At 42.5% G+C, this 111,114-nt stretch overlaps 8 protein-coding genes across 17 annotated transcripts; 4 read left to right on the top strand and 4 right to left on the bottom strand.

Annotated features, from left to right (window-relative positions):
• Positions 1-46,061: 46,061 nt before the first annotated feature.
• LOC135428377 (uncharacterized) lies at positions 46,062-62,209 on the bottom strand. Of its 5 annotated transcripts, none has more exons than XM_064682335.1 (8): positions 54,802-54,852; positions 54,548-54,742; positions 51,465-51,560; positions 50,990-51,082; positions 48,163-50,930; positions 48,013-48,102; positions 47,742-47,967; positions 46,062-47,662 (listed from the first exon to the last, which is right to left on the bottom strand). In XM_064682335.1, the coding sequence occupies exons 4-8, from the start codon at positions 51,063-51,065 to the stop codon at positions 46,113-46,115; spliced, it is 4,710 nt and encodes a 1,569-aa protein (XP_064538405.1). In that variant the 5' UTR covers positions 51,066-51,082; positions 51,465-51,560; positions 54,548-54,742; positions 54,802-54,852; the 3' UTR covers positions 46,062-46,112. The 5 variants fall into 5 exon arrangements, with proteins under 5 accessions (XP_064538405.1, XP_064538403.1, XP_064538408.1 ...); XM_064682333.1 differs by having other exon boundaries at positions 50,990-51,079; XM_064682338.1 differs by having other exon boundaries at positions 47,742-47,949; positions 50,990-51,079.
• Positions 62,210-62,392: 183 nt separating this feature from the next.
• On the top strand, positions 62,393-66,744 carry LOC135428378 (cohesin subunit SA-2-like). Of its 3 annotated transcripts, none has more exons than XM_064682340.1 (7): positions 62,393-62,741; positions 62,829-62,946; positions 63,103-63,265; positions 63,920-64,121; positions 64,194-65,701; positions 65,753-66,049; positions 66,111-66,743. In XM_064682340.1, exons 2-7 carry the CDS (start codon positions 62,888-62,890, stop codon positions 66,621-66,623), a joined length of 2,742 nt encoding a protein of 913 aa, XP_064538410.1. In that variant the 5' UTR covers positions 62,393-62,741; positions 62,829-62,887; the 3' UTR covers positions 66,624-66,743. The 3 variants fall into 3 exon arrangements, with proteins under 3 accessions (XP_064538410.1, XP_064538409.1, XP_064538411.1); XM_064682339.1 differs by having other exon boundaries at positions 62,401-62,741; positions 63,092-63,265; XM_064682341.1 differs by lacking the exon at positions 62,393-62,741 and having other exon boundaries at positions 62,752-62,946; positions 66,111-66,744.
• A 1,842-nt stretch (positions 66,745-68,586) lies between these two features.
• LOC135428444 (uncharacterized) lies at positions 68,587-69,868 on the top strand. Its single transcript, XM_064682437.1, has 2 exons — positions 68,587-68,770; positions 68,843-69,868. Exon 2 carries the CDS (start codon positions 68,855-68,857, stop codon positions 69,626-69,628), a length of 774 nt encoding a protein of 257 aa, XP_064538507.1. The 5' UTR covers positions 68,587-68,770; positions 68,843-68,854; the 3' UTR covers positions 69,629-69,868.
• A 7,820-nt stretch (positions 69,869-77,688) lies between these two features.
• wgn (wengen) lies at positions 77,689-99,039 on the bottom strand. Of its 2 annotated transcripts, none has more exons than XM_064682367.1 (5): positions 99,007-99,039; positions 87,990-88,648; positions 87,683-87,917; positions 78,564-78,752; positions 77,689-78,069 (listed from the first exon to the last, which is right to left on the bottom strand). In XM_064682367.1, the coding sequence occupies exons 2-5, from the start codon at positions 88,644-88,646 to the stop codon at positions 77,951-77,953; spliced, it is 1,200 nt and encodes a 399-aa protein (XP_064538437.1). In that variant the 5' UTR covers positions 88,647-88,648; positions 99,007-99,039; the 3' UTR covers positions 77,689-77,950. The 2 variants fall into 2 exon arrangements, with proteins under 2 accessions (XP_064538437.1, XP_064538436.1); XM_064682366.1 differs by lacking the exon at positions 99,007-99,039 and adding an exon at positions 98,346-98,923.
• A 1,963-nt stretch (positions 99,040-101,002) lies between these two features.
• Positions 101,003-103,339, bottom strand: LOC135428315 (uncharacterized). 2 transcript variants are annotated; one of them, XM_064682238.1, is made up of 3 exons: positions 103,127-103,339; positions 102,483-102,994; positions 101,003-102,427 (listed from the first exon to the last, which is right to left on the bottom strand). In XM_064682238.1, the coding sequence occupies exons 2-3, from the start codon at positions 102,935-102,937 to the stop codon at positions 101,620-101,622; spliced, it is 1,263 nt and encodes a 420-aa protein (XP_064538308.1). In that variant the 5' UTR covers positions 102,938-102,994; positions 103,127-103,339; the 3' UTR covers positions 101,003-101,619. The 2 variants fall into 2 exon arrangements, with proteins under 2 accessions (XP_064538308.1, XP_064538307.1); XM_064682237.1 differs by having other exon boundaries at positions 102,483-102,969.
• A 391-nt stretch (positions 103,340-103,730) lies between these two features.
• Positions 103,731-105,599, top strand: LOC135428314 (ribosome biogenesis protein NOP53). Its single transcript, XM_064682236.1, has 5 exons — positions 103,731-103,936; positions 103,995-104,168; positions 104,244-104,570; positions 104,638-105,060; positions 105,120-105,599. The coding sequence occupies exons 1-5, from the start codon at positions 103,809-103,811 to the stop codon at positions 105,517-105,519; spliced, it is 1,452 nt and encodes a 483-aa protein (XP_064538306.1). The 5' UTR covers positions 103,731-103,808; the 3' UTR covers positions 105,520-105,599.
• On the bottom strand, positions 105,515-109,089 carry l(1)G0020 (RNA cytidine acetyltransferase l(1)G0020). 2 transcript variants are annotated; one of them, XM_064682235.1, is made up of 5 exons: positions 108,782-109,089; positions 108,271-108,718; positions 106,928-108,197; positions 105,859-106,857; positions 105,515-105,720 (listed from the first exon to the last, which is right to left on the bottom strand). In XM_064682235.1, the coding sequence occupies exons 1-4, from the start codon at positions 108,982-108,984 to the stop codon at positions 105,860-105,862; spliced, it is 2,919 nt and encodes a 972-aa protein (XP_064538305.1). In that variant the 5' UTR covers positions 108,985-109,089; the 3' UTR covers positions 105,515-105,720; position 105,859. The 2 variants fall into 2 exon arrangements, with proteins under 2 accessions (XP_064538305.1, XP_064538304.1); XM_064682234.1 differs by having other exon boundaries at positions 105,864-106,857.
• Positions 109,090-109,412: 323 nt separating this feature from the next.
• Positions 109,413-110,345, top strand: LOC135428316 (probable U3 small nucleolar RNA-associated protein 11). The gene is made up of 2 exons (XM_064682239.1): positions 109,413-109,973; positions 110,039-110,345. The coding sequence occupies exons 1-2, from the start codon at positions 109,491-109,493 to the stop codon at positions 110,243-110,245; spliced, it is 690 nt and encodes a 229-aa protein (XP_064538309.1). The 5' UTR covers positions 109,413-109,490; the 3' UTR covers positions 110,246-110,345.
• Positions 110,346-111,114: the final 769 nt, after the last annotated feature.

The following is a 111,114-nucleotide window of genomic DNA, read 5'->3' as shown; positions in this document are numbered from 1 at the left end:
TGTTCATGCTTTGAATTTGTAAGTAATATTTTTATATATCCACTTAAAAGAGAGTATGTTAAGGTTTAGCTGGACGAAGAATTATCTTTTTCATGTAGATATTTAATGGAGTCTACAATTATAGTTGTACCTGCCACAAAGTCATAATATAAGTAAGCCTTGTATATAAGTATAAGCATCCAATGCCTTATATAACACAAATAACCAAGCCAAGAAACTATCCTAGGCAACATATACATACATTTATTTAGTGTAAAAAGAAATACATCGACAAATAATACAGTGAAAAACTAAACCAATTGAGGGCATAAATGAAATTCTTAATGTTATAAAAATGAAAGAACGATTGCTTGAGCATACTTTTATTTAAAGATACTATTCTTACGATTTCTCAGTTCCTCCCCCACAAAGTATATAGAAAACATGCCTGTATTATCAGGCCGTATAGTCAGGGGTCACATTTGTGGCCGGGACATTAACAGAACTCGTTACGAGCTGCCGGCTTGACGGCTTGTGGTGCGGCTTGCTGCTCCGGTGGTAGTGGTCGGGGTTGGTGGGTGTTGGTGGTGCCGGCGTCTGGTTTGTCGCACTGTGGTTTTTACACCTTTTGCGCCTTTGTCAACATTTTAATGACAGCAATTCACAATATTCTGGAGCCGCTGATTGCGCTCATGATACCTGCCATTGTCTGCGACGGCTAGCAGCAGCAGTAGCAGTAGCAGTAGCAGGAGCAGGAGGAGCAGGACCTGGACCCAACAGCAGGACTGTAGTCGTCGTCGTCATCATCAACCCAACCCCCGTGTCCCCTTCCCCCTCTGGTGTTGCGTAATGTGTTTGAAGTTTGTTTGTGCGCCAGATAAGTGTCATATTTAATTTTTTCCTGCTGTCGCATTTTATTGTTGCATATTCATGACCAGGCAGCGAGTGCGCGGTTGGGGAGGAGGGGCGGCGATGTTTAACAGCTAGCAGCTCTTATCTTTTTTATGTTTCAACTTTTCTTGCCAGCAGTTTACATGAGACATGGCCCACAACAAGTTTCACCAGTTGTCGATGAAACAGCAGAAACCGCTACCCAGCCCAGCCCAGCCCAGCCCAGCCCCAGCTCCAGCTCCAGTTTCATATTTTTAGACAGCATTTCTCATTTAAGCTGTGAGTATCTAAAACCTTGATAGAGTTAATACCCCAAAGAACTCTGTGGGTCTTGAGTTACTCTTGGGTAAAGCGACGTGCGATCAGAATCTATTAAAATGATTCAACTGATGGGAGATTTCCTCACGATCTCCTCAAGCGAACATCGATATATTTCAAGACGCAATTTGTAAATTGATTTAAATTACAACAGTTCACGAGTTCAAGAGCTCTTAATAACATAATGGGTACATAAGTCATATGAGATTGCTTTCGATCTACATACTAAGCTACTAGATACTAGATTTAGAGATCATTCAGCATCAACAAGCTGCTGAATGTGTTGGTAAAAAGAGAAAAGTAAAAGTCACTTTTGCACAGAAAATAGACATTACACTTCATTTAGTTAGTTTAAAAAAGGACATCCACATTCGGTTGCGATTTTCCAAAACTAACAAAGCTATAAGAAAGCATCAAATTGGAAGTAAAAACATTTCAGTTGTACATTATAAAAAAGATCCAGTTTATGGGATAATCTTTTACCTATGTCAGAAAAGCTTGACAATAATAAGTTGCAGAATATTTTGATAAAAAAAGAATTGAGCAATATCTTTTGAAAACTGAATCTGTATATGAGTTTTATGCTCTTACAAAAATGTATACGGGGATGCATTCGCGCTTTTCTTAAAAAATACGTTAGAAGTGAACACATTGAAAGAAAAGAAACATTTCAGTCACACTTTGTAAATTTGTTTAAGATAAAAGTTTGCAAATTATTAACTATTTCATGTTAGGCATTAGAAACGTGGCCATAGTCAACAAGCTGCTGAATGTGTTGGTAAGAAAAGAAGAAGTCACTTTTGGAATGAATATCGAAATTAAATTATGGAAATCTTTGAAAAACTATGATCTAAGCAATTCCGTTGCGATCTTCTGAATGAATATTGATTGATTTTAAATAACAGATTTAACAGATCGACAAGAACAATAAGCTGTTAAATGTGTTGGCAAAAGAGAAAAAGAAGTCAGTTCAAAAGTTGGTAAAAATTGACAAATACAAGTCGTCGGCGATTCCGTCGCGGTTTTCTAAAACTAACATAAAGATACAAGACATCAAATTGAAAAATATAATATAATTCAAATAATATAAAATAAGAGCTGAACAATATGTTGGCAAATGTGTTAGTAAAAGAAAAATAGAACACATTTTTGCAACGGAAATCAAATTTAATCCTTAAAAAACATCTCTCGCAGTTCCCCAAAACTATAATTTTTAAGGAATCCGATGAACAAGAATGTATTTCGGTTACAAAACGTTAATTTAAAATAAATTGCAATTGGAATAAAAATGCCTCCATATAATATAACATTAAGGATATAGTACTTGAAAAAGTGTCGAGAACAACAACAACAAGTCGCTGAATGTGTTGGTAAAAAGAGAAGTTTACGACACTTTTGCATAGATAAAAAAAATGAGAAGAAAGAAACTTAAATATTGATCCATTCAAGAGCTGAAGAAACGTCTGATTCACACATTGAACAAATCAACAAGTTCGGCAACACATTTGCAGAGTTCCGACCGCACAATCAGGTTAAATTCAAAACATTTTCTCAACAAAAATATAAAAATACAAAATTTGAATAAAAGAAACATATTGCAGCATTCAAGCAAAAGGAAAAACACAGTAAATAAAAAATAAAAAGATATAAAATAAAAAATGAGCCATAAGCAAAAAGAGCTCTTTACTCGATGAGTTCCGGAAGGAGACTGAACTGCTCTGGTCTCCATATGTAGGGTCTCGAGCTTACTCTGAAATTTCTCTGGCCACAGTAGGCGCTGCTCTAGAGATAGAGATAAGATATATTGATCGAAACAGGAGCAGCTCTGGTAGATGTGATCGATAGTTGTATCGTTAATCGATATGTTAAATGAAGAATGCACATATCTATGCTATGGCATATTGGGATTGTAATAGCAGGATCTTTTTACAGTAAGTTACCTTTCTTAAACGTATCATATCTATTAGCCGCCGCTTGTCGCATGTGAAACCATTAATTTTCCCCCCTCTGGAACGGCGGATAAGAAAACACAGGAAAACTGAGCCGTTGAGTTTGTCATTTAATTTAATTTGACTGGCAAAAGTCTGGAACGTTATAAAGCTGTCTGAGAACTTCGCAGAGCCCGTAGCGTAATGCAGACCATTCGCTGGGAAGTGTCACGCACATGTTGGACTCCCCCGCCCCGCCCGCCCCGCCCCGTGCCCATTCTATTCCTGCTGCGCATCGTGCCTGACCTCCCTGCAGATATACTTGATATGCTTATCCTGCTCACATGTGTCTGGAGACAACTTCATAGTAGATTTCACGTGCCTTGTCAAAAGGAATTTAAATAATGACAAACGACGTTCGCCGAAGTCAAAGATGAGAACAGGCCAAAAGCAGTTCCCTGCCCCACCTTCCCCCTATACCCCCCCTTTCTTGATAGAAAAGAACCGCAGCTAAGATAAAAAATTGCGGTTTTCTTTACTTGGGGCCAAGTTTCCGGCTGTTGAAAATTCTAATGTTGTCACATTTGCATCTATCCATGTGTGTGTGCGTGTGTGTGAGATCACGTAGCACGCGGCAGATTGCATTGGGATTGGTTCGGTGCTCAGCTGAGGCAACTCGAATATACAGTTTCTGCAGCCCTCTTCTGTTTTCCAAATTGCGATCTAGTATTATATGAAGTATACACTTGTATTACAAAAAAAATGTAACCTCAGTATTATCGAAATCTATCGATATATTTTGCTGATTTTAAGCTGAGCCAAATTTAACAAAATTCAAAGCACTGAGCAACACTTAAATGAAAAAATATGATATACGAAGAGATGGAAATAAATCTTTTACAACAACAATTTAAAGCATTATGCAACACTAGAATCTGTATATAGATGTAAATCTATCTCTTAACAACAATCACAGTTTTATAATAATACTATATCGATATATATTCCGTATCTGATACTATGACTTAGAGCTCAGGCAATATATGTAGTTAGGTCGAACTATTAAAACTTATAGCATTCTATAACACTTAAGTAGTGTTGGTATAGAGAGAAAATATATTTCCCACACTCAAACTCAGTAATTTATCAACATATCGCTATGTTTAGCTAATATTTTACAATGATTTCAGGCTGGTCCAATATAGCATGTCTGTCTGTGTTTTGAGAACTTAGCTCTCAGTATTTAAATTCGGACTTGCTTAATAACAAGAACATCTGAATCGTCAAACTGTTTCCCTTAGCTGAAGTCGTACAGCTCTTTACACGCTTTTCTTTCCCTTTGCCCCTGCAGAGCATCAGATAGTCGCATAAACCAAACGTTTTTCTGCTACACATTTTTTCCGCTTTATTTTTGATTTATGGCACACACGCATCTAAAACAACAACAACCACAAAAAAAAAAAGAAAAAGAACAAAAAAGTAAACGCTTTACTTCAGAATCGCCCGCAATGGAATTATTTACCATTTGGCTTTGTTTGGGGCTAGTTTTTAATAGAAATATAAAAACGAAATGAAATTTATGACGGAAATGATAAGAGTGCACACACACTCACACACACATATATAAATACACAAGGATACAAATAGGAAACAAGGATATCTCATAACTGGCTAAACAAAAACTTTTTGCCCAAAAACATTTCTATTTGCAGTTTCCGTTTGTTTTCCAGCTATTTGAAATATTTTTTTGCCAACTGCCCAGCGGAAACGGATGCGGCCATTGTTGAACATGAACAAACACACACACACACACACCCGCACAGAGGATTAATGCTAACAACAAATATAACTTTATTAAAAAATAAATGAAATTTGTGCACTGGTTGCTGGCTGAGTCCGAAAAAGGATTTCGCTTCGAAGCATTTGGCCGCAAAACAAAAACTAAGTTGAAACAAAAACAACAAAAAAAAAAAACTCGGCGCCAAAACTATGCAAAGAATTTCCAAGTTGAGACAAAGGCCTATCGCCAGAGTTCTGCAGCAGCTGCAGCTGCTCCGGGCCGACCTGGCTCGTTTAGCCCTTTGCCATTTTTGGAGCATACTTTGAATTGTTGTCCTGGCAAGGGTGTGTGTGTGCGTGTGTGTGTGTGTGCGTGTGTGTGTGTGTAGCCTGAGGCAATGGCAGGAGGTGCGGCTCCTGCTGCTTGAGGCCTGTTGAAAGCATTTCTGACATTACAGCTGACCCAAAACTGGTCAGGACCTGCACAGATAGCGTCACAGGACACACATGAGCGCCTCATCAAGTGTGTCTGTGCGAGCGTGAGTGCGTGTGTGTGTGTGTGTGTGTGCGTTAAACGGAAAACGGAAACGGATATGGCTGCTGGACAACGGTTCGGTCTACGCTTGGCCACTCTGGACTGGGCACTGGCCAAAAGGCGTAAACGGGATTAATTGAATTGAATAATTACATACACAAACATACAGCAACAACAACAACAACAACAAGAGCAACTAAAACAAACAGAAATTTGTCATGTTGCAGGTCCTTTGCTCTGTTTGGGCTACTTGAACTTTGTTCCCCTTTTAGCATTTGTGACAGAGGTTCAATTAAAAGATTCCAAATGTTACCTATTTTTATCGTTGTATATTTATTCTTACTATTAATTGAATATTAAATAATATTCATTCAATAATTATAAGAATAAAAATAATAATAATAATTAATAGCTTAAATGAAGCACCTAGACTGTAAACTAAACTGTCTGCAGTGGAACGGACTGCCCTCCTTCTACTTTTGAGTTTTGGGTAGAAGATGAAGCGGGTTAAGCTAAAGAACTCAGTCTTCTAATCAACAATATTTCTTTTACTCCAGCAAAGCTTTGGCTTAGGCTCAACAGATCTGCCCATTCAAAGAATTCGCATAGAAGGAGAAATATTTTCGCAGTAGCATTTAGAAATTAATCAAAATTAAATTGAATTGTCCTAGCCACGGTTAAATCAAGTTAAAATACCCTTTATGTTCGCTTATGGAAGCAAGCAGAGCAAACTTGGTGCAACACTTGTCGATGACTTGTTTGTTTCACTCCGTCCCTCTGCCTTCTGCACTCTCCGGGCCATTCTCAGTCCGTTTCATTCTAGTTGTTAAATGGCTAATTTGTTTTGTTGCATGTTGTTGTTAGTTACAGCTGCCACAAAATGTGCCCAAGTGACGCGCCCCTTGGCCAGCATCCACAAGCCGAAAGGGTTTCAACTGCCCGCCGATGCTGTCAAGGACATTTGTCATAATTTACCAACACATTTACGCATTACTCTGTGTCCCTGTGTCCAACATGTGTGTATGTGTGCGGGTGTGTGCGGGTGTGTGTTTGTGTCTTGTGTGTGATTTGTGTTCATTGGCTTAAATGCCTTGTGACGCAGTCCTGTTATTAGTCTAAACACCTGTGGCACATGCCGCATACGAATGTGACACAAGCACTCGCATTGCATTAATTATCCCTATGCCGTGCAGGATAATGATAATGATGGCGATGGCGATGTGGATGTGGATGAGGATGAGAATGAGGTTACTTCTGTTGCTGGCTACACATCATAGTTGCTTAGCTGTCCCTTTGAATACTAATTAGCTTGCCCCAAACTAAATATGTGGTTCCTCTTTGATTCCAGGACTTGATAGTGCATGTGTCCTCCTGTTGAAGGCATCTTCAATTAGTTTTCTTTTTCTTCAATACGAAAAGCTTGAAAAAGATTTTTTAAATATTATTATAAATATTATTATTAAAAATTAAGTATTATCAGATCAGCTAGAACATGACTTATACTTAGAAACATTTACTAAGAAGTTAGTTCTTGGTCATGTTTTATACGGCATTATTACCTAATGAAGTCCGCTTCATATATGTATAAGACATTATAATAATTATATCCTTATGATAATCCATTGTATTGCCCGATGCTTGCCAGCATAGAGTGTTGCTTAGTATGTTACATCTACTTTGCAACCCCTCAACTTGCGCTAGCATATTTGCATTAAAGCTAATTAGACGCAGTCTCTGGCAATTAAAATAAAAATAATATGTGTCTTCGGATTTGGAAACATTTTCGGGCATACCAGATTTTATGGCTCTATATACGAAAGCAGATATATGCCTGTGATTATGTTGGAGATTCCCCCAAGTTGGCATTCGCTTGACATTTTCCGGGCTCATTTATGTTGAACTCTTATTAATTCGATTTTTATCGTGCCCCTGGGAGTCATTGTGTGGCATTTCACGAATTTCAAGAATTGTGCATATTTCCGCCAAGCCCCCATCCAACCCAACCCGACCCACTCTCCAGAGGCATACACCTACAGTACACATGGAGAACTCACCTAAAGTGCGTAAATCTCTTGCGTCTTTATTTCTTCATTAATTTGAGCGGCTGCGTCGACGCTGGCAGCGACGCGGGCAGAGCGAGGAACGCACACTTCAGCGCTTAGATTGCCAAAGGCAGATTATTTTATTATTAATACCCTAACAAAAAGTACAACAACTGTTCAGCTTGTTGTTGGTGGCTTCTTTATGAACTCAGCTCCTAATTAAAGTATTCCTATGAATCTTTGTATACAGGCAGCCCAATTAATAATGTGTCGAAACATGCCCAACTTGGGTCTATATAATTATATTTTTGGGTAATATTATTATTAAAATAATTTTATTTAATAATTACGCTTTAATTGTATGTAGTTTACATACTTTATATAATTTTAATTGGCATTTTAAAGACTTTCTTACGTCTTGCTTTAAAGACGTTCCGTTTCTTTAGAGTATTCCATATTCGTTGCGGCGCTGTGCTATTTTTTATTTGCGTGGCGCGTGCGGCGCCGCTTGGGGTGACCCCGTGGAAGTGGGTGGGGGGGAGTTTTAGCTAGCGATTTGAACGAGTTAACGTTAACGTTAACCCCTTACAGCTGTGGCAATTTAGACAGTCGTCCTGCTCCTGGGCTCTGGCTTGAAAATCTAATTAAAACAACAACCACCGATTTTTGTCTTTCGGGCCGCGTCTCTAAAGCTTTATAAATGTTTTGATTGCATTAAAGTGCTGCCAAGCGAGACGTTAGTGTGTGTGAGTGAGAGAGAGAGAGAGAGAGAGAGCGGGCGGGGGAGAGGGTAGGGCAAATGAAATGTGAATATATACTTAGTACAGAAATTTTATATTCGTATATGCATGTGAACGAGTGTCTTTTAGGTAATCCAATACTTGCACTAGTTTTGTTTTTTCTGCTGATTTTGCAATTTTAATAAATAACACAAACTCACTTCTCATCGCAGCTTGTCACAAAGTTAAACAAAACTAAAAGGACTATTAAATACAATTGTTTGCTGCATTTACACAATAAAAGTGTATCTAAACTTTGTTGAAATTTAGAGAAATAATAAAGGGATGGGGCAGCACCTTATGCGCCTTCTTATAACATCGATAGATCCTAAGGGGAGGTTGGATGAGGACATGGAGCACAGCGTAGCATAAGTATAGTTCATGGTACAGTAAAACAACCTTAGGACATCGACAAAGCAATAAATTGCAATAAATATTCCATCAGATAGATTTCTATTGGAACTAAACCTCGTTGTATGATGCTGCCTGCCTTCACAAGCATTTTTCTATGCCAGCTTTAAAATAATATACCCAACGGGCGTGCCTCAAATCGTAGCCAGAAATCAACTGAATTTCAGGCTGATTTGCCTGTGAAATGTGGTGGCATAAATCAATACTTTCCGACTGTCAAAGCAACATAATCTACCTAAATATTAAATCTCAGCGACAATCTCAAATGGACATCGACACATTTCTCAGTCCTCAAAAGTACGAAAAATGTGTTTATAGACAAATACAAGAAACAAGATTTAAATGATATGAATAATTATATATATGTCTAGTCAGATCACAAATTGTAATTATAATCCAAAGTTATTCGCTGTGCAAACACTTGTTCTCAAATCATTTGATATAAAAGCTGGTTAACCTCAAGTTGCAGGCGTTTTACTCATCCTATTATATTATTTGAGCAGAGAAAATAAATTATATTCGCAACTAATAACAAATCGGGCTGCTTCCAACTTAAATGTTTAATATAAAGTTAGATAACTAAAATGATATTTACCAATTGAACCAATCTTTTAACTGCAGCAAATATTTAATGTTTAAATGAAAAGATTAATTGCTTTAATCCTATAAATTATAGTTCTTTAAATATAATACAGTCACAAAAAGCAGTCATTCATCTGCATCAATTCATAAATTAATTGACGCTTCTTCAATTCCCAACCTTTACCTTACTTTACCTTTATTAAAATAGATAACAGATCTCTGTACAGTTGTTTAGCTCGCGAGTTGTTTCTAGATCGCAAATAGTACTCATTCTGTAAAGAATTTGATCAGTAACAAATATCAGCTTATCTAAAGAAGATCTGACTTGAATAGAGGCATTCGATTTTTAAGTTCTTATTTTTTTCATATGCCTTCCATCTAGTAATTAGCTATTGTCAATGGGATTTAGTGATCTGCACAGTGAAAAAATTTACAGTAGGTTGGCTATTATCATTTAATTGATATCCAAATGGTGAGCTGATTGTCTGTATTGATTGTCTGTTCTCAGAACTTTCCGATTCTGTAATCAGCAGACTTAACAGTAGATTCTATGATTGTAAGCGCTCTTACCCTATTTCGAAGCGTTAACTTGTTGGGAATTATAAGCAACGTAAAAACTGAATACAATGTAAATAAATCTATGTGCATACAAGTTATATTCTCTTAGGGACAAATATTTGGTGTCAGGCACACTTTGAGCCCGTTCTAACTACAAGTGAGTTCATAATAAGCAATTTCAACTGAAAGTGTATGCGTGTGTGTGTGTGTGTGTGTGCGTGTATGTTTGTATGTGTATTGGTGTCTGGGCTTGCGTTAGTCCATTATTTCAGCTCGATTAAATCGTCTTACGGCTCAACGAGCTTTGTCTTAATATTATGTAGATGTCTAGAGATAACCGGGAGTCGGCCGCATTGGTGTGCGTATACACGCTTGAGTCCATTGTGGCCATAATCCAAGCACATCATAGGCACATCCTTATGTAAATCTGTGTGGGTGTGCTCATGTGTTAGTTGATAAACAAAATGTAATTTAGTACAAACGGCCAAAGGACTCGGGCACCTTGCAGCGTCTTTGGGGCAACGTGTTGCGCCTTGCGAGATGCGAATCTGCGAGCTGTGAGTTGACTCTCGACAGCTGCCAGGACATGGCAAGCGGCAGCAGGACCTCTGCCCTCCCGGCAGCCGGGCAAAGACAAATGCCTGTCTGCTGCTGCCAGCAGCTCCTTGCCGCTGCTCCTTGTCGAGTCGCCTCGACAATGGCAACGGCTGTGCAAAGATGACGATGATGAGTTTGTTTGAGGTAGCTCTTCTTGTTGCTGTTGATAGAAGGGCGGCGATGGGGGTTTGGGGTTTGGGTTTCGGGGTTCGGGGTTCGGGGCTTGTCACACATGTCGCCAAATGGCAAACACTTTGGACTGCCTGCTGCTGCTGCTTCTTGCTGCGGCCATGTAAGCGATGTGTTTATTTGCTTTGTTTCCCATTGTTAAAAAACATTTATGCAAACAGAAAGCCGAATGCCGAAAGCTTTGCAACTGACTTTTCAATTCAGTTGTTTCTCATGAAATGTCACTTGCAAACTTTTCAAGCGAAACAAAAGCAAAAGCTTCAACTAAATTGCATTTCTTTTGTTGTTGTTTTTGCAATAGTTTCGCTCACTCTCTTTCTCGCTCTCCTTCTCTCTCTCTCTCTCATTTACGCACTCACTCTCTTTTCCTATTTGGCATTCGCTTGCGCTCGCGCGCGCCTGCTTTCTCTCTCTCACACACACACACTCACTCTCTCTATCTCGCTCTCTCTGTCTCTCTCTAGCAAAAGCTCCTCCTACATTTATGTGCTTTGTCGCCGCTGCTGCTTTAGGGATTTTTATGACAAAGACCAGCAACAACAGTAACAACTACAGCAACTACAACAACAACAAGCAGCAGGCATCGGCTATGAGAGCCGAGCTCGTCCCGTTTGCTTTTGTTGTTGTTGTTCTGGTTCTCGCTGTTGTTGTTGTTGTTGTTTCTGTAGGGGCGTCGCCATTTTGTATGCGCTGCGTTGGCTCCACCCATTTTGCTAGTGAGCTCAAATAACACAATCAAAGCTCAAATTTGCACATTATGTACATAGTACATGTATATACTATGTACACCCACATATGTATGTATTTTATACATAGCCACTCAGCCACTCCTTATATACACATACATAGCACTTTCGTATATACACATATACATATACATACACATATATGCAGTTTAATATGTACTGTGCAAATACTGCATATGCATATGCTTTGGGGGTCTTTGGCCTCCAACATTATTTTTCATGTGCTGCACTTTTTGCATATTTTCCATTTACTTTGCGTTAAACATAGTAAATATTTTATGTTTATTTAGCCAGAAGGTAAATGCGATTAAAATTGGTACATAAATATTTTCCGTTTGCAAATTAATGTAAAATGAAACTTTATCGAGCAAATGACTTAATTGATGAGAATAATTTTTATCTAAAACAAAAATTAATTTATTATTCATTTTTAATTCAATTAATACAAAAAATGATATTATATACAACAAAAATCAAAATGTTATTAAAAAATGATTATGATAACAATTTGTACATAAAACAAAGATATTTAATTATTAATTGTTAAAAAAGAAAATTATGCTTAAACATAAAATTAATTTGTGATCAGAATTAATATATAAAATAAATTATTATTGAATGTTTACATAAACAGTTAATTTTTTTTTGGAAATTTTGGACATGCAATTTAGGGAAATCAATTTCAAAGTTCCTTACAAAAGAAATCCATTTGAGTTAACTAATTAGAATTATTTATATAATTTTAATGTTAAACTAAAATGCCAAGCAATTCTTGATGCTCAAATTTTATTTAAGGACATCATAAAGCAGTCTTATGTGAACTGATTTTTGAATAAGTTATGTAAAATGTAAGCTGAAAAGGAAAAACAAATGCACTTGACCTGTTGCGCCCTTCGCAATTAGAAAAGCCCATAGAAATTGAGCCAAAATAAATAGGAATACCATTTGGACTGGCCGTTAAATGCAATTTGGGAGCGTCTCGTCAGAGACAATCGAAGAAATTCAATTAAAGACAAAAGTGGCCTCTTTTCTCTCTTGTTTTCTTCTTTTTTTTCGTTTGTTTTTTTTTTGTTTTTTGTTGGTGCATAATTGGTAATTGGATTTGTGGCTCAGAGTCTGCTCGTCGACTATTTAACTTGTTAATTTTATTGTTGTTCTTTTGAAATCGTCTGGAGCCGTGGCCCACACCGCATCCCGATCGGCGTCTCGGCTGGTGTCTCGAGACCCCCGTCTAATGAGTGGGTAAACAGTAAAATTTTGTAAATTCGGTAAATTTCGGAGCAAGCTCGTCAGTTGGGACTTTGATTTGCGGAACAATGACGGGCTGAAAGAAAGTAAAACGAAATCCTTTTGTGCTGAGCCGAGTTCATTTATAATTAAGTTGTCTAATTCATTTCGGCTTTTGTTGATATTACTTTTTTTTTTCATTGGCACTTGTTTCTGTTGTTCCCTGTTATTTGTTGTTGCTGTTGTTGTTGTTGCTGTTGTTGTTGCTGCTGTTGTTGTTTCTCATTACCACAAAATCCACTCTTGACTCCCCGCCGCGCTGAATCAACAAAAACAAACGCTTTTTTTTCTTCTTCCATTTTGTGTTTTGTTTTTAATGATTCTTATGGCATTCAAGTGGCTTTCTATGTGCACTTCAGTTTCAGCTGGCAGAGCGGAGACCTACCCAGGCCCAGACCCAGTCCCAGACCCAGACGGAGACGCGGGCCCGGCGGGTCTTCAAGTGCCCAAGTCGACGCGAACGGAAACGGAAATGGAAACGGCAAAGGCAACGCCATGAAGTTAATTTTATTTATGCGCTCACTTTCCGAGCCAGAATTAGCAGGCAGATAAAACAATGGCCAGAGCCAACATGGAAGCCAGAGTCACCTGCTCCGGGCCCCCCAGCTCCAGCCCTAGCTCCTTAAGGCGCTCGCCGGGAGACATACTTAAAATGCAATAAATACAAATGAAAACGAGCAAAGGATGTGCAATATGAAAAGCACTCAACAATGGCGCACGCTGCCCAACAAGGACACAAACCAAATCCAAAGAACTAAAGCAATTTTATTGTGTTTGCCAAAACGAATCGGGCGGTAAATATACTTTTAAAATAAACCCAAATGATTTAATTAAATCACGCTCTAAATGAGACAAGCTTGGGACTTGCCTGATTTTCTTGACTGGTGCAAAAGGCATTTGGTTAGCCAGCATAAATTAAATATACCTAGAAATAATAGAAAAATATATAAATATATTTAATACAAATGCTCAATTAGCTGGCTTATGTCATGATATATTTGGGGTGCACACCGGAAACCTCTTCTATATTAAAATGTAAGCGAGTGCTCATAGCTTGTAAACGCTTCTCGTAATGTTAGACAATTTTAAATTTAGATTTAGTGGAGTTGATGTAGACAATCAAAACATTTACCCAGGATATGAATGTAAAGATATTTTAAATATTTATAATATAAAAGGGTATTAGGCTTACAAACAATTCAAAAGCATTATTGTATTTAAAGCGCTTTCCTTTATAAGCCGGAGTCTTTATTTACTTGGATTTATTCATATGCGCTGTCTAAGCAAGATTTTTTGCTGGTAAAGCCCTAAAGCATTGCCCAACACTGGCGCTTTTCTCGATTTTCCGTCTATCTTATCAGAGTTGTTTTTCAATAAGATGACTGAGAAACGCGCAAAATGTGTCGCCTAATTTGCCATTAGCGCTATAAAGGCAAATTATGAAGTCGTACGGGGGTCGACCCCCAGCAATCGTACGCCCACCTTTGCTGCGGCCCCTTTTAGCATTTTCTTCAATTTTTTTCCTTTTGCCTGCTTATCGCACTCTGCTCTCGCTGCTCTAATTCGCCTAATATGGCCAAATGACACGAGGCACGTTCCTTTAGGTGGGCGGATGGCGGATGGCGGCTGGGGCGTTAAGTCGACTGGGCGTGCCATTTTTCACGGCCCTTGTTAGGCTTATCCTCATGGCTCATAATAGCTTTTCATTATTGTTATTATGCCGAGAGCTCCACTCGTGAAAATCTCCGTTACAACATTAACAAACGCATAAACAATAGCGCCAAAGCGAACAACAAGAACAAGAAGAAGACGACGACGAGGGACAGCAGCAAACAGCGAGAAAAGAAATGCCAGGACTTAAGCTCAGCAGGAACAACAACAGCAAGAGTAAAAAAAACAAAAACAACAACAAGAATCCTTAAGGACAGCAGCAAATATTCAAATGAAGTCGCGCGATAAGCCGACTTCAAATCTGTGAAAAACTGACGCCCCCGCAGCGCCCAGGCCGTCAGTCCTCCAGTCCTTGTACTCCTTGCGGCAGGCTGTGCTATGGAATTTCTGTGCGTTCTGTACCGCCTGCCCGCCCCTCACCTAGTCGAGTTGCAGCCACGCCGTCCTGTGCGTGTCCTGTGCCGCTGGCTGGGACTAGGCTGGGCCCCCCCCCCTCCCCCTCCCCCTGCTTGTAATGGGGTGTGATTTGTACACTTTTCTTTGCTTGCTTGTTATTGTTGTTGCTGTTGTTGTTGTTGCCTCTGTCCTTGCCTTTTTGGCCGCGAGTATAAAGATTTTTTGGCCCATCCTTAACTAAGCCATAAAATTCCATTTTACAAACTGTGAATCCTTCATGATCACTTTAAGTGGTTCGCGCGTACTTTTTTTTTATTTCTTACTTTTTTTCCTTACATATTTTTCCTACCCTTGCCGCACCCCCGAACCCCCTCCGCGGACAGTTGACGGCAATCATTGCCGGATACTTAAGCGGATTTGCATCTTTGTTTGGTATTCTTTTTGGTAGCAGCCGCGCGCGCGCTCCCCTTCAGCATGCCGGGCCGAGGGACGAGGGACGAAGGACGAAGGACGAAGGAAGTCTTTGTCTTGTTTGTTGTCAGAATTTTTTCTATCCTGCTGTCGTTTGGCTGGTTGCAACTTCTGCGTTTACTTTTGGCGACGTCTTCATCAAAATAGACAATGTTGCCGCCCAGGCGTCCGGCTCGCCTGCGTCCTGCGTCCTGCCTCCTTCGGTTTGTTTGGCTCTGTCATTTTTATGCGAGTTCTTCAAAACTTTACGCCCAAATGGCGTTTACTTAACGTTTTGCACTCGCTTTGGCTTTGCCCAGCCGCGGCCAAATACGATTTGTTATTAGGTTAAGTGCTTTGTCCTGCCATTGTTCCGCCTGCTCCTCTTCGTCTCCTGCCCCTCTTTGTCAGCTTCAGCTGCGGGCCATTTGTTGCTCGATTGCAGTCCCGAGTTGCGGGAGTCTTAAGAGTGGATCTGCTTTGTTGTTCCACAGAGTGAAACATGAGAGACACAATAATAAACCATATATCAGGAATCAATGCTACCAATCATAAAGCTCTCTCTGTCCTTCTTCCCTTTTTTTCAAATCCAAATTTATAACTATCTATTTGCCCCTATATACAGATCTTAAACTCCTTCATACATTTCTGATAAATGTTTTCTCCCATAATATAAAACGAATCTTCAATATTCCCATCTCTCTTCTTTCTCTCTCTTTATCTTTATATTACTATATTCCACGAGAGTTATTTCCTTCCTATAACTATTTGCCCTTCTATACAGATCTTTAGCTCGTTTATACATTTCAGGTACATTTTCTTACATACTATAAAAATAATCTTCAATATTCCCATCTCTCTTCATTCAGCAGCACTCTTTCTTTGCACTTTTTTTAAATGATGTCTTTCTCTCTCTTTATCTTTTTATTACTATATTCTTGTTGTCTTGTTCCTCCACCCATCCAACTGCTCCTTTATTATCACAATCATTTCGCAGTGAATCTTTTCGCATGGTAACTCCTCAGATATGGCCAACATCTGGCCCATCCGATGCATTCGCCCATTCCAGCGGTTCCGCAAAGTAGACAACAGTTTGCCAACAGTTCCAACTTAGCACTGCCGGCGTCTGCCATGGGCAAAGTAACCGTTGGAGTAACAGTACATTAGCCTAATGACACGAAGGAGAGAGCGGAAGAGGAGCAGCGCGAATGAGTTGGGAAAAAGAAACTGCATGGCCGTGATGCTGACGATGTTACGCAGCACATTTCATAATTCCCGCGCCATGATTAAGTGAGTAGATTGCCAATGGGAGAGAGTGAGAGAGCGAGAGAGCGAGCGAGCGAGCGAGAGAGAGGGACGCGAGGTGAGCGCTGAGCGGTCTGAGTTGAGCTTTGAGTTTTTCTTTGGCAAAAGTTTTGCAAGTTGTTGCAGTGGCTCTCCCAAAATGGCGGTCGCATAATTAAGTAGCTGGGTGGGGCAGGTGGGCAACTAAAGGCGCGCTGGTGCGGAAGTGTGAAACTTCTTGCTTTCTCGCTCCCCCGCTCTATGTCTTCCCCACTCCTTTTTTTTTTTTTTTAGCTGGCAGCTGGAATTTCGTCCGCAATGGAACTTTAACTGGCGCAAAAGGCTTGCATAAGGCAAGCCTGTAACCTGTATATAGTGTAATATTCTATATAATGCTGGCTTTGGTGACCTTTCCATTATTAAAATCTTTATTTAGCTGGCTCGAGGTTCGTTTTGATTTTCTATTTTTCCGATATATTTCGGCTGCACATCGGCAACCGACTTCAGCGCCTCTTCACGTGGAGATCAGTCAATCTCCAGAGAGATATTGTATAAAATTATATATATGTATAACCTATAAAAAGGAAATTTTCTACAACCAATTCATTAATGTTTGATAAGCCAGTTAGCAATCTGGTATATAGAGGTTAAGGAATAATTTAATTAATTAATTATTAATTATTTCAGACTTAAATGACAATTTCCAAATTTAAACAAATCTAGTCATATACGAAGCATATGAAAGCGCAAACGAGCTTTGATTTCTTAATAAAACTAGTTGGCTTACTTATAATTGAATAGGAATTGTAGCAGAAACTCGCTTGGCAAAAGTGTTGTGCAATTTGCAATTCTATTTAGTAAATAAAATAGGGAATATCTTGGCATTCCATTCAGTCCCGAGGTCCGTTTACATGCATCTGCATCTTTTGCTCTGTATTTTATGTTCATTTCCTTTGAAATTCAAAAGCAAATCCAAATCCAAATCCAAATCAAAACTAATGAAGTGAAAACGGCACTAAAATGTCTTAATATGTTTTCTACGGAAAATGGGCAACCTGCAAAATGGTTAAACGGCTGCCGCAAGGACAAGCCTGGCACATAATATCCTTGTTGATTTCTTTTCAGGCGATTTACTGCCTACACACACACACACACACGCACACGTTGTTGTTGTTGTTGTTGTTTTTGTTGCTATTGTTGGCTGTCTTTGTGCTTGTGCGTTGTTTATCTCAATGCGGGGATCAGCAGCAGCAGCAGCAGCAGCAGCTTTAGTCCTGCTGCTACCCCCCAGCCCCCTGGCGTATCCTGATCGATAAATTTTCCATTAAAGTTATTTTTAAATGCCGCAAAAAACAAGACAGGACTCAGGCCGGCTGACTGGCTGACTGGCTGGCTGGAGTTTGGCAGGACGAACGTGTGCCAGCCTGCGCCAGGATAATGTACTCGTTATGCCTGATAAAGTTATAAACTCGTATGTGCTGGCAGCGAGGGTTGTCCCTGCTGCCTATCGAATTGATTTACTGCCTTCCAAATTTCCAAACTCACACACATCCCCAAAAAACATGGACAGGCTGATGGGCAGCGGAAAGGGGGTTGGCGTGGGTTTGTTAACGAACAGGTTTTCGTAGCTTTTAGACTCTCGTGTGCTTCCGTTTTGATTTTAATTTATTGGAAAAATAACTAGATCCCTAATTAAGCTAAGATCTAAATTATTATTCTTTATTTTTGTTATTTTATTAAAGATATTTACTTTCTTTTTCTAGGTAAACGGGAATCTGCATTGGTTAATAAATAAATAATCTGGATTTGCCTCAATTTCGCAGTAAGTTAAATGCACAATGTCTGTGCTATTAAATCTGTTAAAAGAACAATAACAAACAGCTCACACACACACACACACACGCAAACACACGCATAGATATATACACACCTATCATATTTGTGGCTTGCGGCTGGCGAATTCCTTTGCCTTTGCCTTTGCCTTTGCCCAAAATTATCTGATTGAGTGCGAACTGCCAATGGTCTCAACACTCCCAGCTAGCAGTCAAGCAGCCAGGACACTGCCAGGATGCTTCACTCGCTGTACATGTGTCTAACTTCGTGTATGTATGTATGCGTGTGCGTGTGTGTGTGTGTGTGTGTGCTTTGCTTGTGTGTTTTTTGTGCGATGATCTAAAACGGAAATCCTGTGGGCAGATAACTGCCATGCATTAAGGCAAACTCCCAACCCCCTTTACATGTGTATGCGTGTGTGTGCGTGTGTGTGTGTGTGTGTGTGTGTGTGTGTGTGTGTGGGTGTGTGCTTCTGCTATTTAGATACAAGCGGCAAGCACCCAACCCTAACCCCAATGCCTAACTTCAAAACCAAAAACCTCAGTGGCAACGCTGTCCTTGTTGTAATTTTTTTTTTACTGCCTGCCTGACGCTGTTGTTGGTTATTGAATTAGCCCAATAAACCAGAAAAGCAAGACAACATACACAAATACACAAACACACACACACACGTGGAAGCCATCGCATGCCGCACAGCAGAACCCCCAAACCCCCCACCCTCCCACCAGCCTGGCTAACAGCAGAGGCGTCAAAATAACAGAGAAGGAAAACATTTCAGCACTCGCATTTCAACGGCCAACGGCTGCCAGGCAACTCATTAGAATGTTGGCTGGCAGTGGGCGCTAATAGCCCCAGTTACCCAACACCTCTTCGCACCCACCACCCACGCCTACCCCCGCCCGCCGAACTCTGGTCTCCCTAGCATAATTGCTGGTATTGCCAGTGCGGCAAGGGGACGCTATTTGCGTTTTGTCATTTGTTGACGACCATTTTCAGTGTGTGTGTGTGTGTATGAGTGTGTGTGTTGGTTACACCTGTGTACCAATTTGTTTGCTAGATCAAAGCAACAGTGCTAAGGCTTCATTATCAGTCGGCAGAGGCAGGCGAAGCTGCATAAAACTGTCTATGATTGACATAATTAATACGTGCTGCAGATGTCTCAAATGTGCCAAAAATGCTACTCGAACATATAGTATAGTATATATGTATATATAAGTATATGCAGACGGTCATCGGGATAAATAAATGAAAAAATAAATTAAATGCAAACTGATTCTTTCAGCCATCAGTTCAATTGAGCTGAGTTGGACTCAGTTTAAGATAAGTTTCATAAATATTCTATAAAAGAAGGATCGGAGCCCCTAGCAAAGTTTTTGGTCTTAAGAAATTAGTTTATTTATTGTGCACGTCTTGTTCGTATACATCAGATTAATAAGACCAAGAAACTGTTGGGGAAATTTTATTTTGTCATTAAGGAAAGTTCATCTAAAACGGCAACTGCAAGCTTAAACAGGGAATACATTTTTATTTTTGACAGAAATTCGCGAATTTATTCTTCTTCAATAAGGATATAATCAACACACAAGTTGATCTCCGTAATCTAACTGGTTAATTTGATATGAGTCCTGGTTAACTTTATTTTTAAATAAATTACAATTATATAAAGACTTCTCAACATATTTTGAACACCATTGGAGCAGGGATATTTCCACAGCGTTTAGTTTAATCTGGATTTTCGGTTGTCACAGTGATTATTTTAAATATGCCAAAACTAAGGGTTCGAAATGCACTGTCCTTTCAATTAGTGTCAAATCAGATATTTAGGTTAAAATAAGAAACACAAATTCTCTACACAAAAAAGATTTGCTTATGTCTATATTCACTTCTCGATGGGGCTCTTCCTTTGTAGAATGTTGTGTTTCCTTCCTTTCGCTCAGCAGTGCGAATGCATTCGTGTGACCGATGCATACTGTTCCCGCAGGGGACAGCCTGCTTCAGATTCGGATTGACCAGTTTATCCTTAGCTATAGCTTTTCTCCGGTGGCGCCGCAGTCTTTCCATGCTGCTGTTATTATTAGCCATTACCTATTCTAGATTCATATTGAAATTACGCTGCTGACTTGGAAACCATTTACCTGTTGGGTACATTGTAAAGCCCATGCTTTACAGCTTTGGCCAGCTGAAAGAGACGCCGTCGCCAGACTCGTGGTCTTTAATGCAACGCAACGATTCCGACCTGGCTTAGTTCCAGCGGTTGCCGTTCCTATAATTAATGCATAATTTATGGCCCTTTCCAAATGGGGCATGCTGGGTGGAGGAAAACAAGAGGAAGACAAATGCCCTAATGCCCACAATCTGAAATCTTGTTTGACAAATGTAAAAAAAAGAAGTGAAACAAACAAAGTTCAAATTCAGTTACAGCTACTCTTCATTGTCTAGAGTTGTGTACACTTAAAGCTAACATGGACCAAGTCATGAACATATATGTCTAGGATAAGACCAATTGGCAATAGCACATATTGGCTTAGTTTCTTTTAAGAAGCAGCGTTTCAGACATCACTTAACAGCCGTCGTGAGAATTGCATAGAAAGGCGCAAGAGAGTAAGTTACAAGAAACAAGAGTTACATGGACCTCAGATTAACAAACATTTATCCAATTTTGTGTTAATTATCTCTTGTACCCAAAATCCGAATATATCTCTTATCTTTATACAGATAGAGTATTTAGGCAATGGTTTTGGTCTCGGCCTTGCTTTTGATTTGTTGGTTCTGTGCAACAAGTAACCCGGCTGGTATACGGCTGTCCTCTGCAGGACATCGCGGACGTTGAGCGTCCGTGCGTTGCGGAAGTAATTTTTATTTTGCCAGACAATTTGCTTATTTTGTGATTTCCGTTTGCCTACCCCAAGTTGGCCAAATATTTCCGGCATTTGGCTTGCTCTCTGTCTGCCCGTTTCATATATATACATATATATGTTTTTTTTTCTTTCCATCTGCTTCGTTCATCTATATTTTGTTTTTAGCAACGGGGGGCTTCTTAAATCCTTTGGGCGCATTTCGCACCGGTGGAGTGTGTATTATAAAATTAATTTTTACACAAATTTCGAAAGCAAAAAGAAAGGAACATATTTAAAAAATGTGCGTGGTGCCTGCAACAGCTGTTCGTGTTGTTCTCGTTGCCCGCCCAGACGAATTTTTACATTATGCGAACGTGTACGACTGACTGGCACTGTGCGCCGCTGACCGCGGACAACAGTTGGGGGCATGTCAAACAAAAATATGACCATTACGCTTCATTTGGTCAACAACAGCAACGGGATTCATAAATAGCCGCATTGTTGTTGCCGTTGCTGTTGCTGTTGTTGTTATCCGAAGTCATTTAACAATAATCGCGCACATATGAAATGGACCATGGCCCATCCACATGACGTTGACGTCGCCGTCGACGTCGACGTCGATGACGATGACGATGGGGATGCAGCTGCCCCGATGCCAGCTCCAAATGCGGCTCCATCGATGGCGACACAAGCCATCCGGGCATGCGATACATGGCCGGATGTGTAGCCATTGTTGGTCACTCATAAATTGCAAATGGCCAAATACCGTTTAATGGCCACTGGCCACAACAACAGCAAAATGCAAAATACCGGAGGGTAGAGTTCAAAAGAGTTACATTAGCGTTCAGTTCAGGAATGTCAAATTCTACAGTTTACTTTTTTAAAATATTGTTTTATGGTTATTGATTTTAATTTAATAAATTTAAAGATAAGTATAATTCTATTCCTGCTGGTTAATTTCCCCTCAAGTGAAATATTTTGCGATTTGAATTCACCGGAAAACAAGTGAAACATTATCAAATTTAACCGAATTGTCTTCAAATCGATAAAACAGTTCTTGCTAAAGAGCTTGAAATAACAATTTAGAATTTTGATTAAATAAATAACAATATACGCATATTATCATGCGAATTGTTCGAATATTTCTGATAGTGTATCCAGAGATGGTTTTCATTTTTGTGGCACTTGGAGAGCACACTTGTTGTTGCCTATTTGTTTGCGACGCTTGATGCGGCGGCCGTTATTTTTATTGCCTGGCCGCTGGGCAGGATCTGAGTCCTGGCCACTGTTCGTTGGCCACTGTCACACATGGCCGGAAATCGGCTCCGACACTGCATGAGCCCAAACATTTGCATAAAATGCCAGAACTGAGCCGCATCGCCCACTGCGGCTGCCAATGAAGCAAGGACCAAACGGCAGCAGCAGCAGCAGCGGCAGCAGCAGCAGGACCCGTGCACCATGGCAAGGACGTGAACTGTGTGGGCCGCTTGATTTTCGATTTTTCTCACTGATTTTGCACATTTTTCAGTGTCGGCCATTTGAGTTTTTTTCTTTCGCCTCTGCTGTTACTCTCTGCCTCAGTCGGGGCAGCGCGCATGTTGTTTATGTGTTTATAGATTAATCGCTTTTTGGTTAAATGACTTCGATAGTCGACGTCGATGTTGGCCATCGGCGCACGCTCCACTTCCCACTGCACGGCCCCTCTGTGCTGCAGTCGTCGTTTAGTATGCGAATGCGTCGCTTTAAAGGTGCCGCATTTTGTTGCAAATTGCTGGCGACAGCTGTGGGAAAGTCCACGACAAACAACGCCGGACAATGGGAGGCTGCAAAAAGAGAAGACGAGAAGTCGAGCCGACGCACAAAAATACCATATAAATTGGGTTTTCACTGGCCTTTGGATAGGTATTCATTTTAAAGTTATTTTCTCCTATTTTCCATATAAATATTCAACAAAAGTTAGCAAGCTTGGCTGCTCTTTCGTTGTTTCACGCTTGCAATTCTCATCCAGTTAAAGCTGCGAAGGCTGGACAAGGCGCTTGTCAAAGTCTGCTGATGATAGAAGCGCGAGGCTACATGTGAACCCAACAAGTTCAGGGTATAAAAAGATTGGTAAGCATGTCACATAGATGAACTTGCAGACATAAACCATGTCTCTGGATCAAACAGACAGTCAAATTTATTATGTATACTTATTATTTTGTATACCCTGAACCCATTGAAAATGGGTAAAAGGGGTATTATGTATTTGTGCAAATGTATGTAACAGGCAGAAGGAAGCATCTCCGACCCCATAAAGTATATATATTCTTGATCAGCATCAATAGCCGAGTCGATCTACCCATGTCCGTCTGTTTTTTTTTTTTTTAGCAATTTCGGCAAATAATATGAGCTAGAGTCACCAAACTTGACTTGTAGCTTCTAGAATAGTATATAAATATCAAGTATCTTTAATTTTTTACCTATCGCATGTTGGAAGAAGAGGGTTCAGGGTATCCCCTAGTCGGGAGCTCCCGAATAGAACCTCTTACTTGTTTTATATTATACTAGCGGGTATAACCCGGCCTTGCCCGTGGCACGTATGTTATAAAATCAATGTTTTCAAAAAGCTTTGAAAATGATTTTGTAACTGATCGGACGGGAATCAAACAACTTTTATGCAAATCGGACAAAACTTAAAATTCACAAAAAAAATCTTTGAAATGCATTTACCAGCGAAGGAGTTTAGATTTTGCGAAAAATGTGAAACACGTCTCAAATGATTTTTCTTATAGATCTTTGGAAATAAACTTGAACACAAAACGTCATCCACCAAATCTTCTTTGCACCAAGGAGGAATGGATTTTCCTAATAAAAATAAGTTTGAGGCCGATCCGATGGTAAACAAAAAAGTTACATACAAACGTATTTCGCGATTTTTCCACACTTGCGGGTGGAATTTCCCGAAACCCCGTCTTAGCGTGCACCTACATCACATAAGGTAGCTACAGTGAAAATTTCAGCTTCCTAGCTCTTACGGTTTGGGCTGTGCGTTGATCACCAATCAGTCAGTCAGTCAGTCAGTCAGTCAGGACAAACAGTTTTAAATATAGAGATTAACTATTATTTTTGTTATATGCCATATATAACATGCTGGAATCTACACTAAACAACTATTTCTCTTATGCGAAAAGAGTTTTCTTCCAAGTTTCGATTTATTCTGTGCACATGATGTTCTTATTATTATGTTTTTTTTCCTATTTATATACTATTTATATAGTTAAAGTTTTTATTATAATCAGTAAAATCATTCGTTTATTGGGGTATTTTCAGCTTGCTGTTTGTATTTGTTACAGGTGCATTTGCAGCTGTCTCGACGCTTGTTTATGCCACACATGCAACTCTTGCATCCCCTTCTCTCTCTATCTCTCGCGCTCTCCCCCTCTCTCTGTTGCCGTCTGTCTGTTGAGTTGCTGTCCTGGTTTTGGCATTAACAAAAATGTTAAATACGTTTTTACAATTCTAATTATGCAGCCGCGTCTACCGCCAAATTACAACAAATGGCAGCAGCAGCAGCAACAACAACAACAGCAGCAAAAGCTCGGCTGGCACTTGGCATAATTAAGAGTGTGTCTCCTGCTATGTGTGTGTGTGTGTGTGTGTGTGCTGAGATTGTCGCTCTTAACATGCATAAAAAATAAGCAGCAACGACAACGGCGACGGCATTTTAAAAGTTTTACAAATTAAGACATGCGACGAGTGGGCGGGCGGGGCAAGCGAATGACGTAATGGGTTGAGTCTGAAGAAGGGGGCGAAACGGGGGCTACATCAATGCCAATGACTACTTCCGCCTGTGCCCGCCACCCAACTCCGCCTCCCCCCTCCCCCCTCCCCCCGTCCACCCACACACACACACCAACAAGCGCCCCTCCGCCCACACTCGAGTGAAACACTTGCTGAGCTCATGTTAATCAGGTTATGATAATTATTTGTAACAAATTGTTGGAAAATGGGCGGGTCGAGGGCTGTCAACGAATGGGCCGGGTAGAGGAGAGGAAGGGGGTGGGTGTGGGTGTGGTGGTGTGCTTTGCAATTAAAATGTGTAAAATCTACGACACTGCGACACTGAAAAACTTTATGAAAATGACAAGGCGCAAGCGACATTTTCATTAAAACAATTAAAATTTAAACTGGCGTTAAATTATACAGGCATTAAACGGGCAATGGGGCGAGTCGCCGGATGATAAGGGCGGCTCTTAAGTGCTCGCAAGACTATATCCGGGGGCACATCCTCAGCAGAGTTGCCCTCAATTATTCAGTGGCCCGAAAAAGCAACAGAAACTAAAACCAAAACCAAAGACGAAAACTGAAAAGGAAATCGAAACAGAAACAGAAACTGAAATGGAAAACTTTTTTGGCCGCGTGCTGTCACTTTCCCAGTTTGTCACTTGCTTTTAGTTTGTCAAAAATGAGGTGAAGAGAGAGAGAGAGAGGGGGGGGGGGGGGGGAAGTTACATTTGGCCAGAAATTAACTGGCAACTTGATAAACTATCCATGCACGAGCAGCTCACTAACTTGGCCAACTCACACAGCTCAGTCAAAGGCAAACCAAACCGCAGCTGATGCCGAAAAGCGCCAAAAGCCAGCCAAGAAGTTGACATTTTCACTCTATCCAAATAGTTTTCGAACACCCCCGCCCCCGCCCCCAACAGGGCCCCCAGGGCAGACCAGGGGGCCGGCTTACTGGCAGGTGCACGATAAAAGTTTTGAGTTGACAATTAAGAAATTAAGTTGCCACTTAGGCAACTGTCAGTGTCAGTTTGACAAGCAGTCACAGATATCCACGCACGCAACTTGACTCCTTTGAATGCTCTATCCCAAGGGTTACATTGACTTTTACAGTCAGCCTGGGCAATACCTGACATTTACCAATCGATTGTCAGACTGATTTTCAAGCCACTTCTGTATATAATTTTATTTCATATTATACAAATTCTGTGAATATTTATCTGTTATTCTGCAGATATTTGACGTAACTATTTTCTTGCGGTTCCTTTTTATGCAACCAGGATTTTCACCTCCATGAACCCAGACTCCAATCGGATAGAACCTAAGATTCATGGCTCCATTTTGAATATCTTGCATTAGAACAACTTAATTTAATGTAAGCATAATTGAATATAAACAACCTTAACTTAAACTAAGATGTAAATAGAACAAAAACCAGATCATGTTCTCTTAAAACGTGCCTAATTTGGCCCCATTTAAGAATCTGATCTGTCAAAAATTTACCTTGAATCACAATTTGACTGTCGGAGCTAATGTTGGCAAAAGAATTAAGCATTGACAATAGGTGAAAGACGTCTAACGTCTAAATATCTCTCTCTCTCTCTCTCTCTCTCTTCCTCTCTCCCTCACTCTCTTCCTCTCTTTCGACTACACAAGCCGTCAGCTGTTATGGTGAACGCCACCTTTTAGGCTGTTTGGAAGAGCATGTAACATTCGTTCAGCTGGTTGGTTTGTTAAACTTTTGCGTTTCTTATTTGTTGGCGGTTTGTTTGCATTATCAACAGACTAACACCTTGCCAACTGCGAGTGTGTGTGTGCGTGTGTGTGTTAACTGATAGCTGCTCTTAGCAATAGCTGCCACTCATAATTAAATCAAATGTTTGCCTGTCTTTCACTTTCTCTCCCCTCTCTCTCACTTTCTCTCCTTCAAATCGTCTGAGCAAAACTTTTTGCGTGAAGCTTAAACATTAATTTCCTACATGTTCAGTCCACCCCCCGCCCCCACCATTATCATTATCTCCTGCTCCTTAGCATAAGAGCATATTCACCTATCGCATTTACTTTATCATTGGCAAAAGGTAAATACACTCGGCAAAGTTATTGCCCCTGGGGAATAGCTTTTCATATGCCAAAACTGCGACCTACCCCTCCCCTGCCAAAATGCCCCAGCCCCCCCTTTGGAAGCGACAGCTCATTCATAGTTTACTCTAATGAGCGGCAATGTGGCAAGCGTATCATTTTTGGCTGTACATTTTTAGCATGTTGTGGCTGATGTCTCGAGTTTGAACCCCGCAGCTCCCCGATCCCGCTCAGTCATATGCTCACTATAGTTATACCGTTATAGCGTTTGATATGTTTGCGTGCTTGTGCGCGCTTGGCATGCCAAAATGACATTAGTCACACAGCCAGCGAGTCCTGCGAGACGCAACAACGACTCACCCGCACACACATTAGAGCGTGAGCGTGAGTGTGTGTGTGTGTGTGTGTGGGCGGGCAGACAGCTTCATTTAGCATCCTATATGGTTACGCTTGCATGTAGCTAGTTTTCCCCAACCCACTTTTCCCCCACTCCACTTGCAGAGAAAATTTCACATCTCCATTTCTGGCCAGGCTTTGTTTGCTTGACTGTCTCCGCCGACGCGATGGAAGCTGCCGCCGCTGTTGCTGCCACAAATTTTGTCGGCACATTTTTGGTATACCATATGAATTTTGGGTCTTATGCGAGTGGAAAGCAGTGTGCCGGGCTGAAGCGGAAAGTGTGGCTTGCTGCACTTGGCTTTAAAGTGCGCGAGGAGCATAACAATCAGGCGGCAATTAATGGGTTAAGTTGATTCCCACTTAAATCAGGAGCAAACAGCTTCTAATAGATATTTAACAAGAGGTTAGGCAGCAATTTTGGCTTGTTTTCGGCTAAAGTCCTGGGTATTTGACTAAAATACGGGCTTATCTATCCGGCAGCTGGAAAGCTTGAGTGGAAGCCTATCTGGTCGATTGATAGACGAAACAGACTATAACCTGATCCGTGTGTATATCCGAGAATTTTCTCCTAAAAGAGGGAACTTTTAAAGAGTATAGGTATAATATTTCTTGTTAAACTCTTTGAACTCTATTGCTTGAACATCTCGGGTAAATCATGTCCGATTGTGGAATGATATACCTTTTTGTACTCGTAGGGATCGATCGATTGACTCTCAAAAATCAATTACCAAATGTTATCAAAATGTATCAAACGTATAACATTCCCGCAAAAATATTTATATCATAATTCTGTTTATTTTAACATATATTATATGTTAACGTAGTTAAGAGCTGGATACGTGTTATCTTCTTGTACGTAAACGAATTTTTCGCTTTAAAGGGACTGCAACAAAGTTTAAGTTAAATCTGTTGAAGACTAGACTATTCGAATTTCATGGCGGATTTTACATTAGCCCCCTTGCCCCCGCCCAGCTGCCGGGCAAGACCATTAGCCCATGCTCAAGCCAGAATTGACATGGACAATATTTCACAACAACATAAAAAAAAAGAGAAAATGTTGAAGGAGAAAAAAAAAATGTTGGAGCAAATGTTTGGCAACATCCGGTTTAAAATGGCATTCGCTGAGGCATTTTGACAAATCTACCAGTTATTATGCGCCTTTGCGAGCAGCGTACAAAAGGTCAGACGCTGGAAAGGTGCATAATGGATGGACGTGGATGTGGATGTGGCTATGGGTGGGAATGGGAATGTGAATGTGAATGTGAATGTGGCGATAAAAGTGCGGCAAAGGAGGCAACAAAAGGTAGCGGCGTCCATGTAAACGATACCTAATTTCCGTTGCATGTTGCGAGCTGCGTTAAGGGTGGCTAGGCAAGCCAGCCACGAATGACCCACAGTTGCTGCTGTCTTGCATTTTATTAACAGGAGACGCGGGCAAGAGGAGTGCGGCAAGGACTTGCTGGGACTGTCGAGCTGGCAGGAGCTCTGACAGGCTTTTGAGCGCAGCGAGCCGTGCGCTTTTATAAACTTATCTCATAACATTAATTGTGGTCAACACTTTTGGCCATTTGGCCTGACCAGCACATACAAATGCTGTGGCAGCGGCAGTGGACGACGGGGTTGCGGGGCTGGGCATTAAAGCAGACGCATGTTTACATTGTCAGTGATTTATGCAACAGCGCCACATGAGCCATAAATACCAGAATGCCAAAAGTTTCGCACAGGTGAATATGGCCCAGAGGCAGGAGGTGTGCGTGCGTCCATGTGTGTGTGTGTGCATGTGTGTGTGTGTGTGTGTGTGTGCTCCCAAGTGACCAACTAAGCAGCAAAAGGATCAACCACGAACCAACCAGCCAACCAGCCAACCAGCCAGGCAACAAAAGGCCATGGCCAAAGTTAAATATTTAAGCAGCCGACAAAACAACTCAATTAATTTGAAACGGTTCGCCGCCAGAGGGCGCCACCCATACAAATGGCAATTGAGCAAGTTTTATGGGAAACTTATTTCAGTGCCATTTCCATTCCCACTTCCATTTTCCCCACTCTCGACTAGCCCATGAAATGATATACTATTATATCAATCGCATGACGCGACAAAAAAGTGGCCAACAGGCACATATTATGGCCGGCAGCCTTTTTGGCCGCGTCAGCACATTTGCCAGTCTAAGTCACAGTCCACACACACGCAGATAGTCACAGCCGGAGTCACAGTCACAGTCACGGTTATAGTAACAGTCACATGCTCATTAAACGATTTGCAGCCTGCAGCGACAAGGGTATGGCGGGGGGTGGCGGGCTGGAAAAGTAAGAAAAAGAGCCGTTAATTTCTTTTTATAAACCTGCTGGGAAACATTTCTCGTAGCGCCGCGGGCCAAAAGCAGCAGCAGAAACAAAAAGCACGAAAGACCCAAGCGAGAAGCAGAGGCCATTATGATAATGCGAATGCACGACTCTCATATACCCTGTGGCAGTGCTTACCTAGATTAATGGTAAGTTACTTGAATACCACAGTATGGAAAAATAATTAATGTACTATCCTCCTATAAGATATATACTTACATAGATAGCTATATATAGAACAACTAATCAAATTTTGGTAACATTTCACGACATAATTAGTCAATTATTCAAATAGCTATATAACAATATATTTTTGAAGTTTTCGGAGCCCGATTTCTTACGATAATATCGTGTTCCGACGTGAAAAGGGAAAAGATAGAATAATATTTAAAGAATGTTGCAGAATGATTTCTAGAATGAACCAAAAAAAACACTGAAGCTAAGTTTACGGATCGAATGGATAGTTGCTTTATCTTAAGCAATTGTTGTCTAACAAAATAATTGGTTTTTATTTGGAGAGCTCCTTGTTATGAAACAGGCCGAGGAAGTTGAGCCTGATCGAAAAGCAATATAGACTTTTGAGTTCATATTCAGAGTACCCATTGATTGGCGTTTGCTGAGGGTATAAAAAGCATTAAGAAAATAAAACTTAGACACAAGATAAATATCATGTACTCCAAGGTTGGCGGCAGTTTGGTGGGTGAAGAAGGGGGGGGCTTTGGACCACCACCCCTCAGCACAGGGAAAAAACAACAGAGCTGAGCAGCTGAACAACTGAACAACTGCTGTAATCAGCAGTTAACAAAATATAAAAACAAAAAAGGACAACAGGACGCACAGGACGATGCTGTACGCTAACGAGCAATTAGATTTCATTCTAAGCTTGGGAATTAATTGCAGCTTCCCAGTCAGCGCCACAGGATGCCACCAAGGAACTGGCCAAGTTCAAGGAGCCAGCCAAAGGGCACGACTTGAGCTGTGGCAAGTATGTGCCATATGCTGTCCGTTTTGTGATTCATTGAGAAAATGGCCAATTGGCGTGAATTGGCCAGAATGCGGGCCGCCCTGAGGGGGACTGTGACGAAGGGCGAGGGAGCCCATCTTCACACTACTTGACAACGTAAGCACCTTTCGAAATTGCACATTAGCACATTAGCTGAGCTGCCATCCTCGAGATAATGAGGTTAGGCGCCGAGCCAAGATGTGGCATTGAATGGCTTCCATTCCATTCGGCATTATTTTTGGGTATTTGGCCACCGTTTGCGTTGCTCTGTGATTAATTTTTTATTGCAGACAGAGCGCGAGGGGTGCGAGGTTGGGAAGTGATTGTTAGTTGTTCTTGCTTGGGGGGGGACAGGCGAGGGGGCTGCGATTGCACAGACGCAAATAATTGGGGTTTGTCTTAGTTACGCCCGTTTACGAGTGCTACAATGGACAATGGACTTTTGGTAACAGTCGGTAACGAGCTAATAAGCCGCAAAGGACTCTTATATATATTGTATGTTAACCGAAATGCTTATGAATGGGGCACAAATTACGTATAAGAATGGCCATCTTGAAATTAGTCCGAGAGGGCTTAGCAATGTCACATTTGGACAAGATCTCTCATTTTATTTGCTATATTTCATTTAAGGAATACCTCTAATTAAATATTTCGAGGCGGCTTAAAGATATCAGGCTAAATCATGTCTAAACAATATCTCGAATTTGATTTGCTGGGTTTTATTTAATGAAATACTCCGCGAGGGTTTAACAATGCCAGCTTTAGATAGGATCTCGAAAATGATTTGCTAGATTTCGCATAAGGAATACCTCTCATGGAAAATTCCGGGAAGTACTAACTGAGAAGAGGATTCCAAATTTGATTTCACTTAAGGAATACCTCTAATGAAACATTTCGAGAGAGTTTCCCAACGTCAGCTTTAGATATGATCTCGAATTTGAATTAAGGAATACCTTCAATGTTAAAGGACAGCCGACTATCTGGTAGCAAAGTATAGGATTGTCGAAACTGTTTCTGAAAGTGTTTAAGCTATGCTCAAGCCTGGCTCATAAACAGTTCTGACGAGACATCGTTACTAATAAAAAAAAATTTAATTAAAAAACTTATATTCCGAGAATAAATAATTAATTTTTCAGGAAGGATCGTTTCTCAAGTGTTTTAAATATTTTAGGAGAGGTTTTGGGGTTTCTTTTTATTTTAAAGCACAAGAAAGGTTGTCATGCGTGGTTGTATTCGCATAAATAACTACGCTACTGATACGATGGAATGGAACACTTTATAAATAGTATAATATACACTTATTATTTATATGCTTTATATAAGTCGCATTCCCCCCGAAGAATTTTGAAATCTGCGAAAAGTGTGAAACACGTCTCAAATCAATTTTCTCATAGATCTCTGGAAATGAATTTGAGCGCGAAACGTCACCCACCAAATCTTTGACCTCCATTTCCACCAAGGAGGAATGGATTTTCCTAAAAGTGTGAAACACCCCTCAATGAATTTGAACAAAGATCTTTGAAAATAAGTTTGAGGCCGATCGGATGGTAAACAAAAAAGGTACATACAAACGTTTTTCGCGATTTTTCCACACTTGCGATTGGAATTTCCCGAAACCCCGTCTTAACGTGCACCTACATCACATAAGGTAACTACAGTGAAAATTTCAGCTTCCTAGCTCTTACGGTTTGGGCTGTGCGTTGATCACCAATCAGTCAGTCAGTCAGTCAGGACAAACAGTTTTATATATAGAGATTATTTTATATTTTCTAAATCAAAGAAAAATGCAGGCCCCCGTACATTGAACTTTACATGAATTCATTTACTCCGAACTTTTATAGTGAATATATCAGTTTTTATTGCCACAATTAGCCAATTTTGAAACTGCTCACTTATGTAAGTTGCCAATGCCCATTAACAGTCTGGTAAAATCTAAGTAACTGCCTCGAGTGGCGGTCTGAGGCTATCAAGGTAAATCACGCTGCTTAATAAACCCAACACCGACCCAACCAGGATGAAGCGCAACCAACTGAACCATGTCGAATTCGAGTGGAATGAAATATACTGAAGGTATGCCCGCTGCTCTAGGTGGGCAGAGGTTAGGGCGGGTATGTCGGTTGGAGGCGTGGCCTTATCAATAACCATAATGATGTTCAGATGTTGAAATGTTGAGTACTCGGGCACATTCAAAGCTTGTCTAACGAGCGCGTAAACGGCGCGTGCAATTTCCCAAAGCCATTAAAAAGTCAAAAGATAGATGGGAGAGTGTCTAAAAGAGAGAGAGAGAGACAGAGAGAGAGAGAGAGAGAGAGTGGGACATGCGGAGGAAAAGAAAAAAATTGGCAACACGAACATTAAGACGGCGCCAGGGCTGCGGAGCGGGTTGGGAGCAGGCGTGAAATTAAATTGAACAACTTTTGACAGCTAATCTGAAGAGCGAAACTAGACTAGATGCTGCCTGCTGATCTCTTACACGCATTAAATTTTAATGGGGCACTCAAAAAGTCTGCCACAAGATGCCGTTAAAAGTGCCATCCAGTGGGGGTGGGGGGAGGCGGGGGCTCTTCAACTGTGGGTGGCTGGGGCAGAAACTAATGAAGCCAGCTGCTGGCTGCGGGCTGGTGGTTGCTTAACCGCAGATGCAAATCAGAGCAAAACCGAAAAAGAGCAAAGATTGCGAGCTGGGCGGGGCGGGCTGTGTGGGGCGGGGCAGCAGTGAAACAGGACGCAGACCGAGACCCAAACAAAGGCAGGCGGACTGCAGCCTGGAGTAGCTGATGGCGGAGGGGGGGGAGGAGGGGCCTTGCTTTGGTTACGTCTGCCAATCGAACCCATGTCCAACTAATCCGCTCTTAATTAAAGATTGCCGCCCCGCACTCCCAAGCGGGAAAGTTTTCAACGTTGGCGACGTCGCCTTCTTGGCAAATAGACTTGTACTTAAAATTTTCCATATTAAGTTGTTTGGGGGAAAACTACGAGTAAAATGTTTTGCCTGTGCCTTTGCCTGTGCCTTTGCATGTGCCTGTGCCTGGCCAGCAGCCGTCGCTTAACCTCAAGAAATAAATCTTTGACAAAGCTGCGCCGCAAACTTGTTTGTCTAAGCAGCAGCCCGCCAACCACCGACCCCCTTGGCCTCTGCCCAGTTAACTTGGCCAGCAGAAGGTGTTATTATAATGTACCAATATGTCTGGCAGCCCAGTTACGTTGCCTGCGCCTGCTGCTGCTGCTGCTGCTGCTGCTTCTCCTTGGACGTGATAAGATCATAATCCCATTTATGTCTTTACTCGGAACGCGCAAACTTTTGTGGCCCTCCACCTCTTCGAAGGGGGTAACACAAGACGCCACTGTTTATATTTAAACTCAGGTCAGAGAGCACTAAATCAAGTTGCCAGCGTCCACGTCCACCCCCACCTTCAGGACCACGACCACGACCACGTCCATGTCCGCGTCCACAACCTCAACGGGAGGGGGTTGCATGCAAAGAAGCCGTTAAGCTGCTTAAAACTATTCTGGGCCTTCCACTTGGCCAATTGTTGATAAGCGCCCAGCCAAGCGACAGTTTTGCATTGGAACAAATTTGAGACTTTTGTTAAGAAAACTTTTTGTCCAAAGAAGCTGCAAAGATTTTCTGAAACGGGTAACATCAGCTGCCAAAGGGGCTGTCTGTGTGAGTGTGTGTGGCTGTGTTTGGGTGTGTGGGTGTGTGTCGGTTTCTGTGTGTGATTTTATCAGTCGACCACGTACGGCAAATACTTGCAAGCAAGCAAAAGTTGGATGGAAGCAACTGCTATACGAAAGCGGAAGAATCGCCTAAGAAAATGGGCATACTAGAAATGATACCAGAAATAGCACAGTTAGAATAAAGCTAAGTATATAAATTATCTTGAATAGTATTAAGTAAGCTCTACATAACTTTACTTCATATAATTCTCATCTCTTTGCCGTTTAGAATCTAGTTTCAGTGTTGCAAAACGACTGACAGTGCGGCATATTCGCGAGGTGGCAGCACTTTTATTGTCAGATCGATGCAATTGGAAATTGGCTGCACTGTTACTATCGGTGGCTGGTAGCAACAATGTGATTGATAGTTTCCGATTAAAAAAGAAATATCGATACGATCAAAAGTTGTCTAAGCCAGCGATATCTTATCAAAATATCAGTTAATCAAAATTATAAAAATAACTCCATCGATTATCTGTCGCAGGGAATATCTTTCTCGTATCAAAGAGCATATGAACTTCAGCATGCAACTATCTTTAATTGGAATTCGTATCTTTCGAAGTTTCGATTTGGTTTCTTGCCTTTTGTCTGTTGCGGCTCTTCCTGTTTGCCACAACCGCCAGTTGCATGTTGTGTGCACGCGTGTGTGTGTGCGTGTGTGTGTGCAGCTGACAAAACAAATGAGCTTTAATGCGATTTGCTTGAATGGACTCGGCTTGTGCGGGTGTTTGTTTTGGATCTTTGCTCGGCCACAGAGCTCTCGAGCCCAGTTAACTGTAACTAATTTGTTGCACAATCTGGCAGCTTACTTCATGCCCTGGCATGCTATTTTATGGTTGTGGCATCTATCGAACAGTTTGTGCTGCAGCTGGAAATCAACTCAAAACCTGGCCCTTAAATAACTCGATTACATGTGCATCGCATGTCTTTTGATCCCCTTCGAGGACCTCTACACATAGGCAACATAATTATATTATTCCCCTTTATTGAAAGAGTCGACTAAAAGAATGCCACTGCGATTGCCTTGTTAAGTATGTATATGTAATATAATAATGTTTCCCATTCATTATTAGTAATAATAATTTAATTTGCTATAGGCACATTTTCTAAACATATCTAACAGACAAAAATAATATATTTCAAACGCTCAAGATCGGTTATATCGAAGAAGTGCTATGCTATTTCCAGCCTTGTACTTTGGTCCCTTGCAGTTTAGATACTGAAAACTTGTATGGCTTCCGGCCCTTTATGAGTTTTGAATTTTAATTATTTTTACTTTTGTTAAACTGGCGATGTTTTATCAGATGGCAGACGATAGCTTTCGAGTGATTCAAATAGTTGCTTGCAGTGTCTGTTGATTGAGCTATAAACAAGAGGGAAGGCCATTGCGCTGCGGCTCGTGGGTTGGGGGACAACAGACACAATTCGGGCACCCGCATGACACATTAGACCAGATCAGAGGAACAGGCAAACAGACAAACAGGACACTGAGGACTCACATACAGGAACTGTTATCAGCTGGCGAAAATGTGTGGCGGCGGCGGGTGAGAATTTTGCACGGAAGCTGAAATTGTGCGCCTGTCTGACTGCGTCAAGTGTATGTGTGTGCGTGTGTGTGTGTGTGTGTGTGTGTTTCCAATGAGGTTTTGTTTCAATTTCCTTTCGATAGGCCACAGGCATCCCGAGCACAGGACGCGGGCGTCGACAATTTCATGCATAAATTCATCCCATGTGTGTGTGTGTATTTGAGTGTGTGTGGCAGGGCTGGGAGGGGCAGGGTTCGGGGGCGGGGAGGTGGCTGCTTCATGGCTGACTGAGATTCGAGTGAGATACTTCCTTCCGCCGCATTTGTTTGTTTTGTCTGTTGCCCTCAGTCCGCGCTGCCTCCTGATGATGATGATGATGACTTTGCATCTAAAACAATTAAGTTTCATTTAAAAAGTAAAAAATGAAAAATAAAAAACTCCGAATCGGTGCGGCCAAAACAATTTATATACTGCGCATAACTTGGCTTAAATGAGTTTTGCAACAAATTCCAGCAGGACGCACACACAGGACGAAACGGTGACAGCAGCCACAGCAATAAAAAGTGTTGTTGTCCAGCAACGTGGCTGCGATTTGCAGCTAATCCCCTATGGGCATTTTGTCATGCCACATTCCCGCTGGCCCCCTTCTCGGATGGCCCATCGTTTATGTGGCATGCAGGCTGCAGGAGCGACGGCAATGGTAACGGCAACGTCCTGGTCAGATCCTTGCCAGCTCTGGCCGCTCATGCAAATTTCATTGGGCACGCAGAAAAAAGCGACACATAAAAAATGTGAAATACATTTCCTGTCGTCTAGTCACTGGGACGGGCGCGGCTACGGGCGCGGGGACGGGGACGGGTAAGCAACAGCAGCCAGGACATGGACAGGACAGCGTCGTTCACGACGACGGCGACGGCGACGTTGACGTCGACGACGACGACGAAAAGTGCGACAAATGCGCCCGGCTCTCGCCGGCTGTGGGCGTGGCACATAAATATATGTACGTATGCAACAGCAACAACAAGTTGTAAAAAAGCCATGCACACAATTTATATCCTGGACAAAGGACAGTCGCCGCTTATCCCAACTCCAGATAGTGGACGAGTCCCATCCTCATCCATGCCCCACACACGCGTCTACCGCCAGCTCCTGCCAGCCGATCCAACCTGCCCGCCGCCCACCCACAGGCAGGGCCTGGGCAAAAACTTTGCTGCCGAATTTAATCCAATAATAAATGGAATATTGCTGACCTCGGGCATTAAATTAAATGTTGTTATCAGTCGAGTGCAGAGAAATTATCAGGCGGCGGTTTGCCACACACACGCACACACTCACACACATACACAGCAGCAGGCAGTGGCAGCTGCATGCAGTAGGCGCAGGGGGTTTTTTGAGAGGGGGGGGGGGGGGGGCGGTGGGATCTGCATGCCACAAATGTGTGCGTCAGTTGAGTTATTTGTGCGCAAACTTGAAATGAAATGCTAAATGGCCAATGATAGTACCAACAAGTTCAAGTATTCGCGCGACTCGCGTATACCCTGAACAAAATATACAAAAAATCTTATGAAAATTTGAAACCATGAGCTAAATGGGCGCAGATTATGGATCTGGCGTCGTATATATGTACTTGTACTTCACATTAATCGTTTTCTCATCTGTGATCATTTTCATCCTCAGTATTTAGTTTATAGATGTAAATAGATAATAGATGCTCTCAGTGCCACATTCATAAGGTTTCGGCTCGAGTCTCAGTCTAGATGATTGACATTAATAAGTTTAGGTGCATTACGTTGTGAAAATAACTTGTACAACTTGTACAAAGGCTACATTATAATTTGGCCAAGCGAACTTACAAAAAGTCGAGCTGGTTCCGCAGCGAAACTGGTTCAGTTTAAAATGGTTCAATTTGCGATCAGTTAAGTTAACAACTCACTTAGTTTCTCATATTTTTTAAAATTTTATTTGAGAGATAGTTCCAGTTAAGTTCTAAAGAACTGGATTTTAGAACTGAATCATCTGCATCGAAATTCCTTATACAAAAACCTTTAGAGTTCACGTGTGGTTCGAGGCAGTAGTTCCATAAAAGCTGATGCGGCTCAGAGTTATGAGTGAGTGGGACTGAGTTGGGGGCGGCGGGTGGGTTAGACTTTTGACTGTGACTGAGTGTGCGTCTGTTTGGCCGGATATTAAGCTCGTTTGCATATAATTTGCGTTGCAGAAACAGAAGCAGAAACAGAAACAGAAACAGAAACAGTTGCAACTCGACGCCCGTTGACGATGTTGACGCTTTTTTGGGGCTCGCCGCGATAAGAGCTGAACAGAGTTGAGCCGAGCAAAGAAGGCACGGCAGGAGCTGCTCCACGGCCCGGAGTGGCATTAAGAATCCGACAGTTGTTTTTCGAGGGCGGGCTGCCAGAGTAAAGCAATTAAGTTTTGTGGCCACTCGGCATTATCCGACTGCGGCGGTCCCTTTTTCCTGGCCATTGTAATTGAGACTGCAAATTGTTTGCCCACCGACCAAAATACGAACAGCATTTCATATGCTAAACTTATGCAGGGCAAATACTTTTGTTTAATCTGGCTAATGTTGCTGGCTGTCCAAGACAGCTGGAGCAGTCATTAGTTTTGATTTTTTAACTGCTTCGAAAGAATTTTTGATTATGATTTAATGAGTATTAAATTCAGTTACACAATATTTACGTTAGTTTTTAAGTGGAATTTGAGATCGAGTATCTCGTTGCTTTATTTATTCAAATATGAAGAACTTTAAGAGAATAGACTGAAAATGAGGCAATAATTATTGATAGTAAAAATATGCAGTTGAAGCCGAATTCGCAACGATTCTGGAAAGGGTATTTCGAATCAGGCCAGATTTAGTCTTCACTCATTTCCGATTAACAAACAATATTTGCTTCCCGCATCATATAAGTGTCATGTGGTCAAAAAGGAAGTCCCTACCAACGCTTTTATATATATATTCGAACTTTAAAGGGATCCATCCTGACTGGATCGGCTGTTATACTTAGCATCTAGTATATAATAAACCAGCTTAAGTCTTTTACTCATGACATTCAGAATGGGTAGTTAGGATTATAGAGATGATAAACATAAGAGTTCGACACAAATTAAGAACTGTTCAAACCTAACTCTGCTTTATATATACATACGATTTATAACTGATTAGAATGGCAAAATAGAAGTTTAATATAAAATGCTATATAACGACTTTCGGCAATTATGCAGCTGCTCTGTCACAGAAGCTCGCTTTGAATTGAAGGAATCTCAAATACAATTCATAGGCATACCTGTAAAGTAATATATTCTTATAATCTAGGAAAAATAGCGACTATATATAACAACATACATATGCGAAGCACATTCTCAGCTAGGTTTACTTTTCGCTTAGCCCCCGGCTAGAATTGCTCAACTCTTCCATATGCGAAGCAACTTTATGGAACAATCCTCCACCCCAACGGCGTGGCCCAATGTGCTGCCAATCAGCTAAAGTCTTAAAACACTTTTGCATAAGTTAACGCACACATACGCAGATGCTGTGCGTGTGTGTGTGTGTGTGTATCTATAAGGATATGTGCATGTGAATGCTTTTTAATCCTTTTTGCGTGACGGCAGCTGCCAAAAGGACTCGCAACACGCTTCGGCAATTGTCTCAGTTGCCGTCGCCGTCGCCGTCGCAGTCTTATAAAGGAGCTGGGGTCCTGGGAGTAAGTCGGCCAGGCGTTGATTATAATTGACTTTGGCTGACTTAAGTGCCAAAATGGAAATACCATGTTCCACATACAGTTCATAATTGTCTGAGACGCCTGCCGAAATTTACATAGATCCCCCACACACACACAACACACATACACACACACACATGCACTCACACGCACACACACAGCAACTGCCTTGGGGCACTTTTGTCGCTTTAAGTCAGAGACTTTATAGCCAAACACCATGGCGATATAGTTTGAAAAAAAGACGCATGATTACACCAAATCAAATCAAATGATGTGCACAAATATTAATATATGTATTATCATGCTTCTAACGTTGTCCTGGACACTGGTCAGTCCATTCAATCTATTGCCATGGCGTTTAAGTGTTTGCAATTGTGCCTAACACCCCCGCACCATGCCCCCTAACGCCCAGCTGAAGGACATTCCGCACTCCAAACAGGCACATGCCAAACATAAAGGCAGCACAAATAGTTTCATTTCAAAGAAAAAAATTGATAAACACATTGTCATGGCAGCCCATATGCCCTGCCCATTCTCAATACCTGCAATGGGCTGAGCGGGCGGGTAGGTGGACGAGGAGAGGGGGAGGGGGATGTAGGTGTGGCAAACAAAAAGCCATTACAACTTGAACTGCAACTGGAAGTTGCACTTGCAGCGCGACTGCAAAGTTTTCGATTGGAGTTTCGCTGCCTTTCGCTTTATACACTGTTTCCACCGATAAAACGGGTATGTTGATTAAGTAGGCGACTATAAATTAGTTTTTTAATCAATATTAGCATATATTTATTTTACCCTATAGGTTCAGTTCCTCTTGCTAGATTAAAATAATAATATGTTTACGATCTAGTCCACATTCTTTATAAGCGAGATGTTTTTCAGATTTTCTTTTTATTACTGAAAACGCTGCATTTTCAAGTCGGGATTCAGTTGGAATTTTTGTTGTTTTCATTCCATTTGTTTTTCATTTTCCTTTTTCGCACCTTGCTGAAAAAGTGCAGTAAACTGGCATAAAAAATGTTCGAGCTTGCGACGTGTCTCTTGCAACATCATCATCATCGGCATCATCATCATCAGTAGCATCATTATCATTATGCTGATGCCATCAGCATGATTAAAAAACTTTTGCATCAGCTGAAAAATCTGCATTGATCGGGTGGGTGGGCTTGGCGGGCTTCGGCTGGTTCAACGTCCTTTCTCTCTGGCTTGCGGCAATGCGCCGACAAAATAATTGATCCCCAATGTCTCATTTAGCCTCCACAAACATCCCTTTGCCCCCTCTTCCTGACCTTTATGCCCACTTGCTCCTCTGGCACTCACGCGAAATCAAATTGAAGTCCATAACAAGCGACTGACCGCCTCATAAAGCAATTAAGTGCATGTGGCTGACCAAGCAGCAACGTGTTGGAATACACCCAACAACAACAACAACAGCAACAACAACAACAGCAGCAACAAAAACAACATGAGAATTATGCCAGCCAAGCCTGGCTGACCCTCGCTGTCCCCATTTGACGCCAGCTCTTGGATTGGGTGTTTGTGTGCGCGCGGTCAGCTTGGCTTAGTGCGGAGCACAAGTAATTCATAGCATTAATTATATTATACGACCCACAGCTGGACGAGCCGGCGCTGTGTGGAGGGCAGCAACGGCTACTGCGGCTAGTCCTGGCATCTGCCTCTTGAGCTGCAAGCTCAACTTGTGCTCGGCGCGCCTCTGCCCGATTGGACATATAAATAACGTTTGCTCACTTTTCGGCAACAGGCAGGAGTTTATTGCTTCATGCCTTAAATGGGCAAATATCTCTGAACTGTATATATCGAACCTGTCTGGAATATGCATATTCTAGATTAGAAAAGAAAACGACGCGAGTCTTCAAGATGATATATATTATATAAGATTGAAAATTGCATTCACATTAGCTGTAATCCATCAAATTAACATGAGCCTTAACATTAACATGGGGATTATTCTAGTAGATGTGGAAATATTTATATTTAATTATTTTAATTTAGACAATTTTTAATTGAAAATAGTATAAGCAGTGTATATTTCTTATGTACATATATATTTAATATATAATTTCACTGTATGTGTGCAGGTCGTCGAAATCTGGACCGATTTTGATACTGGTTGGCTTAGATTCACAATTGGATCCGGTAAGTGATACTGCAAACAAATTATTACGAAATTCATTATTTTGATTTTCTTTAAACCCTTGCAGAGGGTATTATAATTATGTCATTGAATGTGTAACGCATAGAAGGAGACATCTCCGACATCAGAAAGTGTATATATTCTAGACCAGCATCAACAGCCAAGTTGATATAGCCATGTCCTTCTGTCAGTCTGTCCCTCTGTCCGTCTGTTTGTTTCTATGTTAACTCGTTTCTCTTTTTTAAAGCTATCGTCTCAAAGCTTAGCATGGGTCCACCTTTCTGTTGCAGACAGGATCGGACCACTATATCATATAGCTGCCATAAAAACGATATGTCGAAAAGTAGGTTCTTGTATTGAAAACTTATTTGTTTATCAAGTTTTCTTGACCAAACTTAACATTTATTAGTTTCCCTATGCTCGTCATACATATGCAAAATCCTATAATTGGGCCACTATATCTTCATAGGAAAGATCGGTCGAAAAGTAGGTTCTCATATGGCAAAATATTCTCTCTTCTTACATATATCTCGCATTTCAGAATATTTATGTATCACAGAATTTTTCAAAATGGAATAGTTAAGTGACATGGGTATGTAACTATGTAGGGAATATTACAATCCAAATATCCCTTGTTTACAAATATACCCTATATTATAGATTATGCACAAGGCATGTATAATCCTATGCTCAGCTTAGTTAATTTCGTCTAAGACTGTCCGTATTTCTAGCTATATATTTATTTTTAAAGCTAAATCTTCAGCTCAAGTTGGGTTGGCATATTTGTGACGAAGTCTATATTATAATTATGTCTCGATCTCTCGATTGTCTATAGTAGAGCCTACAAATCGAACCTATAAAGCGTTGCATTGGCACAAACCGTGAACCGAACCATCAAACATTTTTGTTTCAGCCCTGGCACTGATATTTGCTAGTTCAAGTTTATTTTGATTTTGAATAATTTTTAATATTTATAATAAATTAAAAAACAAAATTTCTCTAAATATTTTACATAACAATTTACAAATTGATTTATGCGCCAAAAGCAAAGTAAATTGCAACAAAAATAATAATTAATAAATGAATTTGACCAGAAGCCGGCAAACATGGGCAAAAGTTGTTGTTGTTGTTGTTGTTGTTGTTGTAATTGTTATTGTATTGTGACAATGCGCAGATAAAAGTAATTAACGCCTATTTGGGGCCAAATACACAGTACAGTAGACTACGGTGGAGGGGCAGGGGCAGGGGCAGGGGCAGGGTCTGCTTCGGCTCTGGTCAATAATAGCTGCAATAAAATGTGGCAACAACAACGGCAACAACGTTTGGCCGTGCAATAATTATTGACTTATTGGCCACAATGGCATTTAAGAGTCCGATGGCACCGAAAAATATTTGCATAAAATTTGCATTGACAACAGTTGAAAGCAATTGAAACAATAATTTCGTCATTAATGTGCGACAATCCGCCCAAACCGGCCACAAATCGCGGCAATGCAGCACCAAACTGCCCAACAATGTGCCAGCAATCCCCTTCCAACCCCCCCCCCCCCCCCCCCCCCGTACCCCATCCACCATCCGGCTGCTGTCCACCTGCAAATGCGAATTGAAAACGTGCTTATCGGCGCGCATCAGCAGGGTGGCCTGAACCTGGAGACCCGGTCCTGAACTCGTGGACCACCAGCAGCAGCAGCAGCAGCAGCAGCAGGACTCTTGGCCCGCTGGCCGAGTTGCATTTTAACGCCATTACTGCCACATTGCAATTGTTTAATGCGTTTAATTACATTTGTTGGCTGGCACTTAATGTTTTTATAATTAATAGAATCAATATTGATATTGGAACAGGGTCTGCTGCCCGGGCCCCGCCAGCCCCGCCAGCCCCGCCAGCCCCACCATCGCAGCTGGACCAAACAGTTGTGGTTAATTGTAGATTAAAAATGTAGCAATGCGGTTGCATTCAATGCGTTGCCCGCTTCGTCATGCAGGCGTTAATTTTCTGGTCAAACTATAGCTTCCAATGAAAATACATATACGAAAAAAACAAAACAAGTTTAAATAAAAAAAATATTGAAAAAAAAGTACAGTAAAACGCGTTTAAGTGCAATAAAATCAGCTGAATTTTATTGTAAAGACATATTTTACATATTTGTACACAGAAATTCAACAATTATTAAAAGTGCGCTTATTATCGTTTTATGCATGTAAAAGTTAATTAATAATTACGCGGAATTCTTAGTACTTTAAAACAAGAAAATTTATTAAAAATGGAAATAGAATATTCCGTGTATTAAATAAATTTAAAATATAAATAAACAATAAGTTTAGTTAAAAATATGTTTCATTAAAATTTAAATTGGTCAAATAAACAATACTAGCTAAAATCTAAATTTTAACAAAACAATACTAACTAAAATCTGTCTCAAAATTATAAACAATTTTCCTACTTAAAATCTAAATTTTAAATATAAAAGACAATTCAAATTTCAGTCTAAAATTTCATATAAAACAATGCTAATGAAAATGTAAATTGAAGTTAAAAATAAAATAATAACTAAAATTTCAAATGTCATAAAAACAATGGTAATCAAAATCTAAAATGTATTTATATAGAACAATGCTATTTAAGATCTTAATTGTATATACAAAATATGTAAAATACAATTCTTTTATAATTATATTCAAGAATATTATATGTACAATATAACAGTAGCTTTTATCATACCAATAGCTAAACATTATAAAGCTTACAGAAGTTCTATGTATTTGATACTTGGTATTTTGTATTTTAGTCAAAACGTGGCAATTTAAAAACAAAAAAAAGAGCAAATGTTGCGTCTGAAATCAAGCTGATTAAAATGCACTTTTTATTTGCATTTAAATTGTTTACCTGCAAACAATTTTTATTTGTCTTTGTGCGACGCATTTAATTACAATTTGAAAAAAAAAGCGCGCACCACACATGGAAGGGGAGGGGAAGGGGAGAGTTGAGCGCAAGCATGCATGCAAAATGCAGACTGGCACCGCGCCCCACCGCACATCCCCTCGAAGTCAAGTAATGTCCCTTCAAAAAAAAAAAAAAAGCGGGTAGCGCTTTAAAATGCAAGCAGCGTAAAAGATTAGCCCGATTATTTCAGCTTGAAGGCGTTTAACTTTGCGCATTGCAACGCACACGCTGCGAGTTCAAAGGGTTTACAAATGCTACGCCACCCCGCACCCCGCACCACACAACCACCACCCCACCGCAACCACACAGCCCACAATGCAGAAGCCACAGCCCAAGGCACTTGAGTTTGATGTAGCGCAGATCTGGCTCTGGGCGCTTGGCCCAAAGCCAGAAATTGCCCGGCCTTTTGGCTACGCTTTTCGTTACACGTAAAATGTTGAAAATGTAAACTTAATGCAGCGATTTGAAATTTACACATCGTTATATGAATATGAAATGATATCATATAGGATACACGGCATACCCTACAGAGAGCAGCATTTGCGAGCTCGAGGGTTGCTGCTGCACTTATCTCTGGTGGTTAGTTCTTTGCTGGCCATAAAATAAAAGATAAACGATACATCTTTTTTTTTTTGGGGTTTCCTTTTCATTTTTTTTTAATGTACGTGTTTGTGTGTGTGTGTGTGTGGGTGAGTGGATGTGGATGTGGTGTGTGTGCGTGGGTGAGCGGGTGTGTGCTTTACAGGTTTATTGTGGAGGCCAAATATTAGCTAATGGTCATAAATAGTTTAATTACAGTTGTATTGTGTATGGCATAAGTTGATATTTCATTTCTTGCTACTGTAGATTGATGCTGATTGACACAAATTGATGAATGAATGAATGGATGGATGGATGGATGGATGTGTGCTAGTGTGTGTGTGTGTGTGTGTGTGTGTGTTGAGTTTCCTGTTACAATCTCAAAATGCAACAAGAGAGCTCTTGCTTTAATGTTTGCTTGCAAACAATATATACATGTATGTATGAAGCATTTACGCATGCCATAAAAAATTGGTTTGAAATTTAGCTTGATAATGATTGAAGACACGCGACAGTGATATGATATGTATGTGGAAAGTAACAGTAATTGAACAATTAGTTTGAAAGTATTTCTGATAAGATTCGTGTTAATTGTTGTATTCGCAGCTGATTGATCGGTTCGAGTAGTCGTCCTGCTGTAACTGATAATTGATGACGATTGATATGGATTGATGGCGAAGCATTTCGAAACGAATATTATTATTATTATAAATGGCAGTATGTGCATGTGTTTGTTTGTTTGTTTTTTTTTTTTTTGTTTTTTTCTCTCATATTGTTTAATTTTCCTCTGGCTGTTGTGCAGCAGATGTGAGCTTGTTGATTGATTCACACTCATTAGCTGTAAGTTCTTGATTGATGTTACTCTCCTTGCAGTGATCGGCAGTATTAAAGACTTCGTTGCTGCTGCACTCATTGATATTGCCATCATTGGTGACCAACAGCTCGTTGTTGGCCATATAAACATTGGGATTTAGCATCGGATTGATATCCTCAAGTGGGATCGCCATTATGGTAGCGTTAGCTGGGGGAAAGTTCTCGTTCATGTTTATGCCATCGTGCATGTCCATCGGGGTGTAAGGCTCATTTGGATTCTTATAGGTGGAATACGGTAATATCATAGCCGTGTTCATCATGGCCACATCTGGCATTAGCTGACAGAAATTGCCGGCCACATCGGTGGACATGACATGAACATTGGACATTGGATTGCCCATTGGATTGCCAAACATATTCATGTTCATGTTCATGTTCATATTAATGTTGGGCAGAAACTGAGCATAGTTCGTATTCGGACTGTAATTGTCATTCATGTCAAAGATCATCGGAGGCATATCTCCCTGGCCGTTGCCCTGCGCCATTATAAAGTGCATCATCGGCATTGTGGGCATCACCGGGCCCGTGGGCTGTAGGAATATGTTGTTAACCTGCTTCATAACCACCCGATTGGCCGTTGTCGCATCTGCGTTGCCATTCTCATCGGTTGGCGGGGACTGAGCTATCGGATCACGGCGCGGATTCTCGATAATTGGAACCTCGCTCGTCCTATCTGCATGTGGCACTCGCAGATCCGTTGTGGTGCCCGCTGCGTGTTCCACATTTCTGGTTTCTGCGTTCGCCGTGATACCGGCGGCGTTATCGACATTGTTGTTATCGTTGTCGTTGTCGTTATCGTTGTCATCGTAGTCGTCGGCCTCGCTGTCGTTGTTGCTTATTATCGACGAGCTGTGACTGGAGGATCGTGGACTCAGTGAGCTGGACTGGCTGCCGGAAGAGGTGCTGGGCAGGCAGCGGCGCGACTGCTGCTCGGCATGGAGCATGGGCGAGCTCGACTGACTGTCGGACGAGCTGTCAGACTGTTGCTGCTGATGCTGATGCTGTTGCAGCCGTTGCTGCTGCTGCTGCTGCTGATGGAGTTGTTGCTGAAGCGGCGACTGATGCGATGAGTGTTGCTGGAGCGCATTTTGCATTTGCATCTGGCGTTGCAAGCCGGACGAGTTGGCGCGGAGCAGGGATATGTTGTTCAATGACGCCTGTGCTGCTGCTGCTGCTGTTGCTGGCTGCGACTGCTGCTGCTGCTGCGGCGGCTGCTGCTGCGGCTGTTCCATATACTGATTGGAGCTCCTGTCCGTGCTGGCATTGTCCTCGCTCTGGTGGCCGCCCGGCGGCTGCATGGCCGCGCCGTACATGCCCATGTTCCGCGAACGCCCATTGCCGGCGGGGCCAAAGCGACAGGGCACGCTGTAGGTATTGATCCGATAGCCATAACGCGAGCCATGCGGGCGTGGCATCTGGTGGGCATGCGGATACGGATGCGGATGCATGGGCACTGTCAATTCAAAGAGAGAGAGAGAAAGAAAGAAAGCGTCATCAGGCGACAACTAATTTTCGGGCGGGCAACAACTCACCTATGGGTCTGCCCCAGAAACTCAGAGGCGCTGTGCCACATGGCGCCATCATGCGCGGTCCATTTGGTGTGGCAAAGTGGGGACCCGGATTGCCCTGTGCCCGCGGCGGTGGCGGCCCATGCAACGGCGGCGGCGGAAACATGCTTATGTGCATGCACCAGCAATGGTAATCGGTCTGCGTGCCCATATTGACCAGCATTGGTCGTGGCTGTGGGCGTGGCGGTAACTAAACCAGGGCTACAAACGAGAGTCAGAGCATGAGCATACTCACATTAATGCGTGCCAGATCCTGAGGTGTCAGGCTGTGCGGATGACAGGGCGGCAGCAGGCCGCCGTTGCCCATCCAGGGACGGGCCACGCTCTGCGGTAAGGTAGAGTAGAGTAGAGAAGAGTATTGAGTGGAGAGGCTGGCAGTACTTACCGAGGGCAGAAAGAGACTCGGATGCAGAGGTGTCACCTCCAGAATTGCGGTCGTGTAGGCGGCCATCTGGACCTGGGTCATGTTGGCGAAACGGCCGCGCAGCAAGGGCAGCATCAGGTTGTGGGCGCGTATCATCAGGTTCCTCAATGTGGCAATATACTCCGAGCTGGACAGGCTGCACTCGCTCACCTGACGAGCAAAGTCCTCAAAGGATGGAAAGTCCGCCGTTTGCGTATCGCAGCTGCCGCTGGTGGTGTTCCTCGGCTTTGGCATAGCTGTCGCTCCAGATTCCACCTTTCTATCCTCGAAATTGGCAGCCATATCCGATTTAGCTTCCGACAATGTGTTGGGCAGATTCAGCACCGACAGCGATGCATACGAGTAGGGCACCCAGTCAACGCTCGGATCAATACTGCGCGGCTGCACAGGCTGCACAGGCTGCACAGGCTGCACCGGCTGCTGTGAGGGCGTCTGTTCCTGCTGCGGAGTAAATGCAGCCGCCTGCCACCATTCGCGTGGTGCTGCCGATGCTTGTGGCTGTGCCTGCGGCTGCTGCTCCATTTCCATGAATGCAGAAGCCGAACCCTGGTGCTGCTGTTCCTTATCCTGGCAAAGATTGTGAAATGACGGTGCTGCCTGCACTGACAAATGCGCCATAGCTGGGCCTGTCTTCAGCTCCAGCCCTGGCCACCATTCGGTCGACTGCGCTACCGGCTGCGGCTGCGGCTGCGGAGGCGACGGCGGCTGTGGTGCACCAGAGGCGGGCAGCTGCTTCATATCGTTCCAGTATGTACAGGTCGAGGGTACGGGGTGAACGTGTAGCTTGGGCTCACTCTCCGGACACCAGTCCGGTACGGCAGCCTCGCCCAGCTCATTTGCCGGCCACCATTCACGCAGCGAGGGTAAAGCACTTGCCTGTGCCGCTGGTGGTGGCAACTTTGGTGCACTACCAGCACCACTTCCAGCCGCAACTTGTTCTTCCACATCGATTGGCTGCACGTGCTTCTGCTCCACTTCTGGCCACCAGTCGGTGCGGGACGGTACCGTCGTCGGTACAGCCGCTGGCTGTGGCGCAGCTCCAGCTAGATGCGGCTCGTTCCTGGGCCACCATATTGGTGGCTGCGGTACACTCTGTCCAAGCATCTGTCCCTGCAACTGTGCTCCGATGGCTGATGGCGCGACCTGGTGCTCCGCTTCTCTTAAATATTCCCGAGCCTGCGTTTGTGGCAATACTGCAAGTTTCTGTTGCTCCATGTCCTGCCAGGGATTGATAGCTGGTTGCACCGTCGCTGCTGCCCCGGCTGGTCCGGTTGCTGTTGCTGCTGGCGGCGGGGGAGGTGGTGGCGGTGGCTGTGTCTGCGGCGGCTGTGCGGCAAATGCGGCGATCAGCTGTTCAATGTCCCGCCAATAGTCATATGAGGTTGGCTGCGGCGGTGCCTGTGTGTGTGCTGCAAGAGCCGAGCCGTTCTGCTCCATATCCCGCCAAATGTCGCGGGTCAGAGGCATCACCTGTGGCTGCGACTTGTGCTGGTGCTGATGCTGGAGCTGCTGGTGGTGCTGCTGGTGCTGGTGGTGATGCTGGTGGCGCTGATGTGGTTGCTGCTGCTGCTGCTGTGGTGCAACTGCAGCGACTAGTTGCTCTACACCTCGCCAATATTCAGAGGCTGGCGGCAGAGCGTGTGCTTCCCGCCAATAGTCACCAGGTAGCGGTAGCGCGGACTGCTTGTGGGCCTGTGGTGCGACAGCGGCAGTCTGTTGTTCCATGTCGCGCCAAAAATCGACGTGCAGCGGTGCTGGCTGTGGCTGGGCCTGCAGTGGCAGGCCAGCCTCCACATCCCGCCAATACTCGCGACCCGGCAGCAGCGGCTGCACGTGCTGTGCCTGCGATCCGGCTGGCGCACCCCGATCGATGTCACGCCAAAAGTCGCGGAGTTGTGCTTGTGTTTCGGGTTGTGGCTGTGCTTGTGTTTCTGCTTGAGATTGGGCCGCTTGCATTGCAGCTGGGACCTGCTGATCCATATCGGGCACAAACTGATGGGTTGGCAATATCGGCTGCACCTGCTCCCGCTGGCCCATAAAGACCGCCTGCTGTTCCATATCCCGCCAATAATCGTGGTTTGGTGGCGCCTGCTGCACTTGGATCAGCATTTGGGGCTGCATCTGGACTGGCATCTGGACCGGCATTTGGACGGGCATCTGAACGGGCATCTGGACCGGCATTTGGCCCGGCAAATGAGGCATTTGTATATGCATCTGCGGTGGCATTAGCCTCTGCACTGGCACTGGCACGCTTTGCGGATCCACCTCCGACCAGAAATCCCGATTCGGCTGCTCGTGCCAATTGCCGCGTGGCCGCTGGCTGGGAGGATAAGCGCGAGGATTTGGAGCCACCCGAATGGTTAGATCCACTGTGCAGCCGTTCATACCGGCGCCATCGCCGAAGTCAGCTGGATACATATGCGCCTGCATCTGGTGCGGCCCATTGTAGTTGAAGAGCTCCGTCATGGGCGGTCTGTCGTAGTAGTCCTCAAGGTGTGGATCCATCGGACGTGGCGGCGGCGGGGGCAGCGACTGCGGATTGATCTGTGCTGCCTGCTCCAGGGCCAGCAAATGGGACGCATACGAGCCCATGGGATGAAAGACGGGCGCATAAGGCGACATCTGGCCGCTCAAGCTGCTCATCAACAGCGGTAGATCCCGTGTGGCCTCCGAGGAAGGGCCCGTGCTATTGGAAACTTGGACATTACTTGCCGCCGGTAGCTCACTTACTATTTGACGAGTAAACTTGTCAAATCAAATTTCCAAAATAGAATCATTAATTGCTTACTAAAGGTGGGAATGAGTCCACTGGAGATGAGACTAGCCCAGTTTGGGGACGAAGAGCCAATAGACGGATCAGTCATGGTGTTTCACACTGCTGCTGAATGGAATACTTTTAATGAATGTATATTGGCTTTGCTCAATTTATGTCTTGCTATTCGTCCGTCCGTTTGCCTGTCTGCCAAATAAAGTGTAAGACATTTTTCAACAAGCTGAAAACCTCCTCTAAATATACATAGGTTTTGCAGCTACGCTCAGTGAGCTGCTCGCCCGATGACCTCCTCTGGCCCACGCCCACCAAAGCCCCCAAGAAGGGGTATTTCGTCAAGTCACAGTTTGACTGTCACTAGGCTTTCAGTTTGAGAGCCACCAACCGAATAAACAAGTGGACTCCCTTCGATTTAAGCTGTTATGCGAACAGAGTATGGTGCAGTCGGTGACTGCCACGTTATTTGTTCGTTTTCTCTATGGATAATACTAACATGTTAGTGTGGAACTTTAGAATCCGATCTGTAAGCTTATTCGCAATTGTGGCCTGTCCTATTCGTTGAACTCCTGATTAGGCGCTTCACAAAGAGCTGTGGATTAATCATAAATAGTTTATTTAATTTTAACACATTTTTAAATCACGCTGATTTATCTATAATAGTTGCACATCTTTTGCGTATAATGTCTCGACTATTTTTCATAATTTGTGTAAATATATTTTTTTTAAATTATTCCAAGGTAGCTAAAGGGTTGCTAGTGCCGAGAGTTTGGCAGGCTGGCCTGCTTGTAAATATCTTGGCTTTGTGTTATGTGAGGCGTGTATGCTCCAGTTTAAAAGGCTTTCAAGTGCAGCAAACGTGCCTGGCATATTGAGGGACAACAAGCTGGGCCCAACTCCGAACCGGAGACTGCTTGGCAAGACGAACAATAATCTCTGCCCCACACTCCCCGCCCCGGCCGGCAACATTTTTGCAATTATTTCAAATATTTTTCAACACGGCTTTGAAATGCGACGTGCCGACGAACACTATGCAACGAGGACCAAAGGAAAAACCCTTTTTTTTTACGTTGTTTTTCTTTGTCTTGCGCCAAAATATTTTTCCACATTTTATGCTGCGCATATTTTTTGCCGCAGCCTTGGCGCGAAATTAGCGGCAAGTGGCTGAGGAAAGCGTGGAAAAAGGCGGCGGAGATAAACTTTAAATAAAACATGGCACACAACACGCTCGCTGCTAGGGTTGGGGTATTGGGGCTGGAGCTGGAGCTGGAGCTGGGGCTGGGACTGTGACTGAGACGGGGGGAAGCTTGTTTGCGTATGGGGGGATGAGACGATGCGGGTGCCGGGGCAAACGTCGAACGCTGGCGCAGACCGCAATTCAAATAAAATCCTTTAGGGCTTTTGACTTTTAACTCATCCGTTTAACGAGCGCTCATGTTCGTGAGACGGCGAATGGCAGGCTAGCCGCATGGAGGATGGCAGGATAAAAAGATTGCCCTGGCAAGGACAATACCCTTGACACCTACACACACACACACACACAGACAGACAGACACACGCAAGTGAGCCCAGCACGTCGTCAGCGCAATTGCAAAACAATGCGCGAAACAGGCAAAGCAATTTTTATATGCTGCATATGCGCATAACGAATACTCTGGATTTCAAAGCCACAGAACCTTATTAGAATGGGTGCAATGTCTTTATATATTTATATTTGGTAGATCTATAAATTGAAGTAGTTCTTAAATCTAAAACTGGGACTTGAAAACCAGACCAGAGAGCAGCTTTTGGAAAATCCGTCCCGCTACAAGCAGATCTGACCAGACTTTTGGTACTAAAGAGTTGAGAAGCTGGGGAATATTGTGGTGCATTTGCTTAATGGAGAGGCACAATACTAGTAGATCTAGGTGGTTACAAATCATACTACCTGCAGTCATAAGATTCGAGCCCGAATCATAGATCAGGTAACGAGGCTTTTAAGTCAATAGTAATATATAAAATGGGGTATATAAAATATATGCTCTGGGTAGTCTAAACATAAAACTGGCGAGGGATCCAGCCACAAAATACAAATAACTATGGCCTCCAACATTGGGCTTATCCAATTGGATTTTGGCTAGTTCGAATCTTGCATATGAAAATATGGACAACATGCTATATTTGCAGTAGAACAGGCAATTGTTAATAAAATATTAAATTGCTTAACATTTTTTAAGAATATATATATCAAGGCTGGTTCGAGCTACTAAATATGGTATATATATTTTATTGCTTTTCGTTTCTATGCAAATTTATTTATATTTATATTATTATATAGGACATACACGAAAATCTGTAACTAGATCTGTACACACCCTGTATTTGTATTCTTAAATGAATTATTTTATATTCCCTGTCTAGGTTTAGCATACACCTCTTCTAAAGGCTTAATGGCCTGCAGCACCACGCCTCCCCTTAGGATATTTGTGTTGAGTATTTGGCAAGTCGACTTTCAACACTTTGGCACAACAAACACACCCGCTCACACACACATACACACACATTTTTATGAGCCTTTTTGGACTGGAATATCTCTATAACACTGTTGTGATTGCTTTTGCGCTGCCATTGCAGGCCCCAACACCCTTTCCAACCCGCCCGCTGCCCGCTGCCCGCTGCCTCGTTCGAGCCACGAGTCGAATCGATTGATGACTGCGTCCCAAGCAATTGGCAATTGGCAGTTGGCAGTTGGCAGCTTGGCAATCGGCTTGCTGCTGTTGTTGGCATTTTAGAATTTGAACAATTGCCACTCGATGCGAATAATAAACGTGGCCGAGTCCTGCCAAAGGATTCGCCTGACTGCGCCTGGCAAAAGGCGTCGATTGAGGCGCGTCTGCTTAAATATGCAATGAGCCAATGCATACACAATGCCCAAATCTCTGGCTGTGTGTTCCGGGTCTCCGATTGCGACATTTATTAACTGGCGAACACACACTTGTCGCGCATACGCCCCGTGGCCACGCCCGCCCTCTACGCAAAAAGTATGCTTCGTTTAATAAATTGAGCGTTTTATGCAATTTATGCGGCTGATTTGACATTAATGTGCCCCAAACAGACTCCCCTCCACCACAGCATGTGTGTATGTGTGTGTGTGTGTGTGTGTGCTGTGCTGCGTATGTGTTTATTTACATGTTGCCTTCCTGCGTCTTAACGGGGGGAACGCGTCTTTAGCTGCCGCTTCCGCTTCCGCTCGCTGCTTTTTATTTATGACAACATCTGTCGCAACAACTTGTGTGTGCGTGTGTGCGGGTGTGTGCGGGTGTGTGGGTGTGTCTGCGAGTGTGTTGAGGCGTTAACATCTATGCCACACACACATCATTAATCATTTTAACGGCTCAACTCCTTTATGTGCGCCCGTGTCTTAGTTGTTAGCCACCTTGCGCTTCATTTATTCTCAAACTTTCGCTTTTTATGCCCCAAAACTTGGGCCATAAAAAAAGGCAGACAAACACACACATATAGATTCTAAGTAGGATTGCCAATGCCTCTCTCTTTGTATGTATGTATTTTTTTATGCTGTGCCCAGTTCGCTGCACTCACCTGACAAGTTATCCAATTGTTGCCGCCGTTCGCCTGCGTTCTTGCAATGTTGTTGATTTTTTTTTGTTATTTTTATTAATTTTATTGATAATTTTTTGTTGTTGTTTTTCTTTGTACACTGGTAAATTGTAAATAGAAATAATTTTTAATCCATGCTGCGTGACTATTTGAAGTTCGAACAGGGACTACTGAGATCTAAAGAGAAAACAATTGACGTAAAAGCATTGTGAGTACTAATTCATGGCACAATTTACCCAGAAAATATTCCGAATCACTCAAAAACTTTCCGAATGTCCTAATTACAGCTAGAGCTTTGTCAATCTGCGAAAACAGAATATTCAATTGAACCAAGGTAAGTTAAGTAAATGGCATTATGCAAAGATACAATTCTGTGCGTTATATATAGTATATATTTAACAAACTATACCAATTTACGATAAATTAATTTCCTTACACAAGCAGTTGGCAATGCCGCGTCGATAAATTATAGAGGAGTCTCGGAAATATGACCAGGTGGCAACACTGTTTTACTTGCTGACAAAACAGCCAATAGGAAGTATAAAATATTTATTATCAAATCAATTTTAACATAGGCAAAACAACTACTTTATCATTTCATCGCACAATTTTTAATCTGAACCAAGATCCGAAAAGCTTGCCAATATTTGCCCCTAAAATATTAATAAGTAGCACTCAAATTAAACAGAGATTTCTAGCTAGTTATATGTATGCAGTAATATATATTTTTGGATATCTTCTCGCCCATATCCCCACTGGCCCCGTTCGGAAAAACAACGATAGCAATTCCCAGATGCCAATCAATGTCAAAGAGTTGGAAAACTCTAGACGACAATAATTCACGTATGCGAGCTAATAAATTAGTGGAAAATTCTGTTGGGGGCCATCAAAAGGATAACATGGATAACTTTTGTGCTCAACTTAATGTCACACACACAGACACACACACACACCTAGACAAATAATCAGCTGTAAATATTTTATGGATGAAATAAGCGACAAAAACTTTGTCTCGCATTGTAGGGGTAGCTGCAAATATTTAAGGCATCTCTACCCCCAACCCCCTCTCACTAACTCTATCTCCCTCTCTCTCTCTCTCTCTCTCTCTCTCTCTCTCTCTCTCTCTATCTAAAGCTTGCTCGTTGTTATGGTGCCGCACTGATGCGGCATGCCACAGAAATTTAGCAAAATCTTTGCTCTGGCTTAGTTTTATATATGGCATAAGCTTTGCTGGTCATTTGCGGGGTCACGGGTCATCCCGCCAACAGGACGAAGCTGATGATTAAGTTGCTGACGACAATGAGGCCGACGATGCGGCTTACGATAGGAGGCAAACAAATAGAAATGAATGTCAATTGATAATCAAAATAAATGCCCAACGGGGCTCAATGAAACTGAAACCGAGAGCTTGACAGATACACAGATCCGAGCCTGGAGGCAGGGCTGAGGGTGGAATATAAATACATATTGGTGGAAGATAAGAGGAATACCTTTATAAGAAAGGTGAGGCTAGCCAGGCCGGACAAATGTCTCAAATTGAATAAAATATAAACATATTTTTATTTTTTATATTATATCCTTGTATATAGAGTACTATTTTAATATGGCCACAAAATGCGTAGCTCACAGAAGAAGACGTCATCGTCAGGACAAGGGTCTCAAATCAAATATATATCATATTATAAGTCAAATAAAATAAAAGACTGAATTCGCTTTTCTATTTCTATTTATACCCTATACTAGATTATAATTTTGTCACGAAATTCGTAACGAATAGAAGACATCTTCGACAAGACTGCTATTTATACTCTAGGTGTAATAATATAGTTGTAAAGAGGAAGAGTCGAAGACGACTCCGTAGAGTATAAATCCATGAAATCTCAAGTCCATTCCTTAAAGCTATTGTCTTTCTATTGCAGGCAGCACATATATCAGAGTCGGTCCGATTGGAACACTATATTAAAAATTGAGCAGCTAAAAGGATTTTGAAAAATATATAAACCAAATTATAGAATTAAGGCTTCAAGCAATGTCTAAGTTCATGGATGGGTAAGCACAAGTTCACAAAAACCCACGATTCTAAATTAACGATTAGTAAAGTCCTTAAATTATCGTTGAAGTTATTTTTTCAAGTATCGTCAATTAATCTTCTGGTTTACAGGGTAGTTCTATATTTAGCTCATGGATGCTAGTCTAGAGTCTGCCCGGCGTGGTCTGCCACTCGAGAAATGCTGGAATGCGGAACTATGATTACATGCCGGGCGAGCATGGTTGGGAGCGGGTTAGGTCTGGAGGTGAAGGTCCGTGCCAGGGGGCGAGTCCTGGGCCATAAATTCATTTTGGTGTCGGCTGCACATGCAAATGTCTAAATGCCTAAATGCCTAATGAGTGAAGCTGGCAGCAAAAACAGGACACGAATGAGTCCTTAAAGATTAATTAATCTTTGTGGCACATGCGGCCGACGCTGACGCTGACGTCGACGTCGACGTCAACGCACAGCCAGACGCCGCTGGTGCCACAAACAACAGTTGCCTGGGGCACGCGTAGCATTGTGTTTAGCTGTGTTAAGGGGATTGCTGACCATTGTCCTGCGTCCGCTCGGTTTCGGTTTTTAAGCTAATGACACAAAACGCCAAAAAGGATGCGAGTCCAGGGGGTTAATTTGCAGGCTGGGTCGGGCTCGGTCGCCTGGTCCGGCTTATCTTTTGCTTTTGAAGAAATAATTAATGACCTCGTTTTTGCCACTGTGGCCGGACTCGACCGAGCCAGAGCATCAGGCACAGGAGCAGGAGCAGGCACAGGAGCTGGCACAGGAGCTGGAGCTGGCGCTGAAGCAGCAGCTGGAGAGTATGAAACGGCAGCAGAAACAGGGAGCTGCACACACTGCGTGCTGGCCATTAAAAATCGTTTATTTCGATTTGATTTAATCCAAAATAGATTGCCCCTGTCGGGCGATGCGGCCAATTTATGCACTCAATTTACGCGCGCGCACACAGGACGCACCGGACACTGGACCCTGGACAAAGTCGATGGCATTCTCCTGAATGCAGGACGTCGCCGCTGCTGCTGCAGCTTGCTCTTGGAGTTGGAGATGGGAGCTGGCTCTGGGCCTGGGCCTGGGCTGCGTATTTATAAATTTCATTGGTTAATCCTTATTCTCGCATTAAGGGAGCGCACGCAGAGGAAACGGCGAGGCACAGCTATGCAAATGTATGCATTGTCCTGTTGCGCCAGCACTCGATTTCCCTTACCCCGCGCTCCAGCCCCTCCTCATCCACACCCACTCGACGACTACTCTGGCAATTAAACTAATCGCACGCGAGGCTTAAAATGCGATTTGCGGCGTCGATTGGCAATTGCGGCTCGCATTCACCATTGAAACATTTCAAATGTTTGCCTGGGTTAGCGAGACGGGTAGAGTGAGGGGGAGAGGCGGAGAGGTTGCCCTTTTGCGCTTTGCCGCGAAATTTATTTAAGCCCAACACGTGGAAATATTCCATTTCCCCATTTGCTCGCAGCGCCGGCAAACGCCGCAAATGACATTTAAACTGTTTGCATTTGGCGCCGCTGACTGTTTAGCGGTTTTTGTGGCTGTCCAAAATCGCCCGTCCGTCCCCTTCCTAACTTTGCCCCGCATCGCACCCCCCCCCCCCCCTCCGCACTCCCCTACACAAGCCCAACGTACGCCTAATCCAAATGTTTAGTTACGCTTGGGCCTGAAATGTGTTCGGACGACAACAACAGGATTCACTCCTGTTTCGGCTCCCCACTCAACGCCTCTCGCCAATATCCTGGCAAATAGTCCGCCAAATTTATTGTTAGTCTCTGATCCACGGTTTAAGGAATATATCTATGGTGGCAACTCTAGATTACGTTCCCATGCACTACGAACCTAAATATACTCGAGGTACAGTTAAGAATGTTGCACTAGGGTGTTACCGACTGACTTATACTAGCCCAATAACTTAAAATAGAATCAATCTTTAGAGGAGTTCATCATTGCTCGACATGCCAAATTTAATCTCTCTTTCTCTAACACTGTGGACGATATGTATACGACTATAAACCATGTTTTAAGTCCAAGATAAAACCAATATGGTCCTTCCACAAGAATATTTAATATTATTATTAAATTATTTCACCCAACAAAGTGGATTTTACGACAAATGTGAAAATACTTCCACTTCGACAAGGATCATTGAGGCCCGTATTCCACCAATTTTCCACAGTTGCGCGCGAAATTCACTAAAACGCCGTCTCAAGTCTGGCAACTCTGGCAGAAGCTTTTCAGCCCGAAAATTGCCTGGTACGATCTGAACTACCCTGACAGTTCGACTTCTTTGATTAGCAGTCTTTGCAGCTTTTGCTTAACTTGACTTCTAATAAATTACAAAAGATGCTAATTTTGTTGTTTTTCCTTTTGTTAAACTTCCACAACGAGTGTGGGTTAGAAAGCCACAAAAGTGAAACAATTTGAAAGGCTCCTTTGAAGAGTTGTCACAGGCCACAGCAGGAATACAATTTTCATGTGATTAATGATGTCAACGCGACGCTGGCCACGCAAGTGGCTGCTGGCTCCCGGCTCCCGGCTCCCGGCTCATGGCCAATTCCCTGGTCGCTCTTTAGCAGAAGTCAAAAGGGAGATGTGCTCGGCTGGCAAGTCTGGGTGCCTCAAAACGAATCCGTCAAGAATGCGTCAATTTAATTGCGCACGTGACGCGCGCGGTTCATGAATGATAAAGAGAACAAGACAGCAAGGACATGGTGAGGGTGAGGGTGAGGGCGAGTGTCGGGCTGGGAGAGATTTGAACTGGACCCAAGTAAGGGAATTGTTGCGGCTATGCGCCACGTGACGCTGACATCCACATTGACAGCAAGAGTTCAGGATGTGGGCGCAGTGGATTAGCCCTGGCCTCAAGGAGCCCCTCAAAGCAATGCAGCGGCTAATAACGGGCCAAAATGCTTCCAACATGCTGCGCTCAACATTTGATTTTTCGCAAATTTCATTAAGCAAGATAAATGGTTGGCTATTAACAAAAACAGCATAAGCTTAATAGTAGCAACCACAGCGGTTCCAAGCGCAGCTTTCCTGCTTTGTATTTATGCAAAAATTCGTTATGGATGCCAAACAGCGGAAGCGGAAATCGCACGCATTTTTGTTCTTTCACACACACTACCATCGATGCGGCACGTTAACTATGTCAGCCAGGTCTGTTATCAGCAGCAACCTATTTCGGCATCAACAGCTTAATCGAGGCAGCATAAAAGCTAGATAAATTTCCCAAAATCCAAACTATTGAGCAGACTGATAAATATACTCATCAGATGTGTGCTACTGGGTTAATTGTATTCTCACACTTCTTTAATTACTTTTCAGGCTTTTTAAAGGGCAACAACGTTTTTATCAAATTTGTTATGTAGTTTCTTGCTATATATGTATATCGCAGCATATACACGAGTACCCAATGTCCATAAGCGAAAGCATCAACATTCACAAACGTGCCACAAAACTCTAACAATATACATCCATGGAGAAGTCTTTGATATGTTGATCACCAAATCAATAAATATCGTTTTTTGTAGTCGCGCCCTTTTTTTTTCTATGACTATATATATACGCAAATAGTTTCTCGCACACCGCATCACCCGAAATCGATATTTATCGAGCGCAGAAAATGAACGTTTATTTTCTGTCCCTTAGCGGAAGCATTAATAATATATATAATATAATAATAATGTGCTACTGGGTATTTTCTTTGTCACAGTTTTTCCTCTTTTATTTTGTCAGCAAGCTTTTTAAGGGCATTGAACTTCCTCTACAAAGTATATTCAATATCGTATATCGAATTTCTATCGACACATTTATGTACTATAAATATCTGAAGAGTGCATACGGAATTCGGTGTTTTGCCATTTTGTACTGGGCTTGTGGCTGGCTGTGGCTCTGGTGACATGATAAATTGCATGAAATTATTTTCAAACTGCCAACCCCCGATGCAGGCCATGGACTTTAACAGAAGCGTGGTGCGGGGTGGGGTGGCTGGGGGCAGTGCGGGGGGATTGTAGGCTGCATATCTCGACGATATCAGCGGTATCTGTAAAATGGTATACTTAAAAGTTAATTGTAGCTGAGAGCTGAAACTTTTTGGCGGAGCCTCACGAATTTGAAATTTATTCAAATTTCGTATACAAAATGCGACATGTTGTAATTCTCCAAGCAATTGTTTGTTGTTGTCGTTGTTTGTCTTGTTGTTGTTGTTGTTGCTGTTGTTGTTGATGTCGATGTCGTTGTGCTTATCTGGCCCGCATTTTGTTTGCTTGCCAATTTTTGGTAACTTTAAGATTTATCGCACTGTAGCTGCAGAGTCTGATGAATGCGACGCTGTGTTAACCAAATCCGAAACGCGAATTGCGACAGCTGCTGCTGGCTGGAGAAGCTAGCCGAGTGGGCTGAGGCTGAGAGGCTGAGAGGCTGAGGCAGAGGTTGAGGTTGGCTTTCGACTGGGCCTGGCAAATTGGTCATTAACTGAAGCACGGTCAGGCACAGCAGCGAGCGAGGCAGACAGATGGAACGCAACGATAGATGATGGCAGGACATGGCGTCAGGACATTTTAATTTGGTCTGTCAACGACAGACGTTGACCGCAGCGTTGCAGTTGCAGCCAAAACTGATTTGTCCAGCCGCACCTGAAGCACCCCTACAGACACACCCGCACACTCGCACACCCGCACACCCTCTCGCAGTGAAAGGACACGTTGTGTGGATTTCTAATTTCACGCTGCGTTGTGTGAAAATCAACACCGTTCAACACAGTCACATCAGGGTTCCGGCTTTCCGATTTTCCACGTTTTCACGTCGATGGAAATCGAAAACGCCGCCCGCAGAAAAATGCAGCTAATGAAGCCTAAGCGCTTAGCGCAGCCCACTTTCCGCAGGCTCTTCAAACCCGCTCCCCCTCCTGGCTACCCAGAAATGCAAATAGATTTGCAATTCGGCTAAGCACCTTCGGGGGGGGCTGGGGGCACATAATGAAAGGGCGTCTGTTTCACAGAAAGAGATTCCAATTAGGCAAAATCCTTTACTCTTAGCCAATATCAAGTAGCATTTAGTCAAGACCCACAGGGTTCATGTGAAGGACAATATGTAAATATAGTCGGAGAGGAGCCAGCTGGGGTGTGGCTTTTGTTTGAGACTGGAAACCTTCCGTCGAAACACAGAGTAGTCAGTGTTCCAGTAAATACTGGACATTTAGAATGCCGAGGCTAAAATAAACAAAAACAGATTTCTAGGCTGGTTTAGCATATCATAAGTCTTGCCGCCCCTAAAAAAGGTATGGATCTGATGCAGCTAATCATAAAAAGTAAATGAGCAATAATGGGGGGAATAACACGCCCGTCGCCCGTCTTGCACTCACCCCACAATGCTTCGAGAATATCCCAGCAATTATGAGTACGGATGGTCAATCCACCTCGCAGAGCCTTTTGTCAATCAGAAATTCTATGTATATATCCAATAATAATCAACGCACCTACACTTTCACAATTTGTTCGCAAAACTTTTTAAGAAAATTTATGTTTTGAATTTTTTAGATTGATTTTTTTTTGTGATGTGTTCACTATGAGATTGTAACTAAAAGTGAATTTTTCGATTCGAATTTGCTCTGAAATCATTTTCGAAACACAACGAAAGCCTGCTACGATGCAAATGAACACAAAAACAGCGAAGCAATTTGAATTAGCTGATTTGTAGAGTTGGTCTTCCGGTTCTAAGAGACTTGGAACCAAATTAGCCGACAAAAAAGCGTCTCAATGGCAAAGATCTAATAAGTTTTTGAACAAGTAGTTGTTTCTCTTCCAACGATACTTTAGCCAAGCATATTAGAAAGCTTGCCTTGTGGAACGTCTCGTTACTTTGTCTTCTTCTTCGACGCACAGTAACGAGTCACGGCCAGCGCTCATCTCTAGCCTGCAGATGATGGGCAGCACTGTGGTTTCTTCTGCCGACTCTGTTCAGGAGTTGTGCACGTGTTTCTCGGCAAAAGTCTTTCACGGTGACTATTTCGTGTTCGTTGCTGAGAAATCAAAAGCCTTGAACAAAAATGAGCAATATTGAGGAGGAAATTGAGACAGCAACCGAGGCAGCCGAGGAAATTGAATTTATGAATATCCCAGACAGGTAAAGCAAATATCATATGTACATACATACATACATATGTATATCAAATTTGTTGTCTTCTACAAATCTACTTGATTCTTCTTGCAGCTCCGAGGAAAGCAACAGCAATAAGAATCTAGAGGATGACTTCGAGATGACGTCCAGCGATGACGAGCTGGACACCAGCTTGTTGCAGCTTGTGCGCAACAAGGAGCAAAATATGGAGGTACGATTCGAAAGCAAAACAAAATGTTGAACCTAACCTCAACAATTGGCCGCCATTTTGATTTGCTAAAAGATTGAATTAGTTCAAAGCTAACGAAATGTTTTTATGTTTGTTTTGTTTTTTTTTTTTTTATGATTTTATTTAGGACATTTGCAGCGAGTGGATTCAGCTCTACGTAACCAAGCCGGAAGCGGCGCTCATTAAGTTCATGCAGTTCGTCCTGGAGGCCAGCGGCAGTGGGTATCAAATACCCGAGGATTCAAATCTTCCATTGAAGAGTGCCAAAATTCTAAACGCGGCCAATGGCCAATTCGAAAACGTAAGCTGAACTTCAATGAGCTTTACTGTATAACAATGTTCCGTCTAGATAATATTTTCATATACTAGAAATTTGTTTATTGTAATTCTTTCAAATCGGATAAAAGCTTTCTTCAACAGATCCGGTTTTATAACATAGGTTAGCTGACGATAATTTAGTGCTCTAATTAACTCTTTTATTATAATAGCTTCAACTAATTAACAAGGCTTTTCCTTTTAACCTTTTTAATTTAATTCTTATATGTAATTGATAATGAAATTTTAACTTGAACTTGATATTGAAATGACATTTTTTTGAAGCTATGATTTTTTTAACTGCTATTAATTGTATCTGATTATTTTATCAAATCTTCGAAATTGTATCTAGTTTAAATTTTTGTTGAGATTATTATTATTTTTTAAATAGCTATTCATTTTTCTGAAGATTTTTTCACTTGTTGTTTGAGGTTATAATTTTGAACGTCTATTAAATTTGTTCTCAAGATATGTTCATTTACATAGAAAAATGATTTATTTATATAAGTAAGGCTCTTTACAGTTTTTGAAAACCTTATAGATATGATGCATACGTATTCAATAAAAGTTTTGATCTAAATTTTGATCTTAATTGATCTTTAATTGTTTACCTAATATCAATTTTTTTTCTCATATGCAGAAATGCCCTCGTTATCCGCTGATAACGCGTGCGTCGCACGCCTTAACCATGGACGTGACGCACTTTGTACACCAGCTGATGCACGCTGTCATAAGCACGGCCATAATATTGGATAATTGCTTTGTGAGGCACATCTCTGGCTTTTTGGTGGTCGCATCAGATTCGGATGTGCTACCCTTGCGGCATACCAGCACCTTGATTGGTATGGAGACAGGCTTAGATCTATTGATCTATTGATTAGATCTTCGGGTACAGTCCTTGCATGTCCTTGCAGCACTCAAGATGATGACAACGCTGAGCGATCTAATGACGCTGCAGCAGGACAAGCTGCGCACTCTGTGGATGCAGATGTTCGACGAGGTGTTCCTCAAGCGGCGGCGGGATGAGGTCGAGGACATACGTGCTCTGTGCATTGCCGAGTGCGGCCTCTGGCTGCACAAGTTTCCGCAGTGCTACATCAATCCGATGCAAGCCCAGCATCTGTTCGAGGCGCTGCAGGATAGCTCCCGGAAGGTGTGCGAGTCCAGCCTGCGGGCGCTCATCAATCTGCAGAAGAAGCCAAAGCTGCGGCTCAATTGCCTCCAGCTGGGCTACAAATTCCGAACGACCCTGCTGAGCCTGAGCATGCGACCCGAGTCCGAGCTGTCCGAGATGGCCATACAGCTGCTGGTACGCTACCACAGGGCGATGCCGCAGCTGCTCGATGTGCACATGATTGATATCATTGAGCAGCTGGTGTTTGCTACCAAACGCGGCGTGGCCCAGGCATCGGCGGAGCTGCTGCAGCATCGCTTTCAGCATGCGGCCACAGAGCGTGATCGTGTCCAGGCCCTGGTGCAGTTCTTTATTAAGTTCGAGGGACAGGAGCATGCCGCTTATCTGGTCGACGCGTTCTATGGTCGCAGCAAAATCGTGCTCGATTGGAGCACCATGGTGGACATGCTACTGAAGCCGGAAACCCTGACCAGCCAGCAAACCTCTGTGATTATTGAGATTCTGACAATCGGCGTCAAGCAGGCGGTAACCGGCGAACTACCGCCCGGTCGCTCGACCAACACCCTGTTGCGCCAGCCCATGCCAGATGCCACGAAGCAGGCCTCCGAGATTATATTGCCCGCGCTGGCCACACTGCTGCGCCAATATCGTATCGACTATGTGGACATCAAGCATCTGCTCGAGCTGCCGCCGCACATGACCTGCTCGCAGGCACAGGCCCAGGAGCTGATCGACCTGATCAAATCGCTAATGTTCAAGCACAGCAATTTCACGGTGCTGCAAAGGGGCGCCACGGCGCTGGAGCAGCTGTTCAAGCAGTGCCCAGCTCTGATGCCCAACTACCGCAAGGACCTGCTGGAGAAGGCGGTGGTCAGCTACATGAAGGCAGAGAGCGCCTGGCAGCAGGCAGTTATCAGTTCGCAGCATTCCCGCTTCAAGGTGTGCAACAAGCGTCTCCTTGTCGCACTGCGCCTCATCTCGGCACTATACGAACGCTTCGACCTGCATGAGTATCAGCTGACGGACACCGTGCTGACCAGCCTGAAGCGTGCCATTCGGGACGAGAACAAAGCAGCGGAGGTTTCACTGCCCGACGAGGCTGTGCGACTCTGCTTGGAGATATACTATGTGGCCATCTGTTGGGATCTGAAGCGCGTCCAGGAGGCGGTCAGCGCTGGCAAGTATGTGGATGAGGACTGCCTCGTGCTGGGCGATCACCTCGAAGAGTTTTTCCTAGCCGCCTTTCATATAATTGAGTGCTCCAGCGACGTGAGCATCAGCTGCGAGGTGAGTAGCATTAATTTTCCGCTTGACTTTTGCTCACTGATTCCCCTTTAGGCCTTCGTCTCCGCCTGCGATCTTCTGGTTCTGTTCGCGGATACACTGCGTCGCAGTGGCAACAATGCGCTTCGTTCTTTGGAGTACAAGTCATCGACATGCGAGCTGCAAACGCTGGAGAACTTTGTGCTCCGGTATGTCTTCAACGGAGACGGAAGTGTCGCCAAGGCCAGCGATGGGCAAATGCTAGCCACACTCCAGAGCAAGCGCCGCGTCCTGGCCGGCTTCTGTAAGCTGGCCTTTAACAATATCATACCCGTGCTGCGTGCCTCCGCTGTGTTCCAGCACTACGAGCAGGTGAGCAGACCAGATTGCATCGACCCACTTGTACGCCTCCAGTGATCCATGTACTCGATAGTTTCATGCAACCTTCGGCGATATTCTGCATGCCACCCTGGAGCGATGCATGTCCATCAATATGATCAACTTCGGCATGGCCCTGATGCACACATGTTTGCTGGTGTACAAGCGCATTCGGGCAGACCATGCGAGCCCTGTCCAGGCGGCCGACTCGGCCCAGTTCGCCAAGCTGATCAATATGGCCAGGCTGTTCGGGGATCTCTTGAGCCAGAACCTTATCAAGTCTCGTCCGGCTGTGCTCATTTTACATCGAGCTGGCATACGTTACGCCACGGAATGGTCGACAGATCTAGCCGAGGTGCCCGCAAATCTGCTCTATTTGAAGGTCCTCAGGCAGTTTGTGCCGCAGCTGCTTGCCGAGGATATGTTGGATGTGCTCAATTATCTCGATGCCAGCAGCATCAGGGACCGGCCCACTAGCTGCCCCAATGGATGGGAACCTCTGCTTGCCTATCGCAATAGCCTCGAGAGTGCACTAAATCAAAGCTGTCGCCGCGAGCTGGATATGTAGACTCCCACCTATCTAATCGCTTTTGATTCCATTCGCGCAACTCTTTTTTAATGTAACCTACTCGTCTACACAGTTGGAAGATGCACCGCAAAAAAAGACACGAAATGCAATACTCAAAAGTAATAAAATCCAAGTACTGAAACACAAACGGGGGAATCCCTTCATTCTAAACGACCAACACAAGTATTCAAAACTTTAATATTTCCCGCACTAGAATCCTGAATCCTTACTCTGGAAAAACTTGAGGATAGCTATGTCAGACTAGATTGGATGATTCTCAACAAACATACCAACTACTAAGAAGAGTATTCAACATTCTAATCTTACTCTAATCTAAGTCGCACGGCTATAATTCGGAACGGAATACAATCCTTAGTCTCTAAATGAAAGAACTTAAGGAGAGCTGTTAGGATTAATTGGGTAACTCTTAAAAACATGCAACTTAACTTGCATGGTTATAATTCGGAACGGAATTAGTTCAAAATGTTATGAAATTGTCTGAATTTTAAAGAGCATTCCAACTACTAAGACGAGTATTCAACATTCCAATCTTACTCGCATGGTTTGTACGGAATATAATCCTGAATCTCTTAATAGAAAAACTTAAGTAGAGCTATGTCAAGATAAATTGGATAAGTCTGAAAAACATACTAACTACTAAGACGGTATTCAGAATTCCAATGTAACTTCCAAGGTTTTCTCGCGCTGGAACAACTTGTGCAACTCCATCTGGATGACCCTTAAAGGAAGAGTATCCCCAATTACCAATTTGTACTCGTACGATTTGCATGCGTCGTAGAGTATTAAGAATACGGAACTAACTCTTGCCCTTTGCTCGAACCCACTTGAGCTGCTCTGACTGCTCACCTGGACGTGGCGGCGCCTGCCCTCTTGTGTTCTTGGTGTAATTGTGCGTTGCGGCACGCGAAATTAGACAAGCAACGCGGCGGAGGGCTGTATGAGCTGAATGGGAGGGGTGAATGGGGAAGGGGGAAGGGGGGAGGGGTCTCTGGGCATAGACAATGAGCTAGGGGTTGGGGCAAGTAGATAATGAAGCGTTTGCTGGTTGGAGGCAAGTGGAGTCTGTGCTGGCTCCAGGGCTCGCTAAATTACAAAAGAATGACAAACGCCCAGCAGCGGCGTCTGCCACAGCCCCTGCCCCTGCCCCATGGCTCCTTCGGCTGCCACCTAGCGGCGCTCACGGGACGCCGAGAGGTGTTGCGCAAAGTTTTTGCCTTTTACACATTCAGAGTGCTGATGAGGGAGCAGAGCGGGGCGGGGCGGGGAGGGCGTCTATTGTTCCCCAAAGTGTTTTTATTTAGCTTGGCCGGGCGGCAGCCGCCACAGCGTGGGCCAAGGCCAAGAAGCGTCCTGATCTATGGTTGGGGATGGCAGTGGGGGCTTTTTTCTTGCCAATGGCACACACGCGCACACAGACATTTCGTTTGTTTTATTATCTTTTATTATTATCTGCGCTTTGTCTTAGTTGTTGTCCTTTATGTGCATCCATTGCTGCAGCTTATCGTTTGTTGTTTTTGTTATTGTTGTTGTTGTTGTTGCTGTTGTTGCTGCTGTTACCCGCTAAATTGGCCGTTAAGATGCTAAAGATGCGGCTTTCGGTGATTTAGCAAGTTGGTCGCCAGCATTTCCATTGTTGCCATTGCCATAGTTTTTGCTCGTTAACGGGGTTTTCCGGCCCCAGAAACTTGCGGCGGAAATCGCGCTAATTTCGCCACCTGACGCCAAACGGCGGGCGACAAAACCCACAAGGCTTGAGTCTGGGGCATAAGGGTTCCCTACCACGCTCCACGGCGTCTGAGTTTGGATTTAATGCAAGGCGATTTTAAAGGAATCAAAGCTGCATAATACATATGACAGCTTCTTAATGCTGACCCTGCCCCTGTCCCGTTCAATTCTATTGGCTTAGCTGACGTGGCTTTTTGAATTTCAAATTTTGATAGGGTCACACTGTCTTGTCAGTCCTCTCAACATTCCCAGCTTTCCGAAATGGGTTCTTTAAATTAATTAAATTTTTGTTCATTAATTTTTAATTTGCCTGGCAATACTGGAGCTTTTTTTCAGGAGCTGGGCTCTGCATCTCGCTCAGGTCTCATTACAATTTACTTCCTAGTCGGTCGAAGACCTCCGTAAGTTTTCTAAATTTTTTTTATTTATTCTTGTATTTTCATTATTTATTTATATATATTAAAAATCCATAGCGCAACTCAATAATGGACTCAGGTTATAATCCAGATGATGAACAACCACAACGAGAACAACAAGAACAACAGGCTCCATCGGCCAAGCGTAGACGTCTGCGCCCGACGTTGGCTCAGCAAAACGCCGAGCTTAAAGGGAAAATGGAGCTGCTGACAGTGGAGTGCAGTGCGCTACGAACCGAGCTTGGCAATGTGAAGATGGAGCTGTCGAAAACCAATTTGGAGAAGACGTTCATGGCGGCCTCGTCCGAGAAGGTGGAGGGCTATTTCCGCACCCTGCTCGGTGGTGCGCTATTCGCCAGCTTGAAGACACAGTTGGACCTTCTGCTTGAGCAAGGTCAGCAGATTCACGCCCGCTTGACGGTTAACAAGGAGCCGCCACAGCTGAAGACGATCGCAACATTAGCCGTGTTGCAGAACCAATTGGACAAGAAGGACAAGGTCCGAGAGGAGCTGCGCATCCAGTTGCAGGAAACGGTCGCCACTGTTGATGCTCTTACTCGAGCGTTCAACTACGACCTGGCCCAGGAGTCGCAAAAGCGCGTCGATTTGGAGCTAACCCTCGACAGAATGCTGCGCACCATGGAGAACGTTATGTCCTGCTCGGTGTGCCTGCTGCAGTGGACCGATGCTGGGGAGCATCGGCTCGTCGCACTGCCATGCGGCCACATTTACGGCGAGAGCTGCATACTGAGATCCCTCGAGCATTACCGGCACTGTCCCCAGTGTCGCAGACCGTGCACCAGCTCTGATGTATGTCGCCTTTTTATCAATCTGTCGGGTTAATTACGTACATACACAGACATGCACACATTGACACATACACACATGCAGACAATGAGACATATGTACATACAATGGACACATTCACAAGCACAAATACACATGCAGACACACATACTCTCACACACTTTAACATTCACATACGCATTTACATACACGTACATGCACACATACACATTCACATACAAATTCTGTAAAAGTGCACGCACATGATTGTACATTTGTAAATATATATAAATATATAAACACACATAGAATAGTAATAATATAAATAAGAAATGTGGTTTAAAAGGTTAGATATTCTATCTATGCGATGGGGTTTATTAAAAAACAAAATAGCATACATAATAATTAATAAAACAAATAGATTCATAATATTTTTTACGATATAAATGAATACGGTATAAATATTAGCTTATATTATAAAGTCTCCAGATGTATGTACTTATAAGATTCGTTCAGTTCGTATCTCGGCTAGAAAATGTCTTATTATAAAGTCTCCACTTGTATGTGCTTAAAAGATTCGTTCAGTTCGTATCTCGGCTAGAAAATGTAGTCTTTGCTTAACGAGTGTGTGTCCGGGATAAGCAAAAACACGCACTTTTCAACTAAAAAACTAAAAAAGCTTAGCAAATTCACAAGCCAAGCTTTAAAGCTCTTTAGCGAATACCCCAACCATTTAGCTAATATCCGTTCCTTTTCCAAGTGTAGAATCAGTTCGTGTCTTGGCTGAAAGTGTGACGGTATTTGCTTAACGAAAGTGTGCTCGGGCTAAGTGGAGACACGCACCGTTCAAAGTGCGCATGACGCATATCGAAAAAATTTAGCAAGTACACCAACCGAACAATAAGGTCCTTTAGAAAATTATCAAGCGTTTACATTTATTTTCGATTCATTTTCGTGTCTACAAGCATTGCTTTAAAATAATGTTTAATGCTGCTCTAAATAAATCTTATAGCACGTAGTCTCCGCAAAGACTATAAGATTCGTTCAGAGACTGTCGAAGTCCTTTAGCGAATTATCCAACACTAAAGCTCACTTCCGTTTCAATTCCACATGTTCCAGCAGTTCGTGTCTTGGCTGAAAAGTGTCACGGTCCTTGCTTAACGAAAGTGTGCACCGGCTAAGCGGAGACGCGCACCGTCCAGCGCCCACGTGACGCCCAGCGAAAAGCTTAACAAGTACGCAATCCGAGCCTAAAATTGCATAGTGAATCAACAAACACCTGAGCTTGTATCTGTTTCGTTTTCATGTTCCCAAACATCGATTTAAAAGCTTCTTGAATCTTGCTCCAAAACAATCGATTGCATTTGTACTCGGTAAATATGGGAATAGCACGAATGCCTATCCAGCAGAGTAAACTTTGATAAATATGCATAAATTCATTCTTTAACTAAATCTTCAAATTTGGTATCCCCAAACAAGCTATTATATTCAATCGAACATATTAAATTTATTATGATTATTTATTTAGTGCATTTTTTTTATTTAATTATTCATATGTAATAAACATATCTTTTTATCTGACGAATCTCTGATCTAGGCACATTTGAAAGCGAATTTCTTTAATATAAATAAATTAATTTAAATACTTTGAAACATACTATCATACTTAATAAGCCTTTATTTAGCACATTCCAATATATTTTGCCTGCCTAATAAACATATTATTTTTTTTTGTTCAGACCAGTTTGGGCTCTCAATTTCACTCGGAACGTGGGAAATTCAAGAATTTCCATTTATTTTAATTGTCCAAATGTCAGCCCAGCCAATCTAACAATAAGGGTTGAGCACAGGAAGCGCTCGTTGATCATTTCCTGGCGCAGCATCCGTTTCGGGATGCTACGCATTTGCGCTGTTGCCAACGCGCGTAATGCATTCAAATTGTTTAAACAATTCATGAATAATTATAGACAGTGTGTGACTTAATGATAAAAACAAACCAAAGCCACAGCGCACGGCACATTTTGCAATTCTCGTATTTCCGCCGAGTCGCTCGTTTCTCGGCCAGCGGAAACGCAACGTCCAAAATCGTGAAGCCCAATCGATATGCCAAAGTGTATCAAACGCTGCTGCGCCACCAATTTTGGCAGCGCTGGCTAATTGACAGCCCCCCCCCCCCCTCCCTCCCTCCCCCAAAAGCGGACGCCTGTCGCATTCCAATGTGGCGACGTTTTCGCTTTGTGAATGAAACTCGAAACTAACCCACACCCACACCCACGCCCACGCCCACGCCCACTGGGCAGGGCAGGCGTACGCTCATGGCCAAAACGCCGCTGCCATCAGCAATTCCATTCAATAGACGCGTTCTTGGCGCTATTCCGAATACATCAATCGATTGGCAATCACGTTCCACAGCAACAGCAACAGCAGCAGCTCGACACGATTTGGATTAATGGGCACGCCCTTGCAGCCCCCTCGGCGCCCGCAGCGCAGCAGCTGCTCAGCGCTTCAAGTGGTTCTTGTATTTCAATTGCTCGCGCCCGATGTTCACTTCCTTCCGCTTTTGGTTTTTTTTTATATGATCCTCCTCCACGCTTTATCAGTTTCAAGTGCAGCCGAGTTGCACTGGCAGTGGCAGTGGCAGTGGCAGTCAGCATCTTGGGGCAGCTGTGACAATGCAGCCGCCGTCGTGTCGCATGTTTAAAATACACGAAATGAGTTGTGGCATGTGCCACAATAGCTCAGCACAGCAGCAGCGTCGTGAGTCGTGTTGCCCGTTGCCACATGCCACATGCCACATGCCACATGGCAATTGGCAATTGGCATTTGCTGTGCCAGTTCAACCTTCCACTCGAGTTCGGAACGGGTAAGCTAGATTGCCTGATGCCCTGTAATCGAACATGAAATTGTTCGTTTCTCATTGTTAAATAGATCTTTTATTATTTATACTAATTTAACTTAGGAATAAGTACATGTATTTTAGAGGAAAGAATACAAGAAATGCTGCCCCTGGTAATATACAAAATTCATATTCAGTTGGAGACATTTCTGGCTGTATTAATATATACAACACTAGCGGGTATAACCCGGCCTTGCCCGTGGCACGTATGTTATAAAATTAATGTTTTCTAAAAGCTTTGAAAATGATTTTGAAACTGATCGGACGGGAATCAAACAAACTTAAAATTCACAAAAAAAAACTTTGAGATGCATTTTCCACCGAAGGGGGTTAGGTTTTTTCGAAAAATGTGAAACACGTCTCAAATGATTTTTCTTATAGATCTTTGGAAATGAATTTGAGCGCGAAACGTCACCCACCAAATCTTTGACCTCCATTTCCACCAAGGAGGAACGGATTTTTCGAAAAGTGTGAAACACCCCTCAAATAAATTTGAACAAAGATCTTTGAAAATAAGTTTGAGGCCGATCGGATGGTAAGCAAAAAACTTTCATACAACCGTTTTCCGCCAATTTACCACTGTTGCGGGTGGAATTTCCCAAATCGCTGAAATACGTGTTCATTAAGTTCTTATGGAGAGCTTTGAAAATAAGTTTGAAGCAAATCGGACACAACTTAAAACATCGCCCAAAAAATCTTTGAATCGCATTCCCGCCAAAGAAGTTTGAATCCTGCGAAAAGTGAAAAACATGTCTCAAATGAATTTTCATATAGATACTTGGAAATGAATTTGAGGGCGAAACGTCACCCACCAAATTTTTGACCCCCATTTCCACCAAGGAGGCATGCATTTTCCAAAAAGTGTGAAACACCCCTCAAATGAATTTGAACAAAGATCTTTGAAAATAAGTTTGGGGCCGATCGGATCGTAAACAAAAAACTTTCATACAACCGTTTTCCGCTAAGTTACCACTGTTACGGGTGGAATTTCTCAAATCGCTAAAATACGTATTTATTAAGTTCTTATGTAGAGCTTTGAAAATAAGTTTGAAGCAAATCGGACACATCTTAAAACTTCGCCCAAAAAATCTTTAAATCGCATTCCCTCCGAAGAAGTTTGAATTCTGCGAAAAGTGTGATACACGTCTCAAATGATTTTTCTTATAGATCTCTGAAAATGAATTTGAGCGCGAAACGTCATCCACCAAATCTTTGACCTCCATTTCCACCAAGGAGGAACGGATTTTCCTAAAAGTGTGAAACACCCCTCAAATGAATTTGAACAAAGATCTTTGAAAATAAGTTTGAGGCCGATCGGATGATAAACAAAAAAGTTACATACAAACGTTTTTCTCGATTTTTCCACACTTGCGGGTGGAATTTCCCGAAACCCCGTCTTAACGTGCACCTACATCACATAAGGTAGCTACAGTGAAAATTTCAGCTTCCTAGCTCTTACGGTTTGGGCTGTGCGTTGATCACCAATCAGTCAGTCAGTCAGTCAGTCACTCAGTCAGTCAGTCAGTCAGTCAGTCAGTCAGTCAGTCAGTCAGGACAAACAGTTTTATATATAGAGATATACAAATATTCTATTTATCATACTCATATAATTGTATTTATAAGTATAGATTTTCTGCAATTTAAGTCTATCTCCAATCTTATGAAATAACTACTTTTTTTTTTTTTTTTTTGTTTGTTTATTGTATTGAATTAAAAATAGCATACATTTTTATTACTATAACTACTATAAAAGGCCACTCAAAATCTACGATGGTATTTGCTAAAGCGTATCTCGCAGTCGGTAACGTTTTACTACTGTCGCACTCTTGTGGTTCGATGTGCAAAAATTGTTTGGGGATCTTGAATATCAAATGATAAATTCACAAAATAACTTCAATTGATTATAATGTAAACTACGTTGCCAGATGGTTTGGCATCCCGGAACTTCACATTTACTCGAGGAAACCCTGGCCAAGACAATGTTACTCCCATACAGTTGCCTGGGATTCGAGTCCAGAGATTATACAAAGCAATCGGGCTATTAGATGCAAATCAACGAAGCTGCGCTGTCATTTTGTCTTTGGGATAAGCTAAGGATTGTCTGTAAGATCGCCAGTTGTATGGCCCATAGACCATATAGCATAGAAAAAGAGTCGATTCGTGGTTAGCTGCCAGCGTTGGCAATGCGGCAGACTACGAGTGTTCGACGCTTCGTATTTGGCTTTCAGTTTTTGCTAATTTATGCCACGTCTCAGCTAATTAATTTCTGTTGGGCAGTCAAGACAAGGGGGCAGCATTGGCAAACCTACAGCAGCAACAACAACAACAACAGCAACAACAACAACAACAGCAGCAACAACAAACAAGAAAGTCTCACAGCTCGTGCATTGCATAGCCAATGGGTGTCGATTGTTGTTGTTGTTGTTGTGGTTGTTGCTGTTGTTGTCTTGGGATTTTCATTAGAAATGTTTGCGCGTTTTTCAGTCGGCGCATCGCCATTTTATTTTTTATTATATTATTATTTTGCCTTGGTCAAACCAAACGCGCGCTTTGATGTGCCAACAACAACATTAACAGCAACAACAGCAACAACAACAACAACAACAATGTTGTTGCCTTACAAGCATTTAATTGTGTAACTGCACAAGCTGCAAAAGCAACATTAATAAATTCAAAGGCGTTCGTCGCTTGCCATTTCCATTTTCAATGTTAATCGACAAATGCGAAATGCAAAATGCAAAATGAAAAATTTCAAATGCAAAATGCAAATTGCGCCCATGAGAGCAACTTTGTCAGCTCCGCTGATACCAAAGATAGGGGTAGACGCGCTTGGCTTGCCTGAGCATAGTGGGGGCATATCTCTGTCTTGCTGCCCATTTCCATTCCCATTCCCATTTGCATTTGCATTTGCATTTGCATTTGCATTTCCATTTTCGTTTTCATTTCCATTGAAAGACGTTTCCTGCCTGTCGCGTTCCCGTTGCATGCACATGCCCACTACGCCCCCATGTTCAATATATGTACATACATATATATATACATAAATATATATAGATATATATCTATATATGATGTTAGGCGTGTGGGCATGGCAGATCGCGCGATTGTCACAGACTTAAAGGTGCCACATGGTAAGAGCGATAAATAGAGAGAGAGAGAGACAGTGAGAGAGAGAGAGAGAGAGAGAGAGAGAGAGACAGTGAGTTGGAAGATTAGCTGCTACTAACGATATTTATCTGGCATACTTAAAAATTGGCCTCATGCATACTAAAGATAGATAGGATAAGGATAGGTAAAAATGTATCTAGATACATATAAATATAGATTTATATATCCCATAACTTCCTCAAGCTCCAGTTAATTAAATAGAAAACAGAATTTAAATTACATTATATTATAATTGAAAGTTCATTCTCTTTTATTATTTTTATACCATTATCATCATGCATATCATATATATATTATGCGATAGATATTGTATTATATTATACTATTTTATTCCTTTATATAGAAATGCCCTTTTCATAGAATTTTTGAATAATATATATTATAGCTATATCCCAACGAGCTTCGTTTAACCACAAAAAGTTAATCAAACTAAAATATAACATACATATATACCTTTAAATGTGGCTTTAATAACTTTTCGAATATCTGCCTGCTTAGATCCTTAAAGCATTAACCGCAGTCGCAACAAGTCCAACCAGATCAGGCATATGACTATAACTAAATGGCGTGTTTACTTAACAATTTTAGGAACATTCAATTTGTTTGCCAAATCGGATATCCTAAAGATATACATATAAAAAATCCGTCCTAGGTCAATCGTCAGCTCACATCTTCATAAATTTCACAAAGTAAATAAATAAATAAATAAATAAATAAAAATGCAAAGCATTTGCTTCCATGGAATATAATTAGACACGTTCCCTGGTAGCGCTTGCCATAAATATCGGGCCAAAGATTCAATTCTCAATCTTCAGGGTCGAGTTAGCTCGCACAACCCTCCTTCCCATCCGCCGCCGCCCCCCCCCATTCAACGCACGCATCCGACACCCGGCCGTAAATCAATGGAAAGCCCTCAATTCACAGAATGAAAATGCCGAGCAACAAATGGAATTAAGTTGCAGCAAGTGAATTAATTCATAAAAGTTTTTATTGTTGCACACTTATAGCACTTAAATATAAACAATTTTTCCATACAATTTTCTCTTCGATTTTTCACATTTTTATTAATGTTCCTTTTACATTTATTTGTATGTTCGATTTTTCGGTTTTTTTTTTGTTTTGTTTTTCTCCCCTTCTTGTTCTTGTTATTGTTATTGTTATTGTTAGTTTGTATTTCGTTTATGCGTTTTAATAATTATGAAATATTAAATATTTATAATCCTAAATGAATATTTTTTGCATTTCGCTAAGAACAAATACAAAAAAAAGACATAAAATATTTATAATTAATACACGTTTAATATTTTCTCAAATACGCCTACACATTAATATATGTATATGTATATAATCGTATGCATGTGCTTGTGTGTGTGTGTGTGTGTGTGTGTGTGTGTATGGGCTATGGATGAACGATATTATGCATGATATACAATATGCACGACTATATAGTAAACATATAGTAGCTGATATGCTGCCGATATTGCTTGGTTCTGTAGCACGTTCACGTCACGTTCGCTCGCCTTAATATTTACATTAAGTAGAAATTGTTAATCATATATAGATGGGCTTCTATTATAATGCATTCATAGTTTGTAACTCTTCACTCTCACCATCTTTCACACTCTTGCTCAAAAAAAAAACACAAAAAAAAAACTCTCTTTTATATATACAAAAACAATTTATCAATTTCGCATTCAAAATTAATGTAACGCTCAGCGTGGCAAATGGTTTGGACAAACAGCTCCGAATAGAAAATCAAGTTCGAGTATTTCTACATAAATTTCAGTTTTAATAGAGTTCCGTGAGTTTTGAGAAAAGTTTTGACGACAGTTTGAATAAACTACTTACGTTTGGATAAACAGTTTGGGCAAATCTCAAATTTAGTCTAGCTCGAATTATAGATAATATTTCACTTCAAGCATTTGTGAATTTCAAGAATAGAATTTTTCAAAAATGTTCAAATTAAAAAAAAGACCAACTCGAATTCGTAAACAAAAGTTTGTTTGACGCAACTATTTGCCAGCATGAACGTGTTGATTAATTAATAATTAATAAATTGCTGTGCCTTTGCATTACAAACAAGTCAACATAACATTTAAATTAAATATCAGGCAAATATATGTATATATTAATCGTACGCGTAAATAATTCTCCAAATTTTGCAAGCTCTCGAGCTCCCTCAGCGTTCTCTTTGTACAAAGTTGTTGCTGCTGTTGTTGCTGTTTCTGCAGTTGTTGCTGCTGTTGTTGTTGTACTCGACGTCAACGTACGTACACTTAAGTATTTCCCAACAAGCTCCTGGCCAGACTGCAGCATCAGCCCTTCGAGCCGGCAAAGACACCAGCTCCTAATCCGTTGCTCTCCTCGATGTAGACATTGCCCGGCTGCAGGGTTCTCAAGATGCGTCGCTCATGATGCTTGGCATGCTTTTCCACTAGAGAAGGAGAAAAAACAGAGAGAAAAAGAGAATGAGAGAGAGAGAGAGCAAGGCAGAGGGGTGCATGTTTGCTTGAGCCGTGTAGGCCACAAGCGTGGCTGTCAAAACTGAGTGACAGCCGTAGGCCCCATTGTATTAAAATTCTGTGCGGGCGCGTTCTCATTTGCATTTGCCGTGGAATCAATTGCGATCGCATTGGATGGGCCCATTAAGCGGCTATTGTCGCCGCCAAGAGGCCGCCGCCCACGGGCTCAATGGCCAATTTAAATGCAAATTGGCAAACGCCTTGACCAAAAAGGCGCAAATAAAAAAGCAAGAAAAAACACAAATGAAACATAAAAAGAAATTCTTTCGTCTGTGGAATGCCATCCCGCAGCGCCTGCCCTGCCTCGTTCCAGTCCCAGTGCAGTTCCAGCCCAGGCCAGCCCCCTGCCAGGCGCATCATATTGGGCTGGAACGATCTCAAGTGGTTTGACCTTTGACACACTTACCAGGCAGCAGCACATGTTGCGGCTGAAAGATGCCCGACTGCGCAGCGGACGCTGACGCCGACGCCGACGTCATTGCCGAGGCGGGCAGACCGCGCAACGCATCCGCATTGCCTATGAAGAAGGTGCCACCATCCAGACTCTGCACCTCGGCCAGCTTGGCCATCAGCTTCGTGGACAACTCTTCCACATCTGCAAGCACCAGAGAAAACAAAAAAAAAGTACATTTTAAGTAACATCTGGAACTCGTTTCAGATAAATTAAATATATGTATATACTATATAAAACAATAAATAAATTTATAAAATAAACTAAATTAAGTAACTATAGTTGATACTATCGTGTCTACACAATATTATAGTGAGATCAGCAAAGAGTCCATTGAACGCAAAGAATTCTTGTTAGACCATTACGAGATTAAGTCCTTAAGAAACCATATAAATCCGCAGTTAACCATGGCGCGGTTTGTACGGATCCCTAAATCACAAACGAATCGTTCTTTGACAAAAACATTGATTTCTTTTCATTTGATACGATTTCAAAAAGGTATAAGAATCCAAAATCGGACTGTATTTCCCTGAGATATTAAAGAAAAATGTTCAAAAATGTTTTGATTTTCGAACCGACCCCGTTTTTGGAAAAAACGTCAGACAGTATTTACCCGAGATATTCAATAAAAATCATCAAAAAAGTTTCGATTTTCGAACCGACCAAGAATTTGAGAAAAAACGTGATGTAACCCCTTGCCATTTTGTTGATTTGGGTCAACATTAAGATTTTCATTTTTTTGATGCCAATCGATAATAGTGATCCTTTCGAGTCCAAAATGGTATAAAATTCACAAATCTGACATTATCTGGCCGAGATATTCAAAAAAATCATCAAAAAAGGTTGACTTTACAAACGAATCGGTTTTTGGTCAACCACTTTTTTTAACCCATCGATTTTAAAAATGTTTGAATGCCAATTGATAGTAGGGATCCCTACGAATTCAAAAAGGTATAACATTTCAAAATCTGACAATATTTACCCGAGATATTCAATAAAAATCATCAGAAAAGTTTCGATTTTCGAACCGACCCCGAATTTGAGTAAAAACGTGATGTAACCCCTTGCAATTTTTTTGATTTCCAATCGATAGTACTGATGCTTACGAGTCCAAAATGGAATAAAATTCCCAAATCGGACATTATCTGGCCGAGATATTCAAAAAAATCATCAAAATAGGTTGACTTTACAAACGAATCGATATTTGGTCAACCACTTTTTTTAAACCATCCATTTTGAAAATGTTTGAATGCCAATTAATTGTAGGGATCCCTACGAACTCAAAAAGGTATAACATTTCAAAATCTGACAATATTTACCCGAGATATTCAATGAAAATCATCAGAAAGGATTCGATGTTCGATTTTCTAACCGACCTCGAATTTGAGAAAAAACGTGATGTAACCCCTTGCCATTTTGTTGATTTGGGTCAAAATTTAGATTTTCATTTTTTTGTTGCCAATCGATATTACTGATCCTTACGAGTCCAAAATGGTAAAAAATTCACAAATCTGACATTATCTGGCCGAGATATTCCAAAAAATCATCAAAAAAGGTTGACTTTACAAACGAATCGGTTTTTGGTCAACCACTTTTTTAAACCCATCGATTTTTAAAATGTTTGAATGCCAACTCATAGTAGTGATCCCTACGAATTCAAAAAGGTATAACATTTCAAAATCTGACAAAATTTACCCGAGATATTAAAAAAAAAACATCAAAAAAGTTTAGATTTTCGATTTTGGAACCGATCCCGAATTTGAGTAAAAACGTGATGTAACCCCTTGCCATTTTGTTGATTTGGGTCCAAATTTAGATTTTCATTTTTTGATGCCAATCGATAGTACTGATCCTTACGAGTCCAAAATGGTAAAAAATTCACAAATCTGACATTATCTGGCCGAGATATTCCAAAAAATCATCAAAATAGGTTGACTTTACAAACGAATCGGTTTTTGGTCAACCACTTTTTTTAACCCATCGATTTTTAAAATGTTTAAATTCCAATTGATAGTAGGGATCACTACGAATTCGAAAAGGTATAACATTTCAAAATCTGACAAAATTTACCCGAGATATTCAATAAGAATCATCAAAAAAGTTTCGATTTTCGAACCGACCCCGAATTTGAGTAAAAACGTGATGTAACCCCTGCCATTTTGTTGATTTGGGTCAAAATTTAGATTTTCATTTTTTTGATGCCAATCGATAATAGTGATCCTTACGAGTCCAAAATGGTATATCATGCCGAAATCGGACAGTATTTGGGCGATATAATTCAAAAAATCAAATTTCAAAAACATGGCTTAAATCAAAGTGAAAACAGTTTCGTTAGGCCGATTAGTTGATCCAGAAACCTCAATATAGACTCAATTGATTGCTATAGATCAGATCCTTTATTGCTTGATTTGCATTATTAGCTTAAAGATTTATAATAAAATGCTGGCATTGGCAACCAATTGGATATACGTTCGATTTAGCAAAAAGTAACGAGAGCTTTCCATTTGCACGTGTTCAAGGTTCAAAATTCTCTCGGATCACGTCTGCCTATACTATAGTATAATGTACATATGTAATTTTCGCAAGCTGTATAAAATACTGTTATGGCCTTCATAAACACGGCCATAAGGCTGTTAAAATATTTATTATATTTTTGTATTCGCGCTGTCAGATCAACAATTATTACTGCCAGCCCATTCTTGATCGATGCCAGGAAATCGAAAGGGGGTCGTTCAGAGGCCTTTTGCTGCCGCATTTCTGACTTGTAAACAAACCAGCGTGGGCGTAAATGATGGGCGTGGCCATAACAGACACCCGCCCAGCCAGCCAGCTAGCCAGCAGATAATTTATCATTTATTTTTAAACTGTAGTCAACAAAGAAGAAACCAAAAAAACAAGAAAATTAAAAAGAAAATCGACCTGCGTCGAGGAAAAACAGAAAACTGAAAAGCGAACGAAAGAGAGAGAAACAAAATAAGATCAACATGAAAATTAAGTTCCATTGCCCAACAGACGCGACGGCTGCCTTTCGGTTCTTTGCATTTTATTATAAACAATCCCAGCAAATTTTCACACAACAACAACAACAGCAACTTGAACGATGGAAACGGCAGCTACGTTGTACAATTTTTGAGGAAAAACAGAAGGAAAATACCAAATTGGAAAAAAGCAAAACAAATTTTCAAATTTGCGCAGTTCAATTAGTTTCAAAAATTTTCAATGCGCCAAAGAAAATTAAGCACATATGGATGAGTAGTCTCTAGAGAGGTGCGAGCACGAGAACGGGTACGATGAGTGTGAGTATGAGTATGAGTATATGTGTGAGTGCGAGTGTGAGTACGAGGACGAGTACTCGCTTGTATCTGTTTATGTACTCGCATTGTACGCGTGCCTGTGTGTGTATGCTTGCTGGGAATGTATTGGGAAAAGCGGCACAGTTGAATTTTCCATGGAAAACTGTATGCCAAGAAGATTCTAGCAAACTGATTAGTGAAAGCAGGAAATCCGAGAAAAAACAAAGAACTCAAATTGAACAATTTGTACAGATCATGTGATCTGTACATTCAAGTGATCTCTAAAAGAATCTGTACATATATGTATATGAACTATTATCATGCGTGGGTTAGGCTATTGATAAAAGATTTTGGCATCGAACATAGATTTGGTTAATTGATAGATAGATTCTACAGATCATGTGGTGCAAGTGATCTCCGAAAAAAATTATTATATATATACGATCTATACGATCATGTGTTTCAGCAAAAATATCTACTGAAGACCTTAGATGGCATTGAACATTGATTTAGTTAATCAATAGGGAAAATTAAAAATTAAACAAATCATATGACTCAACTGATCTCGAGGGAGAAGCTTTGTATATATAAGATCTATAACCATGCGTAGGAGTCTCTATGGGAGCTCATCGATATGGATAAGGAAGAAGAAAAGGAATGGAAGAATATAGAAGGAACATAGATTTAGTTTATTTATAAAGGTTTAAATTGATTCAAGTGAGCTCGAGGGATAAATATTTTGGCTACTTCTAGCTTGCGTTGGGTTGGGGCTAAGATCATCTTTTGGTCCTAATCTGTCGAGTGACATTTGTAACCCTCATTTTATATTTTTTATTTGATTTATCTCTCTCTCTCTCTCTCTCTCTTTGATTTGTCCCTTTCATTATGCATGTGCCAATAGTATGTATTCCGAAAATTGCAAGTTTGTTTGAGTTGCCACGCGACTCGCCCCATCGCTGGTAGTTAGTGTAGTCTCCGCCTCAGCAGCCGCCCCCTGTCTCCAGCTACCCCTATGCCGCTGGGCGGGGTGGGGCGGTGCGAGGCAAGACAGGAACGGCATCGCTATTTTTGAACGAGCCGTAAAATGCAGGGAACAGATCGCCGAGTGTGTGACTGCAACATTTCTGCGATCTTCTTGCACTCGTTCCCAAACTTAAAAAGAGTATATTGGTTTTATGGAAATTGAAGCAGATAAATGCCAAATACATTAAATAATTTAAGAGCTAGTATGATAATGTTTGGATTAAAGACTACTGTTCAGCTCTGCTAAAGATTGATCTAAATATATACTATGATATTATTTTATAAATATGGCTTTTATTGGACTGTGAGCGTGTATTACGCAATTGGTTATACCCGACTGAAAATGTTCTTACACGTTTGGATCTGCATTTGCTCAGCTGGCACATTGAGCGAATTTATCGCCTGCACAATTCCAAGTTGAAGGAAACACTAAGCGCGTGCCAAACGACTGAAAATGCAAATGGAAATGGTTATGGCCAGGGAAAAGCCAGAGAGCGGAAGAGAGTGAGGGCAGAGAGAGAGAGAGAGAGAGAGAGGGGGGGGGGGGGAAGAGAAAGGGCAACCGACTGGCAATTGTCAATTGAGCGCTTGAATGCGCCCAGTCACACCTTTCCTTGCCGCAGAGGCAACAACAACTTCCTGTACAACCCGCCAGGCAGCTGGTCCAATATTTAATCATCAATTCGCCAACTATTTATAGAAATGCTGCGACGGAAACAGCAGCAGCAGCAGCAGCAGCAGCAACATGAGCTGCAACAGCAGCCAGTTGCAACCGAAATCCAATAAGAATTCATTCAACGGGAAGTACAAAGAAAATGCCTGCGCATGGCATTTCCCAAGTGCAACGCATGCCACATTCGATTACAGCTCGATTTTCCATGCAGCTGACATTATTTTCATCTGTTCATCTGCTGATCTGTTGCAGTTGCAGTTGCAGTCGACGTCAGCGTCGGCGACGCAGTCACTGCACGGCATTTCCTGCCCTTCGTCTGTTTTTATAGCACTTGGCTGGCTGTGACATGATTTTGGAATTTCATTACATGCCCGCGGAAGTGATTCGACTCTGCGGTCTACAAACATCCGCTTGTCCTTGAGCTAGACACGCCGCGCATGCAACAGGGGCAGCAGGGGGGGGGGGGGGGGGGGACCCCTCACTCTTCCACTTGCACGTGCTTTTACTGGACAAAGTGGCATATGCGTATGCGTGTGCGTGTGTGTGTGTGTGCTTGTGTGTGTCTGCTTCCGGCCCTGGGCTGAGTATTTGATATAGCTGAAATCTCGAAAAATCACAGGGAAGTACATTTGCTACTCGCTCAGGCTGGGATCGTTAGCAAGTGTTGTTATTGTTGTTGTTGTTGTTTTCTCTCCGCCTGTCTCGCTTCTCTGTTTACGTTTCGTATCGTTTCGTTGGCGGCTTCATAAATTTTTCACGCTGGACATGGCTGCACTTTTTCACTGGGCGCTGCGTGGGTCGACAGCGACAGCGACGGCGACGCCGACGTCGACACGCGCTGAATTATGATTACAAGAAGAAAAACAAGACGTGAACCTATCAAAGCAAGGCATAAATTTTCACGTTGGCCCCGCTGACACGGCCTGGTGGGTGGAAAGGCGCGAAAAGCGTGGAAAATTCACGCTCTTTACCAATGTTGTTGTTATTCTTTGCCTCTAGCTATTGTTGCGCATCCACACAGCATGTGTCTACACATTCTCACAAAGGCATCCAAAATGCAACTTTAACTACATACATATGCATATATATATGTATATATATATATTTATATCTATATCTATATTCGTATAGATTAAGATACAAGCGAGAGCAGCAGAGCTTAGTGCTGTTTTGTGCACGAAGATCTTGTCAGATTTAACTTGATCTAACAAATCTCAATAAATTTCCTCAATCATTTTTTTTTATTTAGCGAACGTTTGGAGAAAAAACAGGGCCAAATAAAAGGGCAGAAACTAATTTCATTTGAACTTCAGATTTTTCTCTAGCTTGTGGCTTTTAAAGAGGAAAAAATTCCAAATAAATTCATTGAAAAGAATTTGTGATAATGTGCTTAGTATTTTGATCATGAGCTCATATATTTATTGAGATTTTGGAATACTTGTTTTGAAATTTGAAAACCTTCGGTTCTTCCATATATATTCTATGCCATTCGGCTTTCATAATTTTGGACAGCTCGCTGAATTATGCGCACATATCCATATATAATGAAGGCACGAAGGGTTCTCCATGCTCAATTTCATTGCCACTTAGAAAAAGAAATAAAACTTTATATGCCGAACACTTTATGAAGCTGCTGGCTCATAAAACTTTAAAGTGAGTCCGCAAAGGAGCAAATCAAATCAGTGAAAAACGCTGACAACTTGGGGACCGAAAACCGCATTCAACGATTGAAAGAAGTTTCGAGTGTATGTGTGCGTGTTGCATGCCTCATTTGAGTTGCGACTCTCTCATATGTTGCTTTATTATGACATATGAGAGGGAATATACATATATGGCATATGGCACGAAATAAATGTGCTTAAATGCTGCCGTCTCGGGATGCCAGTTGCGTAAATGGCAGCAAAAACAAAGGCAAATATCATTGTCAAGGACAGAGATCGTCGGGCCCTTGCGCCCTTTAACAGCTGCAAAAGGCAACTCGAAACGCGCAGATATTGAATATATAAGTAAAGTAGCAACAAAGGCTACATCCATTTCCAAACTTTATGTTTTGAAATCGAAAATAAATTCTTATGTCAGATAATGATATTTCTATATAAGCCTTAACTTAACTTGATACCAAAAGTCAGCCACAGGAACAAGATAATATAAGATAAATACCTTTAAATTTGTATTTGTATAAATTCGGATATAGTTTAAAGTCTATGAAAATTAATAATATCAAAAAAATATAACTTTATTTATGTTTCGTCTAGTATAAATAATAATAATAATCTGTCTAAAACTGAGTTCTTCTATGATCAGCTTATATATTTAACAAGAACTACTATATCATATAGCTTTAAGTAAAGAATTGATCAAAGAATGAGTTTGAGTAAGGGAAATTGATAATTTTCTAAAGGTATCTTGACATATCTGCAGGATCGCATCAAAGGGGAATGCTATGTTATATGTCTCCCAAAGGAACTAACAAATCGGCCTGGAAAAGCATTATAAAGGCGGCAAACCAAAGATATTCGTTCTTTCTTGCTGAAAAGATGGTTCGATGCGGATTTTGGCTCGACTGAAAAAACAACTGAATACTCAAATAGTTAATATTATACAATTTGTGGTATGCAAATATCCGAGCAGAGGTCTTTGAGCACCTGCTCGTCATATCGATCCAAACTCTCTGAAATTATTGTTACTCTTCATGCGCGCCTGTGGTTCGCTCGGCTCCTATATGGAACTCATGTTGCGGTCAGGTAAAACACGAGCGCCAACCGTAAATAATTTATTAAAAAATAAATAAAAATAAATTTAAAGCTGGCGAAAAATATTAATAAGAATCATGACAACGGCAACAACAACAAAAACAACTTGCTTGTTGTATGCAAAACGCGTCGCTGTCGACGTTGTCAGAGCGGCGACGTCATGGACGCACATGCGCCAAATATTTGGACGTTTCGTTCTACTTTGGCGCAGGCGCAGGCTCATTAATATGCACCTGATGGCCAGCTCCTGAGAGTGCCACCTCCACTTTTCCCCCTAACTCCCTGCTGCCCTCCCTCACAGCAACTTGCAGATCTCGCAGCTCGTGCAGCAATTCGCTGGAAATCTGCGCAAAGGGACGCGCGTCTTTTGCGATGCCGGCTCCGGGCTTTGGTTGTGCTGTAGGAGATGCCGCTGGCGATTGTCGGGAGCTCCCATACATCAAAGTGTCGTGTTTTGGCTTATAAATATGTACGCGCTAGTGCGCTGGGCCACGTTTAGGGCCGCAGCAGGTTGTTTCTCAGCTTTCTACTAGAAATCAAACAACACACAATCGCACGCCGGGCATGCTAAGCAGCCGGAGCGGCCGGAGCAGGCAGGCATTGGAGGCCAACAGCAACTGCAACTGCAGCTGATACTGCCACTGCCACTGGGTTTGGGTTTGGGAAACTGTGCGGTGTGGACAACCTTTGGCAATGCAGCGTAGAACGCGATGCGCATTTAAAGCAGCTCCGCCCCAGCTCTTTGGTGTTGGGTTAAAGGTGCCCCTCGCTGCATGAACCATGTCGCAGTCGAGGCGTGTGAATGTTGAAGCAAAGGCCACAGCAAGCGGTCCACTAATACAGTTTACAGAGACATTAGGTTTTCAATCGACGTTATGTCAACCACATGAAAATTTAGTGAAAACTGGTTGCGAATTATATATATGTATATATATAATTTGGTTTTCTAACACACTGATATTTAAGTTATCATAAAGATAAAAACTTCTCAACTAGGGTTTTTCAAGGTATAAATTTGATGTATTTGACATAATGGAAATTTGGTTAAAACTGGATGCGAATTATAAGAAAAATTAAATTTGTGGTTATACTTAGTTGCTCACATAGACAGCCGAACGACCCAAATAATCACTTGGTTTTATCAAGTCTTAAATTAAGTTTTAACAAGATTTGAATTTCTGGTGTTTTGCAATCATTGAAATTTTGTTAAAACACGTTGCGAATTATAAGTAAAATGTAATTTAAACTAAGCTCTTAACATATGAGTACTTGCACCTACTTTTTTCATCAATATAATTTCGATCTATATATAAAGTTGAAACCGAAACTCACCTTGATCCAATCGACGCTCCATGCGGCGCCACTGGCGCATATGATGGATGAGTATGCAGGCGGCCACCGAAAAGAAAAGCAGGCAGGCGAGCGCCGCGATAAAGAGTGCGCCCGTCTGCCAGTCGAGGGGCAAGGCAGCGGCTGCCTCCTCGTGCAGCTGCTGCAGCTGCTCGTGGGTCAAGTGCTGCAGCGGCGTTGGATAATCGGGACGCTCATATTCCGAAGACTTTCGGCGCTGCAATAGTTGCAAATCGAATATCGTATCAATGAGAAGCGAGCACATTCGATCCATATGCCAACAGCTTACCTCCTTCCAGTTTGGCTCCGTTCTGGACACCCTCACCCAATCGATTGGCAGATCGTAAATGGAACTGCAAACGGTATCGATGTGCAGCTGGCACGGGCGATGCGGTATCATCTCGCCTTGGCAGATGGTGCAGGGCGTGCACTTGTGCTGCAGCTGATCCCACCAGTGCTGCGGTTCACAGGGTGAACTGGGCACAACAAAGCCATTGGCGCTGGCGCTATTCGTGGCAGAGCCAGCGGCAGAGGCAGCGGCAGCGGCGACGGCGGTGGCGGTGGCAGCGGATGCGGCGGCAACAGCGCACAAGGAACATGTTGTGGTTAGGAGCAATAGCGTCAGATAGGCGCCAGTTCTGCTTAGATATGGGATGCTGCTTCTTCTTCGGATTGTTCTTGCTGTTATTGTTGCTGTTGTTGTGCTGCTGCTGCTGCGCTGCTGACTGCACTGTCGCCTTCGTCGACGTTTGTGAAATTTGGAGTTTGTGTTTGTTTTTGTTTCTGTTGTTGCTGTTGCTTTTGTTGTGCGCATTATAGCTAATGTTAAGTTGTTGTTGTTGTTACTGTTACTGTTACATTTACTGCTACTCGTTGCTGTTAATTTCGTTGCGGCTGCTGCTGCTGCTCTGCTGGCTGCGCTGCCGCCTTGTATTAACGGCTGCATCTCTGCAAAACAGAAAAATATGGAAATACATATAAACATATATATTTTTAAATTTTGCAAATATATAAGCAGGTAGTTGGAGGCAACTCCAGACGCAAGAGATAATACCTTCTACAAACGAATTCTAAGATGAAACTTCGTTTTATTTTGTTAAAATTATGAAAATATAATCAAATTATTTCATTTTTTTTATCTCTTTAAGCTTCACTCTATATAATAAAGTATGTTTTCATATCTCAAACATTTAAGGCAACAAAATATAAAGGGAGCAATAGATAGTTACTCTTAATGTTCAGGTACAATATACCTTGGTCTTAATAAAGGTATCAAAAAAATTAAATGTTTTTAATCGACATATACCAAAAAAAAAACCTAAATACCAAGTTTGGCAAATGTAGCTCCTATAGTTCTTGAGTTTTGGTAAAAATACCAAGTCTCAAAACCGATATTTATCGATATTACCGAAATGGAAAGGTGTATCGAAAAAATATGATAAATTCGTATTGCTTATGGTATACGAACATCTATATATTGAGTATTGAAATTTTCTAGCTTTTGTAGTTTTGGAGTTAGACTCAGCTATATATGTATATACTTCCTTCTGCCTGTTACATAGACATTAAGCCCTTAATCCTAAGCAAATTTTATTTTATATACAATATATATTTCTTTATATTGAAGAGCTATGTGTGGGGCCAAGAATTAGAGCGTGTTAGGAAAGCGGCTATGGGTACCCTTGCTCGTCCAGTCAATTAGAGCCAAAGATCCCAATGTGAGCTGTAGAGTTCGATTTGATGTGAATCACGTTTATTGCACATTTACGTTAGATTATTTTTGTAGGGTTTAGCCTTGATATTTGCTTGAAAATGCGACATCTGTCGCCGGCAGTTTTTCATTTGCTGTTTTCCCAGACGCGCGCTTTTCACACACTCATCATCACGGCAATCGCTGGGGAATCGCAGCTATATTTTGTTGTTTTATTGATATAGAGTTGCAAACTAATGGAAAATGGCAGCACAGTGGGGCGCTGTGCATCATTGAGACATGGGCAGGGTGCCGCACTACCGGTACAACAAGCCCCCCCCCCCCGCGCACTTATCCGCCTGTTCGTGCCGTTGTCCCGCTGCATTATCGCCCATAAAAACGCGCGCAATGGCAAACTAATAAGCCGACCGGCGGCCAATGATGTTGATAATGCGACGCCATCACCATCATCATCATCATCGCCGTCATCATCATCATCATTGCCGTCGTCATCAACACAATCGTGATCATAAATGCGTACAGTTTGCAATCAACTTTAATGTCAACGGGGTGCTTAGGCGTTTCGCCAAAGCTAAAGCCTCCTCCTCCCCCCCCTCCCCCCTCCCCGTCGATGTTGCAGTGGCTCTGGTCTGGTTCATTGCTCAGCCGCCGTCCGCCATCCGCCGTCCGCCGGCTGCAGTTCTGGCAGTGCCTCCGATTCCTTTGCATCAGCGACAACGACAGCGACAACGGCAACGACAACGAAACTATTATAAATGGCATACAATTATTATTTATGCAGCTGCCGTCAGTCAATGGAGTAATTGAGAGAGGGGTAAGGTGCGGTGTGGAGGCTAAGAGGAGGGTAAACAGTGGTTCCACATCCACTCAGCCAGCGGCTTCACTTCCGCTGCAGCAGCGCACAGACTGTGCCAAAGGGAAGCCAGGAGGAGCCAGGCGACAACATACAAATCGAACAGCTAAACCGAGCCTCAATTCTGGGTGGCCAGCATATCGAATACCTGCCGGTCTGTGGTCGAGCAGCTATCCAGTATTTAGGTATTCAATGTTTACCTTTTCATTGCGAACAGAAAGCGTATACCAGTTCTGTATATAGTCCTAAATCCTAACTTGACAAAGTGCCGCAACTACATAAGTCACTCGCTAACTCGTTAAGGAGACGCATCTATTAGGACTTAGACTCTCTGACTTAATACCATGTTTAAGTTGTGCCCAAATATATCTATATGGCAAAGTATTTAAAAGTTGAAAGCAAAAGTTTATTCTTATGATTCTTTAAAGCAAAATACAAAGGAAAAGAGAGTTATATCTGAAAGAAAAGGATTTGGGTTCTAGTATTTCTTATCTCTACTAAACAGACGGAAAAGCCAGCGTAGGCGTATGCTTTATTTGTTCTCTGAAATTTCTAAATTTGTGAACTTGAAAACAGGTCTCAAATGCTTGCTAGAGACGCACTTATCTTAATGACAATCATTTTTTCAGGCAATTTTTCTATTTAACTTGAAATATATTCAATTTATTTTAGATATACATATTTTTGGTCTATACATGGGTTCGTTCCCTGAACTTCGTGTGCTCAGGGGGTCAAGCGAAGGAATGGCTGTAATATGAATATGAATAATTATATTATGAATATAAATAACTATAATATGAATATAAAAATAGATGTTCCTAGCCCTAGGTATATCCTAATACTCCATCCACATATCGTCCTGTCAAGGTAAAGATGCATACATACATATATATATACAGAGAGAGCGAGAGAGAAAGAGAGAGAGTGAGAGAAATAAGCTAGCCTGAGCCACATGTCGTCGACAGAATTAGAAATGTTGCAAAATAAAAGAGAAAATCGTATCATAGCCGAACACACTTGTTGCTGGGGCACTGTGGCAAGTGTGGATGGGAAAGAGCGGCTCAATGGGCGGTATTAAAGCGGTTCGGTATCGCAAAGCCGCACAAGTCACATAGAGCAATGACAACAGCATATAAAATGAAAACAGCAACAGGAAGAAGATATATTTAATTAAAATCAACCATAACTCGTATGGCCACCGGCAACGTGAACCGACGCACTCAGCTGGATGAACTGCGAACACAGAAAGGGCACAGCACAGGGGTACGGGTACGGGCAGGGGTAGGGGTAGGGGTATGGGAAGAGCACAGCTTACTAAGGGGGTACATGTGTATGCGCCCGTACAGTATATAGATAATATCTACATATGTATATACGAAACGAATTCCCGCAACTGCCAGCCAGATCAGGCCACAGCCCAAGCCCCATCGCTGGGGAAGAGCCCAACGATCGATGTTTGTTGAAAGACAAGTGAAAATCAATCAATTGGCAATTGGAAAGCCGATGAGAGAGGCCAGCTCTGCGATGAGCTGGTGGGGTGGGGTACAGCCCCTCATTAGCTGTTCGGTTCGATTTACAAACATTTTGTGTCGTGTTACCATAAAGCGAGTCCATGTGATCCGGTCAACAATTTTAATTTCTAATGAAATTCAAATCGGAAATGGCCCATAAGGCAATGGCACTTCCTCAGTCGTGTCTCTCGCTCTCTCTCTCTCTCTCTCTCTCTCTCTCTGTGTGTGTCAGGCACCTGTTTTTCACTCGACTATTAAAAATGCATTTCAACGCAAATTGAATAATTATTAGTTGTGTTTGATTTCTGTTTATTGCGCCAAGTGGTTCCGGTTAGCCATATACATAGATACATACTGTATACACCCTCAACCGAAATGTTTCGAATTGTATCTGTAAGATACTTTGCTTTGATCTTTGGCCAACATAACAAATGCGCCAATTTGCGCCCTCTTCATTATCTGTTGGCCTAGTGCCATTTGCCTGTCGGTCGCCCAATTAGACAGTCGTTCAATCTGTCATTTGCCGGGCAACTCAATCGTCTCTGGCCTGTCGCAACAATTAAACCAAACAAATATCGAAACATTAATCATAAATCAATCATAATATTTGCTATAGGCAATTTCTTATGTTGTAAGCAAATATTATATCCCATTCGAACTGCTGTGTCCCTATACTTATGACTCTTCCAAAAAGAGCTCTTCACGAAGATTCTCTTCCCTTTTACTTTAACAAATATATCAAATTGCTTTAATTTATATTTTCCATTTGATCGGAGCTTCCCGTCCCTTAATCTACCTCACTTTACATTTTTAGACATCTATCATCGATTCTCTATATTCATTGATCTAATCAATCTATCGCCTATCTTTTCTATATCGTAACATCTAAGTCCATTTTGTAAAATAATTACTTCCTTTCCTTAATCTTTCTCCTGTTTCTCTCTCAAATAAAAATTACCGATACAATTTTAATCGATTTAATTTTTCATATACATCTTCTTTATGCTCTTCCCCCATTCCTTCCATTATTTCGGACTTTTCTGTCCTTCTTGCCGAATTTTGAAGGGTTTTCCGACTCCAGAGTTCCGACTCCGACTCAAACTGAGGCACTCTAGTATTCGCATTGTCCCTGACCTAGCACGGTTTCTTGATCCGCTCCATTGTTGCCAGAGCGGATGCTGCTCCTGATATTGGCCAGAAAATAGCAACGTGCAAGTCGAGCAGCTGCGACAGCGGACAATCAAGGCGACTGCGAGAAAAAAAGCGCAGTCTGGCTACAACAACAGCAAGAAAATCAAGTGTAGCGTATTTTTAGCGATATATATATTTATATATATATAAGTCTTCGAAGATCTGTCGGTGCGCTAACACGTAGTACCTAAAAACTTCCAAGTAGTCCGCGACACATGCCAAGAGAGCGGCAATGGAGGCCAAAGGCTGGCCGTATGGCAACTGCGGAGACATTGAGGCAGCAGCAACAGCAACAACAACAACAACAACAAGAAGCGCCAGTCGCACATTGTGCGACGAGATTATTATGTCAGAGACATGTATCTATAAGATACATTTTGGTGCGACTGACTGAGGCGTGGTGCGCCCTGTCGTTGCCGCTGTCGCTGTTGTTATCGCTCTTGTCTGACAACTGACAGCGACAGCAATTTAAATCATGTTGCATTTTCAGCTCAGTGCTAATTGAAACTGAAAAGACTCAAAGGAGAGAGAGGGGTGAGGAGAGGGGGAGTAGGAGAGAGGGTGAGATACCGAGATGCCAAGGCAATCCTAAAAATGGGTCAGTCAGCTGAGCCTGCGCTTATAACTGGCCGCCAGATAACCCACATATATCCGAGCTCTGGCTAGTGTATGGGGCGGATCCTGAAGAGCCTTTAAGTGGAAGCTACCAAATTTAGTATGCGGTAATAAGATCTATATATACTCTCATTAGAGCTGAAGGTCTGGACGCTAGCGCTCTATTTTTTTGTAAATATACTATACTATTATTTATAATATATGAATGTATTTTACTTAATCTTAGTAATAATAATAATAACAATAATAATAATAATAATAATAATAACAAGAAAAATAATAATAATAATAATAATAATAATAATTACAAGAATAATAATAATAATAATAATAATAACAATACTTAAAATAATAGTAATAATAATAATAATAATTATAATAATAATAATAATTAAAATAATAATAATAATAATAATAATAAAAATAATAAAAAACTCTCATTACAAAATACTTATGTTTTCAACATATTGCTTGTGCCTGTATAGAGTATTTCTTAGTCGAGCTCGACTTCGCGACTTTTTATCAAAGGCAACCCTTCAGCGATTCGCATTTTTAGGCCAACAGCTGGCGGCTGTCGCCAGAAATGTTTGCCAAAAAATAAAAATGAAAGCGTACAGTTTGGTAGCTGCAATATGGTTTATCTTCTACTTATAATGAAAATATGCAGACGTGCACTTAGAAAATGTTTTGCCCTAAATTTCAGAAAATTGCTAAAGAAACAAAATGTTTTTGACTGCACATGAAAAAAAGTTTCTTAAGGAGCACGTTTTTTTTTATTAACAAATTTTCTATAATTTTGGCGCTTTTCTAAAATGTAGTCCAATCATTTTTTGAGTGTACAAGTCTTCAAGTTAGCCACAGTTAGCTGAATTATGGCCAAAAATATTTGTAAAATTATTAAAAGGAAAGTTAAGCAATACCCTTTATATTTCATTGATAAAACATCTACTTTCGATTTTACAGGGCAACTCATAGTCGTGCCTGCTCTTAAGCGAAAATTCCTAAAAGTAATTGCGCAAAATGAATGCCAAAAATAACATTAAGAAATTCAATTTGAAATCTTCGACTTTTAGAAATGTTGTACAACAATTTGAGAAATACCTCGCTTAGTTGCAACAGCAACAACAACAACTACAACAACTACAACAACAACAACAACTACAACAACAACAACAGCAACAAAATGGCAGAGCGCAATCGGCAGAGACATTTATTAAAATGTCAACTGAATGCTCACAATTTTTATTATTATTATTTGTATGATTGTTTTTGTTGTTGTTGATTAGTATAACTTTGCATGTTGTTTGCATTTGCTTTTGTTTTTATCTCCCCCGCCCCCTCGACCTCTCCCTCTCTCACTCTATCTCTCGCAGTCAGTCTTTCCCATTGCTGTGTAAATTCCAAGCGCGACAAACCATTAAAACGTTTCCATGAGCAAAAAGCAACAATTTAATGAAACGCGCCATGAGCAGCAACAACAACAACAACAACAACAACAACAAGAAGAAGAAGAAGAACAGCAACAACAACACGCAGAACGCCGACTGATCCGCGGCATTTCAACAACAATTTAGTGGAATTGTTTAGAGTTTTGCAGTTAGTTGCCTCACATTTGTCTAACCGTCTGTCCGTGTGTGTGTGTGTGTGTGTGGGTGTGTGTGTGCGTGTGTTTAATCAAGCGTGCTTGCGAAATTTCAGTGTAAAATCAATAAAAATCAAGAAGTAAGAATATTGCAATCGGATGCAACCGACTGCGCAATACACTTTCACAGTCCGATTACAGCTTAAGTCAAGCTAATCCCCAAATTTATGCAGATACAGATATCGATTGTGCCACACCCACAGTGGGCGTAGGCAAACTATTTAAGGAACGATCCTTGCAAGGGCTCATCAAGGATGGAATACATATATGTACATAGCTTTAAGATATTCCACTCTATTAATATACAATATATATATAAATATGTATATATTTATAAATAATACCTGAGGAATTTGATATAAACAGTTGTTTTGTCTAGACAAACATTCGGGCAACTGCAAATTGATAGGCGCTGGTTCGAACCCCAGCCTCTAATGCACGATAGCATTTAAAACAAAGTAATAATAATAAAAACCTATTCCTATAGCTGATCGTATTTATAAGATCAAGCTATAACCTCTAAATAAACAATAAAATGCAACTAAAAATGTTTTTAGCCCGTGCTGACAGCTGTTCTTTGGCTGGTTCGATTTATTTGCATTTACCAGCATATGGAATACCCCGAATGCAAAGTCCACTTTTGAAACGAACAAGAAATTTGCTATTTATATTTTTCTAATCTTTTTAGAATGGGAAGAGCTGTTTAGTTGCAAAGCGAAAAAAATTGCAAACGATTTGCAAATCATTTATCAAAAGCTAAACAGTAGAAAAGCAAATTCAAAGTGCACGACTATGGAATGCCCTGTAAAACAACGAAATAAGAACTTGGCAATATGTTTAATACTGATGTTGAATATCTTAAGTTCACATACTGACCTATTACTATATATTTCGAAAAGCCATGCCAAAATATAATTTTGTTCGCGTTTCTATATAAATATAAGAATTATGTATATGTATATCATTTGTATAAGAGAAAGAGTAATAAAAGTTTCATATTCTTATGTTTACATAGATCAAGAACCAAATTATATTTTGGAAATGTAAAAAAAACGATGTTATAATTATTATTTGAAATATATATATAATTATTTTTTTTAAATTATTATTAATTATACAACTATATTATATAGTTATTATTAATTATATTTATTATAAGAAAGATCCCAAAGATCAAAGCTATTCGCCAACCTATTTTTATATTGTATTGCTATATTATTATGTTATAAAGTTATATTATTACATTATTGTATTATATTATAATCTTATTATTTGTTTTTTTAATCTTTATTTGGACTATTAAAGAGGTTTATTTAGAAAGGCATAGTTTTGATTGGGCGACAAGAGTTATGTGTTTATCAAGGTTGCAAGCTGGAACTCTTATTTATTTTTTACTAAAGCCCCAGTCTCAAATCAATGCAATTGCTTTAAAAACAGTCGAGCCGAACAATTTTTGTTTCAAAAAGAATTTCCCTTGAATTCGAACACATTTGAGGGAGGACACGCAGTTTGCTCGATACCAATTCTGAGTAGAGATCAAAGTTACCCCGCAACTTCTATAAATTACAATTTAAAGAATAGACGACAAACAAGAGCTTGAACCAAAAGGAAAAATAGTTGGTTCGAACCGTCCACCGAGCCATCGACTTTGTAAATTTCATGGGACTCATACCAGATAGTTTTAACATTGCAAAACGTCTGTTTACGATTTGAAAGACTTTACGTACAGTTGGTTGTTTTACTGGGTATGGGAATTGCGAGTGCTTTAACCGAAATATCAAAAGATGATTTGCTGAACTCTGGCCAAGGCAAACAAAAGATCTGAAGAAGTTCGCCCAGCAGCCTCGACATGTGTAGCTATTATAAGTGTGCATATAGTCCATATATATATAAATATACATACATATGTATGTTTGCATCATGTTTTGCATATTTTGACAAATGCCAATCGATTGGCTTTGGGTTAAGGAGTACAGTTGATGGCGGATGCTGTCTATAACAGTACAGATAAAGATACAGCTACAGATGGACGGATACAAACAGACAAATGCAGTTACGGATACAGATGCAGTTTTGGAGGGCAGGCGACTTATTTTTACACTGACAGATTTTTGACAGATATTCGAAATGGAGGAGGGGTCCGTCCGCCTGTTGTTATGCAAGCAATGCCGGGCAACAGAAGAGTTCAATGTATTATTTCCATGTATTTATGAACCGATGGCAACCAGTTGCAGGCGCTGTGCACAACAAGTGCCGACTCTAGGGTCTAGCCTGGCCGGGCCACAATTGTTGGGTCTGCTTCTGGCGATGTTTACCCTTTGGATTTCCCTTCCGCTCTTTGGGTCTTCAAAGCATGTGTGTGCACGTTAATAGCACGGCGAGCATATATCCATTAGTTTCGCGTGCGTCTATGAGCATCAACACGACTCACACACAGACACACGCTCACACTCACACTGACACACACACTCAGACTCGTAGTCGTGTGTGTGCTGTGCCCCCTAATGGCCGTGCATCAATGCAACAGTTTGTCAGTTAGTCAGTTGTCGGAATCTGGGGGTTTCTCATTCAGATTCCGATTCTGATTCTGATTCCGATTGTTTTTGTTTTTTTTATGTTTTTTTTTGTTTTTGCGCTGCCTGTACAGAGGGCTGCTACTGTTTCTACACTCGATTTATATTTTTTATCATTTGATTTAATTTAATTCCATTTCATTTCGGCTGCAGACCAAGCCTCAGCCCCAGCCCCAGGCTGAATCCAGAGCTGCTGCCCCGCCACCTCGCCCCCACGCACACCAAAACGGGACCGGCAATGCGACAGAGCGAGAGAGAGAGAGAGAGAGAGAGAGGGAGTCAGAGCATCATGATGATCATCAGCGGCAACTGGCGGGCGGCTGCGGTTGCTGCTGCTGCTGCTTCCGAAACCGGGCATAACCATAATCATAACCGTAGCCAAAGCTCATGAGTGGCGGGGTCTGCCCCCGGTCGATGGATCTGTTCCATGTTCTGTCCGGTCTGTCGTCTGTTTGTATACAGTCAAATATGATCATGATACTACCTACAGATGTGTGTGTGTGTGTGTGTGTGTGTGCCTTATAAACATGTATTAAATAAATCACTCACTTCTTTTTTCGTTTTTTTCTCTTTCGCTCGTTTGTTTGCGGTTTTCCTTAATTTTGATTATATACACATATACATATATGCATATATATAGTGTGTTGTTGTTGTTGTTGTAGTTGTTGTAGTTGTTGTTGTTGTTGTTCTCCTCGTTGGCTTTTTAATTAGCTGCTTGCATCTTTTATGCTGCGGCTCTTGTTGTTGTTACACTTCGATCATCAATCAATCAATCAATCAATCAATCAATTAATTAGTCGCCATGCACTGACAATTTCTTAAACTTTTCCTTTGCATTTCGTTGACACTTTTGCGTAACTTTTTTCTCTTTAAGTGCATTTAAAAAACAACAAAAAAACATGAAACACTCGCGACTCACTAAACTAACGCATCGGGCATATAAATCACATTCTATGCAAAACTATATGCATACATGTGTGCATGTGTGTGCGTGTGTGTACGTGTGTGTGAGTATCCGTATAATCGTATGTATTTAAGCATCTAGGTAAGTATACAACCAGGCATGGCAATGGCATCGTTTCAAGTGCCGTCGCGTTTCCACATGCGATTGTACAAATTTTGAAAACGGCAAACAAAAAAAAAATAAATAAATACAAAAAAAAAATAGTACGGTAAAATACGTTTCTTTAATGCTAGTTTATTAGAGAACCACTTGGAACGAACGACGATCGCAGCGATGATCCGCAGCTCGTCGCGTGCGTGGAGAGACTGAGGCATGCAACGGCAGCGATGCTCGTGTTTAAGCGACGCCGCACGCCAGTGTTGACAAGCTAGCGGCTTTTACGCTACATCTAGCTGCTGCTCATCAAACCTCTAGCAGTGGGAGAATTATAGCTAAAGCCAATATGTTAACTAAATGGTTTTCACTGAGTTACTGAACTAGTTCATTTTAAGTGCTGTTGAGTATTAAATGTACTTAAAATATAAGTTAATGCTAGCGTACATAAGAAACAAAAAGTATTTGGTAATATGTATAAATTAATAATGAAAAAACCTAATCCCATATTGATACTCGAGTATAAATTAAAGCAGTATAAAATTAAAGCAATTTGTTAGTTTGTTCTGATTATCTCTTCAACTATATAACACAATCTTAATAAATATAGATCTCTAGCTTTTCTTCTGCTAAACATATCTATTCGTGCTTTCTTTTGAATTAGCTTCTGATTGCTTTTCAGTAGTTGACAGCACTGTTGCGCTGTCTCTCAATGTAGAGTGTGACCAGAAGAGAGGTAGAAAGAGCGAACGAGAGAGAGAGAGAGAGCTAGCTAGCGTAGTAAACTTTGCTGTTGGGGGTGGCTTAGCTCTCGCGATTTCCCTATGAACCCAGCCCGTCGCTGTTCGCACTTTACCTTCTAAATTTCACTTTCGACCGGAAGAGGTCAACATGAATCTTCTGCTTGGCATATCCCACGGAATTTACCCTATCGAAGCTGCTGTAGAGAGTAGTTTCTGGCTGAAGGAATATCACAACATAAACCAAATATATATATACCTATAATCGATGTTTCAGTATTTTGTGAGTTAATCAGTTAAGAAACTTTAATGTGCTCAAACCGAGGCCAAACATTGTTTTAAGATGCGTCTTTGGTCAATTTTACATCATTGGCAGCATACTTCTAGGCTGGCACAAAGAGACCAAAATTAAGTGTTGGTAACAGATATTTTTGTTAACAGCAGTGCTGCCAATTCAGCTATTTTCTAGTTAAGTTTGCCTGTTTTCAGATGTCAGCCGGATAGAGATGACATTTTAAAGGGGCTTAAGTATTTGTTGACCTCTCAAACACTTGTAACTCTCGATTTCCAATGTGTGCTCAGATAGATAATTCAGATATTTTTAGCTACTTATTCGTCGACTTAAGCTCCTTTTTTGAATCGGCAATTGGTAACACTGTATACCAGGCATATCCGTGGATATACTAAGTTGCCCTTGGCATATCTCTAGCATATTGAAGAAGAATTCACGGGTCCCATTAGATGCGATATTATTCTCAATAGTGCTTGATCGCAATAAATGACTAGCTAAGTATTTAGACCCATAAATATACTTTGATCATTCTGTTCTTCAAAACATGCTCAAAACATGCCTTAACTTTTTCATGGGTTTTAATAAATCGTATTTCATATCTCTATATATAAAACTGTTTGTCCTGACTGACTGATTGATTGATTGATTGATTGGTGATTGACGCACAGCACAAACCATAAGATATTTTTACTGTAGCTACCTTATGTGATGGAGGTGGAAGAAATTTCACAATTTTGTTTACCATCCGATCGGCTAGAGCATCATTTTCAAAGATCTTTGTAAAAATTCGTCTGATTCGTGTTTCACTTTTCGTCAAATCCACCCTATTTGGATGATAAATGCGTGTCAAGGGTTGAATGTGCGTAGTTTCACGTGTGAACTCATTGGCAAAGATCCTTTAGAAAATTCGTTTGAAACGCATTGCACGCCTTTAGCAAAGTTTCAGGTTCAAATCATTTTCCAAGTATCCTTATCAAAATTTCGTAAGTTTGAATACGAGTGAATGATCTTTGTGAAAACTGATTTAACACGTATTACACAATCCTCGCAAAATCCAACCCGGGCTTAGGATACCCAATAATGTCGCGTCCTTTTGGATAGAAAATGCGAGTCAAAGGACATTTAAACGAAAGTTTATTTTACAACATCAAGATTCTCGCCAAGAGACTAAAGTGAGCGGAACGTGTTAATTGCAACTTTTGGCTTTACATTCGCGGTACTTCACATACATTTTCAAATATCTATGTAAAGCATTACTTTAGACGTGGAGCACATGATTATACAGATAGACATAAATTATCCACGACAAATATGGATGGTTGTTTAAGGCCGGAAAATACCAGCTAGTCGTATACAAATGTCAAAGCAAGTGCTTAAACATTCTATAGAGTTCAATCAAATGATTATACTTTTGGACTCGCATTTCAATTTGTTCGGTACATTCGGTCTTGAGATGTGTATTCTTTTAAATAATAATAGTGAGTGGCACAATCAGTTGATCAGAATATTTTGTATGCTTATATGCAGATATGTGTCTTAATGTTATAGTTATAATATCGTTATTAGTTGAGTTCTTGTAGCTCGTCTCAGTATTTGATCAAAACTTGATATGGGGCAACAGCCGAGACAAATGTTCGGTGGCCAAAATACAATTAAAATACATCGTTAAACTTATTGTCTTGAAGATTGAGCGAGGCGCGTCCGGTGGATGTTGGCTGGTAGTTGGCTGCCGGATTACTTGATGTAGCCCTGGTCAATGGCATGCTTGAAGATTTCGGCAATGCGCTGCTGTTTGGCGGGCTGCTCGAAGGGCGTTATGTTCCAGACATCGGTGAGGACAGCGTCCTCGACAATGGCATCCAGATCGGCCACTTCGTCGTCCTCGATGAGCGACATGGGCAGCGACTCGATGCCCATGCCGCAGCCGAAGCGACCAAATTGTTTCAGCTCCTCCTGCAGCGTTTCCCAAGAGATGACCGCCTCTGCATCGCCGCCCAGATCTGTGATAAGTGCCTGGGCACTCTCCAAATAGGCGCGCAGCAGCTCCTCGTAGTGCTCCTCGCGCAACTGCTGGCTGGTGCAGGAGTATATGAAGAAGCTGACATCCAGCGCAACAGAGGCGCAGCGCGCCAGCTGATAGTCAATAATGATGATTTCCTGCGGTACACCGTCGTCGTTGTAGCGGGTCAGGAAGTTGGGCGTCCAGCAGTCGCCATGTCCAAAGACGCTCAGCTTGGAGCGTGTGGACACCAAGTTGATCAGATCATCGAACAACTGAGGCTGCAAAAAATTGGTGGCCAACGTCTCGTACTTGGTGTTGGGGAATGTCTTGTTTACGGCATCCAGAGCCACCTTTTCGGCCAGCTGCAAAAAGTCCTTGTACCACTCACGCGTATGCTCGCCATAGTAGGTTTCCTCCAATGCACCGGCGGCCTTCTCAAAGTTGTCCGCATCCAGAGCCTTGAACGCCAAGGCCACGCCATGATAGCGGCCTATGGTGCGCATGGTGAGAAGTGCGTCCTCCAGCGAGATGTAGTTCTGGCTGAAATGGTTAAATTTAATGATTATGGAAAAAGCATAATATGTGCTCCACTTACCGATTGGGTGAGCGATAGCCACGGAAGCCCACATCCTCGAGAGCTATGAAATCGTTGGCGCCATCACAGATGGATGCATAGCACTTGGGATACTCCGTGAATGGCTTCTTGGGCTTGGGCTCACGCGAGGCCTGGAAAGCCTCAATTGCCGGTATGACCTTCGTGTAGAAATGAATTTCGTTGCGGAAAAAGTCCGTGGAGCGGAACAGTCGACGCCTGTGCAAATTGTCCGGCATGCCCTTGATAACGACATTCACCTCCAGCTGTTTGCCCTCCGGCTCCTTTACGCCATAAACGCACAGCCGGAATACGCGACTCAAGTAGGAGTCGCCCTTCTTGCCGCCCTCCCCAAACTTAAATGAAGTGTGCTTGGTGCCGCCGGCGTTCTGAATGATCTCATCCAATGTTGCCTCGGTGAACTTGGCGGATATATCTGCAAATGCTGGTTCGGCCATTCTGACTGCTGGATTCCTACTGTTGCCTGTTGCTGCGATTCGGCGAGATTTATAAAACTAATTGATAATAATAATCTGTGCAGAAAGTTGCGTTGCGTTTGGTACACGTCAGACAACGCACGCATGTGTGTATGTACATATGTGCAAACGTGTGTGAATGTGTTTGTCTGTGCGTGTGTGTATACCTACCAAAACTATTTGTATCTGTGATAAGATCAATTTATTGGCAACTATGTCTGACGTGGTCAACACCGCGTGAGAGACTGTGGAGTGTTCTGAGAGCACGCTGCTGATTAAATTGATTTCAGCCACTCAAATGCTGCACTTCAAATTTGCCGCCAAACAATTTTTTTGCTCACTGCAAATATAGAGAGAAAACAAGAGCACGCCCACGCAGCACAGATAAGAAAACTTAACTGTACAGGCAGGCAGGCAGGTGTGTATGCATTATTTGCGGCAACCAGTTGGTTGTTGTAGTCGTATCGTGTGTGGGCCGGCCCAACAGCTGATTAACAGTCACTGCTTAACAGCACTGTGGATTGTAGCTTTAATAGGCAACCATAATTTTACAACAGTTCTATGTGTGCGTGTTAGCATTGTAACATTTAATTTAATATGCAGTACAATTGTTCGCAATTGTATGTAGTGTAGGTCGGTGTGGGCATACAATTTTTGTGTTGCAGTCGTAACGTGTGTGGCTCCAACAAACAGCTGATTAAACATATTTGCGGCAACTGCGGCACAGTGTTGGTTAATCGCTTTTCAAACGTTCAGTTCGTTTTTAGTGCTGTGTACCGCAAGCAGTTTGCACGTGTTGAAATCGAAATTTTGTTTTCGTTGCGGTACCGTAGTACTTGGAAGTGTTTGCGCCATGGCTGTGCAGGAACCTGTGATGAAGAAGAAACGTATTTCAAAGAAAAACAAATCGGCTTGGCGCAAAACAGACATACAAGATGTCGAACAGTTCCTAGAGGATCAGCGCCAGGAAGAGCGCATTGGGTAAGTCCCAACGATTTGTAAACAATGCACCCCGCATGATTTAACGCATCGCTTGCAGCACCTTCACAGATAAACAGAACGAGGATCTGTTTGTGGTGGATGCCTCGCCGCTAAAGGCTGTGCCCAGCCAGCTGTCCGTGAAGAAGAAGCGCAAGCTGAATGCCCTAAAGCCGATGCGCTCACATCAAGCACTGGAGAACACGTCCAAGGTGCAGGATCCGATTGTCAAGCGGTAAGCAGCTGCTTCCCCCCAGCACGTGGCTAAATGTAGTTATTGTTATTGTTGTTGTTGTTGTTGTTGCCACAGCAATCATGTGCGACAGAAGAAGAACGGACGCAACATTGAACTGGAGGTGCGTAATCCAACTAAGGGGCGTCATCGCCAGGCGAACAGCGATCGCGGGCTCTACTACGAGAAGCTGGATCAGCGGTTGGCGGCCAGGGAGAGCGGCAAGAAGGATAATAAAGTTGACAAGGACATTTGGCAGGAGGTGGACTTCCGGGATAAAATACCCGGGCTCAAGGATGAGAAGGGCTGGATCAGTCGTGATCTGGCCGTGCATGTTGCCGGCAATATCGGCCGCAAAGTGGTCAAAACGCACGCCAGTCTGCGCCACAATACAACCAAGGCCAAGTGAGTGCCAAATATCCAACCAAATATGACACTTGTCTAAATAATATTGCTTCATTTGGAAATGCAGAAAGTTTGAGGCACCGCATCCGGGCATGAGCTACAATCCCACGCTGAAGGCGCATCAGGAGCTGCTGTCACATGTCGTGGACCGCGAGGAGGGCATCATCAAGAAGGAGCAGCATCTGAAGCGTGTCACCACCAGCATGTTTAGCAAGGTGACGCCCGAGGAGCGCGACAGGCGCCGCTTAAACGAGATGAGCGAGGGCATTAAGGAGGAAGGCGAGCCTGCATCGGCATCGGAAGATGAAGATGAACATGAAGAGGGGCATGAGCAAAAGCCGGCTGACAACAGCTATTCCACAGTCAATGCGCCCGTCGAGAACAAGAAGAAGAGCAAGCAATCGCGCAACAAGGAGCTAAAGCAAAAGGAACTACAGCGCCTGCACGAGGTCAAAAAGGCGCTCAAGAAACAGACTGCAGATCTGATTAGGTAAGCGAGAGAGCGGACGCGAGCAACTGCCTTGAGCTAACAATGCGCCTCCTTTGCAGAATCAAATCCATACGTTCCGAGGTTAAGGAGGAGGCCGAGGAGCTAAACGAGGTGAAGAAGCGCCGCAAAGCGAAAGCGGAGCGCAAAAAGTTCGAGCCGAAACGCTTGGGTCGTCACAAGTTCGTGGAGCCCGATTTGGATGTGAACATGCCCGAGGATCTGGCTGGCAATCTGCGCAACGTGAAGCCGGAAAGCAACCTGCTCACCGATCGCTTCAAGCTGCTCCAGAAACGCAACATACTGCCCACAACGGTGGCCGTGACACACAAACGGTCCAAGGTGAAGCGTTTTCCGCGCAACTCCCACAAGGAGGTCGGCGTCAGTTTTCAGGATCTGCGCGCGCAGCGCAAAGCAGCCGCTGCAGCGGCCAAGGCCAACAATGATACCATCAAGATTTAGATTACGTCAGAACTCTCCAATTTTATTGAAGAAAAGAAACACTTATAAATATAGATTGTACCCCATTTTGTGCCCCATCAGATTAGCGATTTGCCAGCGCCTTTTTTCAATTTCGGATTCTTCTTAGTCTTTTTGGTCTTTGGTGGTCCCAAATTCGATTCCGGCTCCGGCTCCACAACAGCATCCAATCGCTTGATGCCGCTACAGAAAACAGCAAAGGGAATGGCATTTGTTTTGACATGAACGAGAGCGAGAGAGAGAGAGAGAGAGAGGAGAGACAGCTAAGCGAGAGAGGGGCTCTCCCTCTGTTCTCGCTGTCTCTCTCGGGGCGATAACTACCTTACCTCTTCACGGAAAGCAGACCGCTGCCTGCGGCAGCACCGACGCCCTTGCCATTGCTCTCCAGTGCCTTGGACCAGTCGTCCTCGCTGCCCTTGATTTGGTATTCGTCTAGGGTCATTTCGGCCTGGAGGCGTTTCAGCTCCTTGCGCTGCTGTTTGGTCAGCTTTTGGGCTGACTTCTCCAGCTCCTTGTCGATGGATAGTGAGAGCGGCTGCAGTTCCTCGCCACGTGGCAGCTCCGACTCCTGCAGCATGCCACCCTCAATGTGCTGCTCGAGCACCGAGCGGAAGCACTGATTGCACTTTTTCATGGCATCAAAGAACTTGGCCAGCAGCTGGTTGCCCGGCATGTTCAGCTCGGCGGCAATTGCGTCTACCGACTTGCCCTGTACGCCCAGGCCCAAGAGCACGCTCTGCTGCACCAGGTCCAGCTGAAGACCCTCGATGCGACCCTGGAAGTACAGCTGAGCAATGTCCCCGAGCAGATCGATAATCAGACGAAACTCGGACTGCTGGCGCGCATAGCTCTCCAGGCGCTGCAGATCGTGCGGCAGAAAATACACGTCCAGCGTGGACTTGTCCAGAGTAGCAATTGTTGTATCAGACTCCTCCATGGTCTTGTTCTTGAGCAGTGCGAGGCACAATTTGATGCCAAACTCGCGGAAAGTCTTGGCCATCAGCTTGAGGACGCGACGCCGAAAGTCGTGATAGTAGAGTGGCAGCCAGTTACCGGGCGCCCGCTTCAGTGTCTGCAGCATGATGCAGCTGTGCTCGCCGGTCAGCTCGTTGGCCTTTTGGCTGAGGTAGACGGGCACGTAGCCGACACTCTTCCAGAACTTGAGCAGCTCCGCAGTTAGGCCGTACGAGGTGCCAATGTAATCTATACGCTCCGGTATGCGCTCATGCAGGCGCTGCAGCAGCGTGGGAATGCGTTTGCGCGGACGGATCTGCTCCTTGAGCAGGCTCAACTCCTCCTCCTCGACCTCCTCGATACCAGCTGAGTGAGGGGCGAATTTAAAAGATTTATTTCAGATAATCAAATTGAGTTCGAGCACCGCTTCACTCACCCTTTTCGTTGTCCGTGGACTCATCGTTGACATCGGCAAAGCAACCCTCGTAGTAGTCTTTTAGCAACATGATTGCCCGCTTGCCATAGCCCATGCGCTGGTAATTGGGATGTGTCGCTACGCGCACGATGCGCACGCCGGAGAGCTTGGGAAAATCACGATCTCCGTATTGCTCGGCCACGTTCCATGGTATCAAATCGCCGGCGGCCTTCTTGCCGCGTCCCAGGGATTCGCTAATGCTCTGTGCCGAGATTTGTCCCTCGAGTGCCACCTGGATGACCACCAGAATCTCGGGCAGCTGATCCATGCGCTGCACTGGCGCCAGCATGCAGAACAAATGATGGGCGGGCGCATCGCTCATCATCTGCAGATCGTTGGGCGTATTCTTATAGTGGGATGAAACATAGATGGACATCAGGCGATTCAGAAAGGTCTCCGCGGCCTTGTGGTACGAGAACAGGGCATCGCGATTAATGTAATAGAGTTCGCAGAGGTTGGGCAACGGGCAGCCGGAGTTGACGACGGCCACAGTGCTCGTGTCCAGGCAGAGCAGATTGATGAGCCAGCGCTCGATGTCATCATTGGGCCTGTAGCGTATGGACTCCTCCAGCGTGATCGGCGGATGGGCATTGTTATCCTTTTGTATCTGTGCGATCAGCTTCAGGCTGAGCGAGCGTCCGGTGCCCTCGTAGCCATTGATGGTGCTAGCCATGAATATCAAGTAGGGGCCGATCATCTTCTTGACCAGCGGCAAGGGTATGGCAGCCGCCTCATCGATCATCAGCAGATCGGCGGCATTCAGCAGATGCGTGTCGCTGGGCGCTATATACTGTATGGTCTGGCGGCTGTTGCGCGTTACATTGATGCGTATGATGGCCTTCTTGAAGTCCGGATTAGTGCTGCGAATGATGGTGTAGTCGGCGTGCTCCTGATACTCCATTGCATCGAAGCCCTTCAGTATGAACTCAAAGAGCGTTATCAAGTTCTCGGGATGCGGCGATGTCACATACACATTCACGTAGCCAAATGAAATGGCGCCCGCTATGGCCAGGCCCATGGCAGCCGATTTGCCACGCCCACGTGCCGCCGTCAGCGATATTGGCGGCTTCAGCTGCTTATCGACCAGAGCGTCCATGAACTGGGCCACAGCATGCCCTTGGTCGAAGGTCTTGCAGAGACTAACCAGTGCGCCAGCGGGCGGTGAGTTCATCAGGTTCTTCTGTATCGCCTTCAGGTTGTTGTCGTTCTCCGATTTCACAATCTCCGCTGGCTGTGAAAGACACAATACAATGCTTAATTAAAACTCATTGCACATCTCGGTAGTCCTTAAATGCCGCACTTACATTCACTGGCTCCACATTGATTGTCTTCGAGCTGAGTGGAAGCACGGTCAGGTCGTCGTTGACCACCAGGCAGCGCTTGCAGTCGGCCAGCGAGAGGATGAGGCGCTCGTTGAAACGGCAGGTGACTGTCTGATGTGCCTCGGTGCGGAAGCGCTTGTGCACATCCATGCCCATCGTGTAGAGCTGTTTCAGCGACTGCATCGTCTTTAGTAGCAATATGATCAAGCCGCCGCCCTCGACGGTTTCTACGGTGCGCGCCAGCAGATTGGGTGTCAGTGCCTCAAAGTCTTGGAGCACACACACGCCATAGGTGCGACCCAATATGGCATGCGTCTCGGAGTAGTAGCGACCATGTATGGTGGTGGCCACGCGGAACGCATCAAACAAATCCACTTCATTCACATCAACCTTGCCGTGGGCAATCTTCTTGGCACGCTTCTTGCCGTGACTTGGAAGTAAGAAATTGAAATATTTAATTGCTATATTTACAAAAGCTACAGGTGTCACTTACTTGGAAATGGCCTCGTCCTTGTTCTTGTAGCACCAGAGTACAGTGGGACGTGCCTTTACGCTCGATTTGATCAAAATGTCGTAGAGAATCGGCACTTGATCGCGCGCCTTGTCGCCAATAATGACGAACATGGTGCGATGGCCCAGCTTGACGCCATTCTCGATCATTACGCGTATGCGGTTGTCAATCTTTTTCTTAACCATCTTGCTTTGACACACTGTCAATTGATAATTCCACAGATATATTCAATTTTAGCTTCACTGTTCAGAATGGTTCCTTCAGCTTTCGGTTTAAATGCACGTGCGACTTGCAGCTGGCAACCGTGAAGTTATCGATAGCAGTTAACAGACAGAAACAGCTCCTCTTTACAGAAGCTCCACCGCTGCCACCACACACAACAGCTGTCAGCGCAGAGCTATCGACACACAGCTAACACCGATTGCAGCTAGGCAATGTAGACAAGAGTAATTATAGCTGTAAGCAGGAAACTCTGTCAACTGCCGATCATAATAATCAATAAAAAATCCGTCAATGTTAAGAGCTCGTAGTACAAAGCATCTAAAGCGAGTTATCGATACACAGCTAACAAACAACGCAATTTAGAGCTCTTCAATTTCTGTTAACGCGCTGTTGACCTTCTGTTATCGGCTACACGTTTTTAGTTGGTTTCACTTGTTTTAATAAACAATTGCTTGCTGCATTTTACACCATGTCGTCCTGGAAGAAGGCCTCGAAAAGTAATCAGAAGGTGCATCGCGAGCGTCACCAGCCCGAGGCGCGCCAGCATCTCGGCCTGCTCGAGAAGAAGAAAGACTACAAGAAACGCGCTAACGATGCACAGCGCAAGGAGAAAACCCTGAAGCTGCTCCACAAGCGGGCCCTCAACAAGAATCCCGACGAGTTCTATCATCACATGATCAACTCCAAGCTAACGGACGATGTGCATCACGAAAAGGAGGCAAAAGATGAGCACACGCCCGAGCAGCTGGCCCTCATGCAGACCCAAGATCTCAAGTACGTGCTGATGAAGCTAACTGTGGAGCGGCGCAAGCTGGAGCGCCTGCGCGCCACGCTCGTCGATGTGGATGCCGCGTCCGGGCAAAACGTACGCTACACCTTCGACGAGCAGGGCGTCCCACGGCCAGCGGCAACGGCCACGTTGGGCGAGCGTCTCGAATCGGCAGATAAACCCGTGAGTGCCATCCCGTTTATGCTATATATAGATCCATTATTGAAGATTTATTTCTTTTTCTCCAGGACACGGGTAGCCGCACTCACAGGCAGCAGCTCCTCAGCGAGCTGAAGAAACGCGAGCAGCGCGAACGCGAGCTCAGCATTGTCAAGCAGAAGCTAGAGATGAAGCGCGCCATTAAGCAGCCACGCCTACTCAAGCCCAAAAGGGTGCAGCCAGGCACCAAGGACAGCGCGCCCGTCTATGTGTTCCCCTACGAGCGCAAGAAATGAAATCTGCCAAGCCGAAAGCAGCCTCTTAGTCCATAAATATACATATTTAAATACTATTATTTAGAAAGCAAAAATAAACCTCGATTGTATAGTATTAGAAGAGCGTGGCCTATGCTATTATAAATATCAGTTGTCATATATATCTAGATGGTCTGGTTCCTAAATTTATAGCATACCTGGTTTCCTATAGCTGTGCCACAACTGAACTCCATATACGGTTATATAGAATACACGATCAATTTTGTCTATGGGTTCTTCTTCACCTTCTGAACACTTCCAGTGCATGATTCTTTCTTCATTATTTTGTATGTTGTGCATCTCACCTTTGTGGAACTAATCCTGCAGAGCAACCAATTCCTGGGCTGCTGCACTGTAAATCTCTTGTCGTTAGTAACATGGCTGTTAACTGTTAACATTAGCAAATATATGAACCGGTTGCTGTTTGAACTGACTTACGATATTCACGCAATTAACTTTTAGTTTAAACCAGCAGATGGCGCACTAGTGAAAAGAAAAAAATTTTATAGATTAAAAGTAGATCTTGCAATATGCATACGAATAAGGGGAGGTGGGCGGTTGGACTTAAGAATTAATTATTTAGTGCTAAATAAAAATCTTAAGGCTATTTGAAAAATATAATAAAAAAAACCTAACTGAAAAGTCTTGCGTTTTCTTCTTTTGTCAACAGAAAGGGTTTAGAGAATTCAAGAACTGGGCTGGTTCACGGCTTGAACCAGTGGTTCATTGCTGGTTCAGGTTCGTTAAATGAACCTGGTTTTCCGCACCGATATTTTTTGGAGAGGTTCGAAAACTTAAAAATATCTCAGTATTTATTTTTAATATTTAGAAGAGGATTCTTTTGACTTGAA

This window comes from Drosophila montana, unplaced genomic scaffold, assembly GCF_035044405.1.
Source record: "Drosophila montana isolate Dmon_TW-CO22-7 unplaced genomic scaffold, ASM3504440v1 contig_2481_1, whole genome shotgun sequence".
Taxonomy (NCBI): domain Eukaryota; kingdom Metazoa; phylum Arthropoda; class Insecta; order Diptera; family Drosophilidae; genus Drosophila; species Drosophila montana.
The sequence above is the reverse complement of the archived record's forward strand: the minus strand, read 5'-3'. Positions and strand labels throughout refer to the sequence as shown.

Coding starts and splice junctions, on each gene's coding strand:
- LOC135428377 (XM_064682334.1), bottom strand. CDS start 51,065: ATGACTGATCCGTCTATTGGCTCTTCGTCCCCAAACTGGGCTAGTCTC. Junction 50,931..50,989: donor TGGACTCATTCCCACCTTTA/GTAAGCAATTAA, acceptor CTCGTCAAATAG/TAAGTGAGCTACCGGCGGCA. Junction 47,968..48,012: donor AGGATCTGGCACGCATTAAT/GTGAGTATGCTC, acceptor GCCCTGGTTTAG/TTACCGCCACGCCCACAGCC.
- LOC135428378 (XM_064682339.1), top strand. CDS start 62,665: ATGAGCAATATTGAGGAGGAAATTGAGACAGCAACCGAGGCAGCCGAG. Junction 63,266..63,919: donor CCAATGGCCAATTCGAAAAC/GTAAGCTGAACT, acceptor TCTCATATGCAG/AAATGCCCTCGTTATCCGCT. Junction 64,122..64,193: donor GCATACCAGCACCTTGATTG/GTATGGAGACAG, acceptor ATGTCCTTGCAG/CACTCAAGATGATGACAACG.
- LOC135428444 (XM_064682437.1), top strand. CDS start 68,855: ATGGACTCAGGTTATAATCCAGATGATGAACAACCACAACGAGAACAA.
- wgn (XM_064682367.1), bottom strand. CDS start 88,646: ATGCAGCCGTTAATACAAGGCGGCAGCGCAGCCAGCAGAGCAGCAGCA. Junction 87,918..87,989: donor CGGAGCCAAACTGGAAGGAG/GTAAGCTGTTGG, acceptor CAACTATTGCAG/CGCCGAAAGTCTTCGGAATA. Junction 78,753..87,682: donor GGAGCGTCGATTGGATCAAG/GTGAGTTTCGGT, acceptor TGGTGCTTGCAG/ATGTGGAAGAGTTGTCCACG.
- LOC135428315 (XM_064682238.1), bottom strand. CDS start 102,937: ATGGCCGAACCAGCATTTGCAGATATATCCGCCAAGTTCACCGAGGCA. Junction 102,428..102,482: donor GGCTATCGCTCACCCAATCG/GTAAGTGGAGCA, acceptor TAACCATTTCAG/CCAGAACTACATCTCGCTGG.
- LOC135428314 (XM_064682236.1), top strand. CDS start 103,809: ATGGCTGTGCAGGAACCTGTGATGAAGAAGAAACGTATTTCAAAGAAA. Junction 104,169..104,243: donor CAGGATCCGATTGTCAAGCG/GTAAGCAGCTGC, acceptor TTGTTGCCACAG/CAATCATGTGCGACAGAAGA. Junction 104,571..104,637: donor CACAATACAACCAAGGCCAA/GTGAGTGCCAAA, acceptor TTGGAAATGCAG/AAAGTTTGAGGCACCGCATC.
- LOC135428316 (XM_064682239.1), top strand. CDS start 109,491: ATGTCGTCCTGGAAGAAGGCCTCGAAAAGTAATCAGAAGGTGCATCGC. Junction 109,974..110,038: donor TCGAATCGGCAGATAAACCC/GTGAGTGCCATC, acceptor CTTTTTCTCCAG/GACACGGGTAGCCGCACTCA.